Source organism: Pituophis catenifer, unplaced genomic scaffold (genome assembly GCF_029215685.1).
Source record: "Pituophis catenifer annectens isolate HBS135680 unplaced genomic scaffold, rPitCat1.0.hap2 SCAF_4, whole genome shotgun sequence".
In the NCBI taxonomy this organism is placed as follows: Eukaryota; Metazoa; Chordata; class Lepidosauria; order Squamata; family Colubridae; genus Pituophis; species Pituophis catenifer.
The window spans coordinates 84396436-84540614 of NW_027256884.1; the positions used below are offsets into that span (position 1 = coordinate 84396436).

At 38.5% G+C, this 144179-nt stretch overlaps 1 protein-coding gene across 5 annotated transcripts; it reads right to left on the reverse strand.

Annotated features, from left to right (window-relative positions):
- Positions 1-21722: 21722 nt before the first annotated feature.
- On the reverse strand, positions 21723-86845 carry USP25 (ubiquitin specific peptidase 25). 5 transcript variants are annotated; one of them, XM_070942651.1, is made up of 26 exons: positions 86636-86845; positions 71693-71770; positions 70862-71006; positions 64511-64634; positions 63382-63544; positions 60469-60555; positions 58976-59113; positions 53973-54049; positions 53259-53332; positions 48054-48202; positions 41870-41997; positions 38445-38540; positions 37910-38071; positions 37067-37272; positions 36666-36736; positions 35654-35882; positions 34551-34745; positions 34123-34250; positions 30909-31022; positions 28974-29069; positions 26196-26374; positions 25258-25336; positions 24852-24931; positions 23519-23642; positions 22988-23183; positions 21723-22338 (listed from the first exon to the last, which is right to left on the reverse strand). In XM_070942651.1, exons 1-26 carry the CDS (start codon positions 86678-86680, stop codon positions 22166-22168), a joined length of 3336 nt encoding a protein of 1111 aa, XP_070798752.1. In that variant the 5' UTR covers positions 86681-86845; the 3' UTR covers positions 21723-22165. The 5 variants fall into 5 exon arrangements, with proteins under 5 accessions (XP_070798752.1, XP_070798751.1, XP_070798753.1 ...); XM_070942650.1 differs by having other exon boundaries at positions 34123-34253; XM_070942652.1 differs by lacking the exon at positions 28974-29069 and having other exon boundaries at positions 34123-34253.
- Positions 86846-144179: the final 57334 nt, after the last annotated feature.

The following is a 144179-nucleotide window of genomic DNA, read 5'->3' on the forward strand; positions in this document are numbered from 1 at the left end:
AGAATATTATTAGCAATACTTGAATTGCTTCTATTATTTCTTGCTAATACAATGAAGAAATTAGATAAAACATATTTTAAAATAGTTCTAGAAATGCATATACTTATAATATATATGAAAAAAATTCCTTGTCATTTAGGCATTGCTACAAATCATGCTGATCCCTTTTTTGGTATAAGTTTTTAACTGACCTTCAAAGAGCACCTATGGTAAATCCACTTGGAAAGAATACATACCTTGGGAACACATGGATTAAACAACCACCTGAGGACCTCTGTCTATTTTTCTTTATGGGACAAATATATGCTCTCTTTCAGTTCTGTATCTTATATTCTCTGCTGACCTAATTCATCTGTAATAACTACCACAGTTTGACTGGAGTCACTTCAGCTGCTGTAAGAGAAGAATGGAAGTCAAAAATTAATGCACTCAACATTCCTCCTTGACAGATGACTTGTCAAGAGGTTAAAAGCCTTGAAAAGCTGTAGGTGAAGTAAAGCATTAGAATAGTCATCCTTTAGATTAAATTGAATTTCAGTTTCTAACTAATTACTTCAGACTCCAATAATGAAGTTAAATCTCATTCAAACTGAAAGACCTAGCATTTTGCTTCAATCTCAAGCATATTGTATTAAGGCATGGAAGCAAAACAACAGGAAACAACCAGCCCATCAGCATTCAGACTAGACTTTGGATCAGAGACTGTCTAAGCAATCTTGGCCAACAATTTATGTCTAGACAGATTTCAAAAACATCGATTTGTTTATGCTTTTTTAGTTTCTCAGCAGGTTTTGCTAAGATTGATCATCAAATTCGTTTTGGGAGGTTAAGGATAGGGTCTTAAGATTCTTTATTTTTAAAAAAAAAGCAAAAAAAAATGAACTAGACAAATTTACCAGTCAGAGGAAAAGTTTAAGACTTTATACACACGTACACACATCTAAATGTTTACAATGTTTATGAAGCTGAATTAGATTTGCTAACTCAATATGAATGAGCCCATTCAGTGGGGAAAAAGTTATTGAATAATTTGTTCTAATCCAGCCACTTTCATGGACATAAACTTCCTAGATTAGGCAAGATTGTTCTATCATGTACTGTCAAATCATATCCTTAAAATCAGTAATGCATCGATTTGTTTATTTTGCCTGAAGTGGCATAGTCATTCTGTTCAGCAAGGGTCTAACCTTATTACAGTTAATAGAGAACAAATTGAAACTGAAGTTTGACATGAAAAATAATTGAAAGAGAAGTATGGCTTGATCTTGTGAGTTTGCTGGTTCTTAAATTCCAACATATATCCTGATTTCTGATGAGGATTCATAGCCAATTATGAAGGGGTGGGGATGGCATTACTGTGGAGACTGGCAGCCAGACAACAAATTCTAGTTAGTGAAATCTCTCTGTAAAAAGGAGAGAGTATGAGATTGACTATTGGTTCTCAGGACAGCTGCTTCTCATGAGTAGACTGTAGGGTTGTTGGGTTGACATGTGAGTTGAACAGCTGGGAGTCAAGGATTCAATTAAGCTCATAGCCATGATGTAGCTTATATGGACACACGGTTTGCATTTCTTATTTATCTATGGAAATTGCTTATTAACTTCTTTTCAACTTTTAGTAACTTTTGGATTGAAAGCAATAGGGGAATTTCCTTTAATCTTTACTTTACGGTTAAGAAAAAAGTTTAATGGCTTAAATTTAAAAAAAACCCCGCAAAAAGGTGATTATAATCTAAGGAGATAGAGTGATTGGCAGTGTCTAAATTTGATAAATAAATAAAATGATGTTGATTTTTGAAAATTACAAACAGACTGAAGGTCCATATGGATTTGAAGATAGATAGATAGATAGATAGATAGATAGATAGATAGATAGATAGGTAAGAAACGTTCTCATGGGAAAATTCTTTTGTTTTAAATCCTTGAAAAAAAACTTGATAGCATGAGAATTTGATGCTAAAGAAAATCAAAAGGAAATAAAGGTCACAATTAAAGGAGAACAACACTTAAATTTGACTAAAATAGAACAAAATATGTTAATATTGGATACGTTGAAGGGTGTTTGTGAACAAATGTACTTGAAAATTAATTTTAAGATTGTCATCCACTATAGATAGATTTTATTTAAAAGATGTTATAGAAGGGGAACAAATTTTACCTGACAAAATAAAGATTCATTTGGAAGTATGTTTAAAAATGATAGGCTATGAGAAAGATATGGGGGAAAAATAGTACAGTGGATATCCAATAGTACAGTGGATATCCAAATTAAACTGGTTTATGTCTTAATAATTAACAACCCAAAGTTTATCTTCAGCCTGTGATGTATTTCTAATGTTGAATTATTTTAATATTATATTATTCCATTAATATTTGAGTATTTTAAAATAAAACTAATACTTCTGAATTGTAAACCACCCAGAGTCATTGACTGAGATGGATGACCATAGAAATTGAAGAAATAAAGATGACAGACAGACAGACAGATAGACAGACAGACAGACAGACAGACAGAACAAAATAACTTTGAAATATTAGATTCAGAAAGTAGTACTGTTTTTTTAAAAAAATAATTTGAAAATAATTTTAATTCCTTTTCTATGCAAACATTATTTAGCATTACATTATGACCCTTTCTAAGGGGATGCGGTAGCTCAGTGGCTAAGACACTGAGCTTGTCGATTGAAAGGTCGGCAGTTCAGCAGTTCGAATCCCTATTGCCGCATAACGGGGTGAGCTCCTGTTACTTGTCCCAGCTTCTGCCAACCTAAAAGTTCGAAAGCATGTAAAAAATGCAAGTAGAAAAATAGGGACCACCTTTGGTGGGAAGGTAACAGCTTTCTGTGTGCCTTTGGCGTTGAGTCATGCTGGTGACATGACCACAGGGATGTCTTCTGACAGCGCTGGCTCTTCGGCTTTGAAACAGAGATGAGCACTGCCCCCTAGAGTCGGGAACGACTAGCACATATGTGCGAGGGGAACCTTTATCTTTACCTTTATGACCTTTTCTAATTTACAAAGACATAAATGTAAGATCACTTGGGGAGATGGAAATAGGAAGTATGGATAAATAAAATAAATTGTAGCAGGCAGAAAGCACAAAGTTTCTCACAAAGATTCACACCAATCTGCTAGACCCCTACATAAGTTTAATAGTCTACACTGTACCTAAAATCCTCTGGATAGTTATATACAATGAGATATATGAGTTATATACAATGAGAAGTATTGTTTAGCTGGTCAAAACTCACACATAGAACAAAGAAGCATCTTACTTTCTCTCTCACTGAATTCCCCGTCTTTCACATTATAAAATGATAGAAAAATAAAACCATGTCAAAAAAAATTGAACGTTCAGATTTATGGAGTAACTTCATTCATCATCAGTATTTCAGACTGCATTCTTATGACAGATTTCTTTTTAACATTCCACACATTGTTAAAAGCACAGGGCCCTTAATTTGTCAATATTTAATAAGACATGAAGCTTCACCTTCAATTTCGTAAGTGCCCATTGCTAAAGAAAATCAATATTTAAATGTATTACAGAGCAATAAAACATTGGCAGTGAAATTTGCAAACAGTTATTAAAATGAACATTTCCATTAAACTATGGGGAAATGTGTATAATAAATATATTTTTGAATTAGAGTAGATTAACATAAATTACAATCTTCTTTTAAGTTAGATTTTTCTTAGCTAATATATTTGATATGATTTCCAACTATAGTTCTTTCAATATATTTAAAAATAATCCAAATATAATACTGAAATTGAAAACAATTAGCAATGAACAGAATTTTGCACTGAAGGAAAAAATGAAGTCTTGTTTTTGGAACTTAAAAAGTTAATTCAAAGCATAGTATTTATCCAAAGCAACCATTGTATTTATAAATTGTCCTATAATCTTCATACTAAGGCCCGGTTTTATATGAAGAATAAATACACTGATTGCAAGACAAATACTATTAAATATCATTCCAATATTACAAAACTATTTCTAAGTGCCTTATGTAAGGTTCAAATTAAGCAGCACAAATTCATGTTATAATGGTATTTTTTAAGGGTCTCCTTAACACCCCCTCTCCAAGCTACTCCAGATTTAAACCAATGCTCTTCATTCTTCCAGTTCTCTAGTCCATTCAAGGAAAGGATGCAAAAGTGAAAATCCTACTTTTATGACCATACTCAGTGTGATATATGGTTTTTATTGGTTTTACCATGTTGTGTTGACTTGCTTATATTCTCAGTTGGGTTAAGAATATATAACAATCAACTGTGAGATACCTGCCTATTTCAATTTTTCATACTGTGATAGACTTGAGAGACTTAAACAACATCACAGTCCATTGCTTTTTACATGATGGCTAAACTGATAGAAGTTGAAGTAGGGGACAAAATTTTTGGAAGGCTGGTCCATATATAAATAGGAAAGTCCTCCTATTAAATAAAGTAGTTTGAGACTAGTCATGTAAAGATATAATTATCTTGAATTTTGAGATTTGAATCTTAGTTGAGTCAGTCAAATCTCCAAATAAAGTATATTTCCCAAATCAGATTAAATTGTTGAATAAACCTACATGCCTGTCATTACTGGCACTGATGATTTAGAAGGACATTTCTGAAAATATAGAAAATGGACTTGACTTAAGACACATTTTCAAATGGAGTTGAGCTGTATTAAGAAACTGAGCTAAAATGATAATTTCAATCTGAGTAGGACAGAAAGGCAAATTCCTACATCTAGTCTGAAAATCTGTCTGTACAAGGTAAATGAACATGATAGCATTTTGCTTATCATATAAAAAATATGGCTAGGAAGTTAGCAGATTTTTCAGGGGGAAGTCTGATAAGTATAACTTTTTAGAGGATGGATTTAAGCAGGAGCTGGGAGTAATCCCCCCCATGCCTTAGTACTTATGAATCATTGGTTAATAAATATTAACTGTCTCAATCACTCATGCCCTACTCACATTAAGATTTGATTACTGCAATGCACTTTACATGGAGCCACCCTTGAAAATCACTAGAAAGCTACAGCTGGTCCAGAATGCAGCATGGGCAGTAATGGGCATTTTATTTTAATGCCCAAAGGATATCACTACTCTATGAGTGGCCCTGGTGCCAATTGCCTTCCGCCCGTGATTCATCTTTAAGGTTTTGGACCTGGTAAACTGAAGAAGTGCCTTCTCCTGTCTTCATCTGCACATCTAAGGTAAATCCCTCTAAAACCATCCCTACCAGATTGCCAGCTAGCAGAGCCTCGGAATAGGATGTTTTCAGGAGCTGTCTATTTTTTAGGAATTTTCTTGCATAGGAATTTGTTATAAATAAAGGGTGCATGAAATTTGTAGCCTCTATTTTTTATATTTTATTTTTTGTACCTGGGGCTTGAGTTATCATTTTATTTTATGTTGCCATTGTTAGCCAAGGCCTCATACAACATAATAAATAAATAAATAAATAAATAAATAATGTTAAGATAATAAAGGAACAAATGAGCCTTCTATCTGAGGGAATTATTTCCTTCATTTTTTTCATATTTTGTTTTTGTGTTTTTTATTGCTCTATTAAGCTTCAACAGCCCGAGATAGAAGCTCAAAATAATACAAACACTTTTATAGTCATTTACACTGACACTGCAAATCACAGCTATGTGATAATGCTAAAAGCATGAAGTCTTTTAAAGCTTTTTGCCTTCTCCTGCATATGATATACGTTTCCCCAAAAATAGGACCTATCCTGAAAATAAGCCCTACCATGTTTTTGCATGTATGCCCAATATAAGCCCTACCCCCCAATTAAGCCCTACTTAAGCGGCTGAGCAGCTGGCCAACTGCCATTCTGTCCGGTTGTTTGTGGTGCCACAGCCACAAGGTGAGGCAGTGTCGGGGCATGGATGGCCTGGCTGCAGGGGCCCTAAGGTAAGCCAGTGTGGTGCACATGAAGAAGCTTCCCCCCCCAGCTCACAGTGATGGCAATGGCCTGCCATGCAGCCTCCTGCACCGCCATGACCAAGCAGAAGTAGTGGGCATCCCATAGTACATTGGGGGGAAACCACATTCCCTGAAAATAAGCCCTAGTGTTTATTTTGGAGTCCAAAAGAAAATAAGATTGGGTCTTATTTTCGGGAAAACATAGTACATTGATTTTCCCTTTACCATCACTTTGTAAATAGGAATTAAATACCTTAGGAGTTAAATAATATATTTTTGCTAATTCCCAGGCACACCTTCTAATGACAATGACATGATGTAAATGGACCAGAGAGGGCTAGAAAAAGTGCACCAGTTAAAACTATTAAGGTTGAATTGTAATTTCCACTAGTGGAAACTACTGCCTTAATTCAGTGGGAATGTGAGAATTTATGATATACGTATCACTACCCCATTAAATAAATATTAAAATAAATTTTAATGCACTTTCATAAATGGGTATTAATAGCACATGGATTTATTAATTATTAATTTTAATGGAACAGACCATGAAATCAAAGCAGTTGTAATGAACCATCTGTCTATTTTCAGATATAGTAACTGCCTGGAAACGTACAAGCAGATAGCTAGCAGGGCTCTAAATACATCAGCTTCAACTAAATTCTTGTTTAAGCAACAAAATATAGCTTCTGAAATAATTATCAAAGCAATAAATGGCAGACAATAATTCTATTTGTAATAGAGAATTGTCACAAGAATTGGAATTGGGTTTGAATGGAATGTGATCTGTCCCCGTCCCCACACACACACACACAGCCAGTCGAGGGTTAAGGAAACACTTTGGAACGCACCCAGTTCTTATCTCCGACTTGGCAGCGATAGACACACCGTCTGCCAAGGGCGATAGACACACCGTCTGCCAAGGGTCTTTATTTTCACAAACAGACAGATAAGATACGAACGTTCAAGAAAGTCCAAACAGAAATAATATTCCTCCCAGCAGTTCCGGACGAGGCTTTAGTCCAAGGTTTTGCTTTGTTCGTCACAAGGATCCTTTGACCACTACCCTCTATTATATAGTCTCTGGGGTGTGGTCCAGTGACTCAGTGCTAATCCCTAGCACGCCTCCTAAGCTGCTGCAAACGTTTATCACGCCTTCGGAGGCGTGTGTCCAGGAATGATGTTTCATTATCACTTTGACTCGAATCAGCTGTCTCCTCTCCCTCGACCGGCACTTGAGACAATGCCAGAGGGGAGGGGCCTGGAGAGGGAGGCCTGGCTGACTCCTCTTCCTCATGCTCGGAGCTTTCTTCCTCCGATGGGACAGGCTCAGAGGGCGGGGCCACAACACTATCCCCCACCGCAGGGCCCTTCCCCCGGGTCTGACGGTCGGGATGGGGTCGGGACGGGAACTGTTCGTGGAAAGCCCACACCAGGTCAGGGGCTTGAACGGCAGACGCGTCCACCCAGTTGAAATCCTCGGGCCCGTACCCCTTCCAGGCGATGAGGTATTGGAAGCGCCCCTTCAGCCAACGGGAGTCCCGGATACTGTCCACCTCGTACGTCGAGGCGTCGTCCTCGTCGGCTGCGGCTGGGGGGGCAGGCGTCGGCAGGCGGCGGAGATGGCTCGCGGGGGCCTCAGGGACCAGGAGGGACCGATGAAAAACAGGGTGGAGCCGCATGGAGCGGGGTAGAGTCAACCGGTAGGCCACCGGATTGATGACCGCCTCGATAGGGAAGGGACCGATAAAGCGTTGGGCCAGTTTCCGTACCGGCCGGTCCGTGGGGAGGTGTTTCGTGGACAACCACACCCGATCTCCTACTTCCAGCGGTGGCGTCGCCCGGCGGGCGCGATCGGCGAACCGTTTATAATCCTCTTTTGCCCGGATCAGCTGCCGCTGCACCAGTTGCTGCACCGCCTGCAGCTCTGAGAGGAAGTCCCGGGTCGCGGGAACAGGGGAGTCCATGATGGTCAACGGGAAAAGCCGTGGATGGTATCCGACGTTGGCATGGAACGGGGTCATCTGGGTGGAGGTGTGTTGGGAGTTATTAAAGGCGAACTCCGCCAGGGGAAGGTACTCGGCCCAGTTGTCCTGCTGCTGGTTGACAAAACAGCGGAGGTACTGCTCCAGTATGCCGATGACCTTCTCCGTGCCCACGTCAGTCTCCGGATGGTGCGACGACGACAGGCACACCTGCACCTCCAGCGCGGCCATCAGGCTTTTCCAGAAGCGGGCCGTGAACTGGGCCCCGCGGTCCGAAACCACCCGGTCCGGCAGGCCGTGGAGGCGGAAGATATGTTGCAGGAACAGGCGAGCCGTGGTGCGGGCCGAGGGCAGGCCGCGGCACGGGATGAAATGTGCCATCTTCGTGAGCGCATCCACCACCACGAGGACGGTCGTGTACGTAGCGGACAGGGGCAGGTCTGTCAGGAAGTCCATGGAGATGGCTCCCCACGGTCTCTCCGGTGTCGGCAGCGGCTGGAGGAGTCCGGGAGGGGGGCCGGATGCGGCTTTGGCCTGTCGGCACGTCACACAGGACGTCACGTAGGCGTGCACGTCGTGCCGTACCCGAGGCCACCAAAAAGTCCGTGTCACCAGGTTCAAAGTCTTAAAGAAGCCGAAGTGCCCCGCCGCGGGGTTGTCATGACACTGGTTCATGACGAGGGCTCGGAGCGGACTCGTGGGCACGTACAGCCGACCCCGATGTCTGAGCAAGCCCTCCTCCACGGTCCATGGGGACGCGGGGCCGACGTCCGCTCTCCGCTGCTGCAACCAGTCGTCCCGTCGCTGCGCTTCCAGCACCTGAGCCCGCAGGTCCACCGGTTCCTGGACCGCGGCCAAGGAGTCCGCTGGCAGCACCGTCCGGGGGGGAAGGGAGTCCTTGGGGCAAAAGTATTCCGGCTTACGGGATAGCGCGTCCGCCCTCTGGTTGAGGTTGCTCGGAATGTAGGTGACGTGGAAGTTGAACCGGGCAAAAAACAACGACCACCGGATCTGCCGCTGGTTCAACTTCCGTGCCGTGGTGAGGTGCTCCAGGTTCCGATGGTCCGTCCGCACCTCCACCTGGTGTCGGGCCCCCTCGAGGTGATGTCGCCAAGCCTCGAACGCGGCCTTGATGGCCAGCAACTCCTTTTCCAGATGGTGTAGTTGCGCTCGGAAGGGTTGAGTTTCCGCGAGTAGTATGCGCAGGGAAAAAGACTGCCGCCATCCACCGGAGCCTGTAGCAGCACCGCCCCAATCGCCATGTTGGACGCGTCCGTCTCCACCACGAACGGACGGTGTGGATTGGGGTGCCTCAGGACTGGCTCCGTGAGGAAGGCCTGCTTGAGGACCTCGAAGGCCTGCTGCTGCGGGGGCCCCCACTGGAACGGGACCTTCTTCCGAAGGAGCTGGGTCAACGGCAAGGTCAGGGTGGCAAAGCCCGGGATGAAGGTCCGATAGTAGTTGGCGAATCCCAACAGACGCTGGACGTCCTTCACCCGACGCGGGGGTTCCCAACTGCGCAAGGCCTCCACCTTGTGCGGGTCCATCGTGATGCCCTCGGGGGTGATGATGTGCCCGAGGAACTCTATGGAAGTCTGGAAGAAGTAGCATTTCTCCAACTTCGCATAGAGCTGGTGCTCCCGCAGGTGCTGCAGGACCTGGCGGACATGCTGGAGGTGACTTTCCGGGGTCCGGGAATAGATCAAAATGTCATCCAAGTAGATCACCACGAACCGATCCAGCATGTCCCGGAACACGTCGTTCATCAAGTGCTGGAAGACCGCGGGGGCATTGGTCAACCCGAACGGCATGACGGTATACTCGAAGTGTCCGTACCGAGTGCCAAACGCCGTCTTCCACTCGTCCCCCTCTCTCACGCGCACCAGGTTGTAGGCCCCTCGGAGATCGAGCTTAGTGAAGATCGAGGCCTCCCGCAACCTCTCCATCAGCTCCGGGATCAGCGGCAGGGGGTAGCGATTTCGCACTGTGATGGCGTTCAAGCGCCGGTAGTCGCAACACAGGCGCAAGTCCCCTGTCTTCTTTTTAACGAAGAGGACCGGGGCCGAGAGCGGGGAGGTCAAAGGCCGGATGAACCCACGGGCCAGGTTCTTTTCCAGAAAGTCCCGTAAGGCGGCCAGCTCGGGCTCCGACATGGAGTACAGGCGTCCCGAGGGCAGGGGCGCGTTGGGCATTAGGTCCACCGCACAGTCGTAGGGTCGGTGCGGGGGCAAGCGGTCCGCCTCCTTCTCGCTGAACACGTCGGCGAAGGGCGTCAGCTCCGGAGGCAAGGAGACGTTTGGGGCAGAGACGTCCTGGCCGGCGCAGGTGTGGCGAAGGTGGTCGACACACTGCAGGCTCGGGAACGAGATAGCGTTTCTCGACCACGCCACCTGAGGGTCGTGCGCCCGAAGCCAGGCCATCCCCAGGACCAAGGGAAAGTGCAGAACCGCCGTTACGTAAAACTGGATCGCCTCCTCGTGGTTTCCAATGGCGAGGCGCAAGGGCTGGGTAGCGGTTTTGATGGGTCCCGCCACGAGTTCCCGCCCATCTATAGTTTCGACCCTCAACGGAGGGTCCACTGGAACCAAGGGGACTTTGTAATGGGCCACAAAGGCCTGGTCCATAAAGTTCGTGGTGGCCCCCGAGTCCACCAGCGCATGCGCCTGGAGCCCCTCCGACCGGTTAGCCAACAACACCCGGGTCTTCAAAATCAGGTGCCGAGGGGGCTCACAGTCCACAGCCGCCGACTCCGGCGGGGCATGGTCACGTGCCTGACCCAGAGTTTCCCCTAGGCCAGGCCTGGCCCGTTTCCCGGCTGGTCGCGTCGAGACTCCGGAACAGGCTTGAGCGGTCCACTCCGCTTCCGGGGACACGAGGCGGCAAAATGTCCCACCTCGCCGCAATAGAGGCACAACCCCCCTTGACGTCTCCGCATCCGCTCCTGGGCCGTCAGTTGAGGTCTGGCTGCTCCGAGCTCCATGGGCTCCTCAGCCGTCGCCACAAAACGCTGTGCGGTCCGGAGCGCTGTCGGTGCGAAACGCGGGGGTGCCGACACTGTCGGTGGTTCCGGAAGAGCCCGACGGGGCCGTCGCCGTTGCAGGCGGGCGTCGATGCGCAGGCATTGGGTCACCAGCGCGTCGAGGGTCGGTGGCGCCTCCACACGAACCAGCTCATCCTGCATCTCGTCGGAAAGGCCGTCCTGGAAAGCGTCCATCAGCGCCACCTCATTCCAAGCCGAATCCTGGCCTAGCAGTCGGAACTCTGCAATATAGTCCTGCAGGGGGCGCTTGCCTTGGCGGAGGTCCTTGATGCGCCTCGCTGCCGTCTGCACCCGGAGGGGGTCCTCAAACATGGTGCGCAGGTGTTGTAAAAAGCCCTGAAAGTCCAGGAGCAAGGGGCTATCTTGCAACAACAGGGGCGTGGCCTATCGGGCGGCAGTGCCCGAGAGGGAGCTGATAACAAATGCCACCCGAGCCCGGTCATCCGGAAAATCCTCCGGCCTCATTGCCATAAACAGTTGGCATTGTCCCAAGAAGGCCGGGAACATCTCCTGCTGCCCAGAAAACCTATCTGGCACGTTCACTGGGCATCTCGGACGGGGAGGGGGAGGAGGTGGAGCTGCAGGAGCATTTCCCAAAGCAAGTTGGGCAGTTAGCTGTGCTACTTGCTGTTGCAGAAGCTGATTGGCCTGCAGTATCTGCTGTAACTGCTGCTGCAGCTGTTGGTCCATCGTGGGTTAACGATGGAGTATGGGGTGACGAACAAGATGATCTGTCCCCGTCCCCACACACACACACACAGCCAGTCGAGGGTTAAGGAAACACTTTGGAACGCACCCCGTTCTTATCTCCGACTTGGCAGCGATAGACACACCGTCTGCCAAGGGTCTTTATTTTCACAAACAGACAGATAAGATACGAACGTTCAAGAAAGTCCAAACAGAAATAATATTCCTCCCAGCAGTTCCGGACGAGGCTTTAGTCCAAGGTTTTGCTTTGTTCGTCACAAGGATCCTTTGACCACTACCCTCTATTATATAGTCTCTGGGGTGTGGTCCAGTGACTCAGTGCTAATCCCTAGCACGCCTCCTAAGCTGCTGCAAATGTTTATCACGCCTTCGGAGGCGTGCGTCCAGGAATGATGTTTCATTATCACTTTGACTCGAATCAGCTGTCTCCTCTCCCTCGACCGGCACTTGAGACAATGCCAGAGGGGAGGGGCCTGGAGAGGGAGGCCTGGCTGACTCCTCTTCCTCATGCTCGGAGCTTTCTTCCTCCGATGGGACAGGCTCAGAGGGTGGGGCCACAACAGAATGTAATATCCTTCCCCCTCATCAAGCCATGACTGCACCATTGAATTAGAACCTGGGGCCAAGTTACCAAAACCAAGAATGTACTCCATGACTCCTGTGGAAATGACCGAGTTGAGGAAGTACATTGATACCAACTTAGCCAGAGGATTCATTGAGACTGCAAAATCTAAAGTTGCAGCCCTGTCTTGTTTAAAGAGAAAAAAGATGAGGGGTTGAGATTATGTGTTGGTTTTTGAAATATCAATGCTGTTTGCATACAAAACACCTAACCCCTACCCCTAATGAAAGACTTGCTGAACCACTTATCAAAAGACAAAATCTTCACCAAGCTAGATCTAAGTGAAGCCTACTACCGAGTCCGCATAAAGGAGGGGGACGAATGGAAAACAGTATTTAACTGCCCACTAGGCAGCTTCCAATTCTGAGTCATGCTTTTTGGGCTTCAAGGGGCCCCTGCAATGTTCATTCAGCTGATCAATGAGGTGCTGCATGAGCACCTGTATAAGGGAGTCCTGGTTTACTTAGATGACATTCTTATATTCAGTGAGAACATGGAAGAACACATCAAACTAGTCAGACAGGTACTGAAAAAACTCCTAGCAGCCAAACTTTATGCGAAGCTGTTAAAATGCGAGTTCCATAAGGAGTCCTTGGACTACCTGGGTTACCGAGTATCTAATCAAAGAATCGAAATGGACCCAGGAAAGTTAAAGCTGTGCTAAACTGGCAACCCCCACGAACATGTAAGCAACTTCAAAGCTTCCTGGGGTTTACAAATTTTTACAGACAATTCATCCCTTCCTTTGCCAAGGTTGCACTCCCTTTGATGGAATTACTAAAAACCGGTCCATCTCTGACCAAGCCAAAACTTAGCCAGCCCCTAGCTTGGACAATGGACTGTCAAAAATCCTTTGAACAATTAATATGGCGGTTCAAAGTGGAGCCGATCCTCCAACACCCTGACCCAGACCAGCCCTTCATAATCCAAGCCGATGCCAGTGACGTAGCGTCGCAGCTGTCCTACTGCAAGAAATGCTCAAAACGAATTAATGCCTTGTGCATATGTGTCCAGAAAGCTAATAGACACAGAACGCAGGTGGGCGATTTGGGAGAAGGAAGCTTTTGCGGTGTGATAGTTCTCTTATCCTGGAGACATTTCCTAGAGGGGGCTAAGGAGCCTTTCGAGGTATGGACTGATCATAAAAATCTTGAGGTGCTAAAGACCCCTCGGAAGCTTTCCCCCAAGCAAGTTCACTGGGCTCAGTATTTTAAATGCTTTAACTTCAAGCTAAAATACATCCCGGGGGGGGGGGAGAGAAACCTACTGGCCAATATCTGTCCAGGAAACCCCAATTTGACAGCTGATGAGAAGAGGTAGTACATGCCATGATCTCCAAAGCTCAGCCAGCTGTCCAAGCATGCACTAGGGCACAAACCAGACTCCATTCCAACCTCCCTGAAGGCAAGTTGATGGTGGAGTTAAAAGCTGTGCTATCAGAAGATCAGACAAAGAAAACCAACCGGATTTAACGTTGCAGGAGGGACTGGCTTGGAAAGGGAGTAAGATTTATGTGCCCTACTGCATGAGACTGCTAGTGCTAAAACATAGTCACAACTCTCGACTAGGGGGCCACTTTGGTTTCTTAAAAACCCTCCATTTGGTTAGAAGGCAGTTCTGGTGGCCAAGGATGAAAATTGACATATAGAACTATGTTAGAAGCTGCTCTACCTGTGCCACCATGAAATCCAACCAAGGAAGCCCCCTGGTCTTCTCCAGCAAGTGGCAGAACCTACACAAACATGGGAGGAGATTGCCATGGACTTTATCATCGAACTGCCAGAACGCGGAGAAAACACCATGATTTGGACTGTCATTGATTTATTCTCCAAACAAGCACACTTCACTGCCTGTAACAGACTGCCCTCTGCCAAAAATCTGTGAAGCACATCTACTAGCTACATGGGATCCCTTGGAGCATAATATCAGATTGAGGGGTCCAATTTACTGCTAAATTCTGGAAGGCATTCCTGAGGTCCATTGGGTCATCACAAGGGCTTAGCTCAGCATTCCATCAATCTACTAATGGATCTGCTGAAAAAGTGAACACCATGGTGGAACAATACATTAGATGTAAATTAGCAACAAGAAAACTGGCTGGAGTTATTATTCTCAGAAGTGGCTTATAATAATGCAGTACACAGTAGTACAGGGTTGACTCCTTTTCGAATAACTACTGGCATGGATTTTGTGCCTATGCCTGAATTGCCTAGAGAACCACCCACTTCCATGTCCCTAACAGAATGGATGGCCTCCTTGCAAAAGGATTGGAAAGAATACTAAGAAAACTCTAGCAGAAGCAGCTGAGAAATGTAAAAACCAGACAGACAAACACAGGTATCTCCACCCACAATTTTGAATAGAATATAAGGTGTATTTGTCAACTAAGTGCCTAAGATTGAGGCTACCTAGCAAGAAATTCGGACTGAAATTCATTGGTCCTTTCCCTATAGTGAAAGTGATTAACCCTGTATCAGTCCACCTTAACCTCCCTCGAATCCTGGGGAAAATACATCCTGTGTTTCACAGCAGCCTTTTAAAACCAGCAATGGACTCTACCTTGAGACCCTTACCAGCTGTTCCCCTCTTCCTTTGATAGTAAAAGTGAAACCCATTACGAAGTCAAGAAGATTCTTGACTTTAGATTGCAATGGGGTCGGTTACAATATTTAGTACACTGGAAAGGGTACCCTTTGTCAGAAGCTACGTGGGTCAAAAGTTGGGATCTGAAAAGCTGATAGATTAGTGAAACAATTTCATGATAAGTTCCCTGATTTATCAGGGAATTTATCAGGGAACATGTCCTCCGGGGGAGGGAGAGGGTTAAGTGGTTTTATGAACGTGTTAACTCTCTTTTTTTGTGTTTTGTCCATTTTATTTTCCAGAGCGTGGTTTTTCCATTGGGGGAGGGGACACCTGTCAACTTTAGAAGCCATATTAGCACCAGATGCTTCCCCGCTGCCAACTTCTTGTGCTTGGGGAAGTAGGAGGGGGGATTTAGAAGAGTGATTGTAGTTAGACATAATAGCATTCTTCCCTTCGGTCAAGGTCATAGTGTTTATGCATCTAGAGGAGTGGTTGCAGGGATGGCTGAAGTTGGGACAGATGATGTTTGGGCCATGTGACAGACTGATGGGTGCAGGGGCTGGATTTGGGGTTTTGATTTACGGAGGGAAAACCTGGAACTCTCAGATTCGGGTATTGCCAGATGTGCCAGTATACCTACTCTAATAAAAGGGACTTTGAGAAATGCTTGTCTCGGAGTTTGAATTGGAGTTGGGGACTTTCTGTAACGCTTACATTTATTGCATAAAATCAAGCTAATTTTATCCTAACCCTAGACATCTAGTCAGTTTCCTCATACCCATCCCAATCTCAAATCTTGTGAAGCACTCAAAAGTTTATATTTGAAATCTGTTTCAATGTATTTACAATATTGTATGTGATATATCTGTAAGTGATAATTATTCACATATTCTCTCTCTCCATATTGATAGCTATTATAAAAAGATATGCAAATCCTTATGTGGTAATGAGAAATGTTTAAAGAAAATGTCCAAGTTACTTCTGTATCATAAGATATCACAATTAGCTGATAAGTAAAACAAGGTTCACTGCAATTCACTTATTTTTAGTTGTGTTGTGTTGTTTCACTTGTTGATGTGAAACACAATAGATACTTATAACTATTTTCTTGAATTCCTAGTGTTAGAAATTATGTATATGGCCACTGGATGTCACTCTCTCTCCACTGAAAAGACTTGAAGCCTTATTCTCACCACTAAATATAGGCCAAGAGTTGCACAATGTATTTCAGCCAATATGATTTTGGAATGAGACATATTTAGAACATATATGGGAACAACTGAGGAAGATAATATAGAAAATAATATAGAACGTAGAATATATACAATCAAGAAAAATAATATGTAGTCTAAATAAGATAACTTTTATTGTTACTTTCTTCAGTGAACACGCTGGCATTCATTAAAAAATGAAATTCTGATGTCCACTCTCAATACGTGTATTTGTTTATGTATGTATGTACATGTGTGTATAATACAGTTCTATAGGTTTTCTACAACTATCCTCCAACTATGGGACAAATCAACTTTTAATATGCATGGGATTTACTAAAGTCAGCAATTAAGGCAATTAGACTTTATGATTTTAAATATTAGAATGGCTATCCTGGATTTTTAAGTATTTGTTGCATTGTTTTATTGCATTCAAAATGGCTGGAGACTCTTTGCTCTGAAGCTGATTTCACTTCAACTAATGAGAATCTGTCCCTTTCTGTGGAATGGTCATTTGAAGCCATCGAGTGTACTGAAACTTGCTGATACAGTATATAGTTTTCTAATCTCAAAATAGATAAAACATTGAGATAAGGTTGGAATAACCTTTTTCATAGTTAGAAATAGATTGTGCACTTCTACATTCGGGTCTGAGGAACCCTATCTCCTCTTGATTAAGAACAGGAAAAGCAATCCAACTCATGAGAAGCTGCTGTTTTAAGCTTTTTAAGTGGCACAACTAGGGATGTTGTCAATCTATTTCCTCATGAGAAGTAATGTGTAAAGGGAGCTTTTAGAAAACATGGTCTTCCAAGCATTTTGAAGCTACACCTGTGTGGTTGTTTTAAAAAAACCTGTGGACCCAAATTAAGATTAGATGTCATAGATAGAGAAGTTCCATGCCTGATTACAACAGCTGAATGCAGCAGATGTAGCTGAAAACATTTAAAATGGCAAGACAATTAACTAATGGAGCAGGAGGCTGTTGGGTATTCTTGGAGTTTTTATACAGAGTAACAAAATTGAAAGGGATCTTGGAGATCTTCTAGTCCAGTGTTTCCCAAACTTGACCCTTTGAAGATGTATGGACTTCAACTCCCAGAATTCCTCAACCAGGCATATTGGTTGGGGAATTCTGGGAGTTGAAGTCCATGCATCTTAAAATAGCCAAGCTTGGGAAACACTGTTCTAGTCCAACCCCCCTCCCCCAAGCAGGAAATCCTTTCAGGAAAAAATTCTGTCCAATCTATTAAAAATGTGTAGTGGAGCACACAAAACTTCTAAAGACCCTGTTAAATCAGCAAATTTTTCCTTAGTTCTATGTTAGATATCTTTTTGATACATTTTCATATGTTAATATTGGAAGACTGCTATTATGTCATCACTAGTTGCTCTCCTCATTAGACTAAGAAGCATGGACTGATAGTTCTGTATTGAGGAAGAATTTGTAGTTTAAGATTCAGAAGTAGCAAGCTGATCTGCTGAGTAAAATAGCTGATGGAAAGGGTTGTAGTTTTCAGACTAGAGGTTGGTGAAGACAGTTTGTCAATGGTGATGAAATGTATCCAGGAAAGTTATTTTTCAATCTTCTTGATAGAAATGAAGCCAGAAATGAAAGCAGAGAAAGAAGCTGTGTGGGAGAGGAAGGGAAGGAGTGAAACTACAAATGTAAAAAGTTCCATTTGAAATCATCTGCGTGGAACTTGCATGTACAATTTTGCTAAGGCCATGTATTGCATATATTGGATATTGCCAGAGAAGAACTGTGCCTGCAAGTCAAAAAATTCCTCTCTTCTTCCCAGTCTACCCTCCAATAAACTCTCAGAGATTATATCTAGTATATTTTACTGGTGGGAAAGGTTAGAAATGGTAGAACTATGAATTTTGAGAGCAAAACTAAGAACCCGTCATTTTCTGAAAAGTAGTACAAGACAGTAGGATGTCAGTAACTGAAGCTTTGATCTTAACTCCTGATATCATTTGGTTGTAAAGAAGAGGGTCAAGGAACAGTTAATTTTTCTTCTATGAATTAGATGGCTTGACAAAAAAGACTCATCTCAAAAAAGAGAACATTTAACACAATTACATATGCTTCCATAATTGCAACTGAGAATTTTAATAACTGTCCTTTATGTATTATAAAAATTTTAAAATGTTGTGGGATTGACTAAACATGTCTTTCCATATGAATATATTAATTCCAATTATTTCTAAAAGGAAGGGTGAAATTAGAAAAGTGCCAGTTTCTATCCAAACTATTTCCATATAGGGATAGTGGGAGGACTCTACTAAAAATCCAGAAATCTGCTGTCACAATGAATGCATTCCTAGAGTTCACTATCCTAAATCCACATAAAGTAACTTTTTCATGTAAAAGTCATAATGATTTATTCATAAAATGGTCCCTCTGATAATAAACCATACACATTCAACTTTAAAATTGCTAGGAAGTATTTCCATAATCAGTTGAAAGTGGGATTAAATAGATTCCTCCAGCATAAAATACTATTAGAGATAGTCCTTACTTACTGATCACAATTGGGAAATCCACCACTAAGCACCACAGATAGTAGATAGAAAACTATGTGACCATAACAAGTTTACAACCTCACTTCTCTTTCGGATGTTAAGCAAAGTGTTGTGATCATTAGGTGACACATCATGTGAACACAACTTTTACTTCCACTTCGCTAATAACTCTGCTTGCTGCAAGCCAATTGTGAAGAACAGAAATGACAATCATGTGTCAGGATGTTGTGATAGTAATAAATGTTAAGGATTGCTTGCAAAGCTACTTTGTTTATACTGCCATAATCTCAAATGGTTGCTAAAATGAGAACTTCTGTGTATTATCCAGGGCTGTTCACTCCTGAGTGAAAATTGATAAAACTAAGGCTGTAAAGGCCTTTTTAAATAAACCAAGGAATTATTTTGTTCTATATAAAGAAATAGATCTCTTACAGAACTAAAATGGAAAATAATGGATAATTAAAAATAATCCAATAAAGAACAATTTAGGCTATTATCCATTAATCTAACATTAGTAAAACAAAAGCAAATAGGAGGAATTATGTACTTTAAAAGACCACCAAAATGCTTCAGTATTGTTGTTATCCATTAACATGATTTTTTATTTTAAAATTTAAGAAATCGCAACAGGTAGGGTTGGGGAACAACTGAATAGTAAAGGAAGTATTTTAGTTCAGTTTGTCTATCATGTAATTTTTAACAAATATTTAATAAATAAGCACTGGTAATTCCAAAAGTCTAACATTGAGATAATATTGTGCCTATCTTTTTTTAAAAAATCTATTTTTCTCTTCTATGAAGAATTTATTACTGATGACTTGAATTAGTATAGCAATAATACAAAATTGTAAATTACAAAATACTAAAAAGGATCTAGAACACAGGTGTCAAACTCAATCATGTCACATGATATCATATGAGGTATCACAATGTTTTTGCCTTTGCAGAGTTGGGGTGGGCGTGGCCTGTGTGTAATGCATCTGACCCGCGGGCTGCCAGTTTGACACCCTGATCTACAGGATTCCAGATCCAGAACTTATTCTTAAGTGACATGATATAGGTATCATATACCTATATCATATCACTTAATTTATGAAAATTAAATAAGTCAATTTCTTGATTTATCTTTAAAATGCTATTTCTTGATTTGCATTCTTATGGAGAGGAAAGGAATAGATGAAAGAACAATTATAGAATGATTCTGTGCCTTATTCAACAGACCTATTTAATTTCTATTATGCTTTACTGGTTTTGAATTAATAGAATTTCCCTCTGTATAATCACCCAGAATCCTGTAAATGGAGTTACAGTAGAACCTCTGGTCACAACCATAATTTGTTCCATAACTTTGATCACAAACCAATTTGGTCATGATCCGAACCTAATTTTGGAAATTTGGCGCTTACAAAAAAAATGGCGTGGAAGAGGAAATTGGCCGCGGGAAAAAAAAATTAATCTTTTCGTTGGAACCTGATTTGGTTGTAGTCGGAAGCATTCGTGACCAGAGGTTTTACTGTATTTATAAAGATATATATGTCTTTACATATGTAAGAAACAATATAATATATATTGTTACAATATACCTCTTATTATCATATCTCATAAAAATAAAATTGAAATTAAACAAGTTACCAGCAAAAATAATGAATTCATTATCATATATATTCAGATGTTTCATTCGTCAAATTTGAAGTTACCATGTTGTTGGCTTGGATAGATATATATTATCAAAACACTTCTGCACTGCTTCTTATAAAAAAGCGATATTGAGTTTTGCTTGCTTAGTGACTTAACATTGAAAAAAATTAATGTTTAGGTGGTTACTGAAGCATTTCAATTTATTTATTTGCATGTATTTGATAATAACCTAATCACTGCAGAAATTATTTGCAAAGGTGTCTTGAGACTTACAGGGAAATATAAACATGTTACCTCTTGACCACATAAATCACTTATAAATTAAAGCAATACACTGATTTTTCTGTTAGTGTTATTTAATGTAAATAAACATTTCTTTGCACAGGAAAAATTGGCAACAATTGCAGTTATGTATGTGTAATTTAACATTTTAAATTATGACTGATAATAGAAAAGTGTTTATATTATTCATATTTGCAAATTCATAATCTTAAAAATCCCTATCAATTTGTGTTTTTCTAATATGTCAGCCATGTATTTCTAGCAACAGATGAGAAATAATGTAAATAACCCTTAAATGGAAATTTCAATTTACCTTCACATAATTTTATACAGAGGACACAGAAACTACATTATGGAAAACAGGAGTACAGGTAGTCCTCAACTTACATCCATAATTGAGACCAAAATTTCCTGTTGTTGAGACAATTGTTAAGTGAGTTTTGGCCCATTTTACGACCTTTCTTGCCACAATTGTTAAGTGAATCACTGAAATTGTAAGTCACACAGTTAATTGAATCTGGGTTCCCCATTGCTTGTCAGAAAGTCACAAAAAATGATCACATGACCCCATCATAAATATGAGTCAGTTGCCAAGCATTTGAATCTTGATCATGTGACCATGGGGATAATGCAACCATCTTAAGTGTGTAAAGCAGTCCTAAGTCATTTTTTTCAATGCTGCTGTAATTTTGAACAGTCACTAAATGAACTGTTGTAAGTCGAGGACTACATGTAATTCCTATTGCCCTTATTCTGCCTAGTGTCTGCTATCAAAGTCCTAAAGTTATTTGTGCAGTGGTTTATTCCAATTTAAAGAACTGAGAACATGTATCCTGTAAAGTCTGTGTGATTCAGATAAGCTAGGTACGCAGGTAGGACCAATACCAGGGTCACTTATTAATTTAGACAACCACTTGGTTCTGGAAATGGAAGCCAATGACCACCAGAGAATTACAACTTGATAGGCTGAGGACATTGGCGTCCAAATGCCTGAAACTTTCTGTATGCTAAGTATTCAACATATAGTTTAAACACTAACAATTTTTCCAAGGATCTTATGCTTGCCTGCACTACTTATCATTATCAATATATCAATTATGCTATATACCATATATAAAATGCAGGTTTATAATTCACAAATATAAATTTCTCATTTAAAAAAATATAATTCATTTGCAACCAAAGTAGCCATAAATAAAACTTTTTTATTCTTTGATGTAATTTACAAGCTACCAGGTATCATGTATTTTACACTGGTCACTTTAAAATTGATGGAGTCACAGAATAGTCCAGACCGAACAGGTAACTGTTCATGAAGTAAAAGATCTTAAGTTAAAAGTAAAATAATACTGTAACAGGTAAGTGGCAAAAAAGCAGGTTTGCCAAAATAAATCAGACTTGTAATGTTGCACAAATTCTGGCTGACTAGGAACTGAGCACCATGCGATTCTCAGTAATATTGCCTGCAGTCTGGCTAACTTCTGTACAATCGTCTTTCTTTTCTTACAGTTATTAAAATGAAAGAGTTAAAAACTATAGCAGCAACAAGCAACTCCTGTGACAGGAAGGCAAGGATTAAGAATAAAAAAAACAGTTTATACAGTGTGCTTAAGGAAGGTCTTCCATGTTTATCTTCCATCAGCTGGAGTTCGACTGAGTGACAACATGATTCGGGCAAAACGCTCACACAGTTCATTGGTGGAATAAGAAGGTAATTTTGGTGAGTCATTGAAGCCTTTAATTTCTGTAGAACAATCTAGCAATTTTGGCAGAAAATCCGTCAATTTTTCCTGTAAATTAGCTGTAAAAAAAAAAATGTAGTTATCTATAAATAGTTTTGGAACTTTTTTTCTCAATTATCAAAGGAGCAAGTAAAACATCTTATATAAAATCTCTCAGTGATGATTGATTCTAGTTATAGTTATAAAACTGTTTCCTGTGACTGCAAATCCATATCTCTAAGATGAAAAGAATTATTGCATTCTAAAGAGCAAGGTTAATAATAAGAACAAACTTTCCAGTGTCACCCTATCCACTAAATCTAATGGATCGTTCAATGGATCACCTCATGACAACTTAGCAAGAAATTTTAATAGTAAAACATGGTGCATGTCTAGGTTTTATCATACAGAGTTTGTATCCTTACCAAATGTAAATAATACATTAAATTTAATAAGTATGTATTTTGCTTTTTGATCAACCTGACAGACTGTGCCTATCAATAGTAAAATATGTTAACTTTTTCACGATGACAACCCAATTTATCTCCCCATTTCCCATGCATTAACTTTAAGGATATATTCAAATCACTCCTACCTGAATAGAAATTCAAGATATTTTACTTTGTATTCAAGTGATACGTGCAAATCCAGGAAATGCAATTTATTCTAATTATGTATAGAATTACTATATATCATATATCTAAAAAGTTATATCCAGAGGCAACTTACGCTCCATTTCTTGTCCAAGGTATGAACACCACCTGTTTCTCATATCTTCCACAGCAACAATATCCTTTTCCTCTGTTTCATCCACCAGCAATAACGGTAGACAAGGGACGATAAGCTCATTCATAATTTCCAGGCCCTTATTTACTTGTTGATCATCTCCAGATTCAAACTGTGCAGCAGCACACTCATTTAATTTCTTCATGCAGTAAAAAACAACCACAAAACAGTAAATATTTATACTACTTCCAGAGAGATCCAATTTTTCAAATAGACTTTTCTCCCCATGCAAAAAGGTATAGAGGTAACTTCAGTATAAGTAATAACCCCACCGAACAAAGAATGCAATACAGTTCAAACAACATGACAGCAAACTAAATTTGAAAAGCTTAAAATCGGCTCAATCCTCTCATTTTAATAAGCAAGATTGGCATTTTATTAAGAGTGATTTTTGAACTGATTACGATTTTATTAAAAAAATAAAAATTATACCCTACTGGAATCATGGGAATCTCAAATGTGAATTTTACTTACCAGCAAACATTCTCTTCTGTAATGGGATATCAGTTCTTCATCATGCCCCCTATACAAACCATTTGCTGATAGTTCTTTATTCTTGTGATATGCACATATAAGATATAACAAAGCTTCCTTAAAACTAGAAAACAAATTAAAAATATTTTCAAATGCCATCAAGATCATTTTAATAATATGTATATACATTTTATGTATACCATCATATAATCAATATTTAGGCATATACAAAACATTGGAATAAAAAAATAAGATTGCTTAAATCTTTATATTGTAAAGAAAAAGTACAGTGAGGCCAATTTATGTATGATTATCTGTCTGTCTGTCTGTCTGTCTAATCCATCCATCCATCCATCCATCCATCCATCCATCCATCCATCCATCCATCGTATGAAAAGCTGACTTTGTAGAGAATGCTTAGGGAATCTATAGAATACGTGATGTTTTTAGGCAAAGTATGAAATGTCTGCGTTGTTTTAATATTCTATATACTTTTCCTAGGCATTGTATACAGTACCTATGCATTATGCAGAATGACAAGAACTATTCAGGCAAAGTATGAAAAGAGAGTCATGAAAAGAGTTAGGGTTGGTGATGAAGGTGTTATCTATTCAGTCAAGTCCAACTCTTGGCAATTCTATGACCCAGATCACATTTTCTGATCTTGCACTATTTGAGTTTTTCTAATCCTAACCCTAACCATAAACCTTTATTGAAAACATGAATATGAAAATGGGAGAAGAAATGTAAAATAAAGAACAGGACTTTTTTATGGGAAAGAGAGGAGAGAGAGAGAGAGAGAGAGAGAGAGAGAGAGAGAGAGAGAGAGACAAAATTTCTTCTATTATCTTTCTTTCTCTCTGCTTCCTAGTACCAGCACCTGAAATTGTACTTGGAAAAAAACCAGTGTATGTTAAATATGTTCCAATATTTAAAACTATTTCTTTCACAAACCATTTTCTGTTTTGTTAGAAACAAAAAATATAATTTTAAAAAAATTATAGCTTAGAAAAAAAAAAGGAAAATAAGAAAAATGATTCATTGGTCATTGTTTATAGAAGAAATTAAAGTTTGCAAGCTCTGGTATAGTACTCATTTATATATCATCATCCTTCTTTAAAGAGAATAACTGATACACTGTCTACATTAGGAATCCTTCACCATTAAGATTAGTTGCAGTGGAAAAAAATCTGAAAATTTTGTACTATCTTATAAAGTTTCTAAATTTAATACAGTATTTAAGTTGCAATATAATAAACTTTCCTTGGGAGTAGATAATAGTTTCAAATCTATTGTATTAATTTTAATTTAATAAATTTTTGGATTTTCTTACTTCCTTTTTTGAAAAAGTTCCAATCCCACCATGAGATATATTGTTGTATCTCTGAAATTTCTGTACTCTTGGTGCCACCACTGCATAGAAATGACAAAAAGAGAAATAAATATTAAATTCACTAATTTTACTTACTTAAGCCATTCACGTCAATGAGAAAAACCAAAAGTACAAGTCACTTTACTGACTTGAATTTTTTTATGTTTACCACTCCTTTTTAATTCCTGTTTTACGCATAAATATGACTGCAAGCAAGTTTAAAATTAAGCCCAGGTAGTTCTAGCCACTAGTTTTATAAAAATGTTCAACAATTGGTTATAAAATAATTGTGGCTGTATTGAAGCTTTTGACTATTCTGTAGGTTAAAATACAATTTACAAAACAAGTTTCAAAGCAGAAGCCTAACCTCATAATCTTCCATGTTGACTTCATCTGGCTTTATCATTTGAAGTTTGGCTTGAGCCACTTTCATCACATTACGGCACCTTAGGAAATAAAAGAAAATAAATTAATGAAGATCATGTTAATCATGTTTCAGAGCATCAAACCTAACAGTAACATTCCAGGCAAAGAATTGATAGCTTTGGTTTCATATATATATCTGCTACTCCCTACATTTATTTTACAATAAGATCAACCTATTTGTAGTGGTGATGCCGTGGTTAGAATGAAATATTACAGACTGACTGACTTTGCCCACTACCAGGAATTCGATCCTAACCAGCTCAAGGTTGATTCAGCTTTCCATTTTTCCAAAGTCAATAAAATGAGGACCCAGATTGTTGGGGGCAATATGCTGACTCTGTAAACCACTTAGAGAGTTCTGTAAAGCACTATGAAGTGGTATATAAGTTTAAGTGCTATTGCGAGCAAGGCTTTAGATCGAAAATTGCATTTTGGTGTGTGAAAGGGTCAGCTTGACTTCTACATCTATACTAAGTTAAACATAATGAAGTGTCACAAGGTGGGGATACAGTTGCAGTATGGCATTACAGTTTTTCTTAAAACTTTTCAATATTACTGAAAATCAAACACAGTTCTTTCAACCAAGAATACCATATGACTGTTTCATATATTTTCCTGGCGTGTGGAAGGAATATTTAAATAAAATGTATTAATAATAGACTTTATTTCACTAACATTTAGCATAAATAAAACATTAACTATATTCAAATTTGGTAATTGAATACAGTCTGGATCACTATGAATTAGAAAACATAACTATTTTTACAAAATATTTTTTTAAAAAAGCTGATCCATTTACACCAATGATACGTAGGAGTTTTATACTCCTTAAGAATCTTTGTTTAAAATTTTTTGATGCAAGCCTGCTTACAAAATTACCTTTCATCAAAGCTTAAATTGTGATCTGCAAACTGCTCCAACAACGTTCGCTCAATTATTTTCTTTGGGGCCTGATTCTGGATGAAGTATACAATTGCATGATGCAAACGATAATCACGCTCAGGTGGTGTGTCTTCTTGGGCCAGTTTGAGTAATCTTGCATATTCAAATTTTATTGCCTTAATACAAAATGAAATTGGATGTTATTGAATTGTCCATTTTCAAAACTAAAGATCTTATTGTATTAAAACATATGGGCCCTCGGCATATTAAAATACCCTTAAAATACAGGCTGCTAATTAACATTTCTTTAGAAATAAATTTGGGTTACAAATGTTGTTTTTGTGTTAATGTATAACAAAAATCTATTGAAGTTAAATGTAAACTTTTTTTATTTCTAAGTAAAATGGATTTTAAAAAATTAATAGAAAGCATAGTATCAGACCAATGTTTTATACTGCACTGCATAGTCGAAACATTTAATCAAAGTTAGTTCTATATTAGCACTGGACTGCATCCAAACAGTGTTTAATAAACATGCATCTGCTAGAATATAATTAACAAGTTATACTACATACATCCTTTATACACAAAGCATAGAAAAGAACTGAAGTGTTTTTAAAGAAATGAAAAATAAACAGGATTCATAAGAATGTGCTATCATTGTTTCCTACACAGTCATATACAACAGTACCGTGTTTCTCCAAAAAGAAGGCCAGGTCTTATTTTCTTTTGACCCTCGAAAAAATGTCTAGGCCTTCTTTTTGGAGGGTTCTAATTATTGACTCACCTCGTGGCGGATGCACCTACAGCCCCACCCAGCAGGAGCCTGCTGCTGGCCCACTTCTTCTGCAGCTGCTTGCCGCCACTTGCATGCATCGTTCTGGCCTGTTTTGCCTTCAGATGCCTGGTGGAACACATCTGCAGCCGATAACAGAGCTCCAGATCCGGCGAAAAGGAGGCCAGGGCAATGTGTGCGAGTGGCGGCAAGCGGTCAAAGCAACTGCAGAAGAAGGCAAGGCAGGTGTCTTAATTAGAGCTAATTTTGTGGGTAGGGCTTAATTTGATCACATGCGCTCAAAAACATGATAGGGCTTCTTTTCAAGGTGGCTCGTCTTTTTGGAGAAACACGGTAATACAGTTAAAAATACGACACATAGACATAAAACAAAAACAACGTAATATATCATTGAATCAATATAATTTGAAATATGCATCTGGAATCTTATTTGTTTAGGAATGTAGCTCAGTTTCATAACATATATACTTATAATGAAAATAATGTGATAATTTCCATGCTATGCTATGTTTTAACTAAAAAGCAAGTGTATTTTGGATTTATATGGTAGGCTAAAACAAGTTTATAAGTATACATATAATTCTTTTATCCATCCCTTTGTGCTGCTATGCAAATACCAAGGAATATCTTAATTATTTAGGTTTCACATTAAAACTGAACCAGGAAATGACTGTTAACAGCTTTGGAACTATGCAGGATTTAATATATCCATTTATTATATTTTGAGTTAAATATACCCAGATTTTAGTAAAAAAATAAACAAGTATGTAATAATATAAAATGCAAGTGTGAGAGGAAAGCTGTGAAATGCTTAAGAGCTATACCATTCATCTTTATATTACACAGAATCTTCTATAATGGAGTAGAAACAAGCAAATAAAGAAGTTTTCTTGCATTATGGAAATAAATCCATATTCCACTGGCTCCAATCAGCTTTCATTTTCATTTTATTTACAAATGTAGCTTTTCTGAGGTCATAACTCTTAGGGATGAGTAATCTTTCCTTTTATTAATTTATTTAGCTATCTCTAATACAAATTTCTTTATTTAGGTTCCATAATTAGAACAAGAATATGAATTCTATACCATTACAGGAATGTTGAATTGATTTTCCACTTTAAGATAAATTTAGAAGAAATTTTACACTTAACTTTCAGAATGATCTAAACCCACATGTATTTTGAGATCAAAACAGTTTGTATGTTTTGCATTTTACATATGCGTGTTTTTATGTTTGCTATCAGCAGAAAGGAGAAAAAAAATCTATCAGTTGTTATTTGTGCTAGGACAAATATACAATTTAATTCAAGCAATAAAGACTGATATATCTGTCTGTTAATCTATTGACAGGTCTATGTGCCTAATAAAAAAATTGAGAAAAGAAATATGAGTCACCAATTCAACTGTTGAATTTTGAAGTTACTGTAAAATTATTGCAAAAGGTAGGTTTAGGCAATTATAATAGAAAGCAAGTCTGTGGCTTGTTATGTTTAAAGGACTTAACTTTATAGCCATAATAATTGTTTTTCCTACTGAGTAAATGCACTAATATCATATGTAATTTCATCAATTTTCTGTGTGTGGGTACTAGATAACCACCAAACCCTTTTTTCTCATTTAGGAAATGCATTTGCAACCTTTCTTAATGACTCTAAAAGATTAAAAATAGTATTAAAATAATAATATTAAAAACAAAGCCCTATTACTTAAACAATTATTATTAGTGCTTAATATCTGAATTAGGGTACTAATTCTTAAGCAGTATCATGTATCCGCTTACTAAAATTTGTACTGAAGTTTCCAATTTTACTAATCTCAAGGAAAAGTAAAAACTGCATTAATCACTATAAAAATACTACCAAGTACGGATGATGAAATTTCGACAAAACACATTTAAATGTAAACAAACTAAAAATTCAAAGAACAAATTAAAGTACAAAAACAGTCAGAAAAGGAAAAATTGAAAGTATTGATTGTACCTGAAAGAACCCTGCTTCTGGCCCACACCTGTCATATATATGCGTGGCTTTACCTATAGCCATTATAATACCTTGCATGTTCGGGGTCAGCATAACCTGTCATAGGAGATTCATATATGTATATATTGAGCAATGAAAAATATAAATTCAAGTCAGTATGTGCCTTCACATACTCATGTCATATAGCAACTGCATGCACAAACTGCAGTGGCAAATGTTTAGATTTTGCTTCAGTGGTTTCAATATAGTAGATTATATCACTTTAATTAGCTGATCTAAATTTATGTCTGAACTAATCTCAAGCATTTAAAAATGTATTTATCGTTTCATGCACATGCAAATGGTCTTCTAAAGGGAAGTAAATTTTACTACATATCAGGGAGCAGTGAGGCACAATGATTTTGTTACTACTGGAATTTAAATCGAGATTTCTCAAAAATAATATATAAAGAATTACTAAATGTCCAAGATATTCAAACTTTTTCCAACCTTCATAAAGTAAGATACAGAATGTAATGAGGGTTTGTGTGTGTGTGCATAATAAATCATTTTCCTCCCTTCGGTATGTGTGGCTGGTTGGTATGTATTTCAGATGTGTAAACCATGTGTAAACCTTTTATTTTCCTTTTCAAGGCTTCCAATGGGAAAACTAACTTAGCATTCCACAATCCAAAACACCATGGTTTCTGTTTTAAGTTCTATTTCTGTAAAAAAAAATAATTTGTTGCATTTTCCTCATTTTATTCCAGGCGTTCAAAGTGGTTTACCAGTCTATCTTCCTTGAAATGCCATATGGACAACCCTCAAAAGGAAGCTCAGCTAAATGAAAGTAACTGGCCTAAAGGTACTAGTAATATGTGAACTTCAAGGTGAGGACCTATGGAAAGTTAGATGTCCCTGTAAGCATCTCCATGAACTTGATTACCTCCATGATCAAAACTGCTGTGTACCCTTTATGGACACCTGAACCCCAAAAGCCTCATTTTCTTAAATACTTTTGGATGTACTGTATACAATTAGTTTATAATTTGAGAAAGATATTGCAAATTCCAGTAAAGAATAAAGATGCCTGATGAGTCATCTTGTTTTGGGAATTAAGTAGAGGAGAAAAAACCCCATGATCTTAAAACAACATCATCAACAAGAAGAATGATGTTGATACCACTATCTTAAAGGATTTTGACTTACCAACAAAAAGGTTAAAAAGCTTATGATTTAAGAATATTTTAAATGGATAAAAGGACACTCATTTTAAACTATATGGTCGCTGAAGCTGGTGTATACAGAAACTCCAATAGTGTGGGTAAAATTTTGGAGTATGGTAATGTATTACTTGATGAAGATATTAATTTTTTGGCATATGCTATTGTGGCTAGTGTATGACTTGGAAGACATGGCACCGGCCCTTCTTGTATACAATAACAGAGTATGATTCTTAAAGCGTAGGCTGAAGTCTTAAATTTTTGTATCAAAACTGGTTATGCACTTTTTAGCTTTAATAACTAAAGCTTTATCTTTGAATGTGTTATGTCCTTAATTCTTTATTGTTTATATTAATTATATATCAAAAAAATAAAGGTGAGAAATGTTTAGATAATAATAATGCTTAAGAATTTGTGGTTTGTAAATTTAAATGTTGTGAGGACACACCTTTTACCTGATTTATAATATCACAAACACAATGTGCAAATTCTAAATTTATATATTTGGATGATCTAAGTTTAATTTTATATCATGCAAATAAATGTGCCATTAGAAACAAAGCAGCAGCAGTTTCTGGTTTGGTCAAAATCAATAAACAAACTGAATTTAAGTTTGTTAAAAAGCAAAAGCTTAGTTAACTTCTATCATGTGCAAGCATGCCAAAGGCTTATCAGGCACCTATGTACAGCACATGAAAGATGTAATAGTTTGTGACCAAGTTGAAGATGATACCTCATCATCATATCCCCCTTCCTCTGACTCAACCACGTAAGTCCCTATATCAGGAATCGTCACTTCTACAACTTTTTGATTTGGAGCTGTTCCAATTGGGTCATTATGAGAATTCTGTAGATTAAAAAAATGAAAACAAAAATCAATTTGATAATAGATTTATCAAATTATTAGATAAACTGCAATTGCAGTGAGGATGTTATCAGTCTTACTCTATATTTATATGTATCCTTAATTTTTAATTATTTGTTTTTATCAGGGAGTTATAAATGTATAAAGTATTTTTAAAAGGTCACAATATCCAAAAGGACACACAAAAAAAAAATCGGGGGAAAAGATTTAGCAAAGTAGTAATGGACATATTTCATGCACATGGATCTTCAAGAAGGGTTAAATTTGCTGGTTGTGGGTTTATCCCAATTTTGTGTTTTCTTCTTCAAAATGACAAGAAACCAATCAGAATATGTTACAGTTTTAACTTTATTAATTTTTGCTTTCAGAGATATTGCTTAATTTTTTTCCTTTCAGAGTACTCATTTAAGAATGCATACTTTAAAATGAATATGCTTATAAACACAAATATGCCCATTTATCATTAATATATTGTATGTATGTAGTAACATACACTTCATATTCAGACTTGAGCAACATAGCTTTGTCTCCCTGTTTCTTAATGTTTATGAAATAGAATCATTAATTGCTGTTGTTCAGTCATTAAGTCATGTCCGATTCTTTGTGACATGGAGTATAGCATTAATCATTAATAGGTAACCCTAAATAAATGATGCTATATCATTAGTAACAACAAACAGGTCTGCTTATTGTAATCCATATGAATATGAAAATTTTTTAATATATGAAGATCTCCAAGGTCCCTTCCAACTGTTATTCTGTTATGTTCCTGTTCATTTGTATTCTACTTATTACTTCAACAGCTCAATTTCCAGACGCCCTGAGCATACTTTGTATCAACAGTAAGAATAAAAACAAATTTAATATAGTAAAATAAAACTCCATGCTTATTTTAATTTATATTTAACAACCGTATTTTTTGAAGTATAAAACACACCAGAGTATAAGACGCACCTTAGTCTTTGGGGAGGAAAATAGGGGGAAAAAATTCTGCCTACTAGGTATTCATCTGGCTAGCATCCTTAGCCTGGTCAGCTTCAGCACATTAGTTCGCTGGTTTTGAGCACACGCGCCTGGTTGGGGCTGAAATACAACACAGCTGAAACAGTACAGCTGATTGTCAGAGAGAGCAGCAATGAGAACAGCAGGCGAAGTGCGGAACATCGCTTCACTCACAAGTGCCTTGTTGAACCTAAAAAACTGCTTCAAAAGCACATCTGATCATCGGAGAAACCTCCAGTGACTAAAGCAGGTGAAGTGCGGAAGGGGTAAGAGAAGGCAGGAGCTGTTCCGGGTAGCCATTTTTGGTATCACGCGTCGCATTTTCAGCCTCCAATGCATCGTTTTTGGGTGGCAATCAGCTGCAATGTGCTTTGGCGATCCCTACAGCCTAGAAGGGCTCTCAAACGGAGTGTTTGGAGGCTGAAAATGCGACGTGCAGTGCCCAAAATGGCTAAACCATTGTCAGTGGCAATCTCTGCAGCAAGGAAGAGGATGCGCAGAGACTGAAGGGTGGGGCCCAGCGGGTGGGCGGGACTACATTCAGAGTAAAATTGCACCCAAATTTTCAGCCTCTTTTGGGGGAGGAAGTGCATCTTATACTCCGAAAAATACGGTAGTTTATAATTTCTTATTTGAAAGTACATATAAGCTTTTGTTATGATACTGAATCTGGTTAAAGCATGTTACCTATATTTCTTTATTAATTTTTATCTGTCCTTATGTATAGTTCCTGAATACCTTCCCCTTCAGTGCAACTTCCTCCAGTACTTCTTCCTTTGACTCATAAGATTAGTTTTAAAATGAAGTAATGTGAAATCATTTTAAATGTAAATCTCAAAACAACTGGCACCTATACATTGATATTAGTAAGAATATCAATCCAAGAACGTAACATTTTTCTGTTTCAATAGTTAGACATATATCTTTGACTTCAAGTGCATCAGCATCTGCAGCAAGGTCATGTCAGCTCATTTAGTCTTTTGGTTGGCTATATGTTCCAAAAGCAAGTTATGCTCAAATTCCATTTTTTGTGGTATTTTGGCTACTTCAGGAAAATAGCCAATTACAGAGGTGATTTTCTATAGCATTTTTTCCATCTTATGAGAAAGTAAGTTTAATATTTCTTTTCAGTCATGCAAGGCACTTGTATGGCCTTACTAATATGCTACATCAAAAAACCTTTCTCTTTGTGCCAATTCAATGCCTATCATCAGTGCTTTGGGAAAAATAAATTACCAATGTGGCTCAGTGTTCTTGTGAAGAAACTGAGTCAGTGGCACATATGCTTTTGTGCAGTCCTTCTTCTTTAACCTTGGCACAATAGCATCTCCTAATTAATTACTGGCTCTGAATTTACTATTGGATATAACTCTAAGATAATGATGATGGCAAGATTCTTTTCCGTCAGCACAGTTACTTTGCAGCTGACCAACTGTAAAATTGTTTCTGGATGTAACATCAAGGACATGATTTTATTATTTCTAGAAATGGTTATTTCTAAACTATATCTACTTGCCTGACCTTTTCATTTGAAAATTAGTTCGCATAAATTATCACTATGCAGTAACAGATAGAAATATATTTTTTGTTGTAACTTATCATCATCACTTTCTAGTTATTTTCCTGTGATCTTGAACAGTAGAAACAACTTAGTATTCATAGCCAAGTAATGCAACATAAGAGGGCTTTGTAATAAAACATTAATCTCATAATTTTCCCAATTCTTTTGCCTATGTGCAAGGTCAAGAGATTTAAAACGTTTGTTAAAAGCATAATTCAAACCAATTTTCAATGTCCTTTGACAAAAAGGGGCAGTTATTTTACTTGTTAATAAGATACCAGCACCTAGTCTCATCAAGAAAATTTTGCGAAGAAAACAGTTTTTCCTTAGAACATGATAAAAGAAATCAAGAAATACGTAAATTCAAAGCTTGCCATAATGTGACTTAATTAGTCAGTAAACAACTGTCTGACGGGGCTGAAAAACAAACTCTGTTACATAAAGTATACTAAAACAGAGCTAGTGGGATTGTTTTAATGCAAGCCAAAATTTAAAAAATGCATATATTAAGGATCTCACCATGTGCATAATAGTTTCAGGATTCTTATCTTCTTGTTCAGTAAATGCTTTTGTGATTGCTCGTATAGAGTCTTCTTTCAACTGTTTTGAGAAATCAGCTGTTGAGGGTTGTTCCAAATACTCTGGTTCTTCTCCATGATTTTTGGGGGACAAAAAGGCAAAGTCTATTTAAATATGTTAGCATGGTATCTATTTGGGACTTGATTTAGCTAACAGCAAAAAGAAATATGTTGGCACATTCTATTTGAAGTATTAGCTGCTATTTGGCACAGGTAAGATAAGGCAGTATATATATCAAGTATAGATGGAACACTTTTGTTCTTGGGCATTCATGGCACAGCAGGTTATGTTTGCTACTGTAGTGTGATATTTTTAATTATAACTTTGATAGAAGAAAAAAGCATTATAAAATTGCTTTCCTTACTAACCTTGGGCAGTAGACGACATAAGCACCCTAGCCATAGGGGATATTTTTTCTTGTTGAGCTTTCAAAGAAACCTGTGCATCCCATTCTTCTAACTCTTTTTCAAAACGTTTATTGTCTTCTTTAACAAAATCTCTTAAATCAGGAGGTAATGTATCCAATCCAAAAACCATATGCCCAGTGTCCTTGTTAAATTCTTCTGTAAGAGATAAAGGTATAACGCCATTTAGAGTATCAAATCTTTATGAATTTCATCCATAGGTGACAGTTCAGACTTTATAAGTTAATGGGAGACTAAAGCTTTATTTAGACTTTAAAAAAAAAAAAAAAACTTGGTTATTATTTATTATTATTCTTTATTTTGTTCCATCTATACAATGCTTTGCAGGTGGGTTAGTCAACTGTAGTGAGAAGGGTCTAACACCCTTCTTATTCATCACCATCAATGCTTTGAAAAGCTTTGGATAAATAATTTTTCAGCAAGAATTTTAGGACAGAAATCAGTCGGTGTAGTTTCTAAAGTATATGTCCCTCTTTTAATATGTAAATTTTAATCTGTTTTTAAATTATTGGGGTGTTTTAATCTGTCTGGGCCAAAATGATTTAATTTGATTTTATCTGGTTTTAAATTTTGTGTATTTATGTATTTTATTGCTTGGCTGTTCACCGCCCTGAGTCCTTCGGGAGTAGGGTGGTATACAAATCAAAAAATAAAAAATAAATAAATAAATAAAATAAAATATGTGGGTAACTCTACTTTAGAGAACTGTATGGAAAGAGATAGAAGAAAATGGAAACAATGCAATAAACGGCACTTCTCTCCTGTCTTCCCTTATAGCTCACAATGTATCATATATGTACATACCTGCTTTACAAGGTTGTTTTCAATGAAAACTCTCTTTTACAGAGGCCTTTATTTACAATTCAACAGTACCCAAACTGAATCCCAACAAAAAATTTAGATAGGCATGTTCAGATTAAACTATAGTTTCATTGCCTCTCTAGGTCTCAAGCAATATTAAGTATTAAATTGTGATTGATTTAGTAATATGAATACTGTAATATATTAAATTATTCACATACAGGGAGCAACATATTATATATTACCTTGTATAAAAAGTGGTTCTTTATCATTGATATACATTAAACAATAAGCACTTGCATTCCTATAACCACCAAATGAGTCACGCTCAAGCTCTTCCCAAGTAGATTTTGTCACAGAAATATCATTGTACTTCATCCACCTCTGTTGATAACTGTCAAAAATATATGCCCAATAATGTCCTGCATTAGCCTGGCCTTCATGAACTAACACCGCATGTAACCGATAAGGAACCTAAATCAAATAAAATCAAGATACGATGGATCAGCAACTCTGTCATAATAAAAATACAAGAATGTTTTTGTTTTCCTGCTCATGCAAAGCTGTGGAACTACATTCTGGCAATAACAGTGATGTTTCTACTGCAGATTTTCCAGGTAAATTTTGTTATGCTTCTACCATTCAGAGCACTGCATGTCCCTTTGAACTTATATACTGATTGTAAATGGCTGAAACAGGCAATATAAAACACATGAATGAGGTATTAACTATATCTGATTTAAAAAATGCCATGTGCATTTTATTTCACTCACCAATACCTGAAGGATTTCACAAGTATTGACCACTGTCATGTTTAAACAGGGTATTAATATCTAGTTTATGTTCCAGTTTGAAACTGCATAAGCAGACTGCCTATAAGCAATATGATTCTTGGAGAATGAATGATACATTCTGTACTTTTATTGGTAACTAGATTTACTGCTTTTTTTATATATCGGCTTATAACTGTTTTATATCCACACAAGTTCAAATTCAAGTTATGAATGGGAAAACTAAAATAAATTACATGATTGCTACACAAACTGAAACTGTGAGAATCATTCTTATCTCCTGAAAAACGGAATCGGAAAGTACATGACGAGGTCTTGTTTGTGCTGAAGATTCATATCTTAATCTCCAAAAACACAGGCATTTTACATTGTGTTGATAGTAATGCAAATGTATATGTATTTAGACTCTTAACATGTACAAAAAGTACCACTAATAAATGTTGTGTTATACAGAAAGAGTACTTACTTGCAACATTGATTTGTCAGAGTACATTAACTCAATTGTTCTCTGTATTCTAGCTATGCTTTCTTGCAAATCTAAAGTAACAGAAGAAAAAATGTCATATTCTAAAATAATTACTGAGAATTATCTAAAATTGAATTTCTATAAATTGTATCATAACATTGGCTTGTTCAATATCAATTAGTATGAAATATTATTTTATCACGTATCTTTAACCATCATCCACTCACCCACCCACCCATCCAATTTATAAAAGTACCATCCAGTTATCCAGTGAACTCTGGGAGATGCAATATAAATTTACTTTTTATTCAAATACTGTTGTTTTTTATTACATCATCTAAATGTTGTTTCATTCTCAAAGTATATTTCTATATATTTTAAGGCAAACTCCAAATTTGTACCTCTAGTATCATTTTCCACCTCTTTTCTCCAACGGTGTAAACAGCCCTCTAGTACTGATAGCTCCTCTTCAGTTATGTGCCGTGGTGCTGGATGCATGGGTAGGTCTGGAGGAATCCGTGATTGTGTAAATGGCTTGTGTATAACTGATCGCTGTGTAGGTGCTGCGCTCTGTGTTTCTGTAGAAGGCCCCTGTTGTTCTGTTGTGCTACATTTGTTAAGAATACGAAAAATTTAGTGAAAGTAAACAGAAGCAATGTATTTTTCCAAATATTACTTAATATTATTAAAATTATTTTAGACTATATTATATGGACAAACAGAATTACACCACCAATATATTTAATATTTGTGTCAATTGTTCATATTTATATTTCTGTGAGACCCAAAACAAGAAGAACAGTTGCTATTATTTTTATTTAAAAAAAATAAAAATATGCTCCTGGGATTCCAGTCCCATCCTTCATTTTTCTCAAAATTTACTATTCCAGTTTTTGAAATCCTTTTGATCCCAACTGTAAAAGTTATTAAGTTTTACACATTAAGAAACTTAAGTACATCTTTATTATATTTAATTGTGAACAATTTTATTAAATGTTCTGTAATGTGATTTTTTTTTGTTGCAGTTTAAAAATATGGTATATTATGACACTTTTAAAAGTATCATGTATTTCAAATCCATTAGTGTTATTAACTGCATAAGGCTGCACATACCAAAAAAAAGTTTTCAAAATCACTTTTACAAATAGTTAAGAAAATGTTCATATTATTTAAACATTTAGTATGTAATTAATTGATTCAGGAAATTTAAGAAGAAATATTCAACACATCAGAGGCAGTTTTACCTTGGTATTGCATGTGTTGACAGAGGACCACTAGGAACAGCACTAGTACTAAGATCCTCAATAGGAGATGTGCATACTGGCTTACTTGATGCAAACTCCAACGCATACTGTAGGACATCTACCAATGGGAATCGTTTAGGACCGGAACCGTAGCTTAAATATCTGCCAAAACATATCAAATCTTGTCATTAAAAGTGTCCGGAACACTTTTTATAAAGAGGATACATAACTGTGATTTTTAAGAATGGACAGTACAGGTCTACAAAAGAACACAAACAAGATAGATGCCTTTCAGCCAAGTAAAATCTTTGAGATAAGCAGCTGCCATTTAATAGATTAAAAGATTATTTAATTGATACCTCCTGGATTATTTTAATGCCAAGAAGCATCAATTAAAATTAGCCTAAACTTATGAGAGACAATACACACAAATAACTTTGGGCAGTGAAAGCTACCTATAATATATGAAATATAAATTTAAAAAAGTCAGTAAACTAAATTCTATTATTATCTTCTATTAGAGATGTTCTGTTACCTTTCTAATCGCTGCTGCAATACTGTGAGGTATTCTTTCAGTCTCTTGATTTCATCTCGTTTTATTCGTGTAGTTTCTCTGTTTTTGTGCATATACCTATCAAAATAAAAACAATTATGATTCATCTGCAGCATAGTTTAGCAATGTGGGCACTTAGTACTTCTGCTGTTCTGCCCCAGCTCCGGATTTCCAAGGATTTTGACACACACCAACGGTCCTTATCAAATTTATTAAGTAGCAAGAATAAACAAGACGGGCAAAGGTTGGCAACCAGCCCAGAAAACAAGATATGATAAACCAAAATACTGATAATAAATACGAGTTGTTTCTAGCAAGAAACTTACTAACGGCGTGCGACTTAAATAGGCTGAGTTGCCAATTATCCTCAAGCCCTACTCTCGAGTAGACCTCCTCCTCCTGATTAGCCACTCCTGCCTTTTGGCAGCCCTGCGTGCTCTAGCATTGAGGAGAGGCTCCTCCACTTCCCTCTCTCCACTTGAAGGAACCTCTGGAGGTTCTGAAGGCTCTGGTTGAGTCTCTGTCTCTGGCACCACATCCTCTTCAGCCTCCTCACTGTCTGACGAACGCTGGCTGTGCAGGCTGCTGGCGCGACACCACACCAGCCTCCTCTTCGTTGGGATCAGCCACGATCTGTGCAGGCTGCTGGCGGGCCACAACACCTGCTTACCATTAGTGACATTGTTTAATTCTGAAATTTTGTGCTTAATTGAAATAGCTGAAGAAATTCAAATCTGTTCTTTGTTTTCCAAATATGACATTATATTTTCAATTAATCAAATATTTTTTATAGATACATATATCAATAGATGGCCCTTACATATTCAAAATTGAAATATATCTTAAATCATAAGGCAACTACTTTTGATCAGCTTTTTAAATGTATGGCAAGGAAATGGCAAACTAGTAGAAAAATTCATGTTTATGTATTGTTTCACCTTTATCCAGATTCAAAGCTTTTATTTCATCTCCAATATATTTGTGTACAGACTGATTAACAATATAATGCTGGATAATGGGGCTCCTAAAATCAGATGGCAATCAACATGCTACTGAGGAAGAGCTAATCATGTTTATAGAGATAGATTTAAAGCTTTCAGAATGTTGCCATATAGGAAAAGAAAATTGAAAGCTGCAAGCAGAAACATGGAAGCATGAAAATGGCAAAGTGCAGCAGAAAGGTGAAATGAAACAACTATAAATTGATGTCTTAGGCAACAGTGAAATGAAATGGACTGATCAGATGTTTCAATCTTTCAAAGACTATTTCAATCTTTGAAAGACTACTTCACACTATTTATTACTAAGGACTTAAAAAAAAACAAAGGAATATGTTGCTTTTATAGTTAGGAAGTGTATAGCAGGAACAGTACTTGGTTACAATACAATCGATGATAAAATACCAATTAGATTCTGTGGACAACCCTTTAATGTGATGATCATTCCAGTTTATACTCCAATCACAGATGGAGAAGAAGCAGAGAATATTATGACCAAGTTCACTTTGAAATCAGGAGACAATGCAAGCAATACATGTCGCCTGTGTCTTAAGACTGAAATGCCAAAGTTGGAAATATTAAAAGGGGAACAGAACAGAACAGAACAGAACAGAACAGAACAGAACAGAACAGAATAAAGCTGGAAGGGACCTTGGAGGTCTTCTAGTCCAGCTTCCTGCTCAAGCAGGAAAACCTATATCAATTTAGGTATGTGACTGTCTAGACCCATGATGGTGAAACTATGGCATGCGTGCCACAGGTGGCACACATAGCCATATCAGTGGGCACGCCAGCTCAGCTCTGGCACGCATGCTGCGCCAGCCAGCTGATTTTCGGGCCTTCTGGGCCCACCAGGAGTAGGGAAACAGGCTGTTTCCTGCTTCCGGAGGGGCTGGGGAGGGAGGAAAGGCCCGTTTTTCTTTCTTACCTGGCTCCAGATCTCTCTATGCATCTGCAGAGGGCAAAAACAGCCTTTCCCACTCCCTCGGAGGCCCTCCAAAGGCCTGAAAGGGCCCATTTCCCAACTCCCGGTAGGACAGGAAGTGACGGTTTTTGCTGTCCCAAGCCTCCAGAGACTCCTAGAGAGGGTCTGGAGGCTGGGGACAGTAAAAAATGTCACTTCCTGTCCCACCGGGAGTTGGAAAATGGGCCCTTTCAGGCCTCTGAGGGAGTGGGAAAGGCTCTTTTCACCCTTCCCAGATGCATAGAGAGGATCTGGAGCCAGGTAAGAAAGAAAAACAGGCTTACTTGGCCATCACGTTCCAGGAGCGGGAGGGGGGTTGCACACGCATGCGCAGGGCAGGGCGCATAGAATTATGGGTGTGGGCACCCGCACCCATGAACCTCCCCCACCCCCCCCCTCCCAGCCACCACTCTCCTGGCACGCGATGGCAAAAAGGTTAGCCATCACTGGTCTAGACTCTTCTTAAAAACATAAATGTACTTGGATTGTATGACTTATGAAACTGAAATGAAACAGGTGAACAAGTTCTCAATTTCTGCCACTCCAATAATTTCTTCAGTTAATACTATCTTAAAACATCCAACTGAAGAGCTCAGTTACAGCATCAAGGACATGGCCAGGTGCTGGCTACGGAACAGATCACAAATTACTAAAGTTTCAAGCTAAGCTAAAGAAAAAGAAAGCCAGACTATTTCCACAATAGGATCTTGAACATATATCCACCATTGTCAAAGAAAACACTGGGATCACTTCAAAGTCCTGAACCTCACAGATTAAGAACCAGAAGAATTATGGCATGAATTTAAGTAATTAAGAATGAATGTGACACAACAATGCCAAGAATGAAGAAAGAGAAGAAAACAAGATGAATATCAGAACAGCAGAAATTGTCAACAAGACAGAAATCTCGGAAAGGAATTCAGAATGTATTTCAGAAAACTGTTAGAAAAGACAAGCATCATCAATACAGCAATATCAATATACATACTGAAAAGAAAAACACGCAAGGAAAAAACAAGGAATGCCTTTCAAATTTAATAAAGATCTCTGAACTCAGTAGTAGTTCCAACCTCAAATAGATATGCTAAAGGATACCAATGGACAGATAATACTCTATTGGAAGAGGTCAACCTACATTCCAATACCAAAAAAAGAAGACTGAATAGAATATGCAAATTATTGCATAATATGCTTAATTTCACATGCTAATAAAATAATTGTTAGGATCATCCAATATAGATTAGAGCCCTACATGGAAAAGAAATGCCAGATGTTCAACCGTTAATTTTTGTCGTAAGAATAAATGGAGATGAAAAACAAATGGAAAATATATTTTGTCACAATACTATATTAAATTGTAGCAACTAAAAGAACTGATTACTATTCTCTGAATATTACATCCCAACTTATATTACCCTGCTATCAAGTTCTATAATGAGTTGTACCTGTCCAGGTATAAAACTGGAGGGAACTCTAATTTGTTGTGTATCTTTTCTGGCCTTCCCAAAGCTTGATTGAATTCAAATCTTGAGAGTTCAAAGGTCAAGACCGGAGGTAGCTCAGTAAACCAGTGCTGGCAGAAAACAGAAGAAAAAATGTATTTTAATCACATCATTTTTTAAAAAAATTAACTGTCAACTTAGAACATATTTCTATATTCTAAAAAAAAATATTTTGCAACATAGATTGATACAATCGAGTCTTACCCAACTTGGTGCCCTTAGATGTGCTGGACTACAACTGTGATCCTCAAACAATATATTCAAGCTATCCATGGTACTGGCAGATTTTTTAAAAGTGGGGAAAATGATATATATGCTTTCAAATAATGCTTCTACTGTTAACAAGATCCAGATCTTAATAAAAATGGCAGTCAATTAAATATATGTTTGAACAATGTTATTCAGGAAATTCATACGAAGTACAAAGTATGTTGAAACTACAATTATATTGAAGATTGAACTGTTCGCATACATTGTTTACCTTCTACAATTTTCTGAAACTAAAACCTGTTTTTTAGGTTTCCATCTACTAAACTTTCATGTTAAATATTATCACAATGACTATACAAACATAGTGTGGTATCAGTACCTACATTAATATTCTTATTTATCAAATTGGTTTTATTAAAAAAGACTGTACCTTGTCCAAGGTAATAATTGGTATTTCTGCAGCAATCTATTTTTATATCATGATCGACAAATATGTTTGTTTATTCATTCCCTATTGATAGTTCTGTGAATTGATACTATGCAATCTGACGTGTTCAAAGTTAAAAATTGATTAAAGTGCTACAATAACACGTTAAAATTGGAAACAGCACTCCATACTTTTTTTCTTTTTTCAGACATATATTTAATCTAATTTACTGACCTTGGAACATTATATCAAAATGTGTCAGATGCATACAAATTTCAATTTTGTAGTGTCTGTTTTTCTAGATAATGAACAGATCTGTTCTCTTTATTCCAACTCACTAGGCTGAATTTTGGATGGAGTAATTGCACTGAGAAACTCTTTAGTAAAGGTGTTGTCCTAGAACCTTAGAGAAGACCAGGACAAAAAAAATGGGAAAAATGTTAACTACAAAGAAAGCCCAATAGTTGTGGAGATATTTTTAGACACATTTCAGAAACTAACTCCTACTGAAAAAGTAACTTGCTAATAAACTTATGCACATATTTCCTTTAAGTAGCTAATGCATAATAGAAGGTAGTCCCTAAAATAAGCTTAACCCTAGAAGTGAACATTTCTATTCATTCTAGTTGAAAGATCCAAAATATTGGTCTGGGATATTACAGATAGGAAACATATCCATATCTGTTCAGACATGAAATTTTTCCTCAAGGTATGACTGCCGATTTGTTAAGACAAAAATCTATGGTTTAAGTTTCTAACATAATGTTCCATATATTACAAAATTGCACATAATGGTCATTCACATGCAAAGTATGAATCCATCATCTACCAAACAAAAATATTTGATAAACTTTTAATACCAACCATACACACCTGAATGTATTTTTCATACAAATGTTAAATATTACAGTAAAGAGTGGGGAGTCTTCTTAAGTCCAATATTATTTTATTAATGCATTCCTACCTGAACAATCTGGATTTTTTTTGCTGGCTCTAGTAACAACCCTGTCCTGAAGATGACACTCTAAGACACTCTATCTACATAAACAGTGAAGAACAAGAAAACATTCTGACTTATTGGGTACATTTAAAACTTCAAAATTTGCATTTCTCAATTTATCAATGATATGATAAATTATAAGAATTCCTAGAATATCAGTATATACACATATTATCATCAGCTCTCAAATTTGGTGTCCCTATTTTTTTTTTTACTATTCTTGATCAACATAACTAAAAATAAAATATGCACCTCACTAATTTCTTTTTAAATAAACTGCCATGTGGTAATTGTTGAACATAATTTTTAATATCTCTGCATAAACATGATCTGTTTTCCATATAATTCCTAAAATTAGACAAAGAGAACCAATTAAACAAATGTGTAAAATCATACTTAGAAAAATGATCCTAAGGCTATACAGGTGTATATATATTTCTTAATAAATAAATAGTGTTTTAGTTGAATAACAGATCACAGGGCATAAATATGAAGAACTATTAAAAATTCAAAAGGGTTCACAAAATTTTAAGAACCACTGTAAATATATAGGTCAACAATTTGAAGGACACTGAAATTTATTCTGAACAAGATTTTGACAAATTAATTTATTCCCATTAATATATTGAATTTCTAATACATTAATGTATTGAAGGCTTCCTTGCTTCTTTAATATAGTGAAAGCTCTGTTAAAATGCTAATTTTTGAAATGTAAAAAAATAAGACCAAGATAAATAACTTTAGAATTTTTTCCACCTTTAATATAACATATAAGATGTATAATTCAATTGAAAAACAAACTATAATCTTTTTGAGGGGAAATAACACTAAAAAACTTATAATAATGTGGTTGCTTAAATATGCACACCCTCTTACAAATAGGAAAGTGGCTGTTTTCAGAGTTAACCAACTGAAGGGGAGATGACCAAGCTGATTCCAAGCGAGATGCCAAGCACATTATTGGTCTCAAGTTCCTTCACCACCCACAAGAGATCTAAGTCCAACAACCTTGAATTCTGTTGACTTATATAAAGTCAGTTTGCTTTGACGATTAGTGGTTCAGATTCTTGTAGAAATTGTTAGTATGCATTAAATTGTTAGTATGCATTAGATTAATCTATATTAATCTTAATCACTTTGGCTCCTGATTTCTTGCACCTGACACCAACCATATTCAAATTGATGTTAAAAGATAGGTTAGTACACATTTGCCAAGTGACTGTGATCAAGTCCATTTAAAGTTCAGGTGCTCTAGTAGGATTTTTCTGATATTTACTGAGTAGTCCTTTACAGCAAAAACCATGATCTGCAAAGAGTTTACAAAGCATCAAAGGAATCTCATTGTTGGAAGGTATTAATCAGGAAGAGGATACAAAACAATTTTCCAGGCATTGGATATACCATAGAACACACTGAAGACAGTCATCAACAAGTAGAAAAAATATGGCACAACAGTGACATTACTAAGAACTGGATGTCCCTCCAAAATTGATGAAAAAAATAAGAACGCTGGTCTAGGAGGCTGTCAACAGGCCTACAGCAATATTAAAGGAGCAATTTTTGATTGTTGTACATGTGACAACAATCACTCATATTCTGCATATGGGGTAGGATGGCAAGACAGAAGTAGATTAAAGTTTTGGAATGCCCCAGCAGAACCCAGACATGAATCCAATTGAAAATCTGTGAGGTGACCTGAAAAGAGCTGATCACAAGAGATCCTTTTGCAATCTGACAGATTTGGAGTACTTTTGCAAGGGATTGCAGGCAAATATTTCCAAGGCAAGATGTACCATTCTGATAAACTCCTACCAAAAGACTGAATGCTGTTAGAAAATCAAAAGGTGATTCAATGAAGTATTAGTTTAAGGGTGTGCACACTTATGTGACCATGCTATTGTATGTTTTTTATAGTTATTTTTCCCATTAAAAGTTTCAGTTTGTTTTTCAATTGAATTGTACAGCTTATATGTTAAAGGTGGGAAAAATTCTTAAGTCATCTAACTTGGTCTTATTTTTTTATATCTCAAAAATCTGGCCTTTTAACATATATCCTTTAAGTCTATATCCACTCTATCTTTTTGAGCGAACATTGTGTAGTGGCCCATCAACACTTAATAAACCTGAATGACAGAATACTCATAATAAGAGGATATAACTACTTTTTATCAATTATCCTGCTGAATTTTTTTAAGCTCTAGGAAGGCTAAGGAGCAGAGAATGGTTACAATCTCGTACCATTTTGTTCTTGAAAGTATTATTTTGCCCACTTCATGATTGCTCGAAGAAACACTATTTCAAGCAAAAATATTTCATTTTTCATTAAATAAGTTACAAAAAATATTTTAGAAACCCTAACAACTATAAGTCTCTCTTTTTTTTGCTGCAGTTAAGAACAAATATGGAACAATAGGGTGCATTCAGATATAGGTCAAATGAAGCCATAGCACACTTAAAGGTTTAAATATGCTGTGTGAAAGGAATTAGGTTTAATGGATAATAGAACCTGAACAAGGCCAACCCTGAACTAGATAAAATAGCTTGAAGCCATGGTTTGAACTAAATACTGCTTAAATGATATGGAAAACTTTCTGAAGAGCTGCAGACTGAATAGAACATTATTATATAAAGTTTTCACTAGGCTTTTCTCTAAGTCAACTGTGACTTATATACAACTAACATTCATGGTATGGTTTAATAGATTACAAATATATTACACACTCTGAGAAACTACTTCAAATATTTATATAATTATTTTTGAGACAAAATACATAGACAGCTATAGAGATTCAATGCTATGCAGCAATTGGATGTGGAAAAACAAGATTTATTTTAACATAACACTGATACATAAATGAATTTTAACATGTAAATTTATACTATTATATCTTGCTTTATGAATGTAATATTTCTATTTACAGTATAGTGTGGAAGTTAAATATGTAAATAATATGAATTATTTCTGCTTTATTTTCTATTTTTTACATCTTAATATATGCCACAATAAAACTGATCATTCTTAAAAAGAGTTTGAAACTCTGTATGAACGTATGGACGTTGTTTTGGAACCAAGAACATTTTGAGTAGACTAACTTATTATTTGATTACCGATAAAGAGACAATAAATCCCATTAAGCAAATCCCATTAAGAACAGAAAAAAAATTGGTTTAACAATCCACAAATACCAGTTTTAATTAGAAGAAAAGTGATGTAATGAAGAGACAATGAGAATCCAAACAATATAACAACCAATAAAATTGGGAATGATAAGAGCCAGGTTGCTCTAATGATAAAGGCATTAGGCTAGAAAGCAAAGTTTATGAGTTCTAGTCCTGCTTAGGGACATAAGCCAGCCAAGTGACTTTGGGCCAGTAGTTCTCTCTCAACACACAATGTCAGGCCTGGGGAACAAGCCAGCAACTCCTTTCATGACCTGTGGATAAACACTCAGTTGAACTGAAAAAAAGCAGATCTTCCACATGGTCACATACTAGGAGGAAGAAAGAAGGAAAATTGGGAGTGACATAAGAAGCAGAATTGCTAGAATATAAAATATGCTGATTCAGAAAAATGGGGAGTTTTTTTATATGTCAGGGACCAAGCTGCTGAATTACTTATAACGTTAGGCCTTTAGTTTTTGTCCCAAAATGTCAGGTCATTCTATTCTTTAATTTTTCTTAGCTAGTAACATAATTTTTCTCTTTAGCAATGTTTTACTTTTCTTAACTTTTCTCTGCACTTTTCTCTAAATTTGAAAGCCATGTAGGAATTTGCAACTACTATTAGAATCAAGATATTTTCCTTTATGCTTAAATATTTATAACTTTTAAGTATGCATATGTATGTGCAAGTTGGATGTAGTGATTAAAGACATCAAGTTAGATACCAGGACTTGCCTTAGGAATAAAAGCAGCTAGGTGACTGGCCCAGTTACATTTCCCTATGTATGTTCACGTTGGAATGGAAAAAATAAACTTTTTAATACTTTAAATATTGTATCATATAAATTAATCTGTCACTGATTATGCTTTGACTAGTTTAGCATTTATTTGAATTTAGTCATTAAAATCATATAACTGTTTCACCTGATTTAATCTTTTGATTTTATATTATAAATTGTATGAATAGTTTTATATCATGGTTTCAGTGTTTTTCTCTGATGTCAACAGTATGCTTGTGGTTCAAATACTGTTCTTATTTACTTTTTTTGGTGAAATTTTGATTCAGTGATCCCCTATATCAGGTTATTGGAACAACTGAGGATAAAATAGATAAAAGAATCCTGTTCCACATTTCAGACATAGATTTACATTCTTAAAACAGAAATTTCAGAATTGATTGAGATCCAAATAAACATAAAGTGCATGAAGCTCTTCTTTGTTTGGGTAAATAAATGACTTGCCAAAATATTTTGTGTTATCTATATTTTAAATTAGGTGTGCATCATGGAAAGGGTTATCGGTATTGCCAAATGTATAATATCACTTACCTCCTGACCAGATTTCCCAGAATTTTCCGAGTGTAAAGATTCAATTTCTCCCTCAACCATGGCAGCTTCTAGGCACTCATGAAGATCTTTGAAGCCATTAACTTGAAGTGGATATTGGCCAAACATCTCTGTATTTTCAAATTTCTTCCCTTATCAGAAGAGGGAGGTATAAGATTTCAACAGGAAACATACAGTGAACATTACTACCTTTTTATAAAGTTTTAAACATGATCTAACTGATCTATCAAATATGATTTTAAATATCTGCTACAGGTGAACCTCTGTACAGGATATGTGAAAGTTGTAACCAAATACTAGGTTCCATCCTCCCTTCCAAAAAAATAAAATAAAATCCCAGAACCATGATAAGAAAGTACAAGTTGGGAAAATGGACGTTGTCTTACCTGAACGTCCCTTTTCTGGGCGCTGCGTACACTATCCAGGAATGGGTTAATGCTTCAGCCTTTGGCAAACAACTGAGTGTTAAAATATTTTAAAAAACAAGGACTTCCCCTTTCCCCTCTGCCTAGCCACACCCCCCACTCCCATGATTCCCCAGTCTGAGCGAAGGTGTGGCGAAAAAACAACTGTGACACGACCATGATGAAGTAATAACCATAACTTTATTAACAGTAAGATTCAACGTGTTCAACTGAATAACGGGAAAGAAATTTCCACCGGGCAGGAAGCCCAACTAGACGGGCGGGACTGGATAGTGTACACAGCGCCCAGAAAAGGGACGTTCAGGTAAGACAACGTCCATTTTCCTGTGCGCTGCTCCCACTATCCAGGAATGGGATATACCCAAGCTTAACTCTCCTGGGCGGGGGGCTGACTGCCCACTGGGTCCATTCCAGTCGCGACCCGCTGGAGCACCCGGCGACCGAACGCCGCCTCGGCTGACTCATAGGTGTCGATCTTGTAGTGCCGGATGAAAGGCGACACGGAGGACCAGGTCGCTGCTCTGCAGATATCAGCAACAGAGGCCTGGGTAGCCCAGGCTGCCGAGGTGGCCGCGCTCCTAGTTGAGTGGGGAAGAATGTTGCCCGGTAGAGGCTTGGAGTTCAAGTCATATGATAGTTCAATACAAGCCCTGATCCATCTGCTAACTGTGGGGGCCGAGATCTTCTGGCCCATGGACGCCGGGTTGAAGGAGACCAGGAGGGCTTCTGTGCGACGGAAGGTTGCCGTTCTGTGTATGTATGTCTGAATCGCTCGCCGGACATCAAGGGTGTGCCAGCATTTCTCCCTGTGGTCCTTTGGTGATGGGCAGAAGTCCGGCAGAATGAGTTCTTGGGCTCGGTGGAACCAGGAGTTCACTTTTGGGATGAAGGTCGGGTCCAGTCGGAGGACCACTGAGGAGGCTTTGAAAATGCAGAGGTCTTTACGCACGGACAGTGCTGCTAGTTCTGAGACTCGCCTTGCTGAGGTGATCGCTAGGAGGAAGGTCACTTTGAGAGTCAGGTGTTTGAGGGTGGCTAGGTCTAGTGGTTCGAAGGGAGGGCCTGTCAGGGCCTGTAAGACTAGATCCCAAGAAGGGTAATGGTGTACCGTTGGTGGGTGTAAGTTTGTTGCCCCGTGCAGGAACTCCCTGATGCGCGGGTGATGTGATAGAGTCCGGTATGGAGCGCAGGCAATGACCGTCGATAGGGCTGCGGTCTGACGCCTTAGGGTCGCTGGGGCCAGCCCCTTGTCTAACCCTGACTGCAGGAACAATAGAATGTCTTGAATCGTGGCCCTGGTGGGATCCACATGGTGCACGGCACTCCAGCTGCAGAAGGACCTCCAGGAAGCCTCGTAGATACGAGTTGTTGACGGGCGTCTGGCCGCCTGAATAGTGCTGACGACGCTGTCAGGTAGATTGTCCTTCTTTAGGATGACCCGCTCAAGTGCCAGACGGCTAATTGGAGCCACTGAGGTTCTGGATGGTTGACCTCGCCCTGGCATAGTACAAGCTGATGTGGTGGAATCACCCATGGTTGCTCTACCGACAGGGCCACCAGGTCGGCGAACCACGGCCTTCGAGGCCAGTTTGGGGCCACCAGGAGCAGGTCGGCCTTCTCCGCCAGTAACTTTCGAATCAGGCGAGGGATCAGCGGGACCGGTGGGAAGGCATACAGCAGGCCTGCCGGCCACTTGCAATGGAGGGCGTCGTGGTCCTCTGCTTGTGGTGTCGGGTAGCGAGACACGAACCGAGGGAGTTGGGCGTTGGTTGGAGACGCAAACAGGTCCACCACTGGACTCCCGAACCTGGAGGCGAGCTTCCTGAAGAGGCGGGGGTGGAGCTGCCATTCCGCCTGGTCTATTGTTGTTCGGCTTAGCCAGTCTGCTCTCGCATTGGCTGACCCTGAAATGTGGTCTGCCTTGATCGAGCGCAGATGCCCTTCCGCCCACTCGAATAGGGCCTCGGACTCTAGCATCAGGCTGCGAGATCTCGTGCCTCCCTCTCTGTTCACGAGCGCCTTGGCCGAGATGTTGTCTGTCAGGACCAGTACGTGTTGGTCCTGAACTGTGGCCTGGAAGTGGCACAGGGCTAATCTGATTGCCCGGAGCTCCAGCAGGTTGATGCTGTTGTGTTGTTCGCCCCTGGACCACTGACCTTGTGCCACCCCGTTGAGGAGGTGGGCTCCCCACCCCCGAAGACTTGCGGTGGTAGGCCGACGGCAATACCTTCCTCTTGTCCTTGTCCTCCACGAGGACAGGATCCAGGGCTGCTCCAAAAAGATTTGGTGCCTTGTAGGGAGCTGAGGCCAGCTTCCATTTAGCTTTAAGATCCGCTTTCCAGGGCTTGAGCCAGAACAGCCTCCTAGTCGTGACAGTGGAGGCTAGGGCCCTTGACGCGAACTTTGCCGAATTCAGGGAGGCATCAGAGGCGTACTCGGTGGCCGCAATGATCTTGCTGATATCCTGTTGCAGCCTGGTGTCTTCTGGAGGAAGCCTTTCTTGCATCTGGCGTAGCCAAATGAGAGCCACTCTATTGAAGAAGGAGGTGGCTGTGGCTGTTCTGATCGCCCAGGCCACAGCCTGGTGTGTCTTACGGAAGGCCCACTCCGTCCTCTTCTCCTCCGCTTTGAGCCCGTCCAGTGCCTCTGTGGAAACTGGCGATGGGGATGAGAGTGCTGCGACCGGCTGGTCCACCGTCGGGAGAAGTAACAGATCCTCCAGCTCCGGGGCTGAGCAGTAGAGTTTCTTGTCCAGGCTGCTCGGTGTAGTTTGAGAAGCCGGTTGCCCCCAGGCGTTTTGGATGACTTCAGAAAACAGCTGTGGACAGGGGATGCTGTTTGGACGACTTGAAGAGGGCATCGTGGGGCCCCGCTGCAGGAGGTGGAGCCGGGTTCACGTCCCCTGGCATCCCCAGGTTAGTCGTGAGTTGTGCCTTGTGCAGGAGCGACCTAAACAGTGCCGGTCGGAATAGCCCGGTGAAAGCGGGAGTGTCTGGGTTTAGGCCTTCGTCCTCCGAGAACTCGATGTCCTCTGGGGCGTCCTCTGCTTGATCTGATTCCTCGGATGAGGACTCCCGCGCTAGGGGGGCAGGTGTCTTGTTCTGGACTCGATGATGGTGAGACCCCTGGGCTTGTGCTGGTGGCATCGCCTGTTGCCAGCTGGCGGCTAAGAAGGATGAGAGAGCTGTGGAAAACATGGCTTGAAAATCCATTTGAGGTGGCGGGGCCCCTTGTGTTTCAGCGCCCGGTGCTGGGCTGCGTGATGGGGCCGCAGGTGAGAAAGGAGTTGCCTCACTCCAGGCCGGGGCGGGGGATCCGTCCCTCTGGGGCCCCTTCTCCGCCAATACTGGGGTCGCCGGGGTCTGTATTAAGTCAGTCCAGGTGGCCATTGCTGAGTCTGACTCCCTGGGCGTGGGTGGAGCAGTGCTTTCTGGTCTTAGCCCGCTGTTGGGTGACATAGCCAGCGCCTTTTGTGCCTTGGCGCACTGCCTCTCGAGCGCCTGGTGGCGTCTTTGGGCGTCCCTGTCTTGGAAGGCCAGCCCCGTCCCCGATTTGGACCTGTGGCTGGGCGCATCGGATCGCTTCCGGGCACTTTTTTTGGATGATTTGCCCCCCTTGCGGGGTGGGCTCAATTCCAGGTCTGGGTCCGATGAGAAGGGGGAGTCAGACATGGTGATTGCAGGGATCAGGGCCACCCCTCTCCTCTCGTGTGACTCTGAGGAGGCTCGTTCACTCTGCCCCGCCGGGAGAGATAAGAGCAGCTGAGAGCCCGAGGGTCTCACCAGCTAACTCCTATTGCAACAGACACCGCACTTGGGGGATGGCTGGCTGAGCCTCTAAGAGGCGACGGTGAGATTCAGCCCCAAGATGGCGGCCCGCAAGGTCTTCAAGATGGCAGGTGCCACGTGGTGCGGGGTTGGTGCCTGTTGGGGGCAACGGACTTATGCTGGAGGCCTGAGGGTCCAGCCAGCTGCCGTGCTTCAATGCCGCTTGAAAACGAGGCCCTCGTTGCTCGGGGGGGCCTCTGTAGCGTAGCGGCGGCTGGCAGGGCTAGCCGGGCGAACCGCGGCTGCACGCTGCTCTCCGGAGCGATCGGCTCTAATCCTAGCCGATCGCTCTCCTTTTCGCCCCACGCGGTGGCTGCAGACTGCTCCTGGGGCTTGGAGCACTTTTAAATCTGGCGCCGGCTGCGGCGCGCGAAAGGAGGCTTGCTGTGTGGGCGGCTCGGCTTTCCCAGCCCGACGCCCAGCTGATTAGCGCTGCCGCTGTGAGCGGCGATAAGGCAGAAAACAAAGAAACCAAAATAAAGAGGCAGAAAACTAAAAGAACACCCGGGGAAAGGTGGTAAAAGAAACAGGAGACAAATACCTTAAAAAAGTCAGGAGCTCCCGATAGACACGTCAGCGTTTGCCAAACAACTGAGCGAAGACTGGGGAATCATGGGAGTGGGGGGTGTGGCTAGGCAGAGGGGAAAGGGGAAGTCCTTGTTTTTTAAAATATTTTAACACTCAGTTGTTTGCCAAAGGCTGAAGCATTAACCCATTCCTGGATAGTGGGAGCAGCGCACAGGAAAATGTTTCTTCCCAGTATATAAAAAAAGTTAAGGACATTTTCTTTGAGTGAGATAGGGGATTGAGGAGTCCTTTTAAAAAGCCATGTTAAGGCTATTTTAGGGCTTTATTATAAAAGTAGTATATAGTACTACATTTAGTATTAAAATATTAGTAGGATAATTGAACTACAAATATACTCAAGATAATACCTTCAAGAAATCCAGCTGCTAAAAATCGGCCATAAAACAGTTCTACCATTGGGTTCTTTGGCTTTTCTCCATTCCTAAAGACAGAATTATCTTTGTTAAAATTAAATGCAAGTTATTCCATATATTTTAATCAAATGGTTACACATGAATATTTGCATCAATGGAACTCCCTCCAGTATATTATATTCATAATTTATAGTAGTCAATTATAATTATTTTGAGGTTAATTTTATCATCATGAAATTGGTATCCAAATTTTCAACCAGAATCCATGAAGTGATTTTCAACTATATTCAAATATTAATTCCTTTAAAATATTTCAATTCAAGTAGGATGAATTATTTTCCTACATACAGAAAATATTAATAATAAATCTGATAAAGTGAAGCAAACCACTCTATACTGATCTTGAAATAGCTGCATGATGAATAATTTCAAACTGTATTCACTAGGAGAGCAATCCAGATAATCTAGGACAAGAATATGAATTTACAGCTGCCTGCTTCACTCTTCTACCAGTTTATTTTACATGAACTGTAGAGATTACATTTTTCATCTAAGCTATCCTTATTCAAAAATATGTGTTGTGTTGCATTGCATTTCAGGATCATAACAGGATTACAAGAGTTGGGCTACATAAGATTTCTGATGCTAAATACTGAGTGAACGAATACACTCAATTATAAATTAATCTTTATTATAAGAGTCACTTACTGTTCCTCTTCAGCCTGGATTTGAAAGGCATCTTCCAGCCAATCCAGCAACTTGTGTGTGAATTCACTCACATCTTGCTGTTGAGAAATAATAAACAAACATATAAAGAGAGGAATATAGGAAAAATCATGTATGTGCAATACTTGGAAGTGCAAAAGGCACTATAATAAACAAATAGAACTGACAGAATTTTGTCAATGGAGCACTAACATTGCAGTTCACTGGGCTGTTCCTAACATATTTTCTAGCCTGAAATTGGATTGATAAAGTATAAATAAAAGTATTTCATTTGTGGTGATGAAGTGAGAACCATAATTTCAAATGGCTACTGTCATGCTATTTTTCTTTACCAAAATAGCTCAGCGTATATTTGTAGCAAGCATAGTCCTTGAAGAAAAATTACAATGAATGGAGCACTAAGTGGCCAACTCATTAAAGTGACTATATTTTACTAAACTAACAGGAGCTGAAAGATGAAGCAAATTTCTAGACGGAAGAAAATCAGGTTGACAAACAAGCCCAGTGGACAAGACCAACAATCAGAAACAAGGCAACAAGATATTCTGTACCTCATGGAAGAAGACAGCTTTTAAGAAGAAAAAATACAAGAGAGGAAGAGGGGGAGAGAATAGAATTTGCAAAACAGGAAAGGTAACTGTGCCCTAAATGAATACTTAGGGTAGCCCTAATTAAATCATGAGCCTCAAGCCAAACTTCAAAAGAAATCCAGTTATTTATTAGGAGCTTCATGTCAGTGCGGACCAAGTGAAGCCAACTCTGACCTCACTTAATTCGCGCTTTGGCTCTGATCCTGTTTCCCCCTCCCCCCAAGGTGTGTCATCAGTCACATTTCCCAAGGAAGCAATTTCGTGGGTTGTAGAAGTCACTCCCTCCGGCCACTTTGGATCTCCGTGGAGATGACCTTGATGTTGCCATCTGGAATGTGCTTTGTTTTGACTGAAATGCAAGTTCCTCAATGCAGCTGTGAGGCTCGATTCCTCATCCCCTGCCTATGGCAACTCGAGAGCAGGTCAGGAATGCTTTGCGAGTTGACAGCTGGTGTCTCACTGGTCTGAGGATCAGATTATGTGTAGGCCCATCAACTTGTGAATTATTAAATTAACTGAAAATATATTTGGGTAAAAATGATATTGTATAATGGTCTGTGAAAATGTGCTTCTTGATAGAATTTACTAACCCAATTAAGAGGAGATGCTGCAGATTAGGCATCGGGCAGATAAGAGGCAATTTATCTGCAGAAGGAATGATACTGTTAATGTCAGCCCCTCAAGGCAATTGGAACAAGAAACATCAAACAAGTTGCAAGTAATTGCAAGTCTGAAAGTACATCTTTCCTCTCTCACACTTTTACAGTCCAAGAAAGTAGGAAGCGCCCCTTCTAAGATATTTGCTATGCCTCATTCCTTCTGCAAGTTGTTCCTTATCTGATTGTTACCTAGTTTTCAGCTCCTCCTTTTCCTATCTCTCAAAGACATTCCTACAGATGATTACATGCCATACTCACATCATAGTAACTTGAAATATCTAGGAAGTAAAATCCTGCAGCCTCAGCTATAGTTCTCCTACATAACTTAGGTCCATCGAAAGGACAAGAAATGAACGATGAATATAACTTCTACTTTCAGAAAGGATGTGAAAATGAGACACATGGCCTGTTATCTAAAGAAATCCATGTGAAGAATTGATATAAATTGGATTTCGCCTCATAAGAATTGAGAAATGATCTTTTACAGAAAGATGGAATTGTATCTTGTTATAGCATTGGAGATCATCCCATTCAATAAGGACAAATTGGATATACCCTATCCAATGTTACTCCATTAGGACAAACCTACTTAAATCAGAAAAAATATTGGTCTACAAAATTCTTAGCCTTTGTTGTATATATATATTAATTGCCCAGTGTCTGGGAAATGAGCAAGACAGTCATGAACTACTGTGTTTCTCTGAAAATAAGACATGTCCTGAAAATAAGGCCAATCGGTCTTTTCAGGACATGTGATAATATAAGCCATCCCCACAAAATAAGCCCACCACCACCAACTACGTGCCCCACTCCCCCCGCCGGGCAAGACAGGGCTCCTGCCCCTCGCTTAGCCACCCATCCCCACTCGCCCCTTTTAGGGTACAATTTGGGGTGGCAGGTGGGGTGGGCAAGAAGCGGGACGCACGTCTTGCTTTTCCAGCACCGTCGCGTTCCTCGCCATTCTGTCCAGGGAGACACGTTGTAGAAAAAACTTTCTCGCGAGTTCAGCCAAACTCCTTGAACTCGCGAAAAAGTTTTTTCTACAACGTGTCTCCCTGGACAGAACGGCGAGGAACATGATGGTGCTGGAAAGGTAAGACACGTGTGTTGTGGCCCAACACGTCCCATCCCACCCCAATGGCAACAGCAGCCTGGCTGCTTCCCTTCCCCACCGTCTCTTTATTGAGAGGGGTGGCACTTCTCAAATTGCACCCTAAAGGGGGGTGGGTGGGGGTGGGTGGCTGGAGCCCTGACATGCCCGGTGGGGGGGGAGAAGAAACAGCAAAGGGAGCATGTCTCACTCCACGCATCTCGCTTCTCCCCCGCCCCACCTGCCAGAAATGAGTCTTTGTGAGATTCGTCGTGCCACTGCTGCAGCCTCATAAAGCAGGACTCTGCAAGGCTTGTGCCGTTGTATGCAGGAACTGCAGCACAGCCGCAAGGTTTGACATACTGGCACAGCCGCGAGCGGCAGGATGCCAGCTATGCCAGTATGATGAAGCTCGTGGCGGTGATGCAGTTCGTGCATGCAATGGCACAAGCCTTGCAGAGCCCTGCTCCAAAAGGTAGCAGCGGCGGCAGGACACATTAGGCCAGCGGCCAATGCAAAGAATGGGGAGGGGAGGCAACGACAGCAACGGGACATCCAGTCCCATGCTCACCACCTCCTGCACCCCCAAATAAGACTCCCCAATAATAAGGTCAAGCCCTTATTTGGGGGATCCAAAAAAAATAAGACCCTGTCTTATTTTCGGGGAAACACAGTAGTAGTACAGAAATGTAATATGGTTTAACATAAAAACATAAATCATAACATAAAAATGGTGGGCATACTCCCATAGGCTACATCAACTGAAGATCACAATTTGTTAAAAAGATAGAAACAGGAAAAAGGAAAGAATTGCCTGTATCCAAACCACCTACCCTGCAAAACAGAAAACTCTATGATTTTGGATTTACATGTGAATATTTTTAAAAGTGGAAGAATACATAAAGTGAAAGCCTTGATGGAATTTACTAACCCAATTAAGACAATTCCATAAGCAAAAAAAAAAAAAACAACCACAATGAAATAAGAGTGACAGGAGACTTATCTACTATATGCTTTTTCTCAGACAACAATATGTATTGTTGTCTGAGAAAAAGCAAAAAATAAATTCTTTCACAGAGTTGGTAAGGATATAAGGAGGTCAACTATTCCTCATTTATATGAGGAATGAAAAGGCAAGTTCATTGCAAATAACAGAGGGAAGTTCATTGCAAATAACAGAATAGCATAAAATGTTATAATTTTAAAGGAAGCTAAAGTCTAGTTAGTTAAACACATATCTGAAACACAAATACCTTGTATTTGATCGTTTAACTTGTTTAAGATTACATAGCAAGTGTAGTTAACAAGAAACAGCCTGGAATATAGGTGGAAGTTCCTAAAACAGAAGGTATTACAAGCACAAACAATTCCAAAGAAGAGGGAAGGGAAAGAGGAGCACAGTAGCAGAATTAAATGTGATTGAGCAAAATATTAAGGGAAGATATAAAACAAGATATGAAACATTTAGAAATCAGGAGGCAGAATGAGGTAACTTATCAAAGAAGAATACACAGTAGCTCAGACTACTTTAGGAAAACCTAAAGGATGAAAAAACTGATGTTTCCAAAGAATGCTAAGCTAAAGTTCAAAAACAATTTTACAAGCAACTAATAGTACCTTTTCAGATAGATTTAAAATAAGCTTATATACACCTGCATCCCAGAATACTGAAAGAAAGTGCTTTTGATATGGTTGAAAATATGTCATCTTTGAGAAATCTGGGGTGTCTAATTACTGGAAACCAATTTTTTTCTATGCTCAAGGAAAGATACTGACTCCCAAGAAGCTCAAGAACAGATTGTAAAGATATAGATCTGTAAGCACCATGAAAACAAAGCATTACTATATCATAAACTATTATTCATAGAGTAAACAACTCTCTTAACTTAACTCGGCAAGTTTCTAACAGATTGTAGGAATGCTATAATAGTAATATATATTGGTTTCAGTAAAACATGTAATAAAGTACCACACAATTTTTTGATTACAAAGTTTTTTAAATCATAGCTGGTTGGCATGACAATAAAACTGGCTTGAATTACACTCTGAAAATGCCTATCAATAATTCCTTATCAAATATGAAACTTATTTGGGTGCCATAAAGTTCAGTCCTAGATTAGTACTTTTCATACTCATGGACATTCATTACTATATTAATACAACTATTAATAACTTGGGAACATGATAGAAGGAAAAGTTAGCAAAACTACAGATTTGATTAATGCTATCGTATAGATAGTGAAGTAGAATAAAGGTCAAAATACTGAAACTATTCAATATTTGAGGCAGATAATCTCCCATTTATTGGATGGGGTTGTGGATATTTTATCTGAACATAGAATGGTAGCCTATGTACTCTTCCACCTCTGTGGTTTTATCTAAAAGAAAAGAAAAAAATGATTCCACAAAAAAAAATGAACATATTCATAAATTACTAATATCTCGACAAATTGACAACCTTAGCTAGATCCTTCATTAGTTTTTAGTTTAATTAGTTTAAAAAAATCCTTCATTTTTTTAAACAAATTAGCCCGTCTGAAAATTTCATCAGGTAAAAGTATTTTTTGGTAATGTTTTATTTGTATCATTTCTCCAAGTTTTGATAACTATTTTTATTTAAAGTAAGGTAGAAAGTTCTTAAATTACCTGCTGAGAATCATTTGATTTAAATGCATCTTTAAGAATTTCAACAGCTCTTGATGGGTCAACGTATTTTCTTTTCGAGCCAACAAGAAGTGCAAAGAGGTATCTTAATTCGCGCATAAAAGGTAAATTTCTATGTTCCTGTATTTGAAATAGTTATAAATAATGAATTTTGTATTTTTACAAATCTGTAAGAAGTTCAATTATAAATCAATTGCTCGATCCTCTTAAAAAGGCTAAATATGTTCTCATCACAATATTAACAAACTCCAATACGGTTATATTATTTTAGACTAAACCATTATTTCTTTTTCTTCCCTACACCCCCCAAAAATCAACAAGTTTGATGAGTTGATGGAACTATTATTGATTTACAAGTTTGGTTTACTCCCTATTCCAGGTCATTCACAAAAGCTAACAGCCAACAAGTCTATAAAGAAGTTAAAAGTCAGCAAAAACAACATCTCGAATTAATAAATTTCACATCACAGATCTATTCAAAGTTGTACTCCCTTGCTTTACAATAAACTTGTTTCTATTAATTATACCTGGACTATCATTTTAATAGCTTGCTAGTTATACATCTACTATGAACTTAGCTTTTTTATCAGCAGTAATTTCATATTAAAAATCTCTGAAAAAAATGGAAGCAAATTATTTATCTCATTTGTGTTAATTCAAAACAGACACTCAGCCAGGTGCAGCTCATTAGCACCAGAAGGATGCAAACGGTGAAGGTCAAATGAATATGGCAAGGGCTGGAGGCTGACAGAGATAGGTGGAGGTGGAATAGAAGACATAGAGATGGAGCAGAGATATGCAGACCAGGGAAGTTGAAATGGAGGCAAGTGGGGCATGTCAGGAGAAGAGGTCTTCGCTTAATGACTGAAACTGGGACTACTGGAACTAAGTGGTGCAGTCATGGGATGTTTCACCTAACAACTACTTCACTTAGTGACAGATATTCTGGTCCCAAATACAGTTATGTCATTAGCCTTTAAAGTGCTATAAAATTATTCTGTAAACTTGTAAGCTAGTATATTATCATCTATAACTTGTTTGAAATATTTATGTATATACAAATATGCCTACACACCAGTAGTGGGCTCCACTTACCTTCGCTCCAGTTCGGAACTGTGAGTGTGTGTGCTCACTTCGCTCACGCGTGGCACTTCTGCACATGCGCAGAATCTTCTGCACATGCGCAGAGGGTCCATGATGTCTGGGTGGGTGGGCGGAGCCTCCCGCCGCCACCACTACCAGTTTGCCCGAACCAGGGCGAACCGGTAGAAACCCACCACTGCTACACACATACCTAAATACAATTGAAATATAATGAGACTACTTTTCTTGTCAATACTGCACAATAAATCTACCAATAAATTGCAACTACCTACTCCCACAATTCGTTTGTTTGTGTGTTTATTGTTCACATTTCTTTCTCGAAGACTGACTTCTGGGCAGTGTATAGTAAAAGGCAGCCTATATAATTATACCTTTTGGTTTCGGGGGAGATCTTGAGCATTTGCTGGTAAATTGTAATTCAAGACTAGCCTTCGAAATTCCAATAAGTTAAAAAGTGACTGAAACAAAAAGGAAATATAAATTTAGCATTACTTCGTAGAAAGTGTATTAGATATACTGCAATTCACAAAAGAACTAAGAAGCAAAGAACTGGTTCACAGGATGTAATCCATATATGGTACTTTTTATGTAAAAAATGAAAAATTTAAACTAACAAAAAATGATTATGACTAGCAATTCACTAATTGGCATATTGTGACTTGGAAGCAAACTCTATTTCTGGGGACGTTGGGAGACATACTTACAAACAGATAACAATTCTGTATTTTTATGTGAGCAAGATCTAATAAACTGTGATCATGCAAAAATGCACTAGAATGAGTGACAAAAGTATTAAAAACCACTTTTAATATAAAATAACACTTTTTGCTTCTACTGTTCTAATGTAATGCTGACCGTGGCTTCCAACATTTTATGCGCTAACTGGAGCCTACATGAATATTACAGCTTGTATTTCAGGAGAAAAAACAAGCAACAAGAAAATATGAATTATCCATGGTTCTGCTTTTCCTGCTTTCTTTGGTAAGAAAAGAAATAAATGAGTGGATTCAGGAGGACTATGCAACAAAATCTATTATGCTAATTTATACCTCTACCTAATCTAAATAAACTGATATCCATATACATGAAAATTAATTTTTAATTATTTTATTCATATCAATCAAATAAGCATTTGCCTGTTAAAAGATCCTGGACATAACAAATTAGGAATCCATTTTTGTCACTGTAATATTTTCAATAAGATTGCATATACATTTGCTTAATAAAAAAAATCTTTTCTCTGGATACTTAACAAATTAAAACCAAAGTGGCAGAGGAAGTATTGAAAAAGGACATATGACAACGTTATATGCACATTAGCACTTTTAACTGCCAATGTATACCAAAAACATGTTCGGGTCCTTTTAAAAATATTCTTTACAACATTTTCCTACATTAAATGTAAAAAAAAAAGGAGTGAAAATGGGGAAAAAAATCAAGAAGCTGAGACTGAACGTTATCTATTATCAAAAAAGTAGAGTCATTATTGTTGCTTGCATAATTATGAAGGATAAAAATCTAGTTAGAAACTATACAAAGAGGAGAATTTAACACAGATTTTAATATAATCCTTGAAAAAAAATCTTAAGGAGATATTTAAACAAGTACTGGTTACATATAAATATATGGCAAAATTAGATATAGATATCTAAGTTGTAAGCTTTACTTATCTATAAAATTTACACAGAATCATATGGAATTAAGTCATCTGTAAGAGTATACAGATTCACAGATTTGTTCTGCCACACGGTATAACAGAACGTTGAAAGTAACTTTAGTTTTCTGGCACACATGAACATAGTGTTGAATACAAATAAATCTTTGGCTCATATTACAATGATGAAAAACAAAGAACTTGCTTTATAAAAGCACATATCAATGCAACTAATATTCCATGAAGCCACATATATTAAGGGAAATCTGCATCTGTAGAATATGTTTGTTTTGGTTTTAATTTTAGTACTTTTCCACATCGCAAGTCACTGACTAATAAAGATAATGTTACACATTGATGACCCCTATCAATGTTACACACTGATGACCCCGTATCAGATTTCAAGAGACCCCTGATGAAAACATGAAATATTGTCACACAGTTGATGCAACCTAAGGAGCCTATCAATCTGTGGCTAAATAAATACTGTAGTAGGTAATGTCCAAATTTATCACATATGAAGTAAATTAAGATAGTTAGCTGAAACATTAGCCCACTAAGCTAGGCAAATAAAAAGGAAGAAACAAACCTATAGATATTTATTATTACCACAAAATTACAATATTAATATACTTTTTAAAGTATCAATTTTTACCATATGGTGCTGGACAGTAGCTGCTATAAAATTTCTATTAGGTATAAGTGAAATATTAGTTCTTAGTATATTTTAAAACTTCAGTTTCTACTTGTTGTTCGGTTAGTAACAAGATTATTAAGTGATTCTGGCTTCCCCATTGACTTTGCTTATCAGAAGGCTGCAAAAGGTGATTACGTGGCCCCGGGACACTGCAACCGTCATAAATATAAATCAGTTGCCAAGCGTCTGAATTTTGATCATGTGATCACAGGGATGCTGCAATGGTCGTAAGTGTGAAAAAGTCATAAATCGCTTTTTTAGTGCTGTTGTAACTTTGAACAGTCACTGTTCAAAGTTGTAAGTTATAACACTGTTGTAAGTTGAAGACTATCTGTTGTTGTAATTATGCAAGTTATGTTTCTTATTTTACAATGAATTACATATTAAATATGTATTATATATTAAGCCTTTTTTTTAAAAAAAAAAAGGCTTACAACAATTATAATCCATGATAATATTACTCTAAAATAGGTATATTTCTTAGATTTTCACTTGATTTATAGTATTCAAGTAGCCTAGAGCTCAAAAATAGGAGATATCAACGTTATTATTACCAGTGATATCATTGTTCATTCTCAAACACCAAAAGCTTTCATACATGCCCAAAACAACTGGCTCTGGCATCAGAGTTGTTTAGTTTAGCATGGCAATGATGCATATAAATTATAAATTGATTATTGAAGCAGAGTCTTAACATAGTTTCTGGTCTGATCCTTTATCCAATAACATGCATAATGTACTGACTCATTTATCAAATAATTTTGATTTAATGACAGTATTTCAGGGTTTTAAAAAATAAAAATAGGTATACAGAAAATAACTTGCCAGAGACTTTTTATAATAATTTATCCATATCATTAATTTCTCTGTGCATTTCAAGCAATTGCCTTTTTATTATAATAAACCCAAAAGCTTAATAAAATTAATAATTACCTGTATAACAGCACTGAACCAGCATGTGTTACCAACATTTTTTAATCCTACTGGAGAAATATCTTGACGTTTTCTATCGTATGGATTTGGAGAATCACTCCAGACTTCTGGATGTGTTCTTTTCAGACTTGCTTTGTTTTCTGCTATGCTGGCTTCTAAAACTCTTAGAAAATAAATGAAATAATTAGAAGAAATAGTCTTAACAATTTGGATATACATTTTCACAAATCTTCATCATCCTTATGCCTTTTAATAACATTTATTAGTCAGAAAGGTACTATCAGTCTCCTGATTTTTTTCTTACACTACATAATCTAAATTACAGATTACTTTAAGCAATAGGTTATGCAATAATTACCCATATTAGACCATTGTGATTTTAGTACATAAATGTAAATATAAAATGTGTATAATATTATAAATAAATATAATAATGTGTCATTTTTCCTACTGTCAAGCCATGGATAAGACTACTCTATTCTAAAAGCTATAGCAAAGCATCGTTGAGCAGCTCACTTTAGAAAGAGACAAAGTCACAACTAATTCTCAGAAGAGCAGTTTTAGGAGGTGTGGTCATGCTTCAGCGAAAACAATTTCAAAACAAGTATTATGGCACAAATACTTGTTATAACCACAATGTGTTCTATTACATAACTATTATCACTTATGTATCTTTGAATAACTTGGTCAATAAATAAATGAACAAATTTTCCATGGAAAACAACATTTTAGATCATATTTATGCAGAAATATTGAAAATTCAAAGCGTTCACAAACTGTTAAGTATCACTATATATACAAATCACAGTGGGAAATCATTCAGAATATTAAATTATCCTTTTATACTATAAACTTTCCCTAATAATTAATTTCTATTTCACTGTACTAATGCATAAAAATTACAAAAAGTGTACAAAATTTGTTGATCTGTATTTTTCTGAAGAACTCTGAAGAATTGTTGTTTGGAAGAACAATTTTCCATCTCTCTCTCTCTCTGTCTCCCTTCCTCCCCCTCCCCCTCTCTCTGTCCCCCTCCCTCCCCCCCTCTCTCTCTCTCGACCATGTCCTTCTAGGTGGAAGGTACTGGAAGTAAATTTTCCAAACCAGATACAGTACAACATGTACTTACCTACTAATGGCCTGTTCCTCATCTGTAATCCCAGTCTCCCTGAATGTCCTGTTCGATTCCTCTAAACTGAGGGCAATAGCTCTCTGTAGATCATCTTTGTCATCCCCTGTGAGATCAATTACATCTGGAAAACAAACCTGTGTCCCTCAATATTAAAAATGTATAGAATAAAAAGTCAACTATATTAGCAATGATCAACGACTAGTTTAGATTTGTCTCCACTGGATTTAATTTTATTCCCTCAACATTTTACTTATTCCCAGCACTATAGTATCATTCATTTGCGTAACTTGAGTTATTAATTACATTTGAACAATCAACTAAAATTTCATTAGCTATTGTACTTTCTATCACTTTATCTCTTTACTGGCATAAATTTGCTGACTCATGAAAACTCTCATCTACATTAAGCCATTGATCTTTCTCACTTTAAAACTGAAATAGTGTAATTTTAAATCAATCAATAAACAGCAATAAATAATTCTAGCTAGGATGCTTATAATAAAGCAATGTGAAATAGAAGGAAGACCACAAGAAGAACATGAAGATTACATAAACAACTATGAATAGGGCATTTCAGCCTATCATGTCATCAAATAAATTTTCATCAAGCAATTTCATCGTGGCTATTATACTGGTCAAGTACGTTTAATCAATTTATCATGAAAAATTTTAAAGTTCTAAGCAGCATCATGCCGGCCAAAGAATTTGGATGCTCTCAAAAATCTGGGAAACTGTGAGAATAACTGGATCTTAAATAAACCCAGAAATAGAAACAACGTTCTTTTCTTACAATGAAACGGACGTTGTCTTACCTGAACGTCCCTTCTCGGCGCGCTGCTGGAGAATCCAAATGTTGGGTTATTCCTCAGCTTGATTGCCAGACTGGGTGAATGTTTCTTTAAGAAACGTCCTTGGCCACTTCTCCTTCGCTCGGCTGAGCTCCAGTTTATTCACGAAGACAAATAGAGGACGGTGCTGCCAAAACCAACAAAGAAGAGAAACAAACCACCCGGCACCACAGAACGCAGCCGAAGGGTTGGATTGGATTCTCCAGCAGCACGCCGAGAAGGGACGTTCAGGTAAGACAACGTCCATTCTCCAGCGTGCTGCTTGGAGAATCCAAATGTTGGGATATACCCAAGCTAGTCAGATGACAGGAAGGCGGCTGCGTTATCCCGGGTGGGGAAAGCTAGAACCGACTGCAGCACACGCCGACCAAAGGATGCCTCAGCCGAGGCAAAGGAGTCTATTTTGTAGTGTCTAACAAAAGGTGTCAAAGAAGTCCACGTTGCAGCCCTACAGATGTCTATGATGGATGCCTGGGTAGCCCAAGCGGCTGAAGTGGCTGCACTTCGGGTGGAATGTGGTAAGATTCTCCCCGGCAGTGGTTTCTTCTGGGTGTGATACGCCATCGCGATGCAGGCCTTAATCCAACGACCAATCGTGGACGATGAGACCTTCTTGCCCAACGTAGATGGATTGAAGGACAGAAATAAGGCTTCAGACCTACGGAAGGATGATGTCCGCTTAATATACCGATGTAGGGCCCTCCCAACGTCCAAGGTATGCCATTGTTGTTCGAGATGATGGCTAGGGTCCGGACAAAAGTCAGGTAGAATCAGTTCCTGGGCTCGGTGGTACGGAGAGCTTACCATGGGCAGAAAGGAGGGATCCGTTCGAAGCACTACATTGTTAGGGTGAAAGATGCAAAGGTCAGCCCGCATTGACAACGCTGCTAGTTCAGAGACCCTTCTTGCCGAGGTAATCGCCACAAGAAAGGCGACCTTGAGTGTCAGAAACTGAAGGGAAATCGACGCCAGATGTTCAAACGGAGGCAACATTAGAGCGTTAAGGACCAATGCAAGGTCCCACATTGGATACCGGTGGATAGTAGCGGGCTGGAGATTAGATGCCTCTCTCAAGAAGGTCCGTATACGGGGATGATGAGTCAAAGGTCAATCGTTGGCCACAGTCAAGACAGTGCTTAAGGCTGCCACTTGACGCCTCAGAGTGTTAGGAGCAAGTCCCCTGTCCAAACTGTCCTGCAAAAATACGAGAACATCAGAGGTAGACGCTGTCGTAGGGACCCGATGAGTCTTGGAAAACCAGGAACAAAACGAGCGCCAGGTGGCGTCGTAGATACGATTTGTGGAAGGGCTTCTGGCAGATTGCATAGTGTGGATCACACTCGCCAGGATGTTGTCCTTCCTTAGACGAATCCTCTCAAACGCCAGACGGTCAACTGCAACCATTGCGGGTCTGGGTGCAGTATGACCCCCTGGCTGAGAGATATCTTGTCGTTGAGGATGTGCCAGGGGCACTCCACTGACAGGTTCAAGAGGTCCGCATACCAGGGACGACGCGGCCAATTGGGAGCGACTAGCATGAGATCCGCCTTCTCTGCCATCTTCGAATCACTCGTGGGATGAGCGGCAAGGGGGAGGAAACATAGAGGAGCCCTGGGGGCCACACGCTTCGAAGTGCGTCACAACCTTCTGCTCCGGGACAGGGGAATCGAGAGAAGAAGCGGGGCAGTTGAGCATTCAGCGGGTGAGCAAAGAGGTCGACAGTTGGGAGACCGAACCTCCTCGATGGGTCCCGGAACAATGACGGATGGAGGCGCCACTCCGCCTGATCTATTTGGGTCCGGCTGAGCCAGACCGCCTGGATGTTGTCTGCAGCAGATATGTGCTCCGCCGTCAGTGACAGAACATGCTTCTCCACCCAATTCAGCATCCTCGTCGCCTCATCCAGTAGGAGCTTAGAACGAATTCCGCCCTTCCCTGTTCATGTGGGCTTTCGTTGTTGTATTGTCCGTAAGGACCAGCACATGACACCCCATCACAGAGGATTGGAAATGGCGCAGGGCAAGGTGGACTGCCCGCAGCTCTAACCAGTTTATGTCGTGTTGTAAGTCCTGCATGGACCAGCGACCCTGAGCGACTGATGACCACAGGTGCGCACCCCAGCCGAACTTGTTCGCATCCGTCGTGATGGTAATCCGGATGGGTTCCTGGAAATAACAGCCGTTCCGTATGGCCGGGGAGATCCACCACCTCAGAGACAAGCAGACCACCGCCGGGAGGACAACCTTGGTGTTCGAGCTTGCCCGGTGAGACCTCTGATAAGGCAGAAGGTACCACTGAAGAGGTCAACTGTGGAGACGGGCCCATGGGACTATTGCAATGCAAGATATTAGTTTGCCGAGCAACTGGCACAATGTGATCAGGGGAACGGCTCTGAGTGATAATACCTGAGTCACCAAAGATCTTATGCTTCGCATCCTGTCGGGAGATAGGAACACATGGCCGCTGACCGAGTCTATGACAGTTCCAAGGTGGAGAATGCGAGTGGTGGGCAGGAGTTGACTCCTGTCTAGGTTCAGGGAAAACCCGTGCTGTCGCAAGAGACGAGACACTGTCCTTAAGTCGACCACAGCTTGATCCTGTGTGGCAGACAGAATGATGTCGTCCAGATAGCACATAACTCTGATGGGGATCTGCCGTAGAGAGGCAGCCACTGTTGCTAACAGCTTCATAAAGATCCGAGTGGCGGACGAGAGGCCAAATGGCATGGCCCATATTGGAAGTGTCGGTTTGAGTAGGCAAACCGAAGGAAGCGTCGATGAGAAGGACGAATCGGGACCTGCAGATAAGCCTTCTTGAGGTCGATTGACATCATAAAATCCCCCCCGTCGGATGCCCTGCAGAATCGACTTGAGCGACTGCATTTTGAAGTGGTGATACCTGACAAATTTGTTTAGGGCCTTTAAGTCTAAGATCCCCCTCCAGCCCCCGGAAGACTTTGGCACGAGAAAAAGGCGCAAGAACCCGGATCCCCATTGTTCCACCGGTACAGGTTCGATAGTGCAGATGTCGAGCAGATGTTGAACCTCTGCGTCCATCAATCCTCTCTTCTCCGGATTGCCTGATACTGGACAGGGAATGAAGCGGTTCGGAGGGCTGGAGAGGAAGTCCAATGTGAGGCCGAACCTCACCATTTGGAGGACCCAGGCGTCTGTCATGGAGGAAACCCACTGGGGCAAGAAGTGGAGGAGACAACCACCAATGGGTAGATCTGCGTGGTAATCAGTTGCCCCTTTTGAATGATCAGCTGGTGGCACCACGGAACTGTCACCTGGCGTTGGGCTGACCTCTGCCCCAATCCCGGTAGGCAGGCCTGTCAGCGGACCGACTGACGCCTTGGGAGTATTGCCTAGGAAAATAGGACCCGTTGGGTTCAGACTCAGTCCGAAAGGGCTGTCTCTGGTTATAAGGAGCAAATCTCCTATCCTGTCGTCTGAAGGAGGATGGCATAATTTTACGTTTATCCTTATCCTCCACTAGTATAGTGTTCAAAGCCTCTCCAAAGATAAAGGAACCCTTGTAGGGAGCAGATGCAAGCTTCCACTTTGATTTGAGATCGGCCCTCCAATGACGGAGCCAAAGGAGGCACCGAGAAGTGACAATAGAAACAAGGGCTCTTGAAGCAAACTTGGCCGCATTCAAGGATGCGTCTGCCGAATATTCAGTGGCTGCCACTATTTTATTAATGTCCTAGTGGAGCCTGCTGTTGTCAGGTGGTAAGCGCTCCTGCAGTTGGCGCAACCAAATAAGAGATGTGCAAGCAAAGAAGGATGTAGATGTTGCCGCCCTGATGGCCCAGGCTGCCGCCTGATGTGTCTTACAGAAAGACAGTTCAGCCTTCCTGTCCTTGATCCTGAGACCGTCAAGCACATCATTAGAAATGACAGAAGAAGACGTCAATTGAGCCACCGGCGCATCTACAGAAGGCAGCTGGATCAGATTTTGTAAAGAAAGGTCCGAACAATACAACTTTTTATCTAATCCATTCGGGGCCGAGATGTAAGCCGGTTGGGACCATGATTTTTGGACCACATCCGTGAACAGTTCAGGACACGGAATAAAGTCCTGTTTCGGCTTGTGCAGCTGAAACAAGTCATCATGTGGATGAGGATCCGCCTGTTGAGATGGCTGTGTGCTCGACACTCCCATATTTGTGGTAAGCTTAGCCTTGTGGAGCAAGGATTTGAACATAGAAGGGCAGAAGAGGCCCGTGAACGAAGGTCTCTCAGGAGCAAGGTCCTCGTCCTCAGACAACTCTATCTCTTCGGGTTCCTCCTCATCCCAGACGGAATCGTCGGCAAGAAGAGTTTCTGCTTGATATGAATAGCCACGACACGGATCGCCATACGCCTGAGACAATGGTGGATGCATAGCCGGCATGGATAGATCCTGGAGTCCCTGGTGAGGAGCTGAAGTCAAGATCCTAGAGATTGTCTCAGACACTAGGTCCTGGATATCTCGAGAGAGCGCTGGTTGAAGGCCGTCAGCAGGATGGAGACCAGCGGCGGTCGGGGTGAAAGTAGCCTCCGGAACAGAACAACCCTGATGATGAGTAGCATGAGCACTGGGTCCCAAGGAAGCAGGTGGAAAAGCGGACTCCCGGAGGAGTTCAACTTCAGTTGGACAATGGGTGGCAGCAGGAGGGTCCTGAGATGCTGGAGAAGGCTTGTCAGGAGACATCTGGTGGTTAGAAGACTGGGCCCTCTGCTGAGCAAGAAGATATTGTTTCTCAAAGGCTTTGCGTCTTTTCTCCTCAGCCTTGTCAGCTGCTGCAGTGCGCGTGGTAGGATGAGGACTGGCAGAACGTGCCCGAACAGCTCAATGTTTGGAGGCCTTGGCAGGAGCCTTGGAGCGTTTCTTGGCCTCAGGTGGACTATAGGATGGTTCGAGGTCAGAGGACAGATCAGACTCCGCCATCTGGACAAGTTAATCAGAGATAACAATATCCACACCACTCGAAGAAAATTTGAGGAAAAAACACTAGAAATTGTTTGGAAAATCCAAATAAGCGTAAATTCTTCAGCCTGAAATGCTAGAGCCAAGGAAAAGACCAGTTTCTTGCTCGACTGAGTGAATAAACTGGAGCTCAGCCGAGCGAAGGAGGAGTGGCCAAGGACGTTTCTTAAAGAAACATTCACCCAGTCTGACAATCAAGCTGAGGAATAACCCAACATTTGGATTCTCCAAGCAGCGCGCTGGAGAAGAGAAGGAGAGGGAGAGGCAGAGAGGGAGGGAGAGAGAGAAAGAGGGAAAGAGATTTCAGCTTTAGAGCAACTGCCATCACAAAGTTGTTTGTCTAACCTAAGAATTTCTTGCATTTTTTTTTAAAAAAAATCATTATTAAGTAAAACAAAATATCTATTATCAAATATGAAATCTGGAGATATAAAAAGTTCATTAATATACAGTAGAAACTGAGATGGTGACAGGTTTTTCTAGTTTTTTCAGTTATGTAGTTATATGGTGAGAAAAAAGCACTTACTTGTATCTGCTTGGCTTCCTACACTTATATATCTGTCATTACCAGGAAGTGCTGTTTGATAGTATGTTGTTTCTTCTTGCTGAGGAATCTTGGCATTCTTTGCAGTTAGGAGGGCTACTGCTAATTCTAGGTTCCCATTGCTATCCTTTAAATGCATAAGAAAGAATTATTAGAATGCCATTTTATGATCAGCTTCGAACATCAAGTCCAGGTATATTTAAATTTTACATATTGTCATGAATATAATTTTATTATTAGAAACCTAATCAATTTAAAAATAACATTAATTAATAATGTGAAATATGATAAGCAACTTTAAAACAGAATGCAATAAAAGCTGAACTTTAATCCAAATCCACTGATTTAATATAGTCGTATTCTGCAGTGGCAAATGAAACTATTTAAGGGCTGAATTAGATGCTGCCCATTGTATACATATTTCCTAAATAAAACATCTGCAAGGAGTTTTGAAATCAGTTTTGTAACTTCAGTTTTCAACATGAATTTGAATAAATGATCAGTTAAGCATATAGAAAAATCATAACTACAAATACCAATATATCTATATTTAAACCCAAATATATAATGTTTAAGGTTAAGCTGCTTAATATCCTGTTTTTAGTCCATTCTCAGCTCTGAATGTTCAATAATGATTCTGGACCAGTCACAATTTCCCCAGTTCACCTACAGTTTCAGCCTATTTGCAGGCCATTCAAATCAACCTTATAATCTTGTATTGAATTGTATTGTATTAAGTTCTGCTACTTAAAACATACTTTAAAAATTTCAATATAGAGATCTAAATATAGTTATCTTTCAAAATCACTATACCTTCAAGGCTTGCTGCAGTACTTGAGTGTCATTGATACCTGTGATTTCTCTCAGCTGATTCAGAAACGTCTGCTGGTGCTGAAAAATTAAAGAGCTGATCAGCATAGACAAAGACAAATTAAAGTAAACAAACGAACAAACAAAAACCTAGTTAGTAGAAAACACTAGATTTTTTCCCTCCTCTTTAAAGAAATGAGTCAACAATATCAATGTGTACAATTTCAAAATGGAGTATAGGAAACTTAAGTTTAGAGTAGCTGTTATTTCTATACCGCCCTTCTCCCGAAGGACTCAGGGTGGTGTACAGCCAATTTAAAAAGCACAGGACACAACAATGATTAAAAATTAAAATAATTAAATAAATTTGGCCGGATTAAAACCCCAAAATTTTAAAATACCCCAATTAAAATTATTATGTTGATAGGCCGGCCTGGCGGAACAACAGGGTCTTCAATGCGCAACGAAACACCCGGAGGTCGGAGATCTTACGTATTTCCGGGGGCAGTTCATTCCACAGGGCTGGGGCTCCCACAGAGAAGGCCCTCCCCCTGGGTGTCGCCAGCCGACATAACTTGGCTGATGGCACCCTGAGGAGACCCTCTCTGTGGGAGCGGACTGGTCAGTGGGAGGCTATCGGTGGCAGAAGACGGTCTCGAAGGTACCCGGGTCCTATGCCATGGAGCGCTTTAAAGGTGGTAACCAACACCTTGAATCGCACCCGGAAGACCACTGGGAGCCAGTGCAGCTCACGCAGGAGGGCTGTCACGCGGGCACAACGGGTTGCGCCCATAACCACCCGCGCGGCCACATTCTGGACCAGTTGGAGCCTCCGAGTTCTCTTCAAGGGGAGCCCCATATAGAGAGCATTACAATAGTCCAGCCGGGAGGTGACAAGGGCATGAGTGACCGTGCGCAAGGCGTCCCGGTCCAGAAAGGGCTGCAACTGGCGGATCAGGCGAACCTGATAAAAGGCCCCCCTGGCCACGGCTGTCATGTGCTCTTCTAAAGACAGCCGTGTGTCCAGGAGGACACCCAGATTGCGAGCCCTCTCTGTGGGGGGCAAATATTCACCCCCAATAGTCAGCGATGGCACCTGCTGACTATATTGGGACACCGGCAGCCACAGCCACTCGGTCTTGGACGGGTTGAGTCTGAGCCTGTTCCTCCCCATCCAGACCCGCACGGCCTCCAGGCAGAGGGACATCACATCAAGGGCATCGTTGGGGTGGTCTGGGGTGGAGATGTACAGCTGAGTATCATCAGCGTACAGATGACACTTCACCCCAAAACCACGGATGATCTCACCCAGCGGCTTCACATAAATGTTGAACAGAAGGGGTGAGAGGACCGACCCTTGTGGCACTCCCCATGCGAGACGCCTCGAGGTCGACCTCTGCCCCCCTGCCAACACGAACTGTGAGCGATCGGAGAGGAAGGAGGAGAACCATCGCAGAACGGTGCCCCCTATTCCTAACCCTCTCAACCGCTGCAGCATGATACCATGGTCGATGGTATCAAAAGCCGCTGAGAGATCTAATAGGACTAGGACAGAGGACCAACCCCTGTCCCGAGCCCTCCAGAGATCATCCACCAACGCGACCAATGCCGTTTCTGTGCTGTGCCCCTGCCTGAAGCCCGACTGGCACGGGTCTAGATAGATAGCTTCATCCAGGTGCCTGGGCAGTTGTCGTGCCACCACACTCTCGACAACCTTCGCCATATAAAGTACAACAAATAACACTATTTGAAATAAGTTTTAACTTATTTCATGGCAAATTGGGATTTTTCGAGGGAAAATGAAGGAAACTAGTTCTGTTGGTTACATCTATAAAGAATTCCAAACAGATTTTCAAAAGCATCTTGCAAGAAAGCTAGAGGGAAATTACACAATTGCCTTCTTTGAGTGATTTGAGACCCATATTCTATAGATTCTGGTTGAAGTATAAATATAATATTTATTTCCTAATACAGGTAATCCACACTAAACAGCATCATGTGACTATCCTCAACTGTCGTTAAGTGAATCACTTGTGGTTATTTAAACAGCATGACGTTTGACCATGACTTTCAACTTACCAGCAGATTCCCTACTGACTATTTGTCAAGAGCTGGGCTATGAAGGTTGCTAATGATAATACATGATTCGCAGGACACTGCAACCATCGTAAATGCAGGCCAGTTGCATGCTGGTTGCCAACCGCCCAAATTGCGATCATGTGACTATAGGCTGTCAGAAATTTAGGGATCAATCAAAAACCTACTTTTTCAATGTCACTTTAAAAGTCTGAATGGCTTCTAAACAGGGTAATCATTAACTGAGGACTACTTTATTAAACTCAGTTACATATCCATAAGATTTATATAAAATCTATATTTCAATGTGAAATCTTAACAATCTTTAGAAGAATTATTTTATTCCAGTCTTCATTCTATTACAAGTAGTATTTGACTTAGCAGTCATTCAGAGTTACGATGAACACCCCTCCCCACATCTCATCCCAAAAGCTACTTACAAACTGATTTTGAAGTTATGGTGACCGCACCCTCACCAACAGTCACATTTTGGGCACTTGACAAATGGCTCATCTGTACAGCCATTTGTAGCATCCCACACGACTGCAATTTTTTTACTTGCTTCATGCGGTTGCTAAATATAATTGTAAAAAATGCCCATTGGGTAAAGTGGATTCAGTTAATGATTGAGTTATCTGTTTAACAACTGTCAGAAATTTTCTGTCATCTGCTCTGTTTATCTAACTGTATAAATTACATCCTCTGCCTTGTTCACAATTATTAATTCTTTAGTTATTTCCATTAAATATATATTTATATAGATATAAAGTAATGCACTATTTATCACATGCTGCAGGTTCTCATTTTCTTGATTTAAAATCTAACTTTATGAACTGATTTAAAAAATCTATTTTGTTATGGCTAATTCTTTTTTACATTAGCTCAACACTGATTTATAAACATGAAATATTAAGCATAGCCAAATGGATCGTTTAAATAGGTAGTAACCAGATAAAATGTCAACCCAGCATAAAGGTATCATAAAGAGTTTCATTTTCCAGACTCCCTCAAGACTTTCTAACTTTGTAACTGTGTGCTCCTTGTGTAATATGAAACATCAAACAAACTTTCCCACATAGGTTGCCAAAAGAGAATCAGTGGATACTAACATTATTCATTCATTCTGAACTGCATGAAGCAAGTTCAGAACAAAGATAGAAACACAACAGTCTCCATTGTCATAATCATAAGTGACCCATCTACCCCCTACTTAACAGCTATGGTTGAATACCATTTGCTGAAAATCCAGAGAGGGAAAGAAGTATTGCCTTCATACACCCATTTTTACTTTCTCATATACAACTGTAAGAAACTGGATACCAGAGAAAATCCACGTGAGGGGCAACATAGAACTCTGACCTTGGACTAATCAGTGTGAGTCCAAGCTTTTTGGAGCTTGTGAGCTTTTTGGACAATACATGAGTATAGGATGGACTACAAAAACTGGGAGAGCCAAAGTATTCTATTTAAACGTTTATAATATATATCTAAACTATCCTCTATTGAAAGATTTTCTACTATGTTAGAATCCACAAAAAGCAAAAAAAAAAAGGTAAAATGACTCAAGTCATGAACTAGGCATCCAGATGTCTGAGATCCTAATGATGAACATGTATTTGCTAAACTGTACAAACTATTTCAAAATTTTAAATAGAAGAACGGACTACACAATGTAGGATAAAGTGAATTAAGAATTGACAGGCAGACTCATTCCCTCAATGGGAAAATATATGGTTAAGAGTGGACATATTAAAAAAAAACTCTTAAAATTGAATTCAAATAGAAGATTTTGACATAGAAGATTTTAAAGAGCAGTGTTAAATTGAAGCTGGGATTTTCCTGTTACGATTAGTGGAACCACGGAAGATTATTTCAATATATGATTATTGTTGTGAGATTTCTATAGGCAGAGATGAAAAGATTCAAAACTACCCACCATAGAGGAATGGTTAGCGAAGTTGACAGATTTTGCTGAAATTGATAATCAATTTATTTTATTATAGAAAGGACATTATATTTCTTGGTGAGTGGGAAGCCTCTTATTAACTTTTTGCATAAAAAACAAAAATATGAACGTGATTTATGGTTTTGATAATTACACAGGTTGCATTACTGAAAGAACAATCTAACTTTGCAGAGACACATTTAAATATATTTGTACTTATAACTTCTGCTTGAGGTCAATCAGAAATTATAAATCAAATGTAAATAAGTGCATGCCATGAATGCAATACAATTGCGTTGCTTTTATTTTGAAGGCAACTACTTTTTAAAATATAAGTATGTGTTTGCATGCTTGCCAACTCAACTTCATAGCCTAATTGGTTTGGCCCTCCACAACAGTCCCAGTTTCTCATGTGATCCCTTGAGAAAATTAATTGTTCACCCTGCTTTATAGTATTTCTGTTGAAAAATCCTTGTTTTTTTGTATATATCAACCTCAATTTATCACCATCTGTTTAATACTGATTCAAAGTTATATTGGCCTCAGAAAAAATGACAAAGTTATGACTGACACATCACATGATTAAATTTGGGCACTTGGCAACAGGCTTGCATATATGAAGGTTGAAGGGCTTTCTGGTTATATGTTTGAGATTTGCAATGTCCCAGCCGGCTTCCAACTGACAAAGTCAATTGGGAAAGCCAGATTCACTTAACAACCACATGATGATTTAATGACATGATATGCTTAATGACCACGATGATTCAATTCATGACTGTGCTAAAAATGGTTGCAAAACCAGGTCGGGATGATTTGCTTAACTATTACTTTGATTAGTGACCAAAATTCTGATCCCACTGCGATTGTTAAGTCAAGGACTACTTATATGAAATTCGTATCTAGGAATGACTGTATCCCACCAATTTGCCAGAGTTTTGACAAACCTTATCTATATTCTCATTTGCACCCAAATTTACTCATTTAGGCTGTCCCATCTTAGTTCAGAGACACCAGGAGCTGGCATTAAAAATTGTGTACCTTCTTACTTTGCAACTGTTGAAATAAACATTTTGTCCTCAGTTATACACACCTGTTAATCTACTTTCAACAATGGCCCTAACCCTAATAGTATTTTGTAAAACACATACTTATTTCTGAAATGGATGCTGTCCATATCTGGCAGATTTCCCAGCAAGATCTCTTTAAAAGTGTTTTAATCTTATGCCATTGTAACCTAGTTCCATTATGAGTTAAGCGGAAACCATCTGATATGTTTGGAATTGGCATTTCCAAAAGTGCCCCAGGGCCTAACAAATCTAAAATCCCGTTTTTTGGCACCACTGCTCTATAAGTGCACTAAGATCCCTGGAAACTTTACATAAAATTGCTATGTTATGGACCTTGGTGGGTACAAAAGACTAAATGAATCTTTTGATATTATCAAATGTAGCTCTTCAAGATAATAGCTATATTTATGTTACTTTAAGCCAAAAATCCTGATATTAAAATACAAATTATATTCTAGCAGGATGAATTTGACTTGATTTAATTTACTTGACTTGATTTAAATCATTAGTAAAAAATCTTGATTTAAATCAACTTGATTTAAATCATATTTTTTAAAGAGCACTGTCATCTCTGTCCCAGAACAGCTCCTCCTCTGACCCACTGTTGACTCATCGACAATCCCAATATTGAAGAATATACAGCCTCATCTACATAACTAAGCTCCATTTCACGCTGAATAAACTAAATAATGTAACTTAAATAGAAAACTATATTTAGATAGATTTTTATTCCAAAACCATTTTATTAAAATAAATTAAAAATAAAAAAAATCCAATTTAAATTAAAAAATCCAATTTAAATTTTAAAAATCCAATTTTTTTTAAAAAAAAATCATCCATCCTGTATGCTAGTATATGATGCCAACACAAAGAAGCTAAGAAAATAAAGGAGAGGGGATTATCAAATATTTGAATAGATATTTTTCTTCCTTTTTTCCTTTTGAAATAACGTTTTTTAAAAAAAGAACAAAATATTTCTCATGCACAAGAAATTATTCATAGCATTGCAAATTTAATGTTTTTACTTGTAAATACAAACTCAAAGTCCTCTTTATTCTGTTAAAGCATAAACAAAATTATCTGCTGTTTCCCAGCAATAGTAACAATCATAGAGCAACAGAAAGTATAAACTTTCGGAAGGTTATATTAATGAAAAGTACAGTAAGACAAAAAAATAACATCTAAAAAGGGTCACTGTTGATACAGATAGTGGGAAGATGATGATGGCCTTTTTCTATTTGTCCTCAGTGATCCCCATCAGAACAGCTTCATGTCAAGAAATGTGAAAGTCAACTGAAAATATGCAAATTGCCATACTCCTTTCTTAATAAAAGTAGTCTAAATGTGTATTTTGCAAAAGAGGATAATAATTTTCTATATTTGGGCTGAGGCAGAATAGATCCATAAGAATTTGTCATAAAGACAGAATATAAATCTGAACGAATGGAATTCAATATGGAATAATAATCTTAAAATGACAAAGGCGACGGCTTACAAAGAAAGCCAATACAAGCTGTTTTATAGATGGCATATGGCCCCAGCTAGGATAGCGAAGATCTACCCCAATTCGAGCCCTAAATGTTGGAAATGTGACCATCAGCAGGGTACTTTCTACCACTGCTGGTGGACTTGTAATCAGGCACAAAAATTCTGGAGGATGATATGGATGTGGATTAGAGAAATAATAAAAGAAAATGTTGATTTCGAACCAAAAGCCTTTCTCCTGGGAATTTTGAAAATTGAATATGCAAAAAAGAAAAAGTACTTAATTATACATATTCTGACAGCTGCTAGAATTTCCTTTGCCCAGTATTGGAAAGAAAAACAAATACCACCTCAAGAACATGTTATTGGGAAAATACTGGAGTGCCCGAAATGAACAAACTGACTTCAGAAATTAATGACAGAGAAGATTCGGAATTTTATAGCGTGTGGGACATGTGGTACGAATGGATGGGGAAAAGAAATAAAGAAAGAAATAGAGTACAGAGATTAAATATTAATTAATCAACAAAATCCATATGAACAGTATTACATTTAGTCTTAGAGATTCGAGCACTATTATCTTTAAGTGTTTTGAAATTAAATTTAGCTTTAAGAAACAATATCAAATAAAAGACAAGTAATAATGCATGTAGATGTATATATGTATATAATTGCACCAATGAACCGAAAATGTATTGAATGTATCACACTATATGTTATAATAAAAATCGAAAAAAAAAAAAAAGAATTTGTCATAAAGGAAATCTAATGATACAACAGCAAAGATGGACAAAAATAAAAAACTGCTAGTTTAATTCTAATCCAACCATTCTTTTATTTTTAAGAAGTTCAAAAGTCAGAATCAGTTGATTCTAAGTTAATAAGAGAAATATGTCTGTTTCTTAATTATATTGGGAAAATTTCAACATTAGAAACAAGTTGGGTACAACAACAAAACATTAAAAGAATAACTCCATTCTGGGAAAGAAAATATTCTTGTAATAGTGCTGGTACAAGTTGACAGAAGAAAAAAACAGCCTTCTGAATTAATTAGAAGTTTAGCATGTACTGGAGAAACCTCAAATCTGGTGAAATTGCTAGTGAATGCCATTATTCTTGCAATCATTCTCCCCAATAGGGTTGGAAAAGAGCCCAAGCCTCTGGGGTGTGGTAAAGGTCTGGGTCTTCTCCTTGGCCCAGCATGCTCAGGAGCCCTGGTCCTTCCCCCCATCCTGGTGCTCTACTTAACAACTACAACTGAACGAACTTTCTTTTCTTTTGCCTTACTCACTGTTCCTATACGTGCATAGCCAGAGAGTGTTGAGCAAACAAGTTACAGATCATTACTACACTGCTTAATGAAATCACCAGAGGCAGCAAGGATATTACAAATCTCCATTTAGGTGAGGAAGCAGCGATCATCAGTTGTTTCAGCTTGAAACGGTTGAGGACTTTCTGAAGATCAACCAAGGACATGCTATGTTGCTCATCCTAAGAATACATAATTGTGCTAGTTTTCCAATCATCCTCTCTTCTACACTCAGTGCATGTTATGCACAGAGATGGAATAGTTATTGAATGAGCCTGACCAATGCCATTGTAAGCAAATCCCAGTGACCAGAAATCAGATGAGGTGTTCAAGTTTGCTGTGGGTACAACATTCAGTATAGTAGGTAGTTGATGCTTCTAAATTACCAACTACTGATACCACTAATGCGTCCCCTCTTACAACTGGAGCACTTGCTGAGATTAGATGAACTACTGGGAGACTGAGAAACAACAAAGCTAAAACACTGAATTGATAAAAACAATGGCATGTAGCTCCAGGGTTTAGAACAGCCAAGCCTGAGGCATTCTCTGCTTCTGCCATGAACTTATTCAAAGTTCCTTCCATATGCTCTATCACAACACACATGCAGGACTTTGTGCATATGTCTTCAGCATTATAGTTAGCAATGCTATATACAAGGAAGTAGCAGCAGCCCTGTAGTATGAAAATAGTGGAATCTCTTGATCATTATTACCAAAAGAACATAGTTAAAATCTGCTATCATTATTGAGCACCATAATTACCACTTTGCAGTAATTCTTCCACTGTTGCCATTTAGGCAACATAGTCCATGTCATGAACAGCAGCAAGAAGGATCAGAAGAACACATAGCACAGCTAACAACTTTATGACTCTTAATGTCATGACATAGTAATAGCATTTAGACTTATATACCGCTTTACAGACCTCTCTAAGCGGTTTACAGAGTCAGCATATTGCCCCCAACAATCTGGGTCCTCATTTTACCAACCTTAGAAGGATTGAAGGCTGAGTCAGCCTTGAGCCTGGTGCGATCTGCCAAATTGCAGGTAGCCAGAGGTCAGAAGTAGCCTGCAATATTGCATTTTATCCACTGCACCACCGCGGCTGATGCTGATGTCTTTCTTATACATTGGCAATGATGCTCATGGATAGACAATCATTCCTATCTCCTTAGCCAACCTTGGGTTATGTTCTACAACTCTGTCAACAATGTACCCGAACAGCTGAGACAAAGAGTTTTTCTAGAGCACAGTGCACAGGTTCTGTCTCTACAACCACCCTCATATCATCCTCAATACATCTCAACATCTCTCTCTGATATAAGAAGATATTAAGGATCTCAAATAGCCATCAACCATCAGCCTGCTGCCATGGTTATGCTGCTTTGCTCAACAATTTTTTTAAAAATCATACTAGGTTCAAATTGTTACAATGACAGAACCAAAATGTCAGCCATCAATGTAAAGAACTTCAGGATATGATGTGGATCCCGAGTACCTCTCTATCCAGCTCCTCTATATACTAGCATACCTACAACTAGAATTGTTTTCTTGCTTCCTTTCCAGACTGACTAGAGACCATTAAATGGTAAACTCATCCACGATAATGTTTGAATTTATAAGCCTGGCAATGAAGCCAGCAGGAGTCCAATTCTGGACTTTATTAAAGTTTGTAGGCAAAGGGTTTTTCTGTTCCTAGGTGTGGTGTTGATAGTGCTAGTATCTATAGCACTAATAAGCTACTGCTAATATATGCTACTGAATATTTCATGGAAAAAAGCACAATCAAATACACACACACACACACAGATACACGCATGCATTCATATTCCCATTCCCCCAAGGGAAACTATGGGGGAATGTGAAGTAGGAATTAAGAAAAGCCAATACATCACCACCAGGATGGATAAAAATTGATGTTTTTTAAAAAAATAAAAAATCAGATTTTTTAAAAATTTAAATTGGATTTTTTTTATTTATAAGACACACTTTCCCCCCCCCAAAAGAGGATGAAAATTTGGGTGGGTCTTATACACCGAATGTAGCCCCGCCCATCCACCGGCCCCCACCCTTCGGCCATTTTCGGCCTCCGTGCATTGCGTTTTCAGCCTCTGAACACTGTTTTAAACTGTTCCAGGCTGCAGGGATTGCCACAGCACATTGCCGCCTCCGTGCCTCGCATTTTTGGCCTCCGTGTGTCATGTTTTTGGCCTCCGTGCATTGTGTTTAATCGACTTGATTTAAATCAAATTCACCCTGATCACCACCATAACAACATGCAATAGTGAATGGATGGCAATTAATTTACTAGGAGAATTACACACAAGACAAGATAGATTTGATTTAAATCATGATTTAAATCACTAGTAAACAGACTTGATTTAAATCAACTCGATTTAAATCATAATTTTTAAAGAGCAGCTCTTCCTCTGACCTGCTGTTGACTGACAGTCCCAATATTGCAGAATATACAGCCTCATGCTACATAATTGAGCTCCATTTCATGCTGAATAAACTAAATTATTAATGTATCTTAAATAGAAAACTATCTTTAGATAAGATTTTTACTCCAAAAGCATTTTATTAAAATAAATTTGATAAAAATTAAAAAAAAATCCTATTTAAATAAAAATAATCCAATATTTTTATTTTTTTAAAAAAAAGTCATCCCTTTTTATCCATCCTGGCACAAGATAAAACAACTAGGCTTCCACATCTTCTCTTTTGTGTGGAGTGTGATATGCTTGGCCACACAATTCTTAATTCATGCTACAGTGCTTCTACCTTGTGACATAGAAGCATCTGCAAAAAAAAAAAAAAAAAAAAATAGTAACATACAGGAGAGAAATGCCACTTGCAATAATCCTAGCTCTCAATACCAGCACCAATGTGCTGGCTACAATTTCTGAAATGGAAAAGGAAATATGTGGATGCTGTGGTTGGAGGTATATGAGCCAAATGCTTAGAGAATAAGGCTCACTGGGAGTCTACCGTTAATTCATGAGGCAGTCCAAAGGAATCAACAGAAATGGTTCTACCTTGCACACATTCAATGGAGAGATGAATGATTGCTGACAATTTTCAGGATGACTCATGTGAGTCTCCTTTAGGTTTCCAAATGTTTGGGGGGAGAGGAGATGTCCAGCTAAAAGCCCCTAATCCAAATAGATTTTCCAAGGAAAAACAAACTGCCATCTCAACCATTAAACATTTAGAATGCTAAGAAATCCCTGGCTACCTTTTCTAAACATATCAAGATTTTGAAGCCTTCTGAATGTTTTAAGTCTGAGCTGCCATTAATGGATCTATTTGCACCACTTGGAAAGAAACGGTGGGATGGCACTGGTAAGAATCCAGTGTTAATTTCTGCAGTCCCACCAATATGTACCTGTAACAAGGCACTATCCCAATACCTAGGTACCTGTTGACTCCTGGCTGTGATACAGTGATGATAGCGGCTATTCCTATTCTTTTACCTGTTCTGTGTGTGTATGAAAAAAGCACTTTCAATTTTGTGGCCCAATATAATTATGGAAACTTTTTGCCAACTATATGCTAATCTACTCTATTATCAAAAGTGATATCAAGATCACACCGAGCTTCTGTTGTGTGTGGACTGCAGTGTGTCATTTAAACACGCATGGGAAGAAACATTAAAACTTCTCCCTGGTTTTACTACTGTAAATCTCACTGCAAGACCAGTACCTGCCTTATGGGTATGAGTAAAGGTAGAGATTTGTTAGCAAGGAGAAGCAGAGCTCCATGACTTGAAGCACCAAATATGGACATACAGCAGTTGCCCACTGCTATACAGGTAGTCCTTGATTTACAACAGTTCATTTAGTGAGTTACAACAGCACTGAAAACAATGACTTATGACCATCTTTCACAGTCAACACCTTTGTAGCATGCCCATGGTCATGTGAGCAAAATTCAGATGCTTGGCAACTGGTTCATACTTATGACCATTGTTGTGTCTCAAGGTCATGTAGGAATACCTTTTGCAACCTTTTGAATAGCAAAGTCAATGGGGAAGTCAGATTCACATAACAATTGGATTACTACCGTATTTTTCGGAGTATAAGACACACCTTTTCCCCCCTAAAAGGGGGTGAAAATTTAGGTGTCTCTTATACACCGAATGTAGCCCTGGCCACCCACTGGCCCCTGCCCTTTGGCCGCTGCCTCCCAGCAGTTTACCTCCTTGTAGCAGTTTACTTTCTTGCAGCAAGAAGAAATAGCTCGTTTCAGCTTCAGCATTGCCTAATTAGCACAAGTTGATTGTCCCTTGGATCCGCCTCCAGACTCTCAGCTGTTTTGCTCAGACCTCTGCTGCTTGCTTGCAAGGAGGTAAATTGCTGGGAGCAGATTTTTTTTTTTCTTGTGCTAATCAAGCTATGCTGAAAATGAAAATGAAAGTAAAGCAAGCTATTTGCTGTTTGCTGCAACAAGGCAAAATTGCTGGGAGGCAAAGGCAGATTTCTTTTTCTTGTTTTCCTCACCAAAAAAGGTAGATGCGTCTTATAGTCCAGAGTGTCTTATACTCCAAAAAATATGGTAACTTATCAACTGTAGTGATTCACTTAACAACTGTGGCAAGAAAGGTCGTAAAGTGGGGCAAAACTTATTTAACAAATACAGTACCTCACTTAACAACATAAATTTTGGGCTCAATTGTGGTCATAAGTAGAGGAGTACCTGTATAATATTCGGAAGCAAAAATTGGAGGGTGGGGCAGAGAGGAATGCATACCATTCAAGTTGTATCCTCCAATGGGATCATAGCTACCACACCTTTTTCAAGATGATTTACATCTAAGCCTTTCCTCATGCTTAGGGAAGAGATTGTAAAATTCTGCTGCTGCCTTTCAACTTTCTTTCAGATACAGAATTTCATTCAAAGCTAAACAATGAAGGCTGCACCAGTACATTTCAGTGAGATATTAGATAGCTGTAACTGATAACCAGGTCCTATGCGATATAATCATTGATGCAAAAGAGCCAAAAATGGATAATTAAATTTTATCTAGAATAATTGTGAACACTATAAAAGATTTTGATCAAATTATTAAATTTTTGAAAAATATATTTCTAAACTTGTGTTCTTTCAATGTAAACATTTTTATGTCCAATTTTTAGAATTAAGGATAAATTAAAGATAAAGGGCATAAAGAATTGTGACAGCAGAAGCAAATATAAGGGAAATGCACTGTTAGTAGAATAATGTATAGTGTAGGAATACAGTTTATAAAGCAAGCTGGATCATGAACTTCCCTATATTTTTCACATTACTTCAAAAAATAGTACCCATTTTATTGATCACCATAACATATAATGGTTCAACTAAGTTCCAATTTATAGCGATTCATACCATTACCAAATGATCATATATGATTATAACACTGTCCTTATAGAAATAGGATTTATATACCGTTCCTTAGTGCTTTGCATCTCTAAGTGGTTTACAGAGTCAGCATATTGCCCCCAACAATCTGGGTCCTCATTTTACCAACCTTGGAAAGATAGAGGCTGAGTCAACTTTGAACTGGTCAGGATCAGACTGCTGACAGTCAGCAGAATTAGCCTGTAATGCTGCATTCTAACCACTGCGCAACAAATCCAAATTCCGATAGTTTTCTAACCATACATACATAGTACAATGCATTATTTCCTATTATATTAAGAACAGTAAAGCACAGAATTACCAAGTTTTAATAAAGTTAGATTCAAATCTATGTTCAACTGCAGTTAGCTTGGGAGAGCCACTCTTTTTAAACCTGATCTACTTCACAAGGATTTTATAAGAAAGTTTAAGTAGAAACCAAACTATATAAACTGTCCTACATCTCTGAAAAATAACTTGCAAAGGTAGGCCTTTACTTTTATTTACATCCACAAATTCTTGTCAATCACAAAGAGTTATTCTTGAACATGGACCATTGTGTTTGATAAAATTTTGTTTCCAATACCTTTGATCCTGTTTATAAACACACTAACAGGACCCACCAAAATGCAACTGATATTTTTTCTTTTATTCAATCATGTCAGATTCTTGAAGATTGTTTGGACAACTCCCTGCAGTTTTTTTTTTTTTTTTTTGGCAATTTCTCAGAAGTGGTTTGCCATTGCCTTCTTCTTAGGGCTGAGAAAAAGTGATTGGCCCAAGGTCATCCAGCCAGTTTCATGTTCAAGACAGAACTAGAACTGTCTCCTGCTTTCTAGCTTGGTGCTTTAACCATTACATCAAACTTGCTCTCCCTTTATTAATTAGGCCATTCTTTACTACTTAACAAGCCTCATCTTAAACTCTGCACTTTTAGCAAATGCCTGATTAGAATCCTGATTCTAACCCATTTTCATCTAACCATTTGATCCTCCAGTTAAGAAACAAACAGAAAAAGTATCATTAATACAATCTTCTCTCAGCATAACACATTACTGGTCCCTTTCAGAGCCCAAACTTTAAATACATCTCTCTGTCAATGTCTACCAGGCGTCTGTAAGTATTACAAAACTTTGCAGGAGGGATGTCTCAGGATACAAGAACTAGTGAAGAATGTGGATGAACTTCTCAATTCTTCTGTTTAGAAACAGTTTCACTTTGGAGACAGGAGATGACATAGCGAGCAAAAAGGTGGGACAGAAATGCTTAACGAGTCAATGCACTGGCAGACCCCCTTAGGCGCTTCTGACAAGGCACGGTGGGAGTGGGGAAACGAAACAAATGAGGGACAAGAAGAGCTTTACAGCACCCAAAGGGTAAGGAAGGAAAGGAAGGGGGGAAAAGTAACCACTATTGAAGGGAACTCCCAAAGCAGAGTTCCTTCCCTTCGCTAACCAGGTGGGAAAGAACAACCCCATTCCACAACAACTTCCCCGCCATACGCAAAGGTCACGGAGGAAGAAGGAAAAAAGGGAGGGTTCGCAGACCCGCTTCGGTGGAGGCTCCAGAACGCGAGGCCCTCGCGCAGCTAAAGGGGCCGCGGCGGCGGCCTCAACAAAACGGGGAGGAGGGTCTCTCCGCCCCGTTGCTTTCCTCCTTCCCGGCCGGCTCTTCCCTTACCTTCTGGGAGTTGCTCTGCTGCAGCACATTCTGCTCCACGGTCATGGCCCTTTCCCAGCTTCGGCTTCCCTCCCTGCCGGCCTAAGGGAGTGACGACGACGAAGAAGAAGAAGAAGGGGCGCTGGCGAGGGAAGGCTGAGAGAACTAGAGCGAGCGCCAGGCCTGAGCGGACCCAGGAGGAAAAGGAGGAGGGCTAGGAGGCCGCCGCTGAGTCAACGCAGCCGTGACGTGACGCGACGCCCAAACAAGCAGCAACAACCTCGGGGAAGAGCAGTGCGTTTTCGGGCCGGCCCTACGCCTGCTGAGCGGAAGGCGCGCCCACGGCGTCGCGGCCTCAACCAAACCTGGCCGGCCCTGCAATGGGAGTTTCGGCTCCTCCCATCTCGCCGTTGTTTCTCTTCGTTACGTTTTAGAGTGCGGTCCTGTACACAGCTCCACTGGGATAATGAATAATTGAAACTTTATGTAAAAGTAGCACTGCGCGAATGGATAGCGAAAGAGGTGATGAGCAGTTTCCTTTTAAACAGATATATTGGGAAATTTTATTTGTTTGATAAATAACATCCCTCTGCGATTAGTTTGTACAAGATTACCCTATCCCCCCCCCCACTAAATTCAGCGATAATTTCCTTTTCCTTATCTTTTTACTCGGCCCGATTATCGGCTCTTTCCTCTCATCCCTCTTCAAGTTCTTTTATTGTAAGGGCGTGCCCATTTTTTTTAAAAAAAAATAAGGAAATGATAGTTAACCCTTTAGCCGAATTTCCAGAGAACAACAAACTTTCTTTTAATCACATAAACGTCGTAGAGGATCATGTGCTTCAGGCACTCAAAGAAGGCTGGGTTATTTTGTGTTAACAAAAAGTTGGCCAGAGAAAGAGACTGATGAGTGACTGAATGGAGGTGATGCTGTTCCTCCAAAAGAAGACTTGTTTTGCTTTCTGTAGGGATTCTACATTAAACCCATCCTGTGCAAGCAGATATAGCTAGCCATTGAGGAGCAATCAGAAGATGCAGCCATAATTTGCCTAATCCTTGATGTTAAAAAAAAAGTCACTCAACTTCATACTTATGATGAACTGAAACAATGATCTACTGAATTAATGCACTTGCCTAGTTTTGCTCTACACATTAATTCATGAACTTCCCAAATTGGCTGGCTTGATGTGTCACGCTGAGCCACAAACTTGCCAACCTCAGTATTTCAGTATTCTGGAAACTCATGTATAAAGTGTTGTGTTGTCTCTATAAAAGGCACTGACTGGAGGATGGGATCCAATCTATTTCACCTCCAAAATCTAGGCATAAGGACCCAAATCACTATCATTTTGTCATCCTAAGTTGAAGCATAACTGGGTGAAGACTAAAAGTCCTGCTTGGCATGATTGGCCAGTAATGTTACACTACTAAGAGAGAAATTATTAAAAGGGCCACTAAAAGTTCTGTTGTACTCCTGAAAAATGGATCAAGACTTACAAAGCAGGCACGCCTACCAGTCTGTCCTTTTCTAGTTAGCACCCCTAGGTAATGAGCAGAAAAGAAATAAGCAGTAGTAAGTAGCAATAGTACTTTGTTTTTAACTATTTTTAATAGACTATTGTGAGCTGCCTAGAGTTGTCATATGAGATAGATGGCCATAGAAGTCCTGTAATTAAATTAATGAAATTGGGGGGGGGGACACAGACAAGGTCTACATGCCATAATCATCACAAGATGGGCCCATAGACATTGAGGTCTGCTGCCCCTTGGGTTTTCATACATAGTTCTTTGCCAAAAACCACTTGTTCAGCAATTGTTCAAAGTTACAATGACAAGTGATATTTACAACTGGTCCTTGAAATTCCAGCCATTGGTCACATGATTGCAGTTTGCACCTTACCAGGTTCCCACAAGGGATGCCAAGGGGAAAGCCAGCAGGGAAGGTCTTACCCTCTGTACTGGCATCATGACTCACTGGTCCCTCATGCACTCTCATACATCCTGCAGCAGCCATCCCAAGTCCTGCCATAGTCATGCTGTGCTAGCCCCTCATGCACACGCAACAGCCATTCCTAGTCTCCTTACACTATGCCTCACTGGCCACTCACACATCCTACTTGGCCTGGCAGCAGCCACTTACCTGCCTACCAGTTTGCTTATGAATCACCTGGGTCTTGCAATGTCTTCCTGGCTTCCCCATGACTTGTTGGAAGCCAAAGGAAATTGTGAGGCAGTTCTCATTTAACGAGGGCAATGGGGCACGCGTAGATTGGTATTGCTAAACAGTGCACTTATGTTATGTTGCAGTTTACAACCACATCACTCAGCAACAAATGTCAGTCCTAAATACCATTGTTAATAGAGGACTACCATTAATGCTTTTTTAGAACAAGAAGAATTAGACTAGGTTTCCAGCCTTAACTGTCCCTTAAATATGTAGCCATTCCTTTTTAATAGTAAAGACTATTTCTTTTGACTAATGTGCCACAAGTGCAACCAAAGCCCAATTTTACTCCAAGTCTGCTCACCCTATTTTCTGCTAGATAGGATATCTAAACAAGAGATTAGATTGCAAGCTAATGTATTTTTATCCATGCCCCACCAATTAGAAGACATGTGTAGTGTACTGACAGACTTAAGATAGTAAGACCCAAAATCAGTCACTTGCCACGAGAGAAATTATTTTAATAAGTGCTTTGAGACTTGACATTTAGTTTGTGAGTTTTCCCTCTGGTTTCCATGCAGTAGTTGCATGACCATTCTCAGAATCTTTAAGCACATTTTTTTTTCTTTTAGGATTTATGAAAATCACATCTACGTGATTATATAGTATCTGCACACATCTTTAAAAATGTAAAATGCCAGTAGAAATGTACAAAAGAAAAAGAATAATTGTGGAATTCTGTCAGCTGGGATCTGATATTGATTCAATTCTGTTCACAAGCATGTGAGGTAGAATTTTATTTTGCTTTCTGAATCTTCAGCTATCACTACTTGTAACAAGGACATGAACAAATAGCTATAATGTTAGTGTTTTGGCAGCAGCATATGAAGTTCTCAAGTGTAACAGTTCCTTTCCAAATTGTGAAACATGCCAAGTTTCGGGGGGCAGGGGAATACAAAGGAAGCCTCTATGCACTGACCTTTCTTTCCTACCACAAGGATTGCTGGTTTGTATATAATGCTGCTTATTTCTCAAGGTCTTTAGATTAACCTCTTTTCTCCACCACATCAGTGTCCTTATGGTTGAGACAAGAGGATAATACATCAGCGTAAACTGCGCTGGCTCCATAGCTGTCCCCATTGTTACCTCTTACAATACCTCAGCTATGAAGCTAAGCTGAGGTGCTAGCCTCACTTAAGTTTAAAAACAAACTTTATTGAATTTAAAAATATTAACAAACAAAAACGAAAAGAGAGAATATACAAATTTTCTCTCTTAAAATTTACATTTTCAATCCATAATTACACTAACAAACTAAGTACATATGATTATATAAACACATATATACAAATCTACAAACAGTGATTTATTTACCTTTTCTATCTATCTGACGGTGCTTTTTTTTTTTTTTTTGCATTTCTTCTAATTCTTATCTTTACCCTTTTTTCCTTTGGTTTATCCACTTATACTATCTATTCCATACTATAAAATACTTTGAGTCTTCCTTATCTTTTAATTCTAGAGTTAATTTATCCATTTCTGCGCATGTATAAATTTTTTGTATTACTTTCTGATCTGTTGGCATACGATCTGTTTTCCACAATTGTGCTATAGGCAATCTGGCCGCCGTAATTATGTGTAGTGTCAAGTATTTTATGTCTTTTCTAATATTCCTTTTTATCATGCCTAGTAAGAAAACTTCTGGTTCTAATTCAATTTCTTGATCCGTTATTTCTGCCATCCGCTAATAATTCTCCTGACTGTTGAAGTTGAGGAGTCAAGCCTCAATTAAACTACCCATTGGTTTAGCTGAATTTCTTATTGTTTACTGTATGGTTTCTGGTGGCTAAATTCTGATAGTTGACATTTTGAGTTCTGATTACAATGTGCAGTAATCCAGGTGATCAAAGATAGCAGCAATTGTGAAAGCTTTCATAGAAGTGTTAGTCTCTTGGGATAGATTTCCCCACCTCCCAAATAAAGAGAAATAGACTGAGTAGATGAACTGAGTGATTTTCTCAAGGGTTCACCAACAGCCAAATATCTATGGAATCAGTACTCAGCAACAGGTTGGAAGGGGACAAATCAACAGCAAACCTGCTGGGCTAATTTTAGTTGAGCAGATTTGTGATTCTCTCACCGCAGGGCACTTCATTCATGCGCATTGTATTTTTTACTTGTTAATTTTATAGTAAGAGAGAAAATACCAGTTTTAAACTGAAACACCATAGCCAACTTCAAACTCTCAATTTTGAGAAGACAAGTCCTCTGCACAGTTATTATTGTTTTATGGTGCCATGGTATTTGTAGAGCATTAAAAATGTCAGTTGTCAGCTCCTAAATTCTGGGATGGTTTTTTTTTGGGGGGGGGGGAAGAGATATAATTCCATGTTTTCTTTATTAGTTAGTAAAGACTATTAATTTGCTGTGATTTTTAGTCATGTACCCATGTCCGGCATGAGGATGCTTACTAATCATTTTTAAAGGAAATATCCACACAATGTTACTTCCATTTTTTGCTGGCCAATCAGCGAGGCAGTTCTAGGCCATCTTTACCTGATTTGATGTGGAAGCATTGTTTTCCCTTTTATCTTGCACAAGATTTCTTTGTACATGATGTAGGAATATGGAGAACATTCTTTATGATGAGCAACAAATCCAGATCATTTGGCGAGTCAGCTATGGCAAAATGTCCTCCTGTTTGGTTGCCAGGCAATGTTCTTGTTCTGCAATGTTGTTATTGGCTGTGAGACAGATTAATACCCCAGCTTCTGTAGTTGCTTTATTAGCTGAGGTTTGAAAGGAATATCAATTTACTGGGCTATTGAATCATTGCTGTTGAAGCTGATATATCTGAGTGCTTAGAAATTAACATGTCTTTCACGCAGACCAAAACTCCTTTCTTGAACAATAGCTGCTCAATAACAATTACTAGTGGCTGCATCTAAGCTGCACATATATGGATGTCCACTAGAATTAAATTATTAAAACTTTGCTTTCATGCAATGGTCAATATATTAATAACTTTGGGAGAAGGAGGAAGGAGGAGAAAGATGTGAAGTAGGATGTGATGAATGCTGAACTTCATGAAGCATACAAACATTATTCAAGGTTCTGTGTGGGTGATTAATAATGACAGCTTTTCCAGCAGTTGATGATTTTTTTTCCTTTAATTTTCTTTGTGTGTCTTATGCATCACTTTGTGGGTTTCCAGGGCCCCAAACTAATATAATAAAATATTAATAACAGCAACTACGACTATGTCAAACTTACGTCATCACAATGGCATCACATGACATATCGGAACTTTCCCCCCCCCTTTTGCTAAACCGGGCATGGGCATGACCAGCACGTGATGCATCCGGCCCATGGGCTGGGAGTTTGACAGCCCTGATAATCAGAATAAGAGCTTGGCAACATATATTTTCATACTTCAAGCTATTAATTAGAGCAATATGTTGAAGATGATGGCACCTGGCTTATAATATAAGCAGTGTTAGCCTACTTGGTATATGGATGGATACCTCTGCAATACCAGAGGTATTGCAACACTGGGGAGCAAATTTTACTTCTATATACATGCAACATTCCAACACATGTAAAAAGGAGAGGAGGCTATACAACAGCACCACAATACAACTGTCATTTTCAATACATATTACTCACAAACCATGGAGAGCTCTGGCTGTGGATCAGGCTGAGAAGTAGTGGAAAAAAATATGGTAGAATGCAATAGCAAACTACTTTCAAATTGATGCCAAGAAAACTGCATGGATATTTTCATTAAGCCTGTAGGTGTTAAACTTAAAAACCTTTTCCACAAAAATCATCTTTCTTTGAAATAATGAAACAACTTTCTTTTGCAAGGTAATGTGATTCCTTTAAAATATAACCCCAGCTTGCATGCATAGAGAATACATCTGCCACCAAAACGAAGCCATGTATGCATGCAAGTAGAAACACAATTAGGAACAGCATTTGAATCAGGCATGCAAGCCTTGTAAAAGATACCGCAACCTTCATGATTAAAAATGAGGCTCTTTACTTGTGTTTCATTTTCAAAGCATCTCCTTTGCCTATTTTTTTTTTTTTTGTTAGTTGCAAAGTCGTATCCGACCCATTGCGACCCCATGGACAACGTTCCTCCATGCCTTTTTGTGCTCTACCATCTTCTGGAGTCCATTTAAGCTCACGCCTACTGCTTCAGTGACTCCATCCAGCTACCTCATTTTCTGTCGTCCCCTTCTTTTGCCCTCAATCTTTATCAGCATTAGGCTCCTCTCCAGTGAGTCCTTCTTTCTCATTAGGTGGCTTACATATTGTAAGCCACCTGTAATATTGATACTTTTGTCAAACAATAGTTTGCATATTTAATCATAAGCAATTTTGACTGTTTAAAGGCACCTACTCTTAATAATTGGGCATATACTTTTATCTGTTCCTTTGTCTCTTCAAAAAGACTAGATTTTCTATCTAAAATCTGCCAGAGGAAATTTGAAATCACTTATTGAAGGTTCATAATGTGATGGTAACTTGATGAATAGTACTTCCACATACTATACTGGAATTTCCTACTAAGGACATTTTAAAGATAATTAATTCGAAATAATATGTCAGATGCAGTAACACGTCTTTTTCTTGATCTTCTGTTTCATGCTCCACTAACTATAATGTTAAATAATACACTAGTTCATAGTCTCTCAAGATGCCAAGTCAGGAATTTCTTCATCAAAGTATTAATTGCAATGACTTTATTAAATAATGTTATGACTGTAGTTGTAAGACTGCTTAAATAGAAATAAGATTTGTAATTTATTGCAATGGTCCTTGAAGGGCAAACAGAAATTTGTAAAGTAATAATTTCTAGTAGTAAAACTGTGTGGAAAAAAATCAGATACACTTTTGGATATTATTTATTTATAAAAACAAAAAACAAAAATCTATTTGCTAAATGACACCACAAATATATAATCTTTTCCATATCATTCTCATTGACATTTGTAGTTGACTTTCTTTTCACACTAAGTCATAAAGCACAGTTTATTTAATATACCCAGTTACTATAAGTATATTAACATATGGTGAACCTTGTTTGTTTATTCATATCAGAAGCATCACAATTAAAATAAGGCATACTGTACAACATAAAATTTAAAATATAAAACACAAGATTAAAATATGTACAAGTTAAACAGTTCTTGCCCAGAAACTAGCAACATTAATTGCATTCTGTTGTGCTGCCATGAAGTCCTCAAGTATACACTGATCAGGACACACAGGACAAGTATATATATGTGTTGTTGTCTGCATGTCACAATTGCAAAAGGCAGAAGCCTGGGTAGCCTATTTGTTTAGAGTGTCTCTGGATCTTGTTGTACCCATGCAAGTCTATTCAGTGATTTCCATACTTCAGACCCAGGCATCAGCTCCATTGCTGGTTCCATCTGGTGGTCTTTGTAGCTTTCCATAGTTCCACTCTGCTTTCAAATTCTTCAAAGTCTTCTGTTGACCAAAGGAAGCTTTTCCTGGATGTTAATCTCGAAGGGCTAGTTGTAGGCCATAGAGAGGGTGCTTATTTAAACCAGATTACCCAATCTGCCTACTGGGTAGAAAGAATTAGAGCTGTTGTCTTACGGACCCTTGGTTTGGTATCCCAGATAGAGCTCATTAATTTCTGAGGATGTTATTTTGTCCACTGATCTTCAGTTTAGTGTCTTGGTATAGTGCTACTTATATGTTAGGGCCCTATCTAGAGTGATTCCTAAATATATAGGGTTGTAGCAATGCTCCAATAATGTCCCTTTTCATATAATATGCAGCTTCTAAGCAGCCTGCTTATTGCAAAGATGGAAGGCACATACCTGAATTTTTGCTGGAATTTGGTATTAACTGGTTATCACAATAGTATCGATTGAGCTCCACCAGGGCTTCAGTTAAACGTTGTTCAACCTCCTCAAATGTTTTTCCCTGTAAAGCCATTGTTCGATCATCAGTGTACATATAGTTGTTAGTACCTTCAGGGAGTGGAGAATCATTGGAGTAAATATTAATAAGAGTTGGAGCCAGTATAGTACCCTGAGGTAAGCTGTTTCTCCATCTATTTTACCTTCTGTGAAACTATACAAAAAGCATACGGTTCTGAAGCAGATTCCTGATGATATTTGTAAGTTTAAAATATTTAGTAATATCATAAACTTTCTGCTTCATTCTTCTACAGATGCACATGGAATCATATGCATCCATAAGATCTATGAATAGAGTTCCTGTAAACTTGCCCATTTGGAATCCATCTTTAATATATTGGGTTAAATACAGAATCTGTGTGGTGCAACATTTTTCAGGGTGAAATCCAGCCTGCTGCCATTTGAGAACTTACAGTCTCCTCCATTGTTAAGTTTGGTGCCTTAACCACCGCACCAAACTGGCTTTCTTGTCCTTATGGTACAAATATGGCATTAAAGCAGTACTAATTGTTAGGAGTACTAAAGTTCGAAGAAAGATACACAAAATAATTGCCATAGAAGATTTTGTTATTTATAAAATATTCTTTTTTTTTATGTCCACCAAATTTGGATTGCTACATCTCTTTGATATCAGGTAATGGTTGCCCAGGTTTTTGCAGTCAGGAGTAGATAGTCCTAATTTACTAGAATGCAAATTGCTAATATTCTTCCCATCAGTTTGCCAAAGCGTTGTTTGCTATGTTTGTTCTTGAAATGATAAAACTAGAAGTGTTTTATTTTGAGTTTAGAATAATGTACCCTGTCTGGAACTTTCTGTGGGATACATTACAGTATTGTTGAAATGTTACATGTTTTATCAAAATTAACATGCTCTGAGTGTTTGGTCTTAGAAATTGATAAGCATTGGTATCAGTTCCTTATTGTATTTTTCATCCCAATGCTACATACAAGAGTAGATAGGATGGCAGTGCATGGTGACAGCTACCAGTTAGAAAAAAATGTCAAATGGGAAATATTGATTAGTTATTTACAGACACCTAACTGTCAAAACAAAAAAGCCTCTGTTCTTAGCTTGTAGTGCTGAACACAACATATGTACACAACAGTTAGACTTCGTATCACTATTTGTTAATTAGTGATGTTTGTTAATTAGCAATTAGTCAGCAACTCCTTGTTTTGTGTTCAATCTGTTATTATTACATTATGGAATTCTTTAAATACTTCCAAATATTATATAACATTTTGTGTGATGATTAGAAAAAGTGGCTGGCATTGATCAGTTGCATGAAGCATGAATGAACATCAAAATGAGACAAAAATAAACTATACAATTATTGTTACTAATTTGAGAGTTTCTGTCAACAATACACCAATTGATTTAAAAAAGCAAATAAATGTGTATCACCATCATCCAAATCAATAGTTATACTTTATTTATTTTCTTTCACACACCGCTAAACTCAATATTAAAGAAGGCACTCAAGATATATAAACATAAAAACTTAATTAAACCAATATCCAATCTTTTTTGCAGGCAGCAGATATATATTAAACAGTGACTTGAGCAACACTTGAGTCTTAGGTGCTTTGCATCATTCCTGGTCTTTGTTCAGTCTCTCATTAACAGCAGAGCCAGAATCTGAATGAATTCCTATATTTTGTTCCAATATTTCTACCCATGATAATTAGAACCCAGAGAATGTTGCATATACCCTTTTATTCCTTCATTTTAAGATTATTTCTTTTTCTGATTAAGTGGACACAGTTCCAAACAAAACAATTGAGTTAATGTCACTACCATTCCCCCTACCCCAAATACAATCAGAAATCCAGAAGGTCTTTTGGAAATAAATATAATACTTGAGCCTTGTCTCTTGCTTTGCACATTCTACCATCTTATTTAATTTTATTTAGCATGTTAATTTTATTTATCATGTTAAAATGACCCAGGTATTTACGAGACCGCCTTCTGCCACCGATAGCCTCCCACCAACCAGTACGCTCCCACAGAGAGGGGGCTCCGCAGGGTGCCATCAGTCAAACAGTGTTGACTGGCAGCCCCCAGGGGGAGAGCCTTCTCTGTGGGGGCACCTACCCTCTGGAATGAGCTGCCCCCGGAGATACGGCGGATCCCGGATCTTCGCACCTTTCGCTGTTCCCTAAAGACTTTTTTATTCCAGCAAGCCGGGCTGGTCTAACTCTTTTAAATTGTTTTAATTCTTAAATTGTTTATTATCAGTCTTAATATAGGGGTATTTTAATTGTGGGCCAAATTAATTTAATGGGATTTTAATACTGTTTTTAAATTTTGTATTTCTTGTGTTTTTTCTGTTGGCTGTTCACCGCCCTGAGTCCTTCGGGAGAAGGGCAATATATAAATATAAACAAATAAACAAATAAATAAATAAAATGCATGGTGTATTCAGTACATAGCCCTATCTTACAGACTCAAAATGTACATATTTTAGCATATCTTTGGAATGAAATTCTACTCATTAATAATTCCATTCTTAAGTTTGATATTAATTCCTTAGAAAAGTTAAATCGACATGAAAGGTGTATGGGCAAAAAAAAGCCTATTCACTGTCTTAGTTTAATTAATCTTTCCCCCTGGATTTCAAATGAGAGTTCAGTTGACTATTTTGCACTGGATATTTTTGCTACTTGACCCAGAAGAAAAGCTATATGTCAAACGCCAAGAAAATCAAGATATCCAATGAAAATCACAGTTCCAATGAGTATAAAGATTTATTGTAAGATTGAACTCTCTACGAGAATCTGAACTACTAACGCCAAGAGAAATTAGCAGGAGATAAGAGTAGAAGAAATTCTAGGTGGGCTAGACTTAGATCTTTTGTGAGCGTGAAGGGATTCATGACTGATGACACCTTTGTCTTTCCCTCAGACTTAGCTTGGTCATCTCCTACACTAAGCCTACAATAACATGAGCAAATTTCCATTATTTTTGTTAACAAATGGCTGAGACAATTAAATGTAGAATTTTCTGTGGGAAAATTGTTCCTGGCACATGCAAATATATATTCAATGGTATCAATTGTATTAACCATTGTCTATAAATATATACTCAACACAAAAAAATTCCAATACAATTCAAGCCTGACTCCATCCCCACTAAGTTAAGCTGACCAGACGTCCCGCTTTTGGCGGGACAGTCCCGCTTTTGAGCAATTTGTCCCGCGTCCCGCGGCGTTTCAAAAAAGTCCCGATTTTTCTTGAGCCCCAGCTGATGGCTAGAAGAAAAAAAAACTGTTTAAACTCTTGCCCGGGGCTTCAAAGGGCCGCCCTACAGGCAATCAGTGTAAAGCAGTTTTTTTTCCCCCTAGCTAAGCTTCAGAAACGAAACCGAAACCGAAACCAGGGTCTTTGGTGCAGCGTGACAAAATGAGGCAGAGAGAGATTTATTTTTATTTTTATTTTTCCTCCCCAAAAAAGGTAGGTGAAAAACTGCAAACAATGGGAAATTTAGGAGGAGAGTTCAAGATTTTAAAACACAAAGGAAAAAAAGCTGTATTTAACTACGGAATTGTAATAATTGAGATACTATTAATTGTATATTGTGTTGAAAGCAGAAATGGTTAAGTTGTGGTTCGGAGGAATATATGGGAGAAATTATTTGGTTTATTATTATTGGTAAATATAATTAATTGATTTGTAAGAAATTGGATTGCATGGAAATAATTGGAATATTCATGTTCATATTGATTAATATACAAAAAAGATAGTTTTATAACTAATTGATTTATATTAAAATGTTGAATTTGTATTAAACAACTGTATTACATAATTACATAATTAAACAATGTGAGGATGGATATAAAAATAGATGATAATGGGAAGGGGTATAATATAGAATAGAAGGGAAAAATTGAATTTGATTAAGATTAGAGATGAGGATGAAGGGTAATATTGGTTTTTTTAAAAAAATAGATGAGGAATAAATAGGGCAAAAAGGAAATATAGAAATTGTAAATTTAATTGAAATGACTAAACGCTGTTTAAATTTGTGAACCAGCCAAATATTCTGTTCAAAGAAAATACATTGTATGTTTGTATGTGTGTTTCTAATTATTGCTATTTATTCATATTTGTTCTCTTTTATTCTTTAAAGTTTAACAATTCATTCTTTATCTTAATATCTTTATATTTGCTTGGGGTTGGCTTTCTTCCCTTTCATCTTTTTTATAGTACAGCAATCTTTCTCCTCAAACCTACCACCTCTCTCTTTTCTTTCCTTCTTACTTTCTCTTCCCCCCACCCTCTTTTTCTCCTCCCTACTTCCTCTTTCTTTCTCCTTCTCCTCCTCTCTTCCTCCCTCTCTTACCCTCACTCCTACTCTAATTTCCATTCCTTCATCCCTCTCTATTGCTGTAATCCTTTAATGCATATGGACTACTCAGAGGGCTGAAAAAGTTATTTTTGACTGGTCCTCACACTTTTGACCAGTCCTCGAACTTATGACTGTCCTCACATTTTACATTTTTGCCCTATCTTGTCATCATGGTGAAGAGAAGCAGTTGTGAAATGAGTGACGTGGTTGTTAAGAATACTGCACGGGCATAAATGTGAGGATGGTCATAAGTGTGAGGACCAGTCAAAAGTGCGAGGACCTGTCAGAAATGACTTTTTTCAGCCCTCTGGTTAGTCCTTTTGTGCATATGGACTACACAGAGGGCTGAAAAAGTTATTTTTGACTGGTCCTCGCACTTTTGACCAGTCCTCGAACTTACGACTGCCCTCACATTTTACATTTTTGCCCTATCTTGTCATCATGGTGAAGAGAAGCAGTTGTGAAATGAGTGACGTGGTTGTTAAGAATACTGCACGGGCATAAATGTGAGGATGGTCATAAGTGTGAGGACCAGTCAAAAGTGCGAGGACCTGTCAGAAATGACTTTTTTCAGCCCTCTGGTTAGTCCTTTTGTGCATATGGACTACTCAGAGGGCTGAAAAAGTTATTTTTGACTGGTCCTCGCACTTTTGACCAGTCCTCGAACTTACGACTGTCCTCACATTTTACGTTTTTTTCCCTATCTTATCACCATGGTGAAGAGAAGCAGTTGTGAAATGAGTGACATGGTTGTTAAGAATGCTGCATGGGCATAAATGTGAGGATGGTCATAAGTGTGAGGACCAGTCAAAAGTGTGAGGACCTGTCAGAAATGACTTTCCAGCCCTCTGAGTAGTCCCTATACACATAGCCATGGCCACCCGGTCACATGACCAGCTAGCCACGCCCACCCAGTCACATGGCCTCCAAGCCACGCCCACACAATAAGCCACGCCCACAATGGTGTCCCTCTTACCAATGTTAAAATCTGTTCACCTTACCCTATACACATAGCCATGGCCACCCGGTCACATGACCAGCTAGCCACGCCCACCCAGTCACATGACCAGCTAGCCACGTCCACAAAATAAGCCACGCCCACAATGTCCCTCTTTACCAATGTTAAAATCTGGTCACCTTACACTAAGTATGTGAGTGTAAACCCATAGTCATATGAACAAACACAACTTTTGTTTGTCATATTTAGCAATGTGCACATTTGGTCACAGGAAAGTTGTGTCACATTTCTGTATTTTCATACAGAATGAAAATGGAATAAAGTTTATTTTCATTTTTCATTCACACAAGCTCCCTCTCAACCAGGACACTTAGCAGTGGTCGCTGAATTCAAAATGGTGAACAAAATACTGAAGAAGAGGATTTCTGCAAGACACAGGCAAGTTCCTTAAATGAGGGAAGTTGACTGTAGGTGCATTTTTAGATGGCCACTGGTTTTAAACTAGAAAGGAAAGGACAATCATGCAGTTTAAGAGTCAGGGCTTAGACAATATAAGCCCTGACTCTTAAACTGCATGATTGTTCTTTCCTTTCTAGTTTAAAACCAGTGGCCATCTAAAAATGCACCTACAGTCAACTTCCCTCATTTAAGGAACTTGCCTGTGTCTTGCAGAAATCCTCTTCTTCAGTATTTATCCCTCTCTTCAGACTAGCATTTTCTTATGGTATAATAATTAAGCTTCTGCAAATCCTTAAAGCTGCTTTGTTGAAGTGCCCCTTTGATGCTTCTCTGCAAAACAAACACTACTTCATTTGAGGCTTGTATGAATATACAAAAGACATTTCAGTTGTAGAAAAGTCACTAGCTCCCAAATGCAGATTTTAAAGCAAAGCACTGTGTTTTTTTTTTTTTTTTTTTTTTTTATGAAGGCCTTGCTTCAAAATGGAGTATTCCATTGACTGGAATCTAGGATGTCCCATTAAGAAATGGTTTGCATGGCCACATTCTTTCCAAATAAAACAAATATAATATGAACAAACAGAATGCAGCTTTCATAGATCTTTTTTCTCATTCCTTTTAAAATCTTTTCTTCCTTTATCTCTACATCTATACAAACATGCATAATTCTTTTGTCTTCAATTTTAATTTATTGGGTACTGCAACCATTGGTTTTTGGATTTTCTAGGTTAATCCTGGCTATTTGCACAACGAGCAAGCATAGCACCCCCCCAAATGTATGGCAGGGAACAACATCCTGGGAAAAATTGTAAAAGGAAACTATCAGAAAGTTATTGCTCTGTAATTCTAGGGACTAGTTACACATTTTAAAATTCATTTGTATATATAAAAATATCCCTCTATTTGCCCACCAAGAACTGAAGCATTATGGTCATACATTCTGATTTACAAAATATATGTAGCAATAATGTGAATTATTTAGATTATGTTTACACATGAGCCTATGCTAACAATATTATTTCTCAAAACTACTTCCATGTACTTAGGTAAATCTGTACCTTTAGAAGTAAATAATTTATTTAGTAGAAGCTAACGCATTTCAAATGTATTTCCACAGCTATTCAATCGTAATTCTTTTATAATGGCTATATATTTATAATTTCAGAAATGTAATATATTTTGCTTTGGAATATAAAATAAGGTGGCCCAGGATTTTGATTAAAGGCTATAAGGGTTAATAATGCCCATAAGAGCTAATATTTTGCACATAAACTAAACTATTTTAAAGAATGTTTTTTAATGAATGTTGCTATTTCCAAAACTTTCTGCAGTCTAAACATAGTGTTTGTCAGTTTTGATAGCTTTCTTCTATTATCAGCCTCTACTTTAAATTCCAACCCTGGTTTTTCAATACAATCCTGGTCTTCAGAAATAATAAACTTTTAAAAGCACAAAAATCATACATACATGCACATATACATTCATTAAGATGGAATATGGATATACAATCAGGAAAGAATTTAAAGGCTGTGAAGGAAAGCTCTGCAAAATAAAAAGTTGTTATTTAGTTTTTTAAGTATCCAAACAGATCTTGCTGAGCAAATTTATGGAATTTATGTCATCGTTTATAATCAATTTCTGTGATCTTTTTGCAGGAACTGGGCTTATGAACTACTGTTTCTTCTGCTACTTTGCAGAGTCTAAATTTTGAATCATCTGATTTTTTTTTCACATCTGGTCTTGATTGCATTAATTCACATAGCTTGCTCTTGAGCAGTCAAAATCAAGTCTTCAGTTTCTCTTTTTAATGTTCCAGTTATAAATCAGGTTTTATCTTAATCCACTTTTCTCACAATCTTTTGACCATAGAATGTTTTTTCTTGCCAGCATTCTGTTCATGTTTTATTACATTTTTTCAATACTCACTTTTTGTTTCTTATACATTTAGTAAGTTCCAATTTTTAACTTGCAACAATGCTTGTTTTTGGCTGTCTTTTACGTAATCAGTCAATACACGGTTTTCTTCTTCAACCTTTTGTTTGACTTGAAGTAAGTCTCTATTTCTTCAGGGCAGATATAATCTAGCAATATATAGTAACTACTGAGATGCTATACAATTTAATCCAATTTTTAATAGGAGGCCATAATGTTGCGATTTTTTAAACACAGTATACTTTTGTCTTGTCTATGTTTGTTGTACTTTCATTTATTCTACAGGGCTAGGCCCTGGTTACCCAGTCAGAGCTCCTGAGTCCCACTGCCCAGTCAGCAGATGTCAGCAGATGCTTAGAAACTCTAATACCTGACAGGGTCCTTCTTGAACTGGGCAACAATCAATCTAGTATGCAATTCTTTTTCTGTTTCCTCACCATAATGAATGGGTTGATAGATAGTATGGCTCTTCTGCTGAGACATATCAAAATGAATAACTCTTCTGGTAGAATTCACTACCACAAGCATCTCAATATCATAAGAGCACCACAAAATCCCCTCTCATGACATAGGGATATCCATGATGGCAATTATTAGGGTTGGTTGAATAGCCAGGTGGCATTTTTATCCACCTAGTGCAGTGGTTCTCAACCTTCCTAATGCCGCGACCCATTAATACAGTTCCTCATGTTGTGGTGACCCCCAACCAAGGGTGGGTTCTAAATTTTTTTACTATCGGTTCTGTGGGCGTGGCTTATTTTGTAGGCGTGGCTTGGAGGTCATGTGACTGGATGGGCATGGCTAGCTGGCCATGTGACCGGGTGGCCATGGCTATGTGTATAGGGACTACTCAGAGGGCTGAAAAAAGTCATTTCTGACAGATCCTCGCACTTTTGACTGGTCCTCACACTTATGACCATCCTCACATTTATGCCCGTGCAGCATTCTTAACAACCATGTCACTCATTTCACAACTGCTTCTCTTCACCATGGTGATAAGATAGGGCAAAAAACGTAAAATGTGAGGACAGTCGTAAATTCGAGGATTGGTCAAAAGTGCGAGGACCAGTCAAAAATAACTTTTTCAGCCCTCTGAGTAGTCCATATGCACAAAAGGACTACCCAGAGGGCTGAAAAAAGTGATTTCTGACAGGTCCTCGCACTTTTGACCGATCTTCGCACTTATGACTGGTCATCATGCCCATTGTAGCATTCTTAACAACTGTGTCACTCATTTCACAACTGCTTCTCTTCACCATGATTACAAGATAGGGCAAAAACGTAAAATGTGAGGATGGTCATAAGTATGAGGACCAGTCAAAAGTGCGAGGACCAGTCAAAAATAACTTTTTCAGCCCTCTGATAGTCCATGTGCACAAAAGGACTACCCAGAGGGCTGAAAAAAGTGATTTCTGACAGGTCCTCACACTTTTGACCGGTCTTTGCACTTATGACTGGTCATCATGCCCATTGTAGCATTTTTAACAACTGTGTCACTCATTTCACAACTGCTTCTCTTCACCATGGTGACAAGATAGGGCAAAAACGTAAAATGTGAGGACAGTTGTAAGTTCGAGGACTGATCAAAAGTGCGAGGACCAGTCAAAAATAACTTTTTCAGCCCTCTGAGTAGTTCATATGTATAAAAGGATACAGCAATAGAGACAGATGAAGGAAGGGAAGGGAAATTAGATTAGGAGTGAGGGTAAGAGAGGGAGGACGAGAGGAGAAGGAGAAAGGAAGAGGAAGTAGGGAGGAGAAGAAGAGGGGGAGGAAGAGAAAGTAAGAAGGAAAGAAAAGAGAGAGGTGGTAGGTTTGAGGAGAAAGATTGCTGTACAATAAAAAAGATGAAAGGGAAGAAAGCCAACCCCAAACAAATATAAAGATATTAAGATAAAGAATGAATTGTTAAACTTTAAAGAATAAAAGAGAACAAATATGAATAAATAGCAATAATTAGAAACACACATACAAACATACAATGTATTTTCTTTGAACAGAATATTTGGCTGGTTCACAAATTTAACCAGTGTTTAGTCATTTCAATTAAATTTACAATTTCTATATTTCCTTTTTGCCCTATTTATTCCTCATCTATTTTTTTAAAAAAACCAATATTACCCTTCATCCTCATCTCTAATCTTAATCAAATTAATTTTTTCCCTTCTATTCTATATTACACCCCTTCCCATTGTCATCTATTTTTATATCCATCCTCACATTGGTTAATTATGTAATTATGTAATACAGTTGTTTAATACAAATTCAACATTTTAATATAAATCAATTAGTTATATAACTATCTTCTTATATATCAATCAATATGAACATGAATATTCCAATTATTTCCATGCAATCCAATTTCTTACAAATCAATTAATTATATTTACCAATAATAATAAACCAAATAATTTCTCCCATATATTCCTCCAAACCACAATTTAACCATTTCTGCTTTCAACACAATATACAATTAATAGTATCTCAATTATTACAATTCCCTAGTTAAATAGAGCTTTTTTTCTTTTGTGTTTTAAAATCTTGAACCTCCTCTTTTGCCCTAAATTTCCCATTGTTTGCAGTTTTGCACCTACCTTTTTTGGTGAGGAAAAAGAAAAAGAAATCTCTGCCTCATTTTGTCACGTTGCAGCAAAGACCTTGCTTTACTTTCAGTTTCGTTTTTCAGCATAGCTAGGGGAAAAAAAATCTGCTCCTCTCTTTGCAGCTAGCAACAGAGCCCTCCGCAAAACAGCTGAGAGCAAATCAGCTGAGAGTCCGGAGGCTGATCAAATCAATTTATGGTAATTAACCTATGCTGAAGCTGAAAGGGGCTGTTTTTTTCTATTTTTGCAGGCACCGGTCTTCTCATTTGTTTTCTTTTAACACTGATCAGTTGTAGGGTGGCCCTTTGAAGCTCCGCTGCAAGAATTTAAACGGTTTGTTTCCCTCTAGCCATCAGCTGGGACTCAGCAATAGATCGGGAGTGGGAGGGATAAGCGAACGGCGAACGCCGATCCAACAGAGGCAGAGGGTGAGGGTGAGTGAAGGCGTGTGGGGGCGAGAGAGGGCTTTGGCGACCCCTGTGAAATGGCCGTTCGACGCCCAAAGGGGTTGCGACCCCCAGGTTGAGAACCGCTGACCTAGTGAGTCTTTCCCAAAGATCTGATATAGACAGATGTTGTTTGATAGTGTTAAAAGTATTGTTACAGAATTTAAGTTGTTCCAAGTAAAGCTAACTTTTCTGATAGGGGTTTTGTCATAGTTAATGGTGTTCAAGTGGTGTTCCAGAAGTTTTGGTATTGCATCCAAGGCACCTATTTCTATTGATACTATTTTTGCTTTCTTTTGCCCCAGTCATTCTACTTCTATTTGCAGGTTTTTATATTTTGTGATTTTCTTCAGTTCTTCCTCCTCTATTCTGTTGCTTCCAAGTACTGCCAACTCTACTAACAGACTTTTTTTGGTTTGTTTTTTATGTACAATTGTTAAGTCTGGGGTGTTATGTGATGGGTGACTGTTAGTTTGAATTCTAAGGTCCCAGAGCACTGTCACTTCTTCATATTATTTTGTGTAGGAGATGAACAGGCTGAACCTGAGGGTGGAATTAAATGAATCATCAGTTTGGACTCCCTACACTCCCACAACAAATCCAAGTCCAGCCCCTCCCCTGTTGACCTTTATTTAGTGCCAATTTTGTTTGACCATTAATAGATCAGATTCTTGTGTATAGGTTGCATGTAATAAATTTTAATTCTTTGATCTCAACTCCCATTCCTGGTTACATGCAACAGACACTTTGACTATTTTGTGGTGATTATTTTCATCCAGACTTATTTTCTTATTATTATATACTGAATAATGTGAAATCACAGCTGCAGTTCTTTAGCTGCTGTTGGCCTCCATACACATCCAATTCTTCTCAAGAACCTAGAATGTTGTAATATATCAACATAATATATTTCCAGTTCTATTATTGGTTGGTGGCACGATCAGCAAAGTGTTTAGATTTATTATTATATTATCCAACTTATATTACAAAGATCTAAACAGTGCCTTCTTAAGATTGGACAACGTCAGAAATGAGCAATAAGCAGGATTACCATCAAAGGAATAAGTGCTACGAAATCATGCTAGATACACTAAAGAACAAATAGAAGTCTACAAGAACCAGAAAACCTTAATATTTAAAAAGTGTACATTAAGAAATATTTTTATCTTCTTTCTGTAAGACTGCAATTCCCTTCATAAATATTCTATTCAATTATGTTTGATTCTTAGAAACTGTGTAAACAAATCCATGAAGTTTTCTTGGCAAGCTTTTTCAGAATTGGTTTTCCATTGCCTCCTTCCTAAGGTTGAGAATATGTGACTGGCCCAATGTCACCGAGTTGGCTTTATGCCTAAGGCACAACTACTGTTAAACTCAACAGTGTCCTGGTTTCTAGCCTGATGCTTTAAGCACTGCAACAAGCTGACTCTCTTACTGTTATATACAGCACAAGAAAATAAGCCCCTGTTTTTCAGCAAAGAATTGGTTTGTGTTTTTTGCACAGGATTATGAAAAAAGACGTTCAAACAATTTTGGAGTTCTGTTTACTTCATAATTTTCCAGATGTTTTCTCTTTATATCTTTCTTTACTTTAAATTATTATTGTGTTTTGAAGTTTTATTGTTTAATTTATATTGTTGCATGTATTTTTCTTTCTTCTTTCTTTCTGCTTTATCGTTAGTAATTTTTTCCTTAGTCTACGAAGCTTAGAGGGGACAGATTATTTGGTAAAGTTGTTCTGGAGAGTTGACATATTATGGTTATTGGGTTTCAGCAGTATATTTACAACCTCAACTATTCTTAGATTGAAAGCAATATACGATTTCACAATCAGTTCAAAAGACATGCTTGAGTTTCTGCTTATCAAGTTAGTAAACTAATTTTCTGAACTGAAGCATTTGCAGTTAGACTTTCTAGACACTGGTACAATTCATTATATTTACTACAAAATAAAGTTGGTGTTATTTTGTAATTCTACATTTGTAAACTGTTCATTATATATGCAATCCAGGGATTTTTCAATAAATGACATTCAGTGGCAAAATCAGGTAGATTTTAAATGTTATATATCTTATTTAGAGAACTAAGTAGTTGGGGTGAAATCTATTAACATATCAATAATGTTATGTTTGAAACCATCTTCTAAAGATGGATTATTTTTAAATACACAGTAAATACAATTTTTTTCTCTTTGTGTATTCTGAACAGGCATGCATTTTAAAACAAATGTTGAGATCCAGCTGTGGGAGATAAGAGAAAATGGATGGATGAGAAGGGGTGTGAAAAGATAGAAATATACTTTAACACAGGGGTGAAATCCAGCAGGTTCTGACAGGTTCTGGAGAACTGGTGGCGGAAATTTTGAGCAGTTCGGAGAACCGGTAGTGGAAATTTTGAATAGTTTGGAAACCGGCAAATACCACCTGGGGTGGGAATGGAGATTTTGTGATATCCTTCCCCTAGGAGTGGGGAGGGAATGGAGATTTTGCAGTATCTTTCCCCTGGAGTGGGGTGGGAATGGAGATTTTGCAGTATCCTTCCCCTGCCACGCCCACCAAGCCACGCCCACAGAACCGGTAGTAAAAAAAAATTGGATTTCACCACTGCTTTAACATAAAGAAAATCAAGCTTGATATATCAAGCTGGTAAACAAACTATTGGGTACCCTTAATAGCTTTAGAAGGATATACAATAACATATTTTGTTACTATTCATTTTGATGCTCAGAAAATGATTGTACTTTGTGAATGTTTTCAGAACTATAGGTTTCCCAACCTTGCTTTATTGGAATTATACCATTTCACATAAGAATCTTCCTGTTCTGTCTGGTCTCCCTAAATTTTCTCTTTTGACTACAGTTACCAATGCTATGAAGGCTAATATTTTTTAGGGGTGGTAGGTTTTTTTTTTTTTAAAGTCTTCCATTAAATACTATAAAGAGCCATTTTAAAGTGCAAGAGTATAGCTGCGAAAATGATTTTGGTACATAGTCTTTCCCTTAGCATTACTTACATGTTTTAGGATTTCAGGCACATTAGCTAGAAATCTGCAGACTTGCAGTCTCAGATCTTTTGGAAGAAACAGGTTAGGATGGATTGGCAAAAGGAACTTTTGCTCCACAACATCATTAGCATAGCATAGCATGATTAAATAGTAAAATATCTATTTTGCAGGTAAATGCTGACATCTTCTGGACACTCAGCAATAGTGTGGCTACCACTGGGTTTGAAAAAAAATAAGGGTTTAGAGATCCTTTTATTCACTAGGGAATATTGTATAAACAGTGGATATAACAATTACATGGAATATTCCATATCTTTTACTAAAAAGTCAAGTCATACATATTTTGAAAAAAGTTCTTAAAAGTATATAGAATTTTATTATGGAAAATAAAGTTCAAAACTAGGTTTTCAGATCTAAAATGTCTGCCTCTATATTCACTGAAAATTAAAGAAACTATTAAAACTACAATTAGCAAAGATAAATATATCTTGCATATGAAACCAATCCAATTATCTTTTAGTTATAGTCTTCCCTGTATATCAAAAATGCATATGCAGTTCACCACTAGATGTCCTCCTTATCTTAAAAGAAAAATAAGATTTTTAGGAAGAAATATTAGGTATTTAAAACAATTTCAAAACTGTTCAGAGAAGAAAAAGGTATATAAAACAATTTGAATATGGTAAGATTTAATGTAATGTATTTCTTAACAAATTTTGAATGTAGATGTTTCTGGTTCATTTAACTAATCTATATTACCAAACATTTATGCACTGATCAAGTGTTTTTCATAAAAAAAAGATTGAATGTGATAATATTAAACTACACAACATATACTGTAAGAAGTTAACTTTAGACTTATTCTAGCTTCTTAATTCAAACAACCATTTCACATAACAGTTAAATTTTATCTTGAGTTACATTTTCATTTTATTTGTCCAAATAGCAGCTTAAAAGACAGTTTAAAAACTATTAATAACTAGAACTGATAAGTAATAAATTTGGACAAATTTTAAACTAAAATGTTCGTCATATTTTATTTGTATGGGTGTGTGTAGTGTGTGTAGGTGTAGATGTACAGATATGCATATACTATACATTTCCGTTCAATTGTATCCAATTCCCAGAAACTGCCTACATAGTCCATGCAGTTTTCTTGTCACAATTCTTCAGAAGTGGTTTGCCACTGCCTCCTTCCTAAGGCTAAAAGAAAATGACTGGCTCAAAGTCACCCAACTGGCTATGTGCCTAAGGCAAGATTAGAACTCATACCGTGTTTCCCTGATAATAAGACAGGGTCTTATTTTCTTTTGAACCCCCCCCCCAAAAAAAATAAGGGTTTGGCCTTATTATTGGGGGATCTTATTATTTTGGAGATGCAGGAGGAGGTGAACATAGGACTGAATGTCCCATCGCTGCCATCGCCTCCCCTCTCTGTTCTTCATGCCGGCCGAGCAGCCCAACACATCCCACCCCACCCCACCCCATTGGCAATAGCTGCTCTCTTATTGCTGTCTCTTTATCGAGAGGGGTGGCAGGTGGGGCAAGGGAGAAGCGAGATGCATGAAGCGAGACATGGTTCCTCTTGCTGTCTCTTCTCCCCCCTCACCAGGCATGACAGGGCTCCTGCCCCTCGCTTAGCCACCCGCCCCCTTTAGGGATGCAATTTGGGGGTGGCAGGTAGGGTGGGTGAGAAGTGGGACGCACGTCTTACCTTTCCAGCTCCGTTGCTTTCCTCGCTGTTGTGTCCAGGGAAACACACTGTAAAAGAAAACCTTCTCGCAAGTTCAATCAAACTTCTCGAAGTTTGGGGTGGGGTGGGATGTGTTGGGCCGCTTGGCTGGCACAAAGAACAGGGAGGGGAGGGCATGTCCCTGCCTTCCCCATCCTCCAGCCTCACCTCCTCAACTCATTTTGGTTGTACGGCAAGCATCCAGAGGAAATGGCGGGACCAGCTGCACATGTGTGTAAGTAATTGTTGGGGGGGCTTATTTTGCAGGGATGGCTTATATTATCGCATGCACTGAAAAGCCCGATTGGGCTTATTATCCAGACATGTCTTATTTTTGGGGAAACACAGTAGTCTCTCCCTGTTTAGCCTGATACCTTAACCTCTATGCCAAACTGATCCCCAAAAGGGATTGAGTAACCTCCAACAGGGCTGCCAAGCAGTTCCTGTGGTTGCAAGAAGATCAATGAAATACTGACATTTTGCCTCTCTTGCTGCCATGAGGTTAGCCTTAGTAGTGGCTCTAGCTCAGGATTGGTCAGATTCATCCCTCATCTTCCTCTAGTGATGCTCTAGATGTTTCTTGACTCCTTTCAACTTCCTCAACTCCTCCATAAATCTTGCAGAATGTTGGAAGTGATGAGCCAAGAGAGGTTGCACAGGCATGATCCTATCCAAGGTTTCTTATGTAATGTATATACATTTGCAGAAAGGAAAGTAGATACAAAAGTTTAGAACAGATCAGCAACCAAATACAGAAAGGATTTTAGGCTTTCCTACAACAGTTTAGTTTAGTTTAGTTTAGTTTAGTTGATTTGTATACCGCCCTACTCCCGAAGGACTCAGGGCGGTGAACAGCCAACAATAAAATACATAGATACAAAAAATTTAAAAACCAGATAAAATCAAATTAAATCATTTTGGCCCAGACAGATTAAAACACCCCAATAATTTAAAAACAGATTAAAATTTACATATTTAAAAAAGGGAAGAGATTAGGCCAAGCCCGCCTGATGGAATAAAAAGGTCTTCACAGCGCGGCGGAAGGTGCGCAGATCCGGGATCCTCCGTATCTCCGGGGGGAGCTCATTTCAGATGGTAGGTGCCCCCACAGAGAAGGCTCTCCCCCTAGGGGCTGCCAGTTGACACTGTTTGGCTGACGGCACCCGGAGGAGTCCCTCTCTATGAGAGCGTACTGGCCGGTGGGAGGCTATTGGTGGTAGTAGGCGGTCCCGTAGATAACCAGGTCCTAAGCCATGGAGCGCTTTAAAGGTGGTAACCAAAACCTTGAAGCGCACCCGGAAGACCACCGGGAGCCAGTGCAGCTTGCGCATGAGAGGTTTTACATGGGAACGCCATGTCGCTCCCATTACCACCTGCGCGGCCACACTCTGTGCCAGTTGGAGCCTCCGGGTGCTCCTCAAGGGGAGCCCCATGTAGAGAGCGTTGCAATAGTCCAGGCAGGAGGTGACGAGGGCATGAGTGACCGTGCATAACGAGTCCCGATCCAGAAAGGGACGCAACTGGCGAATCAGGCGAACCTGATGAAAAATCCTCCCGGTCACGGCCGTCAAGTGCTCTTCTAAAGACAGCCGTGAATCCAGGAGGACGCCCAAGTTGCGAGTCCTCTCCATGGGGGCCAATGATTCGTGCATGCTCAAAAGCAAGGAACCTAGAACCTAGAACAGTAATAGCAAAGAATTGTATAATATGTGATGCACATATTGTCATGCGTTTATCGTTGTTTGCTTGTTTGTAGTAAATAACTTAGGATCAGGTTATAGTATTTGATTGGCAGATGTAACTTTTGTAACTTGGCAAAAAAATTAATGTGTTGGGAAATGCCCAGCCAGACAAGGAAGAGGACTCAATTGTTGAATTAGCCTTTTAATTGTTGCACAGCCACAAGAGATCCTGGATTGATCCCCTAAACTCCATGAAATCTTATCTATCTTTTCTCAAGGGAAAGCAAGCAGTCTGGGCAGATTTGTGTATTATAGGAAGAAATCAAAGAGTTAGCTTGAATTCTACACATGTGGATTGGGTTATGGGATATAATTAGGTTGCTTTAACCTGACAAAATATTAACACGGTGGAAAGAATTACAGAATCATTTTGTCAGCAATAGACTCTAAGATGGCTGGGACACCTTTAACATGTTTAACAAAATCTTCATATCCCAGATCCTTAGGAAGGACTTCATAGGTTCATAAAAATGTAAAATACAGTTTAAATATCTGGGCAACCAAACACAATCTGATTTACTTATAAAATATACTATAGGTAGTCCCTAGCATACAACCATAAAGGAACCTGCCCATAATAGTCATAAGTCCTAATGGTTATAAAATGGGTCAGTCACGTGACCAAACTCTTTTTATGACTTTTTTTGGTGGTAGTCATTAAGTGAAAGCAATTGTTGTAAAATGAGTATGGTAATCATTGAGTGAATGCTACAGTTGTTAAGCAAACACCACAGTCATGAAGCAAACCAATGGTTCTCTATGGACATGGTTTTGCCAAAAAACAGATGTAACTGCAAAGTCTATATAAAGCACAGTCATGTGACCGTGGGATGCTGCAAACAGCCATAAGCATGGCTGTGTTGCAGAGTACCCAAAATGCAGTCACAAGACCCTGTGGGAGGGACTGACTGTCGGAACTTTGGATCTGGGTCATAAGCTCCCTGTTTCAGGTAGGTTGTAACTTCTAATGGTCTCTAAGCGACCAGTTGTAAGTCGAGGATGACTTTTATGCAAATGCAACATTCTTTAGCTTGGTACTATTCAAATACGATGAAACTATATCTCCTGGCCAATATGCTGGCCTGAAATTCCAGGAACGGTAGTCACAATAAATCTGAAAGATTCTAGTTTGGGGAAACCTTCACTAAAAGTTCATTCAAATTGTGCTATTTCAGAGGACAGAAGGATTTCTTGTTTAGATGCATGTCTGCGTAGCTTTCTGAAGTATCATACAAAATATTTGTCTAAAGAACAGAACACTCTATCTGTACTTGGAAAGCACAGAACAGGAACTGCAAGTAGAGGACACAACCGTATTTCTTGACTAATAGAATTGGAAGCATATGTGTCCATGCCATGTGTTTTAGTGCTATCAGTTTTAGGTTTTGGATACAGCTCTTTAAAAGATCAAGTTTTAGATCATGTTTGCCCAAGGGAAAGGGTATGCATTTCAAAATTTAGTCCTCCTGGCTTTGCTCAAAGGACTAGCAATGTGGATGTAAGCAGACCCTTTGCACTTGCCATCCCCACTAATTTTATTTAGTGTATTTGTGCTTTGAGAAGCAAAAAAATAAAATAAAAATAAAAACAAAATCACATTGTGTATAGTGAAAAGATTCTAAGATGGTTCAGTAAAAGTTTATTTCAGAGGTAAAACTATCTAGTACTAGAGAGGAGTTGCAGAGAAAGCTTGCTTTTTAGTGTTTGATTGAAAAAGAATAAATTTCTCCACCAGATATTCAAAATACTATCAGAGTCAAGGTACTTTGAAGAGAGTTGTGAATTAGATCCATAAGCGATTGAAAGACATGGTAGGCATTTAACAAATCTATTTTTTAACTAGTTTATTGTTTAACTCTAATTTCATGTATGTTCACCTTTTATGAATGTACAGTGAGAACTTAAATTGAGACAGTGCAGCTTCAGAATTATGGTTATTCTGGGAGCCCATCATGCTTCACAAATGCTACACAATTAAATACAGCTCCTGCCAACCCCCTTCAGCTTATTTTCCATTTCCACTGCACTAGTGCATTGGCTCATAAACTGATTTTCTTTCTGCTTTATTAATTCTCTGTAGTTTTCATTTTTATTTTTTTTAAAAAATCTTGTTTCAGCCTCTCGTTTTCAGAACTCCTTAGAATTGTTTGTCAGGACATTTTATCCTCCAGTTTCAAGCATTTGGCTTTTAGCCTAATGATTCTAAGGCTCCCACTTTGGAAATGCCAACAATGCAAGAGCAAATGTTTGCCCTTGGATAGCCACATACTTTGTCTTTATTGCCTTTGTGAAGGTCATGCACTAGAGCCCTGGGAGGCAGTTACTAAGCATTCTCAGTGCAGTGGTTTTATTATTATTATTATTATTATTATTATTATTATTATTATTATTATTATTATTATTATTATTATTATTATTGATTTAATCTTCAATTCAATTCACTGTCTGGGACTGGTAAAAACTTAACAGTTCAAGTTCTAACCAAAAACCTAAGAGCTGTTAAGGTAATATCTGAGTATATAAGGTGGTGCTTTTCAAAGTCATAATATTCAGGTCTGATAAGTTTAAAATTTCCATGTATCTAGGCCAGGGGTGGGCAACTATGGCCCTTTTATGACTTGTGGACTTCAACTCCCAGAATTCCTGAGCCAGCCATGTTAGCTCAGGAATTCTAGGAATTGAAGTCCACAAGTCATAAAAGGGCCATAGTTGCCTACCTCTGAACTAGGCAATACCTTTGGTAGTGCTCCAAGGGCTTCTATTACTATTGGTACAACCATTGATTACTTCCTCCACAATCGTTCAATTTCAATTTGCAGATCATGGTATTTCTTTATTTTTTTCTAGTTGTTTCTCTTCAATTCATGCATCACCTGGTATTGCAATATCTTGACCTGTTCATTTTCAAGAACTTTTGTCAATTTGGTATCCCCAGTAATTTTTGCTGCATTTGGAACTAAATGTCTGGCAAAGCTTCCAATGTATGATTTTGGCAACTCAATCATGACATTGTAGATAATCAGTTTGTGAGATTTTGCTGCAGCTATTGATAAGGTGATCCACTGTTTCATCTTTCTCATTGCATAAGCAGCATGTGGTGTTGTTACTGATATGTTGAATTTTTGCTTTCATGGAATTGGTCTGCAGGGCTTGTTCTTGGGCAGCCAAAATGAAGCCTTCAGTTTCTTTCTTCAGCACCCCTGATCTTCAGCCATCTCCATGTTAGCTTTGTACCTACCTTCCCTTCAACATCCTTCAGGTATTGATTGTGCATAGGCTCCTTTTTCCAGTTAAAAACTTGATGCTCAATTGTTTCCTTTCGATATTCTGCTTTCAATCTTGCTATTTTCAAGAGTTTTCCCTTGTTAACCTCTTTCAGCAGAGGCTCTTTTGCTTTTTTATGTAGTCATTTAGGCCATGTTTTTCCTCTTCCACAGTTTGTTTGATCTGTAAGAGTCCTATGCCACCCTGAGATTTAGGCAAGTACAACAGATCAATATCACTTTTTGGGTGCAGAGCATGGTGCGTTGCCATTAGTTTTTTTTGTCTTTTGATCCAAGTTATCAAGTTTTAGCTGAGTCCAATCAATTATTACAGCTGAGTATCATATTACATGCATCCCCTGTTGTTGTTGTTGTTGTTGTTGTTGTTGTTGTTGTTGTTGTTGTTGTTATTGTTATTATTATTATTATTATTATTATTATTATTATTATTATTATTATTGAAGCTCTTTCTGGGAGGTTAAAGATGGCAGATTTTTAAATGATTGTAAAGTACTCTCTACCCACCCACCCCCTCCTCTAAGGCTTCCTATTATAAGTAAAAAGCATCTGATGATTTGTTTATTTCTTTAAGAGATTGGTCAAATTGTCCATTACCAGGAAAGAATTGTCAAATCTCTGCTCCACCATTATCCGTACTAAGAAAACTACCTATTACATGTTCATATACATCTAAGGTTACCTTATTCCCACTAGAGCAAAATAAAAGACAAAAACCCTCCCAGTTCTTGGTTTTGCTCCACGTTCCTCTCCATAATGGCCTTAGGTTTTTCTTCTAGCATCCCTGGTTTGAATGCACAACCATATCTGATTTGGAATAGAAATAAATTTCCAACAAAAGAGAGGCATTTTTTGTTCCTAAGATTGGGTAATCATTGTTTTGTCATTACTGAGCATGACTCGGTGCTAGGGCACATTTTCCAGTAGAAATAATGTCATTTCAGACCTACTTTCACACATACCTTGAATAGATGCTCTCACTCATTATCACATTTATTAGTAGACATGTCAAACAAGGAGGTGGCAATGAGATAAGACCTAAAATAATCTTGTTAAAACAAGAATGTGATAAAACTCATTATAAGACAATGCAAAAAAGAAAAAGGATTGCTAGAAATTGCTTCTGAAAATTCTCTACTTAGTATGAAATCAGATTTATTTCTTTAGTCAATTTATATATCCACCCACTTGACATGTGACTCAGGCTGACAATTGAAACAGAATATAAAAATAAAATATCATCATGCAGGAAGACTTAATGGACATTATGCCAGAAGCAATTCCACAATCAAGAACAGTAAATCCAGATCGGTTCACAAGATCTCCTGACTGAAAGCTTGGAGAAACAGCCCTACAATCAAAATCTAAAGACATGCAGGCAGAGTCAGGTGATCCAAATATCATGGGAATCCTATTCCATAGGATAATACAATGCAACAGAGAAGGCACCTCTCCTGAATCTTTCCACATGACACTGCAGGGACCCAGAGCACGTGCATATGTCAAATATTATTAAATGGTTGAAGAAAATCAGAAATAGATGACTCTCCAAATCTTCAGCCATTTTGTCATGCTTTAAAGGGGATAATCAGCATCTTGAATAAGTTAAAAATAAGTTCATTGGTGATTAGTGCAGCCAGGGCCGGATTTTCCTATAAGCTAACTTCGGCCTAGGGCCTCAAGATCAAGAGGGGCCTACACAGTGGTGGGATTCTGGGGGTTCTAGGGGGTTCAGCCGAACCCTTTGTTAAATTGCTGGCTCACCCGCCCCTCGCCTCCCACCCGCGCGGCGCCAGCCTACCGTAGCCAGGGGTAGGCAATTGTGGCTCTTTTACAACCTGTGAACTTCAACTTCCAGAATTCCTGAGACAGCTTGGCTGTCTCAGGAATTCTGGGAGTTGAAGGCCACAGGTTGTAAAAGAGCCACAATTGCCCACCCCTTCCCTAGCCTGAGTTCCGCTGCCTGGGATCCACGTGGGCTGCCACATGATTCCCCACCGGCTCTGGATGCAAGAGAGCAGGATGGAGAAAGCAGCTTCCACGCCTTCACTCACCCTCACTCTCTGCTCTGTTGGATCGCCGGCCGTTCGCTTACCCCGCCCACTCCCCATCTATTGCTGCCTCCGATGGCTAGAGGAAAAAAAAACTTCAAATTCTTGCCGCGGGGCTTCAAAGGGCTGCCCTAGAGCCAGTGGTGCAGCCGAACCCTTTGTTAAATTGCTGGCTTGCCCCGCCCCTCCGCACCACTATTTATTGCCAATAAATAGTGGTGGGCGAGGGGCGGGGGAGCCAGCAATTTAACAAAGGGTTCGGTGGTTTTTTGTAATTTTATTGGCCCTAATTAGCCCTTGCTTTGATCGGCTCCCGACCCCCAGCTGATTTGCTCTCAGCTGTTTTGCTCAGTGCTCTTTTGCTTGCTTGGAAAGAGTGCAGATTTTTTTCCCCCTAGCTATACTGAAAAACGAAAGAGAAAGTAAAGCAGACTGTTGGCTTTGCACGTTGGAAAATTAGGCAGGCAGATTTCTTTTCTTTTTCCTCACCAAAAAAGGTAGGTGCAAACAACTAGAAATTAGGGAAAAAGAGGAGATTTTAAAACACAAAAGAAAAAAAGCTCTATTTAACTAGGGAATTGTAATAATTGAGATACTATTAATTGTATATTGTGTTGAAAGCAGAAATGGTTAAGTTGTGGTTTGGAGGAATATATGGGGGAAATTATTTGGTTTATTATTATTGGTAAATATAATTAATTGATTTGTAAGAAATTGGATTGCATGGAAATAATTGGAATATTCATGTTCATATTGATTAATATACAAAAAGGTAGTTATATAACTAATTGATTTATATTAAAATGTTGAATTTATATTTAAACAACTAATATTACATAATTAACCAATGTGAGGATGGATATAAAAATAGATGACAATGGGAAGGGGTATAATATAGAATAGAAGGGAAAAATTGAATTTGATTAAGATTAGAGATGAGGATGAAGGGTAATATTAGTTTTTTACAAAAATAGATGAGGAATAAATATGGCAAAAAGGAAATATAGAAATTATAAATTTAATTGAAATGACTAAACACTGTTTAAATTTGTGAACCAGCCAAATACTCTGTTCAAAGAAAATACATTGTATGTTTGTATGTGTGTTTCTAATTATTGTTATTTATTCATATTTGTTCTCTTTTATTCTTTAAAGTTTAACAATTCATTCTTTATCTTAATATCTTTATATTTGTTTGGGGTTGGCTTTCTTCCCTTTCATCTTTTTTATTGTACAGCAATCTTTCTCCTCAAACCTACCACCTTTCTCTTTTCTTTCCTTCGTACTTTCTCTTCCTCCCCCTCTTCTTCTCCTCCCTACTTCCTCTTCCTTTCTCCTTCTCCTCCTCTCTTCCTACCTCTCTTACCCTCACTCCTACTCTAATTTCCCTTCCCTTCCTTCATCCCTCTCTATTGCTGTATCCTTTTATGTATATGGATTATTCAGAGGGCTGAAAAAGTTATTTCTGACTGGTCCTCGCACTTTTGACCAGTCCTCGAACTTACGACTGTCCTCACATTTTACGTTTTTGCCCTATCTTGTCACCATGGTGAAGAGAAGCAGTTGTGAAATGAGTGACATGGTTGTTAAGAATGCTGCACGGGCATAAATGTGAGGATGGTCATAAGTGTGAGGACCGGTCAAAAGTGCCAGGCCCAGTCAGAAATGACTTTTTTCAGCCCTCTGAGTAGTCCCTATGCACATAGCCACGCCCACCCGGTCACATGACGAGCTACCCACGCCTACACAGTCACATGATTGCCAAGCCACACCCCCAACTAAGCCACGCCCACAGAACCTGTTGTTAAAAAAATTGAATCCCACCACTGGTGAAAGGGCCTCATAAGTGGAATAGCCTAGGGCCTCTTTTCATCTAAATCCGGCCCTGAGTGCAGCTCACAAAGTAATGATGTTACACAGGCATTCTACCATTCTACTTACCGTGGCCATAATTACCTTCACTGGATTCTGAATCAGCAGTAGCTTCTGAGTTGTCCTCTTGGGCAGCACCATGTAGTGCTTATTGCAATAATCTCAATAATAGGTGACTGAGACATGAGTGATCCTGACTAGGCTCCCAATCCAGGATTGTAATTAGCACATAAGGCTCTCTAAACCATAGTTGCTATGTGCTCTTCAAACAGGAATCATGAGTATGGGAGAACCTTCCAACTGTGCACTGGGTCTGTCTGGGGGAAGGCATCCTTTTTCAGAAGCAAAGATAAAACATCACTGTATCCAAGAGGTCTCAAAATCAATACCCACCCAGCCTTGCTATGAACTTCACACCTCAGGACACAGAATCAGACCTTTGACAGCTTGCTTGGGCAAGCAGGGATGAGATATATAAATGGGTATCATTAGTGTGCTGATGATATTTAATCCCATAATGAAAACATACTTTATTCAATTTATAGAGATAATAAACAGGGATAGAGGGATAATTAAGCCCTGAGGGATCCCCAAAGAGCAAAGGTTGAAGGCTCACCATACTATCAACACTACTAGAATTGGCTCTAGTAGGAAGGAAAGTAATCACTACAATACCATACCCATTCCCACCCCTGAGCTGATCTGTAAAATACCATGATTGATGGTATCAAAAGCTGCCAAATATGGCCAGAATGCATGCACTACCCAATATCAATCCTGTCACAAATCATTCTTAATCATAATCAATGCTGTCTTGGCACATGCCCAGGCCCAAAACCTTATTGAAAGGGTTGAAATTAGTGATTTTCCCCCCAAACTCTCTGAGGCTACAGTCCAATTTTCTCCTTTACAACGTTCTCCACTGCCTTCCCCTAAAAGTAAAGGTTGGAAGCATTAGAAATGACCCAACTATCAGTGATGGTTTTTTGAGGAGAAGGTGAACTATTTCTTAAGTGCAAGTGAAACCACTACCTCCTTTAATGATAAATTCAATATCACATGGACCCAACCACATTTCATTTCCTGGAAGCCATAACTAATCAGGATAGACATTATTCTAATAAACAGGTATTCATTCTCACAGCTCTAACACTTCCTCTGGATCAACAGGGTAAAGGTAAAACTTTATCCAAATAACTAGACCAGACCATGCTTCATTCAACTCAAAGGGACATAAAGACCTGGAATCCAACTCAAAGCAAATAAAATGGATTTTATCTAACAGATGCCCTAGAAACCTCTGCACACGGGTCCATCAAAAGACCGTCTGACCCATCCCTCCCTAGAGAGAAATAGGGTTATCTTAAGCAGAGTAACAAAATAACATGGATAATTTTTATCCATGGATAAAATAAGAGCACAAAAATGTTTACATTAGTCAGATTCAGTTTTTGCCTAGCTCCAGTGTTTTTAATTCATAATGAGAATTATGAATAATGAGATGAAAACAGCTTTATTACAGACCAACCTGGTATTAAGCAGCCTGAGTCCAAAGACACTAAGGATCCAATGACGACATTGTGGTTGAATCCAATGAGCTAGAAGGCAAAATCAATACAAGCTATGGATACTTTCCTTGAGATCAATTTCCCCCTGATTCCTGCCATCTCTCTCTTTACCCATCCCCATGAAGGGGTTACTCCCTGTCCCTTACCTTTTGACCAAATCAAAGAAAACTCAACTCAAATTAAACTAGGTCCAGTGATCCCATCCAACTGGCATCAATGACTCTTAGACCAGATTTATATTTCAACAGAAATCTAAAGCAAGTGAGATGTGTAATGCAAAAGAAAAGAAAGAAAGAGAAGCAGGAAGCTATATGGACAAATAAAGGTCCTTCTTCAATATTGCTAATTGGATAAGTCACAAAGAAGAATACTAAGGCAAACGTCCCCCTGCAGGATGGGAAAATGTCATCAGAATTTTAAAAAACCTTATAGGGAAAAATAAACTGTCTATGAACAAAAATTGTAAAAATTAACTATATAAAGCATAAACTTAATTTAAATCAAAAAGGTGAAGGCATGTTGTGCTCTGCTTGTCTATTGTAAACATTGCAACCCTGATACCTGCTCTACAGCAATTGGTGTTGAAGGAACTGTTTTCTTTATCTGCTGACCTCCTCTACCCATACTTGTTGAGTATTAAGTGACAGTTTAAATGAGCATTGCTGTTATGGAGCTTAAATAAAGCATTGATATTATACTTTGTATCGAGTCCTTTCTTTAACCGCCCGCTATTCAACACTGGCGAAGAGGATGGGATCCTGAAGAAAAGGATGGTACAGCGAACTCCAAGCAATCAACAACCATCAGATCTACTACACCCCACCGGTCAGATCATCGGTTACCGAGATGTCTGCAATCAGCCCGCCCCTCCATTCAACCCAACCGGAGAAGATTGGGGAGCCTACATGGAGCATTTCTACATGTTCATGGAGGCGAATGACTTATTAAGCTTGTCAGAACAGAGGAAAAGAGCCCTTTTCTCACCCATTGTGGACCGGCAGTTTTTAAAATGGCAAAGGCACTCGCCGCCCCGGCCGACCTGAGAATAATGACCTGGACAACGCTACAGGAAATACTGAAGACCCACTACGTGCCGCAAGCATCCTCTCTGGTAAGAAAGCATGAGTTTTACCAGAGGGACCAGAGAGAGGGAGAGTCAATCAGTGCGTTCGTGGCAACATTAAGAGAGATAGCCACCGCATGTGACTTCTTGAATTTGGAAGAGGCGATGAGGGATCATTTGGTGCTGGGACTGAGAGACCTCACTTTGCAGAGCAGATTGCTAGCCAGACCTCAGATTACATTCAAGAAGGCTCTGGAAGAGGCATCAGTAACCAAAGTGTCCCAGAAATCTGTGGCGGCTATGAAAAAGATGAAAAACGGACTGGCAGTAAAGGATGAGGCATCAGTGCATTATGAGAAAATAGAGTCAGAATCGGAGGAGGAAGAAGAGGAAGATGAAGTCCATCACCTCTGGTCCGAATGTAAAGAGAGGCAACAAGGAAAAAAAGAGGTCTGGTGCTTGGTATGTGAAGGCAACCACCCATGGGCCGGGTGCAGGTTCTGGGATGCCATTTGCCAGAGATGTGAGAAAAAAGGGCACATAGCAAGAGCTTGCAGGGCATCCTAGCCAGTTTCCAGAAGGACCAGACCTCCCGGTTCACCAACGAATAACAGAAAGTTCCAGGCCAGCGTAAGGAAGCAATCGTTCGGACGAGGCCATAGGAACGAGGACCACAGGGCAGACTGAGGCAAAACCCATCAGACCATTGTGGTCGGCCACGCCAGTGCGGGAAAGGCAAACAAGATGGCGGTGACCGTCCTCATAGAAGGAAGACCCTGCAAAATGGAGGTGGACTCAGGGTCCTGCCTATCAATGGTATCCTGGACGACGATAAAGAAACTGATGCCACACATCACGACCCACAAACTCAAACGGCAACGCCTAACGCTCATCGATTACCAAGGGCACCAAATTCCTGTAGTGAGCATCGGCATGTTCAACATCTCCTACAAGAACTTTAAAGCTAAACTGCCCCTCACAATAGTGGACAGCCTATTGTGCATGGAGTGGTTCGAGCCGCTGGGGCTGGCAATTACCGGCATCGACCACATCGGGGACGATGCCTGGGAAGAGGACCTGATGAAAGAGTTCACAGAAGTGTTTAACAGCGAGCTAGGCAAGTACAAGGGGTCCCCAATCACGTTTAGCCTAGATTCCCAGGTAGCCCCTGTCTGGATTAAGCCCCAAAGGGTCCCCTTTGCTCTAAGGCCTAAGATAGATGAGCAAATAGACAAGCTGGTTGCCCAGGGAGTCTTAGAGCCTATAGATCACGCAAAGTGGGAGACCCTTATCGTGACACCCATTAAGCCAGATGGGCCAGTGTGCTTGTGTGGAGACTATAAAAGTACTCTTAACAAGGCGCTCCAACAAAGCGCATATCCCGTGCCAGTAGTACAACATCTGCTGCACTCTTTGGGCAGGGGAAGGATCTTCGCAAAGTTAGACCTGGCACAGGTGTACCAACAGCTTCCAGTAGATGAAGCCACCGCTGAGGCCCAAACAATCAGCACCCACAGAGGGGCATTTAAGTGTAAAAGACTGCAATTTGGGGTGAGCGTAGCACCCGGGCTATTCCAGAGCCTGATGGAATGGCTTCTGCAAGGAATTGATGGAGTTGTCCCTTACTTCGATGATGTCCTTATATCAGCAAAAGACACGACCCAATTGAAACAGCGATTATGGGAGGTGCTAACAAGATTCCAGAAAGTGGGGATCAAGGTAAAAAGGGACAAGTGCCATCTAGCAAAAACGCAGGTCGAGTTCCTGGGATATTTAATCGACGGGTCGGGAATCAGGCCCACACCAGGGAAGCTGAGAGCCATCAAAGAAGCACCCACACCCCAAAATAAAACGGAACTGCAGGCATTTTTGGGGTTGCTTAACTTTTATAATATATTACTGCTGCAGAAAGCCACCACTGCTGAACCGCTCCACCGGCTACTGGACAGAAAGGCAGAATGGAAATGGGGGAATCAAGAAAGGAAGGCATTCGAAGATATCAAACGTCTACTGACTTCGGACAGAATTTTGGTGCAATACAGCGGGACATTGCCAATAAGACTAATGTGTGATGCGTCCTCTTTCGGCAATGGAGCAGTATTGAGTCACACAATGCCAAATGGAACAGAAGCCCCCATCGCATCCTTCTCCCGAACTCTGTCAAAACTAGAATGGAACTATAGTCAATTGGACAAAGAAGCATTAGCTGCAGTAGCCGGAATAAAGAGGTTTCATGAGTACCTCTACGGTCAGAGATTCGAACTCATAACCAACCACAAACCGCTTTTAGGCATCATAGCGGGAGACAAACCTACACCTCCTGTCCTATCACCCAGAATGCTCAGATGGATAAAGTTTTTAGCAGCATACAATTACACATTACACCACCAACCCGGCAAGACGATTGACCATGCAGACGCACTCAGCAGATGCCCCCTTCCGGAAACAGGAGAAGATCCAGCACCAGCAATGACCATACTTCTAATAGAGACTATGGAGGAAGCTCGGATATCTGCAGCCAATATCGCAAGAGCCACCTCAAGAGACAAAACGTTGGCACGGGTTTTAAATTGGATCTGGAAGGTGTGGCCAGAAGAAAAGAATATAAGCCCAAAGTTCCTACTGTACAGATGGAGACAAAATGAACTATCGGGACTAAAGGGTTGTGCGCTGTGGGGAGACAGAGTCATAGTACCGGAGACACTGAGACAAGGCACTCTTAAGTTGCTACATGAAGGACACCCTGGAATCATAAAGATGAAAGCGTTGGCCAGGAGTTGCGTGTGGTGGCCAGGAGTGGACAAAGAAATTGAAACATGGGTGTTCTCCTGTGAAAACTGCCAAGAATCTCGAACAGCCCCAAAGTCAGCTCCCGTCCACGATTGGGAAAATCTGGGAACACCATGGTCCAGATTACACATCGACCTCGCAGGGCCAGGTAAGGGGAATACATTTTTAATTATTGTGAATGTGTTCTCGAAATGGCTAGAGGTAGTACTTATGACAACTACTACAGCAGACACGTCATAAAAGTTTTGAGAAGATTATTCACTACACATGGCATACCAGACCTCGTAGTCTTGGATAATGGACCCCTATTCACAGCGAACTTGTTCGAGATGTTCCTCGCTGACCAAGGAATAAGACATGCATTGTCAGCACCAAAAAAGCCATCCACGAACGGACTTGCAGAACGGATGGTGAGATCAACGAAGGAAACACTAACGAGACTGGGTCCAGGAGATATACAGGCCAAATTAGATAAATTACTGGCTATTCAACATATCACACCAAGTGCTACAACCCACCGGAGCCCAGCAGAGTTGCTGATGGGGAGAAAGTTGAGATCCCTGCTGGACAGGCTGCACCCACAATACAGCACAAAGAAACCGACCGACTCCACAAGCCGCATCAGGGAATTTCAGCCAGGAGACAAAATATACGCAAAGAACCTGAGCGGAAACCCTCTCTTGGTGCCAGCAAAAATAACACAAGTGATGGGCCCATTATCATACAGGGTCCAAACAGCAGATGGTCAGTACTGGAAAAGACATATAGACCAGATCAGAGGAAGACTAACGAGAATCAAGAGTGAACTACAAAATAACAACCAGGAGAAAGGGAAAGACAAGCAGACAACAGCAGATCGGACCGTACCACAAGCACCAGTGCAGGGGAGTACAAACATAAACCCAGAGGAGAACAGCGAATACTTATCTGAGATCCAGGAGGAGGAACCGATTGCCGGAGAAAATCTGTGAGGACAGCCGAGTAAAGCTGGAAAAGAAGACGAGCAGAATAAATCCACTCCGGCATCCGAGTTCGAGAGAGTTCCAGAGCCGACTCCAGGAGAGCAATGGAACTCAACCTCTCACTCCGAGAATGCTGGAATGACTGAACTGCGCAGGTCCAGTCTAGCTCCAAAGCGACCCACCTACTTACATGACTACGTAGCCTAGGAGTCACCGGATTGATGGACGCTGAACTAGGGGGAAGGGGTGTTGAGTATTAAGTGACTGTTTAAATGAGCCAATCAGAAATTAATCCTGAGAGCGGGAAATTTAGAGAAACGTCAGTGGCTGAAGCTGCGGACAGCTCCTGCTTATAAAGGGCTGCCGCGGCTGGAGTTGCCATTGCTGTTACGGAGCTTAAATAAAGCATTGATATTATACTTTGTATCGAGTCCTTTCTTCAACCGCCCACTATTCAACACTACTACCATTAGCCATTCTGCTATGGACTTCTGGGAATAGGTCTTACACCTCTGTAACAAGTGTTTATTACATAGACTGCTTTGCCAAATGATACTTTAAACTTTGGGCAGTTTGTTTCAAGGCAATGTTTTTGATAAAGATAGATATTAAATCTAACCTACTTCTGAGAGTTTTGTGAATGACTGATCCTTACCAGGATACATATAATTGTTACTCTTTTGTGCTGTACATCTTTTGAATCCATTTAAGTTATGGATGCTCACCTGTCCCAGGCAAACAAAGCCCAGTAGGAATGATTCTTTACTGTATTAAGGCTTTCTACAGGAAATAAGCAGAAGTATGAAAAATCAAAGAGACTGTAAATTGCTCATGACATAATTTTGCTATGAATAAGAAGATCTGCACCTCTTGGCCACCTTACAGCTAAATAAATGCAAGAACACTGCAGTTCACAGTGACTCTCTGTTCTTTTTTGAAAAGCATTTTGAAATAAATTATCTTTTTCCTAATTGAATGAGATCTACTTTGGGAAAAGGCAAGAAATTGTTGTTGTTCTTGTTGCACAGCAATATTTTTTTTTAAAAAAAAGCCAAACAATTATCCTTTTTTCTCAAGTACATTTTCCAAATTATAAAATAATGATGATGCTCAATTAATTAATATTATATTGTTAACTCACACACAGACATACTGATTACACTCTCCCTTCAGAATAAGCAAGTTTTTGCAGACTACAGAAAATGTGTAGTACATACTAAGCCATAGAAATTAAAGAACTGAGATAAGAAAAAGAAAATGAATCATAAATACAAATAATTTATATCAATATTATTCATTGTACCTCTCCCTAACTTTCCTATTTGCTTTTACTGTGTCTATATACCATTCCATGCATTGCCTTTTATTCTGTAAAACTCTTCACTTCTCTCTTTTTGAGGATCTCATTAATGTAAATAGCATTATTTTATCAGTCTATTGCTTTTTTGACCCATTCACTCTTTCTTAATATATTTTGTGTTATTATTGTACCTAATTATTTTCTTTTGAATGCTTCATTATGGCAGGGTAGTGGATGAAACTAGAAAAATAAAAATAAAATGATATATAAAGGCATACTATTTTGGTAATGTAATTATAATATTTTAAATAAAGTTTCACCTCTGTACTATTTGATAACACAGTAAACACTGCAATTTTATGTAGGAAATACAACTTATATAAGCAAAATCAGAAACATTTATGAAACAATTTTAAAAAAATCATAGCAATTGAAATATGCAATATTTGCCATTCAAAGAAATCAGATGCCACTGAGGTATATAATCAACTCTACTTTTTTAGCATGCCTAATGGCAGTTTCTTCTAATTTAGCTATACATAGATTAACTTTAAAATTAAACCTGAATGTCACTTAATTATATATTATATATTATTGCAGGGAATTGTGGAATTCTTAAATTCACTATGTGTATATAACTTTTATTTAGGCAACTAGACCAAGTAAAATTTAAAATGCTGCATTCTGTCACACTTATTGTTTCAATTCAATAAAAACAATGCTAAACTAAACTTTTTTTTCTTAACATAAATAATGAAATAGGGATGCATGGGAACCTGTAGATTTCAATGACCTGAAGAGATAGAAGAACACTGGGGTCATACCCTACATCAAAAAGTAGGTCCATTAGAAATTTCATGGATTCCGGTGTTGGAAGGAAAATCCATCTGGTTCAGTTCCAAGCTGGGAGAAAAATGCTGGAAATAAAATGGAGGCTGGCGGCTGATTTGAAAGAAGGTCCATTTAATTTAATAAAATGAAAAAAATATTGATGAACCCAACCACAAGGGTTTGTAGGTCAGCTGAACAAATGGTTGAATGAGTGGATGGAACTTTATAGGTTTCTGTGACTTTGAAGTTTGGACTGTTCTGGGGGGTTGTGCAATGAAGGGGTTTGTGTCTTTTGCTAAATGGTGGTGGGTTAATTCTATTATGTCCTAAGGAGTCGTGTCCTATTCTTAGAATCTGGATGGAGGAGAATGTAAATATAAATCCCATCCTTGGAGGTGAAGTTCTCTTGTTTTGGGAATAGGCTGCCCCAATCTTTCTTAATGGGCACAAAATATTTTCTGTGGGTTATTTAAAAAGATTGAGTCTGTCTTCTGCTGCTAAAAACATGTTTCTCCATTTCTCCTTTAGGGAAATATAATATTCTACCTTTTTAAATATTTCCCAAAATATTTCATTCTTCCATGTGTGTGGGGGGGGGGGCATACCACACCAACAATGAGATAATGTCCCACCCCAGCTTTTAATTTAACACCTTGTGTCACTCTCATTAGGATGGCCTTGTTAAATTGTGGGAGGCAATGAAGAGGCAGGAGGACAGACAGTAACTTCAGCTCTTTATTTAAGTAAGTGTCTTCTGCAAAGGCTTAGACGGCAGCAATCCCTTTTAAAGGGAACAGTCCCACTGATTCAGCCACTGACAACCCTTTACATTTCCCTCCGTTTGAATCCATCAATCAGTGGTGGGCCCCGTTTAAATCCACCAATCAGTGGTGAGCATGCAAATATCCAGCTAAACCCGGTCCTGAGTGAAGGCTACATCCCTGGCTTCACTTGCTATTTAAATATGTAACAGGCTTAATGTCTTGCTTTGTAAAATAATTATTTTCAATTAGATCAGAAGATATTCTGTCTTTCACATTTGTCTAATCCAATCAGATTTAAATATAAAGGATTACAGAACAGAGAATAAAGGCTTTGAAGTTATCAGTTCTTAACAGCTGCATAGCAGATGGAGCAGACAAGATGTCAACCTTTCCTTTATTTTTTTAACAAATCAACTGGTATATTGACACCTGGCAATTGCTAGCACTGATGATGTTACCCAGTTTGGGTAATGAAACATCTGCAAGAAAACAAGCCAGTACATAGAGCACCAAAGACCCCCTCAATTACAAGATTAACAGATGCATCCCAGATAGGAAATCCATATTCACTCATCTAGACTTGAATATATATTATTAAAAGGGAAAGAGAATGCTTGCTTTGCTGCACATATATAAGAAGATCCTTTATACCCCTCTCTAGCTAAATAGATTTTTGGGTCCTTTTAAATCCAAGTTTACAGAGAGATAACTTGGCAAGAGAAAATGAGGAAGCTGAATGCTGAGGTGGCAGAGAAAGACAGAGAGCCAAGATACTGTTCTAACCACAGATTCTATATTCAAATTTCCAGAAAACCAGAAAGCAAGTATAGATAAAACTGAATCAGAAAGGAACTTCAGATTCCAGGAACTGTTACGTGACCAGGCAGAGATAAATGTCTAGTTAACATGGCACTAAGGTTATTATTTCGTTCTCTGTATATTTAAGGTTAATTTCTGGTCTCTGTGCATGCTGAATCTTGCATGATTTATGCAAATTAAATCTTTTTAGAATAGAGTGTTTTCACAGTGGAGAAAACCAGCATCATCTCAAGGCTTTCTTTATAATCTTATATTATTTTGTATATTTTCCACGGGAAATCCTTCTAAAAATTGCTCTGATTTGGGACAACTCTATATTGCCACATCCTCACTGATTATTTCTTTATTTTCTAGTGAACCTACCTAAATTTTAAAAATAAAAAAGGGGGAGGGCTAGGCATTCTTTCATTCCCCATTTTCCTCACAAGAAAGACTGTAGGCTATGAAATTCATAGCTCTCCCATACACCAAGATTAAGTGGGAGGACACCAAGTAAAATATTTCTCAAGAAAATTGGTGATAAAGCAGTTATAAAGCAGCAAAAGCCATGATATTTGAAAACCAATGATCTTTGGGGAAAGGAGAACTGAACCTTCTCATCTTTCACCTTTTACCTTTTCATAATGGGTAGCCAAAGTATTAAATTATTCTGCTCTTTGCCTATAGGATACATTTTCAATGAATTGACATTGAAATTGTATATAACTGCTTCTTCACATGTGTCTATTCTGTATCAGAAATAAACTTGTATTAAAGGCTAGTTAGCAAATATTCTGTAAAGATGAAAAAAAATATTATCTCATGCAAAAGTCTATATAATTCTGCCTAAACACATTGGGATTAAAACACATTGGGATTAAAAGACATTATTAAACAGCTAGAAATAAAAAGGTAGCATCCATTTCGTATTATCTTTCACAAAATGTTAATGAGGATAAAGGATATCTAATATGGCAGAAAAAATCTTTGTTTGATCTTATCAAAAGCTGGGCAAATATTTCTAGTACCAGGAATTCTAATTTCATATTTGGCTTCATTGACAAACCATAATCTGAGCTAATATTGGCTTTAAGATCATTTGCACACTTCTAAAATGTTTATTGTTCAGCGTGCGCAGACCTAGTTGACATCAATAGTAGCAAGCCAAGAAGCTTTTCTTTTCAAATTGGATAAATCTATTACTAGTAACTGTGATCCAAATCATTTAAAAGAAATGTTTAGAGATTAGGGAAGAGATTCAGGAGATTTTCAGCAAATAGTATCAAATAAGAAGTTGGAAATGGAGAAAAGAAAAGCCAGAGGCCCAATGATCTGGGTACTTATGTTGAAAGAAATATCCATCTGGTTCAGTTCCAAGCTGGGAGAAAGACAATGTAAACATGGAGACTGATTGGAAAGATGGTTTAATGATGAACAGAACCACCAGCATTTATGGTTCTGGTGCAGCTGACAAAATGGAGTTAAGAGTGGGTGGTTTTTATACCTTCTTTGGGCTTTATATTTGAGCTTTCTGTTCCTGTGCAAGAACATATCCTTTAATTAACTATTAGCTGTTGTCAGATTTATATAGGTCATGTAGGGGTCATAGCTAGCTCTATAGGCAAAAGAAGAAATGCAAATCCTAGTGCTTGTCTGAACTAATTTGGTTGAAGTTTGGATTGCTCTGGGGCTGGTGCAATGAAGGGGCTTTGGACTGCTCTGGGCTGCTTCTAATCTTACCATTTTGCCTTTGTTTCAAAATATCCTGTCTTGAATGGATTACCAAATCTACATTTCTAAAAGGTAGCCTCTTCAGTTTCTGCTTGGGGGCAGGGAGACCTGGGCTGGTTTCTGAATAGGCTGGCCCAATCTTTCTTAATGTGCAACATATCTGCTGGAGACTATTAAGAAAAACTGAGTCTGCTTCCTGCCTCTAAAAAAAATGTTTCTCCAGTTCTCATTTAGGAAATATAACATTCTTCCTTTTTTAATATTCTTCCAAATATTTCATTCTTCTAGGAGTTGGGGTGGCTTCCCATAACAAACTTAGCATGTAGGAGAAAATGTGTTAAAAATAAATATTATACAGTACATTCATTTGCTGGATACTTTATTGCTACTTTGCTTACACCCTTCTTTATAAGCACATCAATATTAAATTATTCTACAATAATAAAAGAACTTGATCTTTCCTCTGGCCTGCTTGAAAAAGATAATTTCAACAGTTACAAACAATACTACTTCTCTTCCCACAATAAAACATAGATACAAAATAGAACATTCTATTCTAAAAGTAACATCAATGGAGCTCAAGGCTTGATGTAACTCTCCAAGGAGTCAGTAAATATCTGGTGGTCAATAGACTGAATTTGGATTTACAACATATTTCACCAATCTCCAACCAAATATCAGTGCTCAGAGGCATTCTTCTCTTAATGATACCAATAGTTTGAGTAAAAAAGGGATGTTAAATCTTACACATTTCATATTTTAAATATTACCTGAAGGGTCTTAGGTGCTTTCCGAGTTTTCTTGTTTTCTTGCAGACGTTTCATTACCCAGACTAAATAACATCATCAGTGCAGTAAATGTTATTTACTTTTATGAAGTCTTCATTATTACCTTACTATGTATAGTGCCGTTAGTTAAAGCTGTATTTATTTAATTATTTACATTTAATAAATGTTTGGGAGTTGATAAACAGTCTGAAACTTTATGAAGAAACTGATGAGCTGAAGAGTTTGGAGACCCCTGCTATAAACAAAAGCAAGAGACTCAATTATTTTTTTTCTGCCTGGACTTAATAAAGCAAAGATTAACAATTTATACTACACTGATAGGCATACAATAGAATTGTAAGAGTTGAAGGGAATATTATAGATCACTTTACACAGCTTGTTTCAGGCTGCAAAAAATGACTCTAATCCCTGTTTGAAGCCCACTGTCAAGGATAATCCACTTCCAAGTTTTTTCAAATGTTTCATCAAAATCTGTCCTCCTGTAGCATAAGCCCAATAGATCTGATTTTTCTTTCTAAGACAACAAAGATACAATATTTTGAATGATATCCCTTCCACTATGTGAAAAGCACTAGTGTACTCCTCCGTCTTTTCTTTATTCTCACATTTCTATTGCTATTCTGTGCCACTAGTAATATTTGATGTCTTTTCTGAACTTATTCAGTTTCTTAAACCTCATGCCCAGCACCATCTATATATTACTACTTATTTATTGAACTTGTATGCTACCTTTCTACCAAAAATGGCATTCAAGATAGTAGACAATAAAATAACAATTACCGTATATTGATTAATTAAAAGCAGAAGTTTAAAAGAAAATTAAAATGTAATTTTAAACAATTAAAAATACAGATAGCATCCGCTAAAAATTAATTTGAGCAGGCAAATCAGCTGCCTTCAAGAACTTGCATTAATACAAATGTCTTTACTTGTTGACAGAAGTTAATGGCCATTGATGGATGCTGTCTCTGATAATTATTTATTTAAAAGATTTGTATGGCCACCAGTCTTAAATAACTCTGGTGAACTCTGGTAAAACAGGGGTGTCAAACTCAGATGATGGCGTCACATGACGTATAGGGACTTTTTCCCCCTTCACGAAACTGGGCATGGGTGTGGCCAGCACATGACGCATCCAGCCTGTGGGCCAGGAGTTTGACAGCCCTGACCTAAAACCTCTTAGATCATGCATTCATCTTAGAGCAGTGATGGCTAACCTTTTTGCTATTGTGTGCCAAAAGCGGGGGGAGAGCAGGGGGATCATGCGTGTGCGTGCTCACACCCATAATTCAATGCCCACCCGTGCCCCACCCTCCCGTGCACGTGCTCCCCCTGCTTTTGGCATGTGATGGCACAGTGGGCCCGTTTTTTCACTCTCCCCAGGCTCCAGAGGCTTTCTGGAGCAAAAACGGCCTTCCTCAACCCCCCTGGAGGCCCTCTGGAGGCCGGAAACAGCCCATTTCCCGACTTCCGGTGGGCCCAGAAGGCCCGAAAATCAGCTGGCCGGCGGGCACATGTGTGCTGGAGCTGAGCTAGGGCAATGCTCATGTGCCTTCGGCTCCGTGTGCCACCTGTGGCACCCATGCCATAAGTTCGCCATCACAGGTTTAGAGGCTTAGAATAAAGAGACAAATATCCAAAATGAATCAAAATTTTGATTGTTGCAATTTGAACTGGGAGCATATTAGGTGGTAATTTCAAAATATAAATTGATTTATGTGACAAAATATTTTCTCTGTTTTATGGCAATTTTAGCTTCTTTTTATTTAAAAAATGTAATTTTGAGCCAGTATTTTTCTACTACAAATAGCCTTCTTACATAAGTAATAAAAAAACCAGGATGCCAGATATATACATTAAATAGTGTTGACTAAGGGAATAATTGAGTTATGGGTTACAGTAAGTAGGCTGAGTATTATTAAAAGTGAAATCAATGATTTATTTTTAACGAGTTCAGCCACTTGGCTATCATTCCTCAAGTAGTGCAGTTGTTAATTTAAACAAAATTATAAAAGGCATCCCATTAATCGTATTTGTTTAAGTTAAGTTGATCTCTACAAAGGGTTTCACATTTGGAGTGTAGAGCCAAAATGCATTCTGTTTAAAGCACTGAAAATGAATAATATGCAGGCCCATTTATGGGTGGTGTAACTATCTATAATGAAACAACTTTTATTATGCTGATTGTTCATTTTAATGCAGAAGATAATTATTTCATGCACTGTGTTTGTTTATTTACTAGGCAGTAAGTTACATTATTATAGTATTTTCCAAAAATGTTTGGCATTAAGGTTAATTGTTATATCACACACACACACACACACACACACACACACACACACACACACACACACAGAACCATCCAACTGGGAGGCAAGTATCTTCACCACTAGGCCACCACACCACTTTAGATGAACAGTAATAACTATAAAAGATGCATTTAAAAGAAATACAAATGCTCATAATGGCAAGAGATAAATAGCAATAGCTAATCAAGGAAACAATATAAATGGAGAGACTAAATAAAAAAGTTATGTTATTTCATACATGTATCATAGATGTATAATTCTTACACCTCCATCTACAAAGGCAACATAGGGTTGTTTTCTAGACAAACAGTAAACAATAGTCAAATCAATGAGTCACCAAAAGCATTCCCATCAATACTGATAAGGCAAAGCATTAATATATTAACAGAATGAACCCTACTCCCTCCTAGCAATGATGTTGTTACCTAGTTGGGTAATGAAACATCTGCAAGAAATCAGACAAACTGAGAGAGCACCAAGGATTCCACGGTTGTCCTGGGTTTATATTACCCCAGCTTTGTGGAATAAATTCCTTTCAAATTTAGATAAGCTCCAACTCATTTAGCCCTCTCCCTCTGGAAAATGTTTAAAATGGATTTTTCCGGTGTGTGTTTGCGGATTATTAAGAAACACTATCCTTTTTCTGGTTATTGATCCAGTAATTTTCTTGCTGTACTCGTCACTTATTATTCATTAAAGATGTTTAACTTCTGTTTAACTTTGCAAACAAACAGATGTAATTATGAGAAACAATGTTGATATATCACTATATTTAGCTTGTCACAGATAATAATATTGCTATTTTGAGTACAAAAATTAAAAAGAACATGAACATTCTTATAATGTTTTACATCCATAGAATTCTGAAAGAAATAAAATGTGGAAGCTAATTAGGATAAGAACCATCCATATGAACAACACTTATATGAATATTCTACTTTCTGGTAAGACCTCCATAGTATGCCTAGACTCAAAAATGCAAATCTGATAAAGTACTTTCTACACAAAGGTACTCTATTATAAGATGGGTGACCAATAAATATAATAAACAAACAAACAAACAAACAAACAAACAAACAAACAAACAAACAAACTGTAAAACAGATGCAAAATTGTGCTGGCACAAGTGACGAACCTTTTCAGGGGATGTCTTTGTTCATCAGAAGTATATTTGAGCATAGCGCAATGACTATAGAGCAGAAGGCTGTAACAAGGAGATGATTATTCCATGGAATTTGTTTTGTGATCAGTTTCTCATGTATGAGTTGTGGATGCTTTAATTCCGTTGTTAATCATCAGAAACCTTTAGGTATTTTGGTACAATCCAAAGCAATCCAAAACAAATAAAAATAGAGTTACCAATAGCTGGGCTACTAAAATCCAAATGACGAAATAACAAAAGCATATAGTTTCCTGTGATTCTTTATTTCTATGTAATTGACATCTGGAGTTTTGTTGTTCACAGACATTGCATAAAGCAGGCTAATTTGGAAAAAGAGGTTTGATCTCAACACCTTGATTTTCTTGGCAGAGTTCTAAACAGAAAACAGAAATCCTCAGGCTTTATCTTTAACAAGATTTATTAACAGACAACAGAGTAAAGTTACAGAATATCTGCAGCTGGATAGCTTTCACTTTCACTTCCTAACCTAGCTCATTAAGATGGAGAATTGATTAGACTCTTACAGCCTCTGTGTGAATTGGTGAGAATGCCATATTAACTGATAAGAATGCAGAGAAGGTGGGATGTGAATCTTTCTTAGCCTCTGAACATACCATGAAATTTTCATGATTCAGCATTTATGTAGACAGAGGCCATAAATATCAATATTAATAAAGTGAAAAGAAATAGTTTAAAAATGAGCTATCACAACAGAGATGTGTAAAGTCAGATGAGTTAACTCATCAGCTTAAGTGATAGTTTGTCTTATTTGGTTTTACTCTATTGAGTAAACTATGACAGCAATTGTGCAAACTCTATAAGCTATGAATCAGTCTTATATTTGGTGTGATATGTAAACCTGCTTCATGATAAAAGGTTGTGTTAGACAGAGAAGCACAGGAGATAAGAGCAGCATTATGTATAGTTCAGAGTTGAATCATGAACAAAGCTTAAGCTGTGCCAAAAGCCTCTTACCATTGTTTGAAAGAATGTGCATCAGCTAAAATACAGCCAGCCAAATAGTTGGCTTGCTATAATAAAATTAAATCCCTTCGAGGTTTTGTTTTGTTCGTAGGACTCATAAGGAAAGAATGGTTGCATAAATGGTTTCTATTCTATTATTCATGTGCCACATTTTTTTTCAATGATGCAATGTGTAAAAAAGGCAAATTACAAACATGGGTCTAATGAAACAAACAAGCAAACAAGCAAATCTTTAGGAATTTTTATTTTTTAAAATAAATGAAAATGCTTGCAACAGAGAAAGAGCCAGGAATTTTTCCTTTTTAGCTTATTTTCTACCAATTTCAACTTTTTCTACAAAGCAGACAATATTGTTTTGTATTGTATTGCTTTCTTGTATTGTTTTCTGTTTTTAGCTTTTCAAGTTGAGTTTTTATCTGACTTTCCGATACTTACAATTGTTTATTTCAGAAAAATGTCAGTCTACAACAGATGTATATCCAAGTTCTTATGAACAAGATAATATGTCATTGCTAATACAGTACTTTAAATCATGTACTTATCAACCACCGGAAATCAGGACCCACTCAGTTCAAATGAATATGGGTTTATTGCAGGTGAATGCTCTCTACAAGAATCTGAACAATGAATGGTCAAAGCAAATTGGGAGTATATAAGGGTCAGTGAAACTCAAAGTGAGATGGACTTAGATTTCTTGTGGGTGTGAAGGGACTCAAGGCTGATGACATGTTTAACCCCTCCCTTGAATTCAGCCTAGTCATCTCCATAGTACCAATAAATACTTTTTTCCTAAATCCAACAATTCTTTAAATGCAATAAATAAAGATGTCTCACCATTTTCATAACAATAATGAAATGTCAATATGAATTTTAAGTATGAAATTATCCATTTATTTTTGGATTATCTATTAATTATTGTGGATGAACATTTCAGTGGTAATGACAATAATAGTGGAATCTATCTAATATTTTTATTTATTATTTTTCACATCTCCATCAAAGATGGACTCAGGGCAGTGTACAATAAAATGTTAAACTACAAAACAATACAAATAAAAGTTAAAAAACAAATAAAGAGGAGACAAGAAATTAAAATTACTTAAAAGACAAAGGAAGAGCTTTCAGGGGACAAATTAACCCCATGGCTACATGTTCTCCTGGACTCCCCACATGAGGCTGCAGAGCCATGTCTTAACTCCTTTTTAGAAGGCCAGGGGAGTGTGGAGCTTGTCTCAATGCTGGAGAAAGAATATTCCATGGGCAGGGGCAAACAGAGAAGGCTCTGTTTCTAAACCCCACCAGTTGGAATGCATTAACTGACAGGGTCTGCAAAATACCTTCCTTGCCTGATTGGATGGGTTGGGCTGATGTAATGGGACAAAGACAGTTCCATAGGTAGCCTGGCCATGCCATATAGGGCTTTATATATCACAACCAACACCTTGAATTGGACCTGGAGACAAACTGGCATCCAATACAGACCATAGAATAAAGGTGTTACATGTGCCCTTTTTTGGGAGCCTAAAATTGCTTGTACATTTTGTACCAGTTGGAGTTTCCGGATACTTTTTAATGGTAGCCCTATGTAGAGCTAATTGCAATAGTCCAAATTAGATTAAAAACTACTACATAACATTGTGTTGGCAGCTTTTTTGGCAGCTGAACTAAAGGAAGAAGGAAGAAACAGATGGCAAAAGCACTGGTTGAAATTTCATTAAGATCTATATTTCTTCATCCAGAAATATACAAAATAATCAGATTAATTTTTCTTCCATGTTGGAAATAGACAGTAGGTAAATTTAAAAGATAGCAAACATGCCAAATCCTGTTTTCCAACAAAAGGGAATGACTGAAGTCAATAAAAATGGTTAAGACAGCAAGTAATGCAACTCTTTAGTATTTGCTATCTTAGATGGCACACTCCCTAATGGCAGAGCTCAAACACTAGCTTTGTTTGTTTAAATTTATTGGCCTCTCAGCTCCAGTGTATTCTGAGCAGGGTACAAAATTAGAAAAAATATATAAAAACAACTAAAAATATAAAACAAGACAGATAGCCCAGATTAAAATAAATTGATAAACAACAGCAACAAAACAGAGGCCTTAAACAAATAATAAATATCAGCCCAAAGTCTAGGATCAAAGTGAGGTTTTCAACATTTTCCAGAACCCTACAAGAGGGTGCTATCCGGAAGAGATGACCAAGTTTAATGAAGGGGACCTGAAGAGCAATGACTCTGTTGGAACAGATATTGTTGGAGACATGCAGACTCTCAGATATCCAAAGTCAATGCTATATAGTGATTAGTAAAACAATTAATATTAGTAAAATACAAGCTTTAGCCTTGATTAGCCCATAACATCTCACATTTTATCATTCTTCAAAAATTAAAATCTCTTGTTCAGCAATCAATACCTTCCAGCAATTAGCTATGCCTCTTAGTGTTTAACATTCTAGTGACATACATGGTTATTACCTTGATTATTACCCAAGACTTAAATAATTCTTGATCAAAATAGTGATCAGACTAGATTCAAAAATGGAACATTTGACGTTCTGAAATTTGATGTTAAACAACTATATTGTTAATTAAGGAACTCAATAATAACTTATAAAAACATATAATAGTCATTAAAATCAAAAAAATTAACAGAATTCTGAGGGAAACTCTCATAGTTATAACTATAAACACGAGTATTATTCCAAACCAAAAGTAACTAATCAAAAAATTAGAAAACACAAAATAATAATAAAATAATCTAATTAAAGCTAACATTTAGAAAGAGTGTGAATCATTTGGGTGCCAGCTCACCCAGATAAACCAGACAGGAAACAGAATTAGATGAGAAAATAATTATATTTTACTGTAAGTCAACATTAGTAAAATCTTGTAAGTCTGAAGGTACAAAATCTCTTTTCGTTTTCTTTTTCTTCTCTGACTCTTTTCTTAGCAGCATCTCTTTACCTCATCTCTCAAGGTCAGTCCTACATACCATTACATTAGAATAGGACATGCTAAAATCACAGATATCTCATTCTCAGTCCTTTCTCAGCAGCAGCATTTAAAGGGGGGAGGGGCATAAAGGAAAAAAAAGGAGGAAATGAAGGGAGAGAGTGGCACCCTGCCAATATCTTTGTAACAACCCACCAGACCAATGAATGATTTTTGTGTGCCATAGTATATCTGCAGCAAACTAAGTATAGCTTGAGATAGTTAATAACCATTTCCAAGTCACAGACTTTCTTCATAGAGTACCAGAGGATAAAACCTTTTGATGTATCTGCCAACTTGGAAGGTAGATTTCTGGAAATAGCATGAAAATGTCTATGTTTTTATTCCTGAGCTTTTACATCTCTGGTTTCTGGCAGAATACTGACATAAACAGTCTTCTGAAAAGAATCAATTATAACAGATTGTGAAAGTACTAACATACCAAGCAGAATATTAACACAGTCGATCTGAAACATGTCCTGACAACATTTTGGCTTCAACCAAATTTTGTCATGTTCTGAATAAGAAAAATTAAACAAACAATTTTTTTCACCTCTGAACACTGGACCTAGTCTGGAGCTATTTCAGGCTAGTTTCTTTTTCTATCTTTACATATTTGTTTGTTTGTTTGTTTGTTTTTACCTTGGGTAGCTTAAACTGCAATTTCATATTTGCCTCAGTGTCTTTTTCTTTTTCTGAATATTGTATATTTTCTCCATCTTATCAACATCAGCAGCCTATTCTGAAATGCAAATATTAATGTGTGACTAAAATTTCAAGTTTACTTCCATACTGAACTGTGATATCAGAGAAAATTTCAAGAGTTAAAATGCCTCTGTATATATTTCCCATGTAATCAGAACTTTCAATAAAAGTTCTGAAATGATCCCTAAAGGTTGGGGAGTTGGTGGGCAGGAGCAAAATTGACGCTGCCTGAAAGAATACAGTTAGTTCTCGATTTACGACCACAATTGAGCCCTAAATTGCTGTTGTTAACTGAGATACTTGTTAAGTGAATTTTGCCCCATTTTACGACCTTTCTTGCCTCAGTTATTAAATTAATAACAGTTACTAAATTAAATTAATAACTTATCAAGTTAGTAACATGATTGTTAAGTGAATCTTTCCTATTGACTTTGCTTGTCAGAAGGTCCAAAAAGTGATCTCATGACCTTGGGGCACAGCAGCGGTCATAAATATGAAGCAGTTGCCAAGCATCTGAATTTTTATCACATGATCATGGGGATGCTGCAAAGGTTGTAACTGTGAAAAATGGTCGTTATTTTTTTCAGTGCCTTTGTAAATTTGAATGGTCACTAAATGAACTGTTGTTGCTTTGACTTGTATTCAAAGCAATAGAGTTCATGAAGGAGACAAATGACAAATGTAGGCAACATCATTATACAAATACTTCGATTTATGAGCCTTTGTCAGTCATTGGGATGCAAGTTCATAAAAAGCATTTGTGCGATGATATTAGTCTGTGCATGCAATTGCTTTAGCATCAATACATTTGCTGTGATTCAAAGTCTCTCTTTTTTTTTTAGAGCCAGCTATGTCACTGAAGCACAGCATCTTTACACCCCAGATGGTTGTGTAGCTATCATATTTTGATATGCTGCTATCTTGTGTTAGTCAAGCATTCTTCCTGCAGTTCTGGGACATGTGGGTGCTGCTGTAGGGCTAATCAGAACTTCATTTTCATGTCTTTTAATTTGTGAACTACTACAGGTCTCCTATAACAGAACAATTTCAAATTTTTTTCAAATTGTTCCTAAGAAGACTTTACTACCAAGGAATTTTCCCTTGCAAAGAATATATTTTAGTATGGGTCTTGAGCTCATTGTTTCAGGCTCAGCAAAACCTCCGAATGGGGCTGACCAGTAGAATTTTTGTCATTTTATCAAAAGTTCTTGGCATAACCTCCCTTGAGATTCTTGGTTCTTCTGTAAAACTATGAGATCTCATCTGCAAAAAGATAGACAAGCATTAGAGGGCAGCAAAGAAGTGCAGAAAATACAGCTAGTTCAATTTGTATGGGTATCCAGATTTTTTGCAAATATGGTACCTCTGTTCTTGAGTCTGACTGATACACAGAAGGGAAAGTTCCATGTGTTTCCTTAAGATAATAGTCCAGATTCATGTTCCCTTCCTTCCAGTAGAAGAAAATAGCAGCATGGTGTGCAAAAAAATATACATCCTCTTTAAGTTCACATATAAATTTAACTTGATGTACAGAGATTTTTATTTTTCAAAATTAGTGCTTCTTTATTCCTAATTGAAGTTGCCTCTTAAGTTTTCCGTGTTACCTGTGATATTTGTATCAATTGTCATCTACTGAGTTCATATGTTTTTATTATTAAAAACAAAAACAAACTTTTCAACTGTCTCAGAAGAGCCAATTAAAACCCATTTATTCTAAAATAGTTCTATTGGTTTTGAAGAGACGTTCCAGTGTAAATGGGTCATGGATCATAGACAATTGTCTGCCAGACTATTTTTATGCAGCAGTTATTTCCATATCCGCCAGCAACTTACAGAGCTTAAAGAAGTGTAATGTTTTGCATAATTGCTTCTGTGATATTCAGTAATGGATAGCTTCAGATTTTGTTAAACTTAATATAGGCAAAACAGAGTAGTTATCGATTAGTTCACTGAGGCAGAGGTCTCAAGTGTCATCACTGGTAGTTTCCATTTGTGGTTGTTCTTTTTATTCTTCAGTTAATGCTTGTGACCTGAGGGTCATTGTGGATTCTGTGCTTTCTTTTGAAGTCCACATCAATCATGTAATTAAAGTATCTTACTACCATCTTTGGAATCTTGCCATACAGAGACCTATGTTCTTTCTAGTCCACTTGTTAAAACTTTAAATCCACTTTCTTTTATTTCCCCTCTCTTTTTTTAGAGTCTGTAATTGTCTGTCTTTATGGTTATTTGCTTCAGTCTTTGTATGTAAAAACAGTATTCTAAATAAATGAAACATAACATCATCTTAATTATAACAAAAACCTGACATTTTGTCACAAAGAGAGCTATGGATTTATACAAAGTGGAGAGGAATTCTTTTTAAACAGGATGCTCTCATATGAGAAATATTGGATGTGACTTCTAAGGATACAGAATGCTTGCCTGCTTACATTGCTCATAATAAGCTTGGTGACTTTGGGCCAGTCACTTTCTCTCAGGCCAATTCACCTCACAGGGTTGTTGTTGTAGGGAGAATAAGAATAGGAAGGTGTGTCGGATATGTTTGTCCCATTGAGTTATTTGTAAAAATAATGACAGGATACAATCAAATAAAATAATAGATAAAACCAGCAATAAAATGTAAAAAAAAGTTTCATATAGAGCCTATAATTTATGGTACTAAAATTATTTAATAGTGAAAAGGACAGCAACTAAACGCAATATAGCTCAAAACAGTGCATTCATATTAGGGGAGAAGGCCTAGAGTGGAAAAATGGACATCTATTAGGAAGTGATTTTTTTACTCTCTTACATTTGATTTATAATGTGAGAGGTAATCCTGTAGATCCGTATTGGTGAACCTATGGCACAAGTGGCACATGGAGCCATATCTGTGGGCACGTGAGTACTGCCTGAGTTCAGCTCCAGCGCACATGTGCGCACCGGCCAGCTGATTTTCGGTCCTTCCGGGCCCACCGGAAGTTGGGAAACGGGCTATTTCCGGCCTCCAGAGGGCCTCTGGGGGAGTGAGGCAGGCCGTTTTTGCCCTCCCCAGCTTCCAAGAACACCTCTGGAGCCTGGGGAGGGCGAAAAACGGGACTTCCAGGCCCACCAGTAACCTTTTTGCCATCACGGGGGGAGCACGGGGGGGGGGTTTGTGCACGCATGCATGGAGGGCAGGGGTCATTGAATTATGGGTGTGGGCACATGCGTGCATGACCCCCCCTGCTCCCCCCGCTTTTGGCACATGACAGCAAAAAGGTTAGCCATCACTGCTGTAGATAGTCAGCAATCAAAGTTTAAAGTCCAAACGAACACCTGTTGTAGTTGGTAAGAATTGTCAGGTATGTACATTTCAGTACAAGCATTATATGATCTTCATCACTTAAAATTTTTTAGCATTCTAGTTCTCACAATTTGTATCACGTGCAGTTTCCAGACATGTTTCAAGAGTATCTCCAAGAATAGCTTGTTGATATAGGCACATAATATTTAGTATAGATCTTTCTGGACAAGAATGTACAATTTCCATGAGGTAAAATAGTGCCCGCCCCCCCCAACCTTTTGGGCACCAGGGACCAGTTCTGTGGAGAGATTTTTTTTCAGTGGACTGGAGGGGGCATGGGTTTGCGTGCTGCCTGCATCATGCGGATGAGGCTTTGCTGGTTTGCATGGTCTGGTTTCTGGCATGCCATGGCCCAGTGCCAGTCCACAGACCAGGGGTTGGGGACCCCTGAAGTAAAGGATCACACCAGTTTCATATGGCACATTGAGGGATGAAACTCTAAAAGTAAAAGAGGGAGTTCTACTTTTCTTTGAAGGTAGGTTGGTATTTTCAAGGAATAAAGTGGATGTCTGAAGATTCTGCAAAATTTAGGAGATTCATTTTACTTTTAAAAGGTCACAATATTACCAAAATACAATATGGTCAAGATATTTATCTCAAACAAGTTGAAGATGCTCTGTGGTCTGAGGGGTACACACAAAAGATATGTGGCCCACATGCAGTATACATATACTCCGATTAGATTGTATTCAATCAGTGAACCAATTTTGCACTCCTATTAGATTGTATTCAATCAGTGAACCAATTCTTTCAAATGTAGTCATATTTTTGTATAACCATACTCTATCCCGGAATAAGTCACTATCACTTATACATTAGTCTTTCTGCATGATATGATCGCAATACCCCTATTAACCTGGAATTACAGAATGCCAATAATCCCAAAAGGGTTTGGTGGATAATAAAATAATCTGATAGAAAATGGACACCAAAAT

Excerpts from the sequence above, each read along its gene's own strand:
- USP25 (XM_070942650.1), bottom strand. The coding sequence starts at position 86,680 with ATGACCGTGGAGCAGAATGTGCTGCAGCAGAGCAACTCCCAGAAG. Across the intron at positions 71,771-86,635 it reads AGCAGAGCAACTCCCAGAAG|CACCAGCAGACGTTTCTGAA; the intron begins GTAAGGGAAGAG and ends TTAATTTTTCAG. Across the intron at positions 54,050-58,975 it reads AATCAAATGATTCTCAGCAG|CAAGATGTGAGTGAATTCAC; the intron begins GTAATTTAAGAA and ends ATTTCTCAACAG.